We start from the raw sequence: 144,179 nt of genomic DNA, 5'->3' as shown, positions 1-144,179 counted from the left end.
TACCAACACAGACGATTATTCCATTCAGGGTCAGGTCAGAAGAATCCATCAGGTAATCTACAAAAGGAACTTCTCAAGTGCATGCATGGATTTGTCATTTGATACCCCACTCAGTCCACTGAAAGTCTGTGTTTGTTCCTCATTTTTCTCAGTTTGTGGAGGTCATTCACTTAAACAGGAAACCTTTCCATCTAGTCGGAAACTCTATGGGAGGAAACGTAGCAGGAGTTTATGCAGCTTTCTATCCCTCAGAAATCTGTAGTATGACTCTCATTTGTCCAGATGGTCAGTATGTGTCTATTTGTGTATATGTTAATTACTTGCATCTTATAGATAAGATAAACATCCTTCATTCCTACCAACATTTGCTTTTGATCTGAATACCAGTTCTTCAAGTAAGACCAGACATTATCCCGCTCATATTAATGCAGGGTTTTTTTTTCTTTTTTTTTTGGTCTTTGTAGCATTTGCTCCAAACAAAATGTGAGTGTGCGTTTCTAATCCCCCCCCCAAAAAAAACATTTAACCTGCAGGAGTAAGACACCCATGTGAGACCAAATTTGATAATCATCTCCAGGACCTGGAGCACAGCAACTACACATTAAACATCCCTTTGATTCCCACTACACCTGAGGAAATGGAGGATATGTTCAGGCTTTGTTCCCATGTTCGCTTCAAGATCCCTCAGCAGGTCAGGGCTACATTTGCATTGTATTAAAAGCAGAATTGATATTAAAATAATTCCAGTCACTCACAGTGGAATACAGACTGTTTAAAGGGTGTTGTTCATTATTCAGATTCTTCAAGGACTGGTAGATGTCCGCCAGCCTCACAACACATTTTACCATGAGGGTTAGTTCATTTTGTTGTGAAATCTTTTTTTTTTTTTTTTACCGAGTCTTATGTTGCCCTATAGTCCGCTTTATCTAACATACACTTATTCTTTTCTTAGTATTCATGGAAATTATTGGTGAGAAATCAAGATATGCCTTACAGGAGCACTTACATCTGATTGCTGCACCTTTACAAGTGATATGGGGCAAACAAGACCAGGTAAAGTACAGAGTATTTATATAGGGACTAAATAAAACATACAGAACACATTGCTTTGTTACTTCTGTCAGTGGGATGGTCACCAACTACACTTTCAGTCACTGGAACTGAATATTGGAACAGTTTACTGCTCAACATAAGAGAGTCACAATCATATGCCTCCTTCAAATCACAACTTAAACATTGGATGAAGGAAAACCAAGCCTGTGACCATCAGTAGATCATCCTCACTGTGTTGTTCTGTGTGTTTTTATGATGTTTTGCATTTTTGTCTACTATCTTTTTATGACGTCTTTTACGATGTTTTGCCTTTTTGTCAACTGTCTTTCTTGTCACCTGCCTAGGAACTACAGATGGAAATTTGTACCGCTGCTACAATCTGGCATATTTACAGCTGCAATTGTTGTAGATGTTCATTAATATGCATGGTCCCTAATAAATAAATAAATAAATAAATAAATAAATAAATAAATAAATAAATAAAAAAAAACATTTTAAAACATATGGCTGTATACCTACTTTTAACCTACAACTGGCCCATCTATGTCCAGTCATTCCATCTGTATATGTTATTTGATAAATATTTTGCCAGGTGGTGGATGTGTCTGGAGCTGCAGTGATAGCAGACGTCATATCTGGGTGCAGAGTGGACCTTCTGGAGAACTGTGGCCACTCTGTAGTGATGGAGAGGCCTTGTCGAACAGCCAAACTCATTCTAGAGTTCATCATCCTGCAGCAAGATGCCAGGGGTGGCACAAAGAAATCTTCCTGAAGACATTTCCTTTATTCATGCATCAGGTGTTGCTTGTGTTTGGCATGTAAATAGAGACACTGGAGCCTACAGTATATAGACACAACATGTGCAAGTTTAAGGTTTTCCTCACAAATAAACTGCATCTGAAACCGTATCTGTAATGTAAACCGAATATGAGAATAAAGGTCCTGATCATGTGTGGATGAGTGCTGAGGTGTGCCTGTGTTCTTGCAGAGGTGCCTCCTCCTCCCCTTCACCCTCCTAATATGCGCAGTTTTGCTGCAGCCTGGATCCGAGCACAGCTGCCCGGTGAAACCAGCGGCAAACATCAGTGAATATTTAGCTACTGTGATCAATGCTAACCTCAGACCACCAGAAAACACAAGTGCAAACTAAACTGAACTGGTAAGGGATTGAATTCACATATATTTACTTCCATGTGGGCTAATTAAGACCCAGGCGTTTACCCAAGGAGTAACAACAGTTAGCTATTAAAAGCTAACACTAGTGGACGCTAGTAAAGCTAGCTAAGCTAACTCGCTAGTTAGCAACTAGCAATTAGCTAGCAGGATGTACGATTAACATTTGGGACGTCGTTGTTTTCTCGTATTTAACCGAGCAAACATCAGCGTCACAAGCTGAAGTTACAACTTAACAAATAAATTGAAGTTAAAATTGCTCTTTGCTGTTTGCGATCTTGCTAGTATCTCATGGGTTTTTCTTATCAGCGACAGATTGAAATGTACCAAGGTTAGACGACTCCCTTGAATACCGGCTAAAAAAAAACGCAGGATAGTAGCTGTGTTAGTGTTAGTCGAAAATATAAACGCAGGCTTAGGTCAGTTTTAAGTAGTTCGTGTTTCATAGGGAAGTATGTTGTGTAAAAAAAAAAAAAAACACGAATCGTGGTCGCAAAACCATACACACTAACCACTACAGACTTTGTCAATGAAATATTCAACCAGCCTAGAGTGTAAGAGTAACTCAAAACCTACCAGTCATATCTGAATAACACTGTCTCGTTTGTAGACGATACTTCTATAAAAAACCACAAAGATCTCACATAATGTCACTATCTGAAACATGGACATCATAACATAAATGCCTGTGCACTTCACATCCTCTGTATCAAATGAATTCCAATGTGACTTCTTTCTTTGCAGGTGATATCGTAGTACGCCAAAGCCTATCTCTTCTCTTAGTGTTTTGGTTCTGACCAAGTGGCTATTGCTCTACAAATGGATAATGGAGACTGGGGCCATAGGGTAAGAGAATATAACAGGAGAAGTAAAAGATGATTGTGATTCCATTCATTCATAGATTGTCTTTTTCATAAACAAATACAATCAAATGCCAGCCTTAATTTTTGTTAAAACTCCTGAGTCAGTGTTTTCACGATCATCTTTGGAGCTTTAGTGTGCTGTGTTGAGGCTTATTATATAGTGTTCTCATTTGATAGAAATGGGAGCCGGTTAAATATTACAAACACCTCTCACTGTAATGCGTTACAATTTAACAGCACCACAAGCTATAAGATTTATTGTAGTTCTTTTTACTACACTGCATTCATCCTAAATAGATGTCCCACTTGAAAAGCAGTATGTCTGCATATTCTGTCATACCCTTATTTCAACACATGATCTGTATTGTTTTCTGTCTTTGCTTCATTTTGCTGTAGATGACTACTCCTGTTACCTTGAATGTGGGAGGCCACCTGTACACTACCAGCTTATCCACCCTACAGCGCTATCCAGACTCTATGCTGGGTGCCATGTTTCGAGGAGATTTCCCGACAACCCGGGACTCTCATGGAAATTACTTCATTGATCGGGATGGAACACTTTTCCGGTACATCCTGAACTTCCTGCGGACATCTGAGCTCACCCTCCCTGTAGACTTCACAGAGACTGACCTCCTGAGGAAAGAGGCGGACTTCTATCAAATCGAACCATTAATCCAGTGCCTTAATGATCCCAAGCCTCTGTACCCTCCTGACATCTTTGAGCAGGTAGTAGAGCTCTCTAGCACAAGGAAACTGTCAAAATATTCAAACCCAGTTGCTGTTATCATCACACAGCTCACCATAACTACAAAAGTCCATGCCCTGCTGGAAGGTATTTCTAACAACTTTACCAAGTGGAACAAACACATGATGGACACCAGAGACTGCCAGGTGTCGTTCACCTTTGGACCATGTGACTATCACCAAGAGGTGTCACTGAGGGTTCATCTCATGGATTACATAATGAAACAGGGCTTCACCATTCGGAACACGCGAGTGCATCATATGAGCGAGCGTGCAAATGAGAACACTGTGGAGCATCATTGGACTTTCTGTAGACCAGCTCATAAAGTTGAAGACTGAGCTGCAGTACACCACTGCTTTTTAGTTTTCAAAAATATCACAAGTCATCAAAAAAGAACAAATACAATTTCTGTTACAGTCATGTATTACAAGGAATACAACAATTTTTGAATTACTTTTGTCATCATGGTCCACTGTACAAGACTTAAGCTTCAGATGGAAAGTGCAAAAAAAATAAAAGACTGAATCCTTTATTTTTGTTTGGGCCTTGTGGTGCAATAATACCTAGGTGCAACACCTAATTCTCTGTCCTGCTGTCATGAGATATCTGATGACATTTCCTAAACTATGAATTCACTACTAAAGTTTAAATCAAAACCAATCATATCACAGAAAGCAGGATGGATATTCTTCCTTTTAGGGATTTGCGCCAATGCCAAAACTTTATCAAATGGTAGCAAATGTATTATTATAGGAATCATTGTGTATTTAATATGGCCCTAATATCTTAAGGTAGAAATAAAGTGAATGTAAACAAACTGACATGATTTGAGACTATTCCTATATGGAGTATAAAAATGTACATCTGAATATGCATTAATGTAAATTTCAATCAATGTGTGGGGGAGGGAGGGAGGTAGTGGGTGGGTTGATGGGTCAGGTGGTGTCAGAAAAAAAATGGTCAGGTGGTGTCAGAAAAAAAATGTTTTGCCCATACACAGGCAATTGTGGCCATAAATCAAACCAGCTTTTGGGCTCAAGTCACTGAATTAAGAGTCTTTTTAGACCCTAAGTCGTCTTTTTATTACAATAAATTATGATTATCTGTAGCCCAGTTTCTTTCTGATAAGTTTTCAGTAGATATTATGAGTAGTCTTTTAGCTCCCTGTTACCTCTGTGTATGGTACTTTCTCTGAAGACCCCAGTAGTTGTTGCATGTGTCAGAGTGTCTTGTGTATGTGTATATATATGTATTTGCTGTGTGCTCTTTGCACTATTATGTCATACTGTTACACTTTAGATCTCATATCAACAGTGATGTGTTAAGTCATCCCGGCCAAATAAACCCATTTGTGTATTTGTCAGTCATTAACTTTGCTTTATGCTTTATCTTTTATTGGTGTGACACTTTTCACCTCAGGTCCTCTGGTTTGTTCTTCTGTAGATCAGCCATTAAACATTAATCCACTCAAATATTCCTAACAACAAACCAATTTCAGGCAAAGTAACCATAATGTTGGAATAAGATCTAGGCTTTGCATGGTTAAATTTACCTTTTGGACTGAGTGGCATCCTTTATTTTCTACAGGATTTCTAAAATTAGCTTTAACAGCTAATGTGGTCAACTGTTTATTCTTTCAGATGATTTTTGGTTAAATTAATGCTATAACTTGCACATTAACATCACTGCAGTTCTTTTAATTCAAGGCATACAAGAGAGATTTGTGAAAAACCACTCAAGACATGCAGAACAGCACTTCAAGTTTGAGCAATTATATGTATATTTAGGTAGGAAGGTGTAACATTACATGCAAGATATTACAAAATATTACATATTACATTATTATCAATTGTAATATGTTTAATTCTTAGATTCTATATGCTTAAAAATTTACAAAACCTATTTATTTTTCTCTTATTTTACTTGATTCCTGCTCTTATCACTGCTTCTTCTGTCACAAAGCATGACAGCTTCACATATAACACCCGGATGTTACGACTTTCTAGATGCGTTCGTTTCACTTTACGACATCGCGCTATGTACAAACTTCCGTAGATTTCGAACAACCCCGCCCGTGTGGTTTATACCTCGAAGTGAAACGAACCTACACGCTCAGGCTGCCATAACAGCAAAGACCCTTACTGCATGGTGTGATGGTGTAACACTGAGAAGGACGGGGCATTGAAGTGTGTTTGGCGAAGCACTTTATAAACGTCCGTTATTCAGGATGTCTTACAAGAGTCTAAATATTAAGTACTTGCTCAGCCTCGTTCCGGGCAAACGCCATTTTGGGACGTACAGATTCCTTCCTATATTTTTTTGCATCGGAGGAGTTATGGAGTGGATCATGATCAACGTGCGGATAGGAAAGGAGACTTTTTGTAAGTGTACAATAACACACTAGCTTGTTTTCAGTATTACGTGTGTGTGTGTTAACGTCTGGTGTTTAGTTTAGCTAGCTTGGCTGGCAGTAATATGGGTTTGTACCTCCAAAACAAGCTGTAAAACATTAACTTTGGCAGGAAATGGTAAGACTTACCTGTGTTGCCTACAATAACAGAAGTGTTGTGTTCAGGTACAGTCGTTACTTAATGTCTTAAAAGCTCCTTCATTTGGTTTGTACATGAACATTTCTATGTTACACAGGCTCCTAATGACTATGCTTGTTTACAGATTTGGGACAAAACACCCTGGGTGACCTTCTGAATATTTCCTCAAACTTTCCAGTAATCACCTCTTCCATTTGCTCCACTGCCACAAGAAAATGTGGAAAAAATGTGTGCACTAGAGGAAAAAACATTTTAAGTATACAGACATAGTCCAGACAAGCCCCAATACAGTTGTATGAAAACAAGCTTCAATTTATAGTGTAGTAGTTCCATTCTTTAATACAGTATTTATTATAAATGTAAAATATCCAAATCTGGAAAACTCAGTTCTCTGTGGTGGGGAATTATTGCCCAGACTGTTCTTTAGTATGTACTCTATGTATATATCCCATTTGACCACAGCAGCAATATCTGGATTAAGTGTCTCATTTCACTGCCTTTTTCTTTTCAGATGACGTTTACCGAAGAAAGCAATCAGAACGACAGTACCAGAGGAAGCTAGCAGATGGTTTAATAATTCCCAGTGAGCCTGAAGCCAAGTGAGCAATGGCTGGACTTCATCTCCCATCAGAAGACACATTTTTGGACTTCCACTCCTGCTTTTTGAGGGAGAGTTGAATGGACATCAGTTAAAACCAACAGTCATTATACATTATAAACAAGACTGATGGAGAAAGAACTTCAAACATGCAAGTTTTATTGGTAATGTCTGCTGTGAAAGGGAACACTTATAATCTCCACATTTGTTCATGAATATCAATGTGATAGTGTGTCCATGTGTTGTTTAAAACGAATCACAGAACAGCTACTACTTTCAGCTAAACTGTAACCTAAGAAAACTATTCAAAAAACATAATATGAGTGATTTTTCACATATGGTATGTGTTTAATACAAGTAGATAACACTGATAGAACTTGAAAAAGAAACAAAACAAACACACAACATGCACTGACTTCCCCTGGAGTAAATCTTTACAAAACATCTGCTTATAATTACTGAACAACTGTATTACGGACAGAGAATTCAGAATGTGTTGAAATCCCTACAAACTAACTGTAAAAACAATGACATTCACTGTCAAAACTTTCATGGCCTTTAGCTATTCAATTGATTTTTTTGAGTATATAAAAATTGAACTTAAGCCTATTTTGTAATTTGCATCTTTTGGTATTTTTACTTGTACGATCCGATAGGGAGAGCACGCAGGCAGATGAAGCTGTCGGGATAGTTTGACAGTACGATGGGGTTCCCGTCCAGTCTCACCTGATCCATGTTGGGCCGGATGTAAAAACTCGTGTTTCCTTTGCAGATTGTCTGATCTGTTATTGTTCTGATCCTGTTGTTCTGCAAGAACATGAGAGGTCTAATTATTCCACAGAGCCGATCTGATTACTTTACATCACCTTGGCAACTGTTGTGGTTGTGGGCAGCTACACATGAACTTACATTCAGGTGCACAACCTGAAGAGACTCTGGAAGTTGGGGCACTGCTGTCAGTTCATTGTTTCCAAGGTAAAGATATGCCAGTTTTGTGAGTTTCTGCAACCACAGACAACCAGTATCTTGAGTTGTTTGTCAAAGGTATCAAACATCCAACAGCGATAACTTTACTTGGTATACTGACTGTTAAAAAAGTTGACTCACTTTTTAACTTACTTTGAAAGCAGTAGCCTTTACACCTTGGGTTGTAAGCCTGTTAAAATTGCCGTTAAATGTTATAAGCTTGTTGGGCAGTATGGGAAGTCTAGTCAGTCTGTTTTCTGCAAGATTGAGCTCCTCAAGATTGGTCAGTTTTGAAAAAGCAGCATCTTCTATGTCAGTAATTTGATTCCCACTTAGGTCTATTCTTCTTAATGTGGCTGAAAAAAACAACAACAACAAAGGGATTGAGAGACTGAAGGTGATACTGACCAAAGAGAATATTAAGATGAGTATTCACTTACCCATGTCTGCAAAGTCTTTATTGCTTATTTTCGTGATTTTGTTGAAACGCGCATAAAAATATGCTGTTTCCCTTGGTAGTGCGGGGACGATTGACATTTCAGGGGACACCTCCTCACAGTACACAGATCCACTCAGGCAAACGCACAGTAGACATGTTGGCATATCTGAAAAGATCACTGCTTTTTTAACATATAGTTTTCACAGGAAATTTTTCGTCTCAGGCTAAAGTCCCCTAATTGGTGTAAGCATTGTTAATGTGCAACTTTAAATGTGCTTTACAGAGTTTGGATAAGGACACTTGATCTGCCCCATTATTACATAATATGGGCTTTAGCTGCATTCACAAAAATGTGGAAGAATGCCTTAGCTGTGTTGCATAATCAGCTTTGAAAGAGTAGTTAAAAACTTTATCTGTTCAAACAATCCTTACCTTCCACATTTGTTGCTACTTCTGACTCTGAGTCTTGAAGCATGCCATAGTCAGGAATGTTTAGACTGTCTATCTGTAAAAAGAAATCTTCATAATAGGTGTAGTTTTCTTCCTCACTCAAAATCCCTTGTATTTTGTCCACTCCAGTCATTAAAAAAGCGGAGAAACCCCAAAAGATGATCTTACCTCAGCTTTCCTTGCTTCCATGTATTCATACTTTGCTGCAGAAGACAGAATCCAAGGGAGCATGAGAGATGTGAGAATTAACGCCCTTAATTGTATCATGGTGTCTTTGCTGGCAGTGAGAGGAGCGAGTGCTGTCTGTTAAGTTGGAATCCGAGGTAAATGTGAGCAGAAAAATTTTCCATCCAGTTTTTATTCTGCTGCCAGTATGCTGCAGAGTTAGAAAGGAAGCAGAACTTTAACTCAATACATGCTGTGTTTGTGTCACTCTGGTTACAGTGACTCCTAGGACAGTGACTCCTAGGATTGCTTACTGAGCATTTTTTTCTCAGAACATAGTGACGTATGTTGAGTGTAATTAACACAAAAAAGATGAAAAAAAGACTGTGATTGCTCATTAAAATCTGTCACTTTTAAGAATACCGCAGGGGAGAAAGTGATAAAACCTACAGATAAAGCATTAGTACCTTCAACCATCATCTGTGCTTACTGAGTATTGTGAAATTGTACTTTTTCTGAAGGAAGAATCTTACGGGGAGTATCTTGCCATCTGATTATTTAGATGGGAATATTTTCTCATTTGCCAAAAACAAACACTGGGCAGAAAGCCTGTTTTATTGTGTGCTTCTTAAAAGAAAACTCGCTTCATACCATCCATTCTTTATTGGAAACTATCTTTCCCATATCAAGATGAGTCATCCTGATCACCTCTTAGACATGATACACACATTTTCTATACCTGCTAAATAATGGTGATATTTTAAGGTGGACTATTATGCAGGTAAAATTCCAACTGTATATATATTTTTTAATCTGATGATATGATTCTTAAATGTTTACATTTAATCATTGTTATATACAGTACTGGAACGTCACACTTGAGTAGAAGTACAGGTACCTTACCAAAAAATTACTTTGGTAGAAGTTCAAGGCACCAACCGAAATGCTACTCAAATTAAAGTCTTTAAATATCCAGTATTTACTGTACTTAAGTATATCAAGTAATCTACAATTAAATGTACTCAAGTAATGAAAGCAAAAGTACAAGTAAATGTTAATAACAACAAAGGCAGTCAGAATTTTGAATTTTATAAAGTTTATCCAGGATTTTAAAACATGGTAAAGTAAAAGACAAGCAGTCAAAATATTGAAAATAATGTCTACATCACGCACTTGAAAAACAAGGTTTCAAAAACCTAAACAGGAGTAGAATACTGCTGGTATAAGAAATGTCAGAATTTGAAAAACTATGAAGCTTTTGTGGCACCTCCAAGCATGGAGCCGACCTTACACTTCGTAAACAAGGAATCCAAAGTCTAAACCACTGACATAATACTAACCTGTTTTATGTCATAGCTTCATTCAACTCTCCTTCACATCTGCAGATTTCCGACAGGTTGAGTGTGGATCGTCGTCTGCACATGCGCATTAGGCGATTAGGCCCAATGACAGATGAGCTTCCTGACTTTGTTGCAGTCATCAGTAATCTCAGCAGTGAAAACACCTAATTTCCTTTAATTAGTTTTGTAACGAGTAACGATACTGTGCATTAAAAATATGTTGGAATAAAAGTATGCAGTTATGTTAGGAAATGTAATGAAGTAAAACTGAAAATCAACAGAATAAAAAAATACTCAGTACAGTATAAATTCTTCCAAAACATACTTGAGTGCAGTAGTGAAGTATTATTACTTCGTTACTATACAACACTGTATTTAACATACTATTTGTACATATGTAAAACTTTTTTTTTTCTTTAAAACTGGGGCCTGGATATACAGAGCAAATAAATACCAGTCAAGGGAATATAAGGAAGGCAACCACTACCCTTGGCTTAATGGTACCATGGATTCAGGAGAAGATCTGTTAATGGCCCTGCCTTTTATTCTGTTGTAAAAAATGAAAAAGCAACCCCAATGTAGCCTATATTTGATTTTAAGCCCTGTTTGCAGAATTACCATTAGTTTGACTTAACCAGTTCAGCCCTAACAGAATCTGGATCTGCTTTAACTTTAGCATTAAGTAGGCTAATTGAGGCTAATTTCCGAGCATGATTTTCCAACATTACTGCGTAAATGTTAATATTTACCACCCACATATTATGATCTCTAACATAAAGCAACGTCTCAAACCTGTGTAATCTACTAACCACATTTTAATCGTCCACTACTAATATACCCAGGCTGTGACAACAGCTGAGTAGTAAAATAGATAACATTTTGTGTGAAAACAGAACGGCACAGTCGGCCCATGTAATTGCATCTGTATTGATTTGTTAACAGTGGTCCTGTTCAGAAAAAATAATCACATAACCGATATAATCCGAATAAACGACCGCCTCTTTAAGTTACGGAATTACTGAGGTACGTGCATTTAAGGAGCTCGTTGAAAACTCCTTTGCGTCTTGGTGAAATAAAGATCAAATTTAACATATGAGCAGTAGTTGCATTACGTAAGGCAGATGTGTGGTGAGAAAAGGGGAAATAGAAGCGCTAGTGAAGCGGAAGTGGTACTGCCCTGAACGATACGCTGAGCGAGACGGAGGCTGAATCGTCCAGAGAGACAAAAAAGCAGGATTAAAATCGCCAATATTGTAAGTGTTATAACCCCGCAATTACATGTATGTCGTAATATTAGCGGTATATTTGATTGTCGCGCAGTGTTTGGGGGGCTGTTTCATCGTCTCTGGTTGAATTCTGTTGAGATGCCATAACGGTAACCGAGCAGGCACCCGCTATGTAGGCTACTGAAAGGCTAGACTAGCTTTAGCTGTTAGCCATCGAGCTAACCGACGCTCGGATTCCATGACACTTTGTTCTGACGGGCGCACCAGCCAGGGCGGGCCTTGCTACAGCAGATAAAAACCGAACAAAACGGAAAAGCGAAGCCTTGTGGTGGTAGATATTGCTTACTATCGCACATATCTGTATGTATATGAACAGAAGTGTTAATTTAGTAACACCCTAAGCGTATTTTGTAAATCAAAGTCGGCCCTTTCTTTTGGTGCCCGAGCTTTACCGTTATATAGCGGTATATTAGACGACAGTAGCTAGCTATCACTTAGCCACTCGTCGCCTTGCGTTATCGTGAATACGACAGATTAGCTGTAGTAACATTATATAATACGGTTAATTTTGCTCCTTACAGCGGAATGTAATTCAGAATTGATCAAATAAGTGTTTTTTGACAGCACCGCTTTTGCGATTTGTATTATTCCCACTTAGCGTAGCTAGCATTATTAAAGGGTGGGCATTAAACCCTAGCTAGCTTAACCCGGGAAGGCTTCGGTTGGTGTAGCAAGTGTCGGTTGTAATAACGCTAATGGAGCCCGTAGAAGATACTCAAAATTGTCTCTTTAGAATAACATTGTGACGTTATTAAGAGCATTGGTGATCTAGGCCCCGATTTCTAAAGACATAATTTGGCTATGAATGATAACGGCGAGGCAGGATTGAATACGTTTTGAGATGGCTAGCAGCTAACGTTAGCGAATGATGTGTATGGTTGACCCACTTGCCCAGGGGCCCAGTTTCCAGTGGATATCGTCGGCTTCTATTGAATATAGCGATTCACTCCAAAGACGTGGTTTACCAAAACGAAATCAAATCAGTTCAGTACACACAGCCGCATGCAGCAAACACGGCTGTATTATCTATGTCAGGACTAAGGTGTTGCCGTGTTTTTGCCATTTGATTGACTTTACGATCAACTTCTAATACGTTATTTTAATTATACGTTTTCTTTTTCAGTCTAGAAAATGGATAAGAACGACCTGGTACAGAAGGCCAAGCTTGCCGAGCAGGCTGAGCGCTACGATGACATGGCCGCAGCCATGAAGTCGGTGACAGAGCAAGGTGCGGAGCTTTCCAATGAGGAGCGCAACCTTCTCTCCGTTGCCTACAAGAATGTGGTAGGAGCACGCCGCTCATCCTGGCGCGTCATCTCCAGCATCGAGCAGAAGACCGAAGGCAATGACAAAAAACAGCAGATGGCACGTGAATACCGGGAGAAGATTGAAAATGAGCTGCAGGAAATCTGCAATGATGTGCTTGTAAGCGTTTTCAATATATTTTGTTTTCAAATTCACACTCACATACATATGTGATTACATTGCACATTTGTTGTGATGATCATAAATTGAGAAGCTTAACTTTTCTTTTTTTTAGGGCCTACTGGACAACTTTCTCATTAAAAACGCATCTGCTGCTGAAAGCAAGGTGTTCTACCTGAAAATGAAAGGAGACTATTATAGATACCTGTCTGAGGTTGCATCTGGAGATACTAAGAAGTGTAAGTGGTGGGAAACAATGTACCGAGTAAAAAATGTTATCTGGTTGTGTGGGGAAGACAAATAATCTCACAAGATGTTTAACACTGCTCTAAAGAATATTTTGTACAAGTGGCTCAAGCTACAGTGATAAAGTTGGCCCTAAGTGATCTAACCACATCACCCTGCTACGCAGTTTAGTACGCTCTTTAGAGAGTTTTAACGCCCTCTGTTTTTTTTTATTTTTATGTATCTATTTATTTATTTTATTTTCACTTTTTTTTTTTATTCATTTATTGTTGAGGCTTAAGTTTTGGGTGAACACTGATACTTGCACAGCACCAAGTTGGAGAGCAGCCACAGAGTAATGGAATATTAAAACTGTAAAAGAATCAGATATCTTTTCTCATTGCTTGAGAACAACTAGGAGATTGAATAACAGACTTATAAAAGGTGTGACTCTTTCTGCTCTGTTAACATATAGACATATTTTATTGTAAATGGGATGTGATGAAAAAGGTAAATTTTCCATATCAGCAGTAAATGAATAATGTCATTTTACAAGCTTGGTCTGCTGCCCCTTGTGGTCAGAAAAAATATTTAAATACAAAAAATAGATTTATAATGTGGTTTATCTTTCTCCTGTTAAAGCTACGGTGGAGCATTCCCAGGAGGCATACCAGCAAGCTTTTGACATTAGCAAGGGAGAGATGCAGCCAACACACCCCATCAGGCTTGGCTTGGCCCTCAACTTCTCAGTCTTCTACTATGAAATCCTCAACAACCCAGACAGGGCCTGCAGCCTGGCTAAGACGGTATGAACCGAATCCTACTCTGCCCATTTTTTAATTTCTTAGAACTGATTATTTGTGTTAGATTGATTGTTTTCAAAGCTATTGGTACCTGAGCCATAAAATAAATGTTGGTTCCTTCGCATTAAATATAACTTTTTTTCTCTCTACGTTGTGGATATATTATTTTCAGCTTTTTATTTTCACTCCCTCTAGTTTATTCAGAACTGAAATCTAACAAGTACATTTTTTGTATTTCAGGCATTTGATGAAGCCATTGCTGAACTCGACACCTTGAACGAGGATTCTTACAAAGACAGCACCCTGATCATGCAACTACTAAGGGACAACCTGACTGTGAGTTACAGACCTTGCACCACTTTGCCTCCAATTGATTCTGATGTATTATTCAGAACAATTGATAACCTTTTTCTTTTCTCTGTTCCAGCTGTGGACATCAGAAAACCAGGGAGATGAGGGAGAGACCGGAGACGGGGAAAACTAATGGAATTGCACTGTTAATCCACCTACACTCTTATCTTAAACACAGACAGCTTATATACATCCCCCTCCACTCCATCAGCCCCTCCCACTTCTGTATGACAAGCAGCCTGAATTGCTCCTGATCAACTAGTTTACCCCTATCAGTTCATTGTGAGGTGACAGGGTATTTTCAGTTGTTAGCAGATTCAGTCACTTTGTGGAAACATGTTGTATTGAGTAGTGAGTCCATGTTGCTGTTTTTTTTTTTTTCTTTTTTTTTTTTTTTCTTTCTTTTTTTTGTGTTGGCTTTGTGTGTATGTCTCGTTTGTTTGTTGAGCGCGAGTGGATGTTCGAGATTGTGTGCGTACGATCTGGGGGGTGGGGGTGGGGGGGTGTTGTGAATTTTAATCGTCCTTCCAAATTCCCTTGTCCCCGCTAGTTTGTTGTGCATTTTTAATCCCTTTTTTTGTTACTTTTCTTATTTGTGATTCCTCATGCTATTTACAGGTTTTATTGTATGGTAATTAAACTGGCAATTGATTTTCACCAAACACTGTGATAGTAGGTGTTCCATTTGCTTCACAAAACTGTTCGAATTTCCAGACACAGTACAATCTTGTATTCAAGTAACTGCAATTCTGCTGTGGGCTCATACAGAAAGGAGGCAGGCTGTATTGTGACACTGACATCTTGGTGTAATCCTCCTTGATCATGTTCACAAATTTCACAGTTATAAAGTTTTAAGGGACCCCTTAAAGTGTCATGTTAGATTTGTTCAGACATAAGACATTCCACATTATTAGGCTTTGGAAAGGCAGTGCCCCTTTTTTTTTGTTTTTATTTGAACTAAGTATGGATTGTCTTTGTAGTTTTACTCACTGTTCAGGTGCTGCTTGAACTCAGTACAATTGAAATTGTATGTGCGTAAATGTGGTTCCATGTATTTTGCAAGTTTGACTATCATCTGTATGTAAAACTAAAGTAACCTTTTATTGATGTTAATTGAAAATGTCTTACCACACTGTATCAACCCTGCTTGCAAAATATTCCTCTTAAAAGCGGTTGTTTTCTCCAACGTTTTTGTGCCTGGCTTTCTCTTGCAGCCTCTTTTATTTCCATTCAAGTGGCAGCATCTGTTTTTAGAAATGTCAAAAGAACGAGTTAGGCCAGACAAACAGAAAATTTGGTGAATCTTGTCTGCAGTTTAAAACGATGCACATCACTCTGCTGTTGGCTAGTGTGAATGATCATTTTAAAAATCAGGGTTAATCTTGAAGGTGCAATTTGGAGAAGCCTATACCATCACTTTGGAAAGAAGCTCAGTGTCACAATACCATTTATCACCACTACATTCCACATATTGTAGTTGAAAACACCATTCCACATTATAGCTGACAGTCTGTTTACTCTGACAATGCTCCAATGAATTGAAATAATCTTATGTTGAAAAAAAAAAAATCTTCATGTCAGTTTATTATTATGCTTGATGAAAATGCAGTTAGTGAATGTGGAACGAAGCCTGTCTGTATATCAGGTATCTACTTGCTTTGTTTTTACTGACAAGTCTTATGGCTAAAATTTGCTTCTGTAACAGTCTATTACCCAGTGCACAAAAGTGGTTGTGAAAATTTAGAATAGCTCTAAAAAGCAATGACGAAATGGAGATAAAACAATGGTTGGTGTAATTCTAGCTTTGTGTTTATGTATCTTAAAACCATTCTAGTTTCACTATACATGTAAGAAATAGGAAAGTGTCAAAGACCATTCAGTGAAATAAAGTTTCGTTTAAGATAACAGGCAAAATACGTCTTCGTTTTTATTCATAACTAATATATTTCTGAATACGGTGCTGTACATTCAAATCAACAAAGAAACATCTGTCATTATCCATCAATATAATGCTTAAAATTTGCTGACTTTGGTAAATGATTTTAGTCCAATGATTACTAAAGTGTTAGTATGCAGAAAACCACTAGGGGGCGAAGAAAAAAAAAATCGATGTTTTTTTTCTTTTTAAAATCATGAACTATATTTCTCCGCGGAGTGATATGTCACATTGACGTCTATCCTGTTGTCTTTAAATAAACGGTGGGCGGAGGAAATGCAGGTGTTCCATGGCAATAATTAAATGAATACATCTGTCTGCCCATGTGGAAAGTTAAAGTGATTCCCACAACCTGCTACGCCGAAAATCACACATCTCAATCTGACATCTTAGACATTTAATACTGTAAGTAACGACAGTTTTGCCAATTTTTTTCTTTGTTTTGCTGTTTAAGTTTTAATTGATTTACATGTAAAACAAATATTGATGCTTTGCAGATAGCATGTAAATACCGCCTTTTTTTAAGCTAGCTGTCTCTAACCTCTCCTAAGTTGAAGAACATAATTGAGCGTGTTTAGTTAACTCTGTACCGCATTCATGTCACTTTTTTGTCGCTAAATTTGTCTCCAAAATGTGAGCACCATCTTTTCTCGAATTAATTCACTAAATGCTCCTCATTTTAAAACTACAAATACCGGTAAACAAGGACTACATTTTTTCCTTGTATGTTTTAAATGACACATAAGTTATGTACAAACAAAATGTAACTGTTAAAGACTACTGAATATGCTACAGAAGATCTCAATGTCATGTAACGTGACTGGAGTTAGAGCCTCTTCTTCGGCCCTCATACCAGTCACAAAAACATTAAAACAATTTATCAGTTGAATGTGTCCCAAAGCTGGACATACAGCCTTGGAGAAAAAAAAAAAAAAAAAAAGAAACCACTGCAATTTCCTGTGAAATCAGCATGTCTGCATGTAAGACAGCCATTCCCTTCCTGTATCTGTTGAATTCCAACACAAACACACCTTATTCTACTAAATAAACACCTGATCCTTGTCTTATTTAAGAAGGAAAAGTATAAAAACCACTACTGTGGCCATCACTATCTTCTTACAATAGGCAAAAACAGTGCTATTAGTACCGCAAAAGTAACTGGAATCAAAAACTAACCTTTGAAAACTACTGGATTTCTGCTCTGACAATGTTCCCAAACTCTGAGGACTGGTTTTTCTATCAGGACAATGCTCCTGGCCTCAGCTAGGTCAATAAAGGTGTGGATGACAGACCACCAGATGAAGACCCTGTCACGGCCAGCCTGATCTCCAGACCTGAACCCACTTTGAAAACTTCTGGAATATAATCAAGAGGAAGATGGATGGACACAAGCCATCAAATAGTGCTGAGCTTCTTGAATTTCTATGCCAGGAGCTGCATAAAGTCATCCAACAGCAATGGTGGAGAGACAAGACACGTGGAAGCTGTCATTGAAAATCAGGGGTATTCCACCAAATATGGATGTCTGAACTTTTCCCAAGTTAACACATAATTATTGTGTTGTGTAGAAATTAATATGAACTGGTTTCTTTGCATTATTTGAGGTCTGAAAACACTGCATCTTTTTGGTATTTTGACCATGTGTAGTGTTCTGTGAATACATGCTATAAATAACAATATTTTTATTTGGGATTTGGGAGAAATGTTGTCAGTCGTTTAGAGGATAAAACAAAAATGTTCATTTTACTCAAACAAATTTTGCAGTGGTCTTTTTTTCCCCAAAGCTGTAGTCATGAGGTAAAGGCCACCCAGTCCAAACCTGGAAGTTGGTGTTTGTCTCAAGTTTTCAAAGTTAAACATCTCTTAAAATCAATCACTGAATCCTGTTGTTAAAGTCCATAAATTGCCTCCACATGTATTTGAAGGATAATGTTCTTGCTTGTTAGATTTCATATAAACAAGTCATAATATAAATAATGAATTGTTAGATTTTGATAATGGCCTTCTTTGTATTTCTAAATATACCATTTAATTGTCACAGCTACACCATTAATTGCAGTCTTATACCTTAATAAATCTTACTTGATATCAGTTATTTTTGTTCAAACTGATGCATTTTCATTCTATACGCACATCAGATACTGTTTATTGGTTTTATATGATGCACACTAGTGCTGTCATATGATATTCATAAGAAATAATATAGTCCATAGTTCTAAGAAATGGGTCTGCATGGTGTGAGGAAAATCTCCAATTTTCAACTAAGTTATTCAGCATTATGGTAATAATAATATGACTTGCGATAAATGAATTTACTTTGTATTTGACAACAAATTGATGCCAAGTTCATCTGAGGTTTACTAATTACTATGTGTGGCTTCATCTCCTTGGCTAAACTGTGTGAATACAGTGTTGTTGTCATTTTCTTTTCCAATTTATTACAATTTAAGCATTGTGTTATGTAAATGGTTAGCACTACTTAAACAGTAATCAAGGGATTTTTCTCATGTAACTATGACCAAAAGTGATAAAAGCAAGGTTTTTTTGCTACTAAAAACATAATAATTGAAGAGGCTGAGCATGATGAGATTTATTAAAATCCAGTGGTTATTATTCAAGTGCTGTTGTGTTCTCCATTGTGCTGAATGTAGCCTGTTTTTATTAACTGGAAAGTGTGAATAACAAATGTGACTGAGACACTGTAAGCTCAACAGTTTTTTCTCTTTATTGGAGCAGCTGTTATCCAAGATGAACAACAGTGGACCAGCGTTCTCCCTGGCCTCTTTGTATGTAGGAGATCTGCACCCTGATGTTACCGAGGCCATGCTTTACCAGAAGTTTTCTCCTGCTGGACCCATCATGTCAATCCGTGTGTGCCGTGATATCATCACTCGCAGATCTCTGGGATATGCTTACATAAACTTTGAGCAACCAGCGGATGGTAAAACACATACTTGAGCAGTCTGTACAAAATTATAGGGAATATATACTGTATTTTCAATTGAGAAGGATTTTTTAACAGATGTTTCTTATTTGCTTTAGCGGAGTGTGCCCTAGATACAATGAACTATGATGTCATCAAGGGTCGTCCCATCCGAATAATGTGGTCTCAGCGTGATCCAGGGCTGAGGAAGTCTGGTGTGGGCAACATATTTATCAAGAACATGGATGAATCTATTGACAACAAGTCCCTGTATGATACATTCTCACTCTTTGGGAATATTTTGTCCTGCAAGGTAAGTTGGTGAAATGGTTCACTGTGAGTATATGACAACAAATTAATTGAAGTTATTTATATAGTGTCACATAACAAAAGTTATCTCATCACACTTCACGTTTAGAGCTAGTCTAAACCAGACTCTTAAACCAGTTTACAGAAACCCAACAAAATCCTCCAGGAGCAAACACTTGGTGACAGTGTTGAGGAAAAACTTCCTTTTAACAGGCAGAAACCTGGAGCAGACCCTGATTCTGGAGGATGGTCATCTACCCTGACTAGTTAGGGTTAAAGGAAGAGCGAGAGGGAGATTGGGGGAGTGGGGAAGAAGGGGGAAACAGGGAGAGACACATGGAAACTGCACTACAACTGTTAAAAACTAAAACAGCCAGTGCCAGTATAATTGCCAATAGCTAGAACAAATGTCCATAACTATTAATACTAGTACTCCAAATACAAGTATTAACAGTGCATAGGGCTGCACGATTGTGGCCAAAAATGAAATTGTGATTTTTGTTTTTTCCTCAAAAAACGCAAATTTCGATTTTGATTTTTTTTTTTTTTTTTGGGGGGGGGGTAAAACTACAAAAGACAACAGAAGTCGGCATGTCATTTTCATGTGCAGCCCACAATGCAATGCGATGGGCCCACAGAAGTTATACCAATGCAAGTCAGTGACAGGCATCAGTCCTGCGTGCGTAGACCACGTAAGTTGAGTGATCCCCATGCAGTGTGGGGGATCTGTGCGTGAAGGAGACCTCTGGGCCGACACAGGACATGCTGGAGGGATTATATCTCTGGGCTGGCGTGGGAATCCCTGGGGATTCCCCCGGAGCTGGTGGATGTGGCTGGGGAGAGGGCTGTCTGGACTCCTCTGCTGAGGCTGCTGCCCCCGTGACCTGGAACATAAGAAGATGGTATGGATCCATGTGTGGACAACGTAAGATGAGTGATCCCCATGCAGTTATATTTGAATTGGGGAATCTGTGCGTGGACCACAGTTTACATTGGTATCACTTCTGTGGGCCCATCATGGAATTTTCAGCAATCCCGTAATGCCATCAGATTTAAGGTCCATGGCCATTACATGGAATTTTGGGAAAGCCCACACTCACAGTCAGGAGGAGGAGCCTGCGGTAGCCTGGAGGAGCGTGGCTCAGAGAAACAATAGAGATGAAATCGATTTGACGATGACCCTTTTTTAAAAATCATCCTAAGTGAAAAATCTGATTTCAATATAAAATTTATTAATCACACAGCCCTAACAGTGGATACACTACTACTGTAACTGTTATTACAAATAATAGAAACCGCTCCCATCTATGTAACTATATAATAAACACCATCACAACTATATGGATAAATGAGTGATGACAATGAAGGCAGGTAAAAAGCAGGACCACTGCAGCAAGTCCAGAGATGATCCAGGGAAATATTGTGAGGCGATAAAACACAGACTTAGGGGGAAGAAGTTAAGTCAGTAACATGTATTTGCTGGGGTGTCAATAGAAGAGAAGATTAGAAGATTAGGAGAGAGAAGGTCAGAGAAGAGGAGGTCAGAGAGGAGTTCAATGTATCATGATGAGTTTTCCAGCAGTCTAAGCCTATAGCAGCAGAACTAGGAGCAGCCTGAGCCACTCTAACTATAAGCTTCATCAAAAAGGAACGTTTTTACCCTACTCTTAAATATAGAGGTGGTGTCTGCCTCCCGGACTCAGGCAGGGAGGTGGTTCCACAAAAGAGGAGCTTGATAGCTGAAGGCTCGAGCCCCCGTCCTACTTTTGGAGATCCTACAAACCACCAGTAAGCCTGCATGTTGGGAGCGTAGTGGTCTAGATCGATTGTACGGAACTAAGAGCTCTTTCAGATAAGTAGGTGCCTGGCCATGAAGGGCTTTGTAAGTGAGGAGGAGTATTTTAAAGTCTATTCTAGCTTTTACAGGGAGCCAGTGCAGGGAAGCCAACACAGGAGAAATATGGTCTGATACTGGTTCTGGTCAGTACACGAACAGCATTCTGGATTAACTGAAGGGTCTTTAAAGACTCTTTTAGTCTTGATGTAATAAAAGCATAGATTCATTTTTCTTCATCATTCTGTGTTAGAGTCTGCCTGATTTTAGCAATATTACATGGGTGAAAAAGGGAAGTTCTAGAAATCAGTATAATGTGCAAGTTAAATGATAAATCCTGATCAAACATAATGCCTAGATTCCTCACGGTGGTTTTGGGTTCCAGGGTATAGCCATCCATGGTGACCACTTTGCTAGACACTGCATCCCTAACATTTTTTGGGCCAAGCACAATGACTTCAGTTTTGTCTGAGTTTAATTGTAGAAAGTTGTTGGTCATCCAATTTTTAATGTCTTTATTGCACTCCTGTAGGTTAGTTAGCAGATTGGATTCCTCAGGTTTAATAGATAAATATAATTAGGCATCATCAGCGTAACATTGAAGGTTGATGGAGTGTTTTCTTAAGTTACCTAAAGCAAGCATGTATAAGAGAAACAGTATTGGTCCAAGAACCGAGCCTTGAGGAACTCCTTAACTAATTGTGTTGCACTAAGAAAATTCATTAACATTAAGAAACTGAAAATGATCTGTTAGATCGGATTTAAACTACATTAATGCAGTTCCTTTTATACCAATTGATTGTTCCAAGTGTTGCATGTGATGGTCGACAGTGAAAACCGTAGTAAAATCTAAGACCAGTATAGAAACAAGTCCTTTGTCAGAAGCAGTCAGCAGGTCATTGGTAACTTTCATCAATGAATTTTCTGTGCTATGATGTTCCCTAAAACCTGACTGGAAATTGTCATAGACTGTGGGCTAGAAAGAAGTCCCATAACTGATTGTCTACTATTTTTTTTTACAGACTCTTAGCTATGAAGGGAAGATTTCATATAGGTCTATGGTTAGCTAAGACTGCAGGGTCAAGGCAGGGCTTTTTAAAAATGGTTTGATTACAGTCACTTTAAAGGATTGTGGTTCATAGCCTGTTGATAATGACAGGTTAATCATATCCAGGAGGTGAATGCTAAGTAAAGGTAAAGCATCTTTAATGAGCCTTGTTGGAACTGGGTCTAAGAGACAATAAACTATTTGGTTGAAGAGACTATTGAAGTTTGCTGACTGACCTCTATGGGAGAAAAGCAGTCCATAAAGCCAAATGGTTCTATAGTCAACTCTGTGGTTTCTGGGTCTGAAGGATTTAAAGGTGGACTGGAATTTGTGGAGGACAGGTAGACATACATTTTTTTCTCTGATGAGCAAAATCTTATTGAAGTTCATAAAATAGTTGCTACAGAGGGTTGCAGGAATACTAGGCTCATATGCACTGTGGTTCTTTGTCAGTCTGGCTACAGTACTGAAAAGAAACCTGTGGATTGTTCTTATTTTCCTCTAATGGGGATGAATAATAAGCTGCTCTAGCAGAACAAAATGCCATCCTGTATTTATTTAGACTATCCTGCGAGGCTGAATGGTGTCCTTCCAGTTTAGTAGAACGCTGCTTTCTCTCAAGTTTTCAGGTATACTACTTTATTTGGCAAGTGTGAGAATTAAACCAGGGAGCTTGCTTCCCTTGTTTTATAATCTTCTTTTTTTCGTGGAGCAATTAGATCTAATATTTCTCAGAGTCTGCTGTACTGCTAACAAACTCATCAAATTGAGATGGTCTAAAATTTACTGATTTAGGGAAAGAATCTGCTGTGTAATTCAGATGTGAGATTACATTTAGCGCTGTTGGGATTCCCTCCTTAAATTTAGATACAGAATGATCTGATAAATGTCTGGTATAAACATTTTTAGCAGGAGGGGAATCATTGAATAACAAAAATTCAAAAGTTATTAGGCAGTGGCCTGGAAAATCTCTATGTAATCCAATCCATTAACATTATTATCCATTTTCTTCAACTAATTTGGGTCTGGGGTACAGTATCATTGTATCCTGATTGGTAACTAAACATTTTTCATGACTGCTTGTATTTTATTTATTTATTTTTTAACAACGACATGATGATGGGTCAGTACAGCTAAATTACCACCCATCATTAAAAGGAATACATATTCACCACCTTATCTGCAAAATGCTACTTGAAGCTAAACCTGTATGTAGTTAAATTTCTATGTTTTGCCTTCGCAGGTTGTTTGTGATGAGAATGGCTCTAAAGGCTATGGCTTTGTTCACTTTGAGACTGAGGAGGCTGCAAACCGGGCCATTGAAACCATGAATGGGATGCTGCTAAATGATCGGAAAGTGTAAGTCAAAGCTTTTACTTGTTCAGTTTAATAAACCACTTGACCAGAACTGGTCTAATAATGATGTTTATGAAACAAATATTGCAGAGTACATTTTGTTTTGAAAGTGTTGACTGTATTGAGTATTGAAGACATCACATTGTAGTCAACTTATCATGTGTTGTCTTTTTTGCTCAGTCAAGGGACATATTATCAGAGATCTGGCCTTGCCAACTTAAAGACTCTTGTCCAGGGAGAAAATTTTCAGGTGTCCATGAGTAGGTCAGTGAAATGGTAGTACTTGTGGCTAGGTTTGTCATTTCTGTTTTGAAATTTTACTATAGACTCAATAACAAGCAGTTATCATGAATGCCTTTCGGTATATTTTAGTACATAAAATTAAAAGTATTCTGATTTGTACTTGCATGTTGTGATTGTCTATAAAAATACAATGTGTATAGTGTTTGTAAATTTCTTCTACAAACCAGATCCTGCATCCAGCCTTTATTTTAAGACAACTCTTATAATATCCTGTGTGTTTGTGTGTGTGGTGTCTTGTGTTATATCTGTCCTCTGTGATTGTGTTCTGGTGCTTTTGATGCTGTGTGGCAAAGCCAAAGAAATGTTCCACACGGTGGACAGTAAAGCTTTTGATTAACTTGTTCCATCATTATCCCTCATATGCTTGTGTATTTCAATCCATCTGCAGTTTTGTTGGCCACTTTAAATCTCGCAAGGAGAGAGAGATGGAGTTTGGCACAAAAGCTGTGAAGTTCACCAACGTCTACATCAAAAACTTTGGTGAAGACTACAATGATGAGAAACTCAAACAAGTCTTTTCTGCATTTGGTAAGTGAATTTTTTAACTGCTTTAATTGTTCCTGGCTTTGGCTTAAGACATGGTCATAGTTACCTCAGTCACTGAGGTGCAGTTTTCACTCCTTGGTTTAAAATGTCACCATATATGATTCTTACTTGGATATAAAAATAATTTTCTTAACCATAATCCCTGTAATTATTGTCTTTTTATGATATTAGAATGAAAGCATTAAAGTGCATCACTGTCACCTACTCTAGTTCTTCTCCCTAACTGAAAAGCCCAGAACAGACCAACAGCCTTTGCGTCTGTAGCATCCACTGTAGGGGGGGTTGGTCTTCCAGATGCCAATGAAGATTACACACTGAACCTTTAAATATACAAATGGTCATAGTGGTCATATATGGTGAAATATTCTGTGTATTTCTCACATAGTTGTACTGTTTTGTATTCCACCTCTCAGGGAGGACTCTCAGTGTGCGAGTGATGAAGGATGAGAGGGGCCATTCTCGTGGATTTGGATTTGTAAACTTTGCTAACCATGAGGATGCTCAAAAGGTAGGGTGGCATGGTTGGACCCCTCAAAATATGTACTTGTCAGTAGTTGTAAGACCTGCAGCAATAATTTGTATAGGTCTTGTACCAGGCCAAGACCTATACAGAGCATGTAAGTTTTGCAGGTCTCAAGTGAAAACGCATTAAAAATTTTTGTCTTATTTTTGCTGCAAGTTGTTCAGAGAACATATAGGAACAAAATCTCCAAATACTGCAGGGAGTGAGTTATCTTTACTTGTGTAAACCATAGTAGGAGAAATATGATTGATTTACAGAAATGGGTAATCCTGTATGGGTATATTTGTACAGATTTGAGTTCTGTTAAGTTCTCATAGGGTTGTTACATTTGGCTTTTTACTTAAATGTAATGAGATTTATTTATTGATTGTGTTGTACAAACATTTGAACTTTTCTAGGCGGTCGAGGAGATGAATGGAAAGGAGATCAATGGGAAAGTCATCTATGTTGGACGAGCTCAGAAGCGGCTGGAACGCCAAGGAGAACTGAAGCGTAAATTTGACCAGATCAAACAGGATCGCATCCAGCGCTATCAGGTGCTGCTGCATTGTGTGCAACTTTGATTTGTCAGTTGAATGATTTTTAATGACTTGGTGTGTGTTTAGTTTGAGAGACTACTATATTAGTCTTACTCAGTCTGAAATTAACAGTTTAACTGTGCCAGCACCTCAGATGTGAGGTCTGACATCTTGCCCTGTCATTCTGGAATAAGAAAAAAAAACTCTGGGCTTATTTGCATTCATTTCAACATGTAAAACTACTCTTAAGTTGTGCTCACAGCTGGATGTAGTGATGATGCCTTTGCAAAGTAGTGAACATGTGCATTTAGAAGCATGTCATGGTGTCAAAATGACTAAATTACGACAAAAGACAGTGCTACAAAGTCTGCTATTTTTGTCAAAATAGTAAAACAAAATGGAATACCAACCCTGACAATGAGCAGGTGAATATCACAGGATTGGCTGTGCGGAGTAGTAGCTCTCTGCCCTTCTTACTAAAACAGAAGTTACAGCTTTACACTATGACAATTAAACTGCCACAATTGACTCTTTGTAGGATGTAGCAAACTAAAATTAAAAAATGAAACTGTGAATACTGTGATACTAGTTTTTATTAATCTTATCTATTGGTCAAAACAAAGCATTTTGAGACTTGTTGTCCAATGGTAAAAGCAGTCTGGGTCAGAGCTAATACAGCTTTTCTTAAAACAATAACCTGAAACAGGTGCTCATTTGATTTAGCCACATAAAACATAGTTTTAGAGCAAGCAAAACAACAGCCAAGAATATGTTTTGGTTTTCATTAGAGCTGCAAAGTTGGCATATACTACTGAGCAGAATGAGTCTTTACAAATGAGACTTACAGAGCATCTTTTCCTTGCTGGTTTCAGGGGGTGAATCTTTATGTGAAGAACTTGGATGATACCATAGATGATGAGAGACTCCGGAAGGAGTTTGCTCCTTATGGCACCATCACCAGTGCTAAGGTATTGTAATGCCATAATCTCTTGTAAATGAGACTGTGTCTCAATGGGACTACTTGTTTAAATAAAGGTTAAATAAAATAGACATAGCCCCAGACACCTCTCTTATATTTAGATTCTTAGTTTGTTGTTTGCTGCTTTAGTTACTGTATACCTGAACTGGAGGTTTCTGTTCCTTTAGGTCATGACAGATGGCGCCCAAAGCAAAGGCTTTGGTTTTGTCTGTTTCTCTTCACCCGAGGAAGCGACTAAAGCAGTGACTGAAATGAACGGGAGAATCATTGCTACCAAGCCACTGTATGTGGCTCTGGCTCAGCGCAGAGAGGAACGTAAAGCCATCCTGACCAATAAATACATGCAGAGACTCGCCACCACAAGGACCATGAGCAGTCCTTTAATTGACTCGTACCAACAGGCTGGATACTACATGACTGTTCCACAGGTATGGACATTTTTCCCAGAGTTTGATAAGAGTACATATGAACGATTGTGTATATTCTATCTGTGTAGTCATTGGCCAGTAATTACAGAAGCCTCAGTCAGTAATACTGACCTGAATATTTCTTTTGCAGCCTCCCACTCGCTCCTATTACAACCACAATGCTGTAAGCAACATGAGGGCTGTGCCCCGCTGGACTGGACAACCTCCTCGACCACAAGGTAAATGGAGCATTTCCTTTTGTCTGCACATCTACAAGTACATCTGTGCAAATGCACAGGGTATGGACACATTTTTCAAGGTCAAATTCAAACACTTTAAGGGTCATTTTCAAATTTTTCCAGCACAGCACCTTATTGCTGGGGTAAAATTCATATCTACAGGAATACATATACTTAGGATTATTTTTTTCACTTTCTATCACAATGATGTATATCTAAAATTGTGTTTCATAATAGGAAAACATTCATAAGTTACAGGAGAACACAAAGTTTTATCCAAAAAAAGGAAGCCACTTGGAATTCTTGAGGCACACTCACACCAAGCCAAAGATTGTAATAAAAATGTACCTGGAGTCGACCTGAGAACAACCGGCAATTTTCTTTTTTGACATAGTTTTCTTTTTCAAAATGTATCACCTCTCTGTAAGTAGCTTTGGCTTGCCATCTAACCTGGAGGAGTTAATATTAAAAATAAATATATAAATCACGTCACAGAGTTTGAATTGCAAGCACTTCAACTAAAATTCACACACTTTTCAGTCCTTGAAAACACAACATTGAAATTCAAGCATTTTCAAGGATTTCAAGCACCCGTACGAACCCTGAAAGTAACACGTCTTCTGTGCTTTTAGGCCCCTACTCACCACCTGGTACTTTTCTTCCCCGACGCGCATCGACTCCCATCACAACTGCTCGACAGGCTTCCACCCAGGTGCCACGTGTCATCACTGGTACCCAAAAAACAAGTATGCACCTAAAACTCTGCTTCATATGACACTTAGACCAGGATCAGCTCCCACATCCTCTGTGCTCTTTACATCTACGATTATTTAGGCAACATTGGGACCCAGACTGTCGGGGGCCGAACTGACGTTGCTGTGACTAGAAGCAGCCAGTACAAGTACTCGTCTGCAGTGAGGAATGCCCAGCAGGTCATTGCTGTACCTGCCCCCATGCCAAGATTACAGGTACGCCACTTTATGTTGTACCACATCATTCTAATACACATTTCACCTCAAAGGTAAGTAAAGCAATTGCCACAGAGACAAAATAGGGTTTGTTTCAGGATTAGGCCTCAACACATTTGCTGCTGCTTTGTAAATCTGTAACAGCCCCCTAATGACGCAATTTAAGATCATGTATATAAAAATAAGCAACATTAAGTATAATGGGATATTAAGTTCGGATTAGGTGTGGTCATGCTTGGGCATATATTACAAATGTTACACAATTAATTCTTCAAAGAAATCAGTGAAGAATCTACATACCGTTTCTACCAGATAGTGGTACAGAGCTCCTGTTACACACTGCATTCATAGCTTTGGGAGCAAATACATGCATCTCAGTGGCTGTTGGATGTGTAGTTTCACAATTTTACTGAGATGAAGAATTTTCACATGTCAGGACTTCTACCTCTGTGGCTCAAACATTGACTATCACTTGATCACTCAGCGGTTTTCATAATCACCAAAACTAAGCTTTCATTATAATTTGTATAAGCAAGCATTCATTATCATCAAAAGTGAATCTAAAAGAAACAGATGACCAAAGAGCGGTTGTCTCCTAAATACAAGTAAGTTTAATAAAAAAGTAATGTTTAATGGAGATGTTTTTTGTTTTTTTTTTCTGGGAATAACTCACTTAGCTTTAATCTGCAATAAATCCACCCCATTAGGTTTCCTTCTTATGAATGTACTGTGAATATTAACTTGAAAAGCAGTCTCCTGTAAGTACTGAACTGGATGTCTTAGGTTGTTTCTGTGCTGGAGCCTCCGGTTCTGAGTCAGGAGCCGCTCACCGCCTCGATGCTGGCTGCAGCTCCTCTCATGGATCAGAAACAGCTCCTCGGTGCGCGCCCTCACTTTTTCATACCCCGTCTAAACTCGTAGATCAATGAGCTGAGCCGTAAAATGTCAGTCCACTTTGTTCTGGTACACAGGTGAGCGACTGTACCCTCTGATCCACGCCGTCCACCCAAACCTGGCTGGTAAAATCACAGGAATGCTGCTGGAGATCGACAACTCTGAACTGCTCCACATGCTGGAGTCGCCGGAGTCTCTGCACGTGAAGGTGTAATTATATTCACTGCTCTGAAACAGTTAATAGGCTGGTGACAGGTGGTAGTCTCAGGGTTACATCTGAAGCAACATTTTGTTCCTGTGGTGGTGGGGACTTCACATCCATCAGGACTGTTTTCATTCAGTAGGATTACTGTCAAGCTGGCAGATGTTTGAAAACTGATATAAAACAGGTTTTATGGTGAACGTAGAAGTTTAAGGTATTATCTGTTATTAACCAGATTTTTCTTGTTTTTCCTCTTGGCCAGGTGGATGAGGCAATTGCTGTCCTGCAGGCTCACCAGGCGAAGGAACGCTCTCCAAAGAAGTAAAGATCATTCTTCATCACAAGTGAGAAACATAATTTGATAATTGGCAAAAAATTCAGGTTCTTTTATTATATAAAAGATTTTGGTCCAACCCTTTTCTCAAAGACTGTTCACCCGATTCTTTTCAAATTTGACATTCTTCACCCCTAGTAGGTACAGTGCAGTTTGATGGCTGAATGTTAATTGTCGCATTTTGTTTATTTTTACAAAAGTTTTAAAGATTTAAAGTTAAGGCTTCAAATGAATCCCTGGGTAGTCAGGGCATCAGTGAGCAGGAGGAGCCAAGTGTTGTGTGACTTGTTTTTATATATACATATATATATATATATGTATATATATGAGCTAGAGAAATGTTAAGTATCTTAACTGTCTTTTTTTCAGAAGTCAGACTTTCTGGAGGATGAAAAAAAAGATTTTGTAAATATGAAGTGAGGAACTGAAGATGGAAATATTTTGTTCAAAGCCTTTTGTTAGAAGATAAATCATTCATGCATGAAAACAGTCTCTTGTCATTTGTTTAATCCACTGGTGCTGCTTAGTTCTAGATTTATCAATACTAGTTTTTATTCACTGATATTGAGAGGTTTAAACACTTGCAGACCTGTTTCATGCTTAATGCATCATAGCTAACTTATTACCTAAATGTACTACATGTAGGCTGAATCAACAGCATTACTACAACCAACTATGATACAGAGTTGTATAGAAACAATCCTGGAAAGGGATGTGGAAAAGTGAATTGAAATTTGCCAAAGTTTATTGGGAGCCTTCATACAAAAAATGAAATTATGGCTGTAAAAAGTTACAAAGGGTAAATGTTGACATTGATATTTTTGGCATTTAAGGCCTATTAACCAACACATTTTGTAACTCTTTGCAATATATTTTAATCTAAAACGGCTGATTTTAACAAGCAATTAAGACAGTCATATTTAAAAACTTAGAACAATAGATACCTGCAGATTACTTTCAGTGGTAGTTTACAACACAAAACCACAAGAGAAAAAAAAAAATTCAAAATGCAACTCAGAACTGCCTAATTTTCAAAAAAGTGAGCACATGAACTTGAGGCAACTTTATTACACACAGCCAACTAGTTTCAATGCTGCTGTCTCATTGACTGAAAACGAAAGTATGTACAATGACTCTCGAGTTGGGTCTCAGACTATCGACGTGCCGGCATTAGAAGCTGCTTCGCTGTTACAGAATCGGGGAAAAGGTTGTGGTAGGTCGGTAGGGGAACATAGGCAGCCGTTATCATTTTGCCTGTAGAGAAAAAAAAAATTAAATGATTCTCCATTTTATTAGACTGAAATGCAAAGGTTTAAAGGCTGTTAATGGCGATGTGTACCTGCAAACCAGCGTCCATGAAGTGCATTTACAGTGGCCATCGCTGCAGGTATTGATGGGCATTTCACGTACACATTACCCTAGAAGAAAAAGACAGGGATTCATACAAAACTACATATACCATTTACGTTGCAACATTCGGCTTCATTCAGCTGAACTATTTTCTACAAATAAACATTGCTCAGCTAGGAGAGGCCAAACTGACTCCAATACATGACATTTAACATCCTGTGTTCTCTTTAACTTACTTGAGGAGAATTCTTGTCGACATAAATGTGAACAATCCCTCCGTGTTTGTTACACTCTTCAATGACATCATCTTGGATCTCTGTTGCCCAACCAGGATCGTTTTCCCTGTGAAACATATTTGGAAATGTTACAAATCCAGCCAGATAAAGCGGTAAATAACATTGAAGCTAAAAGTGTAGTTCCTTTGGTTATCAACAGAACACCCTTACGCTTGTGGGTTGAACAGGTTGGACAGCTGGAGGCAGTGTGTGGCCAGTGGCTGTGATGGGAGGTTCAATGCTTGGCTTGGCGCAGGGGTTGGAACAGCTGAAGATGAAAAAGAAATCAGGTTATCATTATGCAGATTGGGGGGGGGGGGGGGTACACAAAACATAAGCTTAATTGAAATAGTTACCTGGTGGAGCAGTGATGTTTCCAAACGGTATGGACCCAGTCATCTGCAGAGCTTGTTGAGCAGCAGGAGGAATCTTGAGACCAGTTCCTGCAGAGAGAAAAAACCCCAGCTTATTTACAGTTTTATGTAGTCATCCTATTACAGACTAAAATGATGTGGTTTAGAACAAACCTTCTGCCAGCCGAGCCATAAGCTGTAGACGTCCTGTGGTGCCGAGGTCGATGCCGGTCCTTTCTAGTTCATCGTTGTCCAGGAAAGAGCTGGCCGTCGATGAGTCGGAGCGCTCTGTAACATGCCCCACCTTCATTGGCCGCCCTGCAAGCTCAAAGCCATTCAACTGCTCCAAAGCCTTTTTTGCACATTCTGCATCTGCAAACTTGGGAAAAGACAGAAATGAGCTGCACATGCACTCTCAGTAGTGTCCCATCTGCAAGTCTTTAAAAAGGGTTATTACTGAAATAAAGCCGTATCCTTTGGATCGTCCAGTCTCGCTGTCCATCATGAGCTGTATTCCTTCGATCTTTTGGGGAAGAAAAACAAATAGGCAGTTTTAGTAAACGCACCTGCATACGCAAGTAAAACTGCTTGTTAGACTGCACAGCATTGCTGTCTGACCTTTCCAAAAGGCTCAAAGATCCCTCGAAGCATTTCTTCTGTGATATTGAAGTGGAGCGAGCCCACATAGAGGCGCATTGGACCCGAGCTGCCCTTCTGCAGATTGTTGGCGGCGGCTGCAGCCCTGTTTTTCTCTGCCTGTGATTACAAAAACATTTTAATAACAATCCACATCTTGAAACAAGCCAATTATACCTCATTCTGTTGCTGACTCTACATCAGCACCATAACTCCAGACACACACCTGAGAGGCTTGCACAATGATGGGCACTCCCAACAACCTCTGACCGGTAAGTCCAATAGCGAGGGGCACAGAGGAAGCCTCCACAAACTCTATGTATGCAATGCCCTTTGACCTCCGAGAATTTCTGTCTGAAATCATTCTTACATCTCTTACCTGTGGAAAACAGTAAAACGTTAATATATTGTTGATGCACAAACACTTCATGATAAGACAAAGAAAATGAAGGTGGACTGACTTTTCCAACAGCTGAGAAGAAGTCTTCTAGGTCTCGAGCTCTGATTCGTGCAGCGAGCTGCATGCAGAAAACTGTTCGGGCGTCCCTCTCCTCTGGTGTTAGATTGTCAATTGGTTGCCTTTAAAAAGTAAAACAAAGTGTAATATTAACGTGAGTGAAATTACTAGCGTGGCCAACTCAATTTATTTACAATATAATCAATGTAAACATGTTTGTTTTACCACAGATTTGTTTGATATTAATTATATTAAATAATAACTCACCTGATAGGACTCTTTTCTTTCTTGAAGGGGCTTCGACTTTTGGAACGCTTCCGGCTAAAATAAAAGACATACCATTTAAGTAAAATGCAACAGTGCAACATTAACATTTTATTCATTTAACACTTCTGTGTGTTAGATGTTCTGCGTAATCTGTTCTGCTATTACCAGAGGCAACAGTTTATTCAGACTAGTGATATATATCTTAAGTCTCTTACATCATTGTCCATTTAAATAACACTAAACTGGATTTAAAAAACAGAACATTTTATTTTATCCATCCAAGTGAAACAAAAAGAGCCAAGAGCAAACACAGCATTCTGATCTGATTTGTGTAAAAGCCAAATCAGACACACATTGAATTAACACCTTCTTTAGCGTCAAGTTGTGTGAATACATACATAGGGCTTCTGCGAGCTCTGTACCGGCCAGAGCGTTCCTTGCTCTTGGAGCGGCTGCGATGGCGCTCTCTGCTGCGACTTCGTTTTCTTTCTCTGCTCCTGCTCCTCTTCTTACCCTTCTTACGGTCTCTGCTCCTGCTCTTGCTTCTTCTTTTCCGAGAGCCAGGGCTCCGGCTCCTGCTTCGGCTCCTCCTTTTCCTGAATCATGAGACAAACACTGGTATTGTCTTGTAAAAGTGTGTATGTTATTTATGAAAAAGGATGACACCCCCCCAAGTTCAGTTATAAAGTATATATCATTTTATGACATAAATAGGTACTTACTTCTTACTCTGATCATCATGTCCATTTGCATGAGAGGACTTGATCTCATCCTAAGCAAGGTTGATAGAAGAACATCATGAGGACGTAGATGAAACATTGCAAGTCGTCATGGTAAAGGGGATGGGGTGGGACAAGAGAAAATGCAAAATATATTCAATTAATAATAATACTTCAAACTTCCTACTGTCATGCCTGGACAGTGTCCTTCCACAACCCCAATAGCTTCCCATCCCACTCCTGATCTCAGTTTCTGTTCTTACAAGGCTGCTCAGTATTTAATACAACAAATAAAATAAAGGGAGTGTCCAACGTTAGCTCAGTTCAGGAAGCTTTGACATTAGTCAGGTCATCTCCACCATCCCCCTTCTAATAGGTCGTACCAATGCCACTATTTGTGCCTAATCATGTGACCACGCATGGCCCACAGCCACTAAAAGAGATCCTGTGTGGTTGGTGTCAGTCCAGTGATCTTCACCCATTTTCGTTCTTGGACTGTAAGAGCTCGATGCCACCTCTGTCACACATCTTGCCCTGAAGCAAACAGGGATTCACACTTCTTAGTAATATTGACGCCCAAGAAAATAAATAAAAATAAAATAATAAATCCATTAATTCAGCCACGAGTTACCATTATCTTTTGCTTACATGACTCCTTTTACACTTTTACTTTAAGAATTGCTAACTACTGAAAAGTTACTCAATAATACAGTGATACTAAATAGATGTATCCATTTAACTGGTATTCTAGTAATAAATCATATCTGTGGTGTTTTGTAGCATGCAAAAATCAAGATGCTGATTCACATTAAATCTGGCTAAGGCAAAGAGGCAGTATTCATATTTACATGAAAGAAGAAGTCCTGTTACCTGTACTGTATTGGCCATAAATTGACAAATCTGATGTCGGATGCACAATGAATATCAGCCCAACCTTTGCAACCGAAAAAGTTTGTAATTCAATGCCTCATCTTAATTTAGAAAGGTATTACTTCTCTATACAGTTTTATTTATAAACAATGTAGTCAAAGAACAGATTTAGATTTTAAAGTGTCAGTTATACACACCTATTGGATCTACATAAGGACACCCCCCTCCAATCACAGAAAAGGGGTGCAAGTCTGATCCAATTCAGAAACGACATGCAGATTGTAAATCTGAATACTGCCTCCTTTGCTGGACAGTAAAGATGGGCTTATAAACCATTGGCATTCACCTTGTTGTTACCGAATAGGGACTGGATGTTCTAGGTTGAATTTTTTTTGTCCTAAGGTGAACCACAGTACATCAGTATATGCGCAATAACTACCTTCCTTTTTTTCACAGTTCACAGTGGAATCAAAGATGAATTCATGGGAGTAGAGGTGAGATATCATTAGGGAAGTCTATAAAGAGAGATAGATGTGGATTTATTTATAATTCTGTATTGCGTTTGAAATACTCAATCACACCACACAACATTCAAGTAAACTATGTCACAGTAGTATATAAAAAAAGACTCTAGAGCAAATCATAACAGTAAAACTGGACTCATCTCTGTAACCTGCAACCCACCTTTCTGTATGGAGCCTCCAGCATGGCCTCAACGTCAAAATCATCAGCCATGATGATCCTTTAAAAACAAAAAAAAACATCAATGAATACCTCTTGACATAACATTTTGTTTTAATAAACTCAACACAGTGATAGGAGTTCCAGCACCTAAGCCTTTTCAGAACAAGGTTTAGGTGCACTACCTAGGCCATGTAAAGAAAATCTGTATGTCATCAAAAACAAAACTACATACCTAAAATGTTCCCAGATCTAATGATTGCAGTTTGTCTCCTGCTTTGTGTTCTAGCTTTCTAAAAATTTAGGATGATTTAAATTTTTAAACCTAAATCAAATGGGCCAAAATGATGAAAAATGCACCCCCTACCCTAGACAGAGATTTCTACAAACTCATACTTAATCTCTGTGAAAAATACAGTCAAGATGGGTTATAATCGAATTAGATATACAATATGTACATGAAGTACTAACGTTGAACTAATAACATAAAGATGATCTTGACAATCGAATAGAACAACAAATACCTGTTACAATGTGCAGGAGTCCATGTGACATAAAAGCTCATCGACATTAAGTAAACCAAAAGTTGCCACATTGTGTTTGTCTGTAATGCAGACACAAGTAAACGTCTAAGCAGTAACAAACTACATGAGGTTTTATAAACAGAAGTATACTATTTCCAAACGCTCATAGGGAGGATGCAAACCAAACATTTATTTAGCATTGGTAAGTTAATTTTAACTGCGGTCTTTGAACGGCTCGGTTAAACCAAGATAGATTAAAATAACTGCGCTATATCAAATGGCAAAGACACGGAAGCTACAACACAGCTAATCATTTACATCTGCACTAAATTAGCTTATTTTTGCAAATTGATCATTCCAATATAACGGATATTACAGACCATTATTAATTTTATTTTATTATTGAGTCATTTTCAGGTTACAGCTTGGGGGTAACATGGGGTAAGATAGGCTAAAGTGTAGCTTAGCTAAGTTGGCCATCTCACGAGCCAAATACGTCTCCACTCATTTCAGCGCTAGCTAATGTTAGCTTACATAGCTGATATATACGTTAGGGGATTTCATAAATGTAACGGAACTTAAACTGCCATTATGAAGTTTAACGGATATCAAGTAATCACATGGTTTTAAAACAAATAGCTCAAATTAATTTTACAGTTAAAAATAATGTTTGCGCCGCTGAAACTATCGCTGCGTTCACAGTAAACCGACAATATGGCCTGCGACAACGTTTCCGCGGCATTGAGCTAGCATGATTAGCAAACATTGACGTTACCGTTTATGAAAGCTGAAATGATGTGCCAAAGTCAAACTATCCCGAAAAACGGCCTTCGGAAGAGACTCGTCCCGTCGCCTTCCTCCTGGTAGATCACAAAAAGATTCGATTAAATCTCAATTTTCGGTATTATGTAACCTTTTATAATGTTAGCAACTCTCCATCGCAGGTCGTGATGGTGGCCTGGTTTCAAAATGTTCTCCGTACGTCTTCTTCGTCGGGTTCTTCCTGTCTTTTCTGGTTTTATTGCAGCTCAAGTCTTCCGGCGCTCACTACCGCTACCTACCGGAGATGAAAAGAACTTATTTTTTCAGTTTCCCTTATATTAACACTATTAAAACCCTTTATGTCTTGTGTAAATCACTTTCAATGATCAGTTTATTGTATATTTCCTAAACTACGATTGTATCGTCGTCTTCGATGGCAGTCGTAAAGTGAACGGCTCGTGCGGCTGTAAAACAAAAGAGCCTCGTGGTGGAACGTCACCTCCAGGCCTAAACATCCGGTTCACCTCATTTCATGGCTCTGCGGCGACATCTAGTGGTGATGAGGAATAAATGTCAGGCCATCTTGTTCTCAGTGTGTCTATAGATAAGGGGTCTCACACTCATTTTCTTTCAGGGTCCACATTCAGCCCTATTTGATCTCAAGTGGGCCAGTAAAATAATAGCATAATAACTTACAAGAATACAGCTTACAAGATTACAAACATATTTTCTTCTCGATTTGATGTGGAAAAAAATATTACATTATGTCTATAAATAATGACAACTTCAAATTTTTTGTCTTTGTTTTAGTGCAAAAAACCCATTAAATTATGAAAATACTTACTTTAATAAACTATTCAAACAAAAAAGATGTGAATAACCACAAAAAAATGAAATTTCTTAAGAAAAATAACTGCAATTTTAACGATATTATGCCTCAGCTTATCATTTCTACATGCGAATTATGGATTGGCTCTACAAAGGCACTAAACACTTAAATTGTGCTTAATTTTCTTTAGACATTTCAGGTTGTTCATATTTGTTCAGGTTATTCACATTTTATTGTTACAAGATAGTTTGTAAATGTAAATATTTTCATAATTTAATGTTATTTTTTGCGCTTAAACAAAGACAAAAAATTTGATGTTGTCATTATTTATAGACATAATGTAATATTTTTTTCGCATCAAACCGAGAAGAAAATATGGAGTCATTATTTCTTGTAAGTTATTATTCTATTATTTTAGTGTAGATCATATTGGTCTGTATGTGGAACCTGAAATAAAATGAGTTTGACAACCTTGACTGTGGAATTTTTGCATTTTGCAAATTCATCCCAGGGGCCAGATTGGAATCTTTGGCGGGCCGCATTTGGCCCCCAGGCCGCATGTTTGAGACCCCTGCTATGGATCATGAATGTGAAACAAATGGATCCATTTTGGAATTTCTTTTATTCCAAATTTATAGTATGGACAAACACACATAATAACTTTGATATTAAATTAATTATTTCATGATAGGATAATTAACACCTGTATTTTCATTATTGCACTCAATTACTATCATTATCATCAACCATGTGCAACTTAACTAATGAGCACTGACTCAACAATTGACATTTTATTTTCATTCTGACAAAGTGGTGGTAAAGTTCATTACACATATAGGCGACTGAGCTTATTTACATTGTCCTGAAAGACTTTTTCCACATCAGGCAGCAGAGTCTTCTGTCATAACAGTGTTATTGAGTTTAAGTGGTGCATCATAGTCAGGAGGCACCTCAAAAAACAGTTCATCATCAAAACATAAATCATCAGAAGGTGATAGGAGGCATGGCAGTTTCAAGATGAAGCCTGTGAGGATACCACCGACTGCTGACAGTCCTATGGTGGAAAAAACAGCTGCGACCTGGAAAAGGGCCTGTTCCTTTGCAGTCCTCCCTAAGCCCGGCTGTAAACCTGGAATCAACATCTGCAGCTCAAGCAGCTTTGGGTCTTCTGCCACCGGTGCTCTGTGGGTGAAGATTTCATATAAGCTGGGGCCGTACACCTCTTCACTAGCCATCAGAATACCACATATTCCTGCAGTGCAAGATATAAGTCCTGTTAGACCGTGCAAGTTATGGATTCCACACTGATCCTGGATCCTGAAGCGACGTGCCAGGAAGGGGCTTAAGTACTTGTATCCCAGCATGCAAGCAGTGCAGCCAATCATTCCCAGAGCGTAGGCAGCTGCAGGTGATATCATCATGTCCACAGAGGCACCCACAGTCACACCTCCAGCCAGAGTCACGTTCTGAACATCAGCCATGGTGAGCTTACCGTTTTTATTCAGCATAGCAGATAGAGCGAAGGCCGTGATTGTGGAGGAACTGAGGCCGATGAAGGTGTGGAGAATGGCTCTGTGTTGATCGTCTCCCTTTAAGGTTAACGCAGAGTTGAAAGATGGCCAAAACACCCAAAGGAACAAGGTCCCCATGACAGATAACATGTCAGATTGGTAACTGGTGCTCTCTTTTGCATGGCCTTCATTGAGCTGAGGCCTGTACAGCACAAAAGTGACGCCTAAGCCAAAATAACATGCAAATAAGTGAATCAGAATAGAACCTCCTGCGTCGTTGATCTTCAGATACTTGAGGACGACCCATTCTGTGACTGCAAACACTGGCACCTCCAGCAGAGCCATGACCAGCAGCTGTAATGGACTAGTCTTCCCCAGCACTGCTCCAAAGGATATCAGCACCACAGCACAGGCGAACTCTGCATTTATGAGGTTGATCACCCCAAGGTGGATCTTACCGTCATGGTTGAACTGGAAGTAGCCCTGCACGAGAATAGCCCACTGGATTGCAAATGTAGCTGTGAGGAAGTTAAAGACCATCCCCCCAAAGCCATAGAGCCGGAAAAATGCAAGCAAGCACCCAAAGCCGAGGAATATCATGACCTGTATGTCAGCAAAAAAAGGGTAGTCCTTGTACATTGCATTTTCCATGGGGTTCGTCTCATTGTTCTGAAATTTGGCATCAGAATGGTCATCGTAGGTGACAAAAGAAGCATAGAGAGTGACAAAAACCACCTCTGTGACAAACACAAATGCAGGTAACTTCACTCGGAGGCTGGTTGAGTGCGTCTTCATCCTGAGGGCTCCTGGGTACAAATGACTGTCATTTCTTTTCCAGACTGGTCTATCTCTGTGTAGATAAGACACGTCCAAGTCATTGATCAAACTCTCTCCGTCAAACAAACACAGGCCATATATCTCTCACAGGGAAATGTTATAATTGAACTTTGGTCAACATAGTAAGACTTAAGCTACAGCTCTAACACCTCAGCTTTTTTTTTTTGTCGTTTTACAGTACAATAAAATAAGGTCATAGTCGGTTGTCTATATACGCGCCTAACATTAAATTAGCAGTGTTTAATGTACTATAAAGACATGCACTTGTGTGTCTGTGCAGGTTTGCACTCATCCAGGTCATGTTAATCTGAATTGTTGCAGCAACTCTTAACAACTCCTATTCAGGTGAGTTACAATGCTTAATGACCCTATTGCTATCAGCAGCTCTACAGAGAAAAAACAGCAAACCCCTAGGATCATTTAGAACCAAGAAACCTATATTAACTCTTAGGATGCACTGTTTCTATGAAGAGTGGCATCATTTGCTTAGTTACATTTTTTATTTTATTTTATTTTATTTTTTTTACATTTTAATCATTTCACAGAGCTAACGTAATGCTGTAACTGTGGCTGGCTGATGTCCATTTATTGCGAAACAGAGTATTGCTGATCTACAAACAGACCTCTGACTCGATCAAAGGGGGGCACAATGTCCCTTTTAGTTTTCATTAGATTATTGAGTCACTGATATGATTCTGCATCCGTGCAAGTACAACAAGCATGTCACACGTTTTGTCCAAATATATCATTGTGTGTGGAACATAAGTGAGGAGGTGTGTTATTATTAGAATTATGCTGTAATGCCTTATTTGTCTGAATACAAACTTCTTCACAGATAAATGTGTGCGGATGTGTATGTATGCAGGTGTGTATGGATATACATGTATATTTATGAGTGTGTGTGTGTATGTGTAGATATGTATATATTTATATAGTTTTTACATGTATATATTGTAATTGTTTTATCTCAAATAATTTTCTTGTTTTTTTTTTTTTTTACCATTCCAATGGCGAGCTTTCTAAATCGAAATTTCATTGATAATGTGCAGCAGTTAGTGTACGTTCTGTTTGACAATACAGTGGCTATTCTATTCTATTCTATTCTATTCTATTCTATTCTATTCTATTCTATTCTATTCTATTCTATTCAACATGACAATACAAACTATACTTGGTTTGTTTCTGCAGTGATCAATAAAACCACCAGTTGTGACCGTGTGGAGCTTCCTGATTAAATAAAGATAAAACAGAAGATTTAAATTAATATGCACTTGTAATCAATTTTAGTGGAAGCGTATTACACAAAAATCCATTTGCTCTTCTGCACATTATAGAAATATGTGTGTTAGGTATGTGATGCCTTTTCAAATTCATTTAATCTGCAAATTGAACAATCTCTGTAAAAATACTTGAAAACGATAGACACTGATGTAGTAAAATGATTTTAATTTATTGCATTTTGTGCAGACATATTAAATGGTTTCTTCCAACCATTACTCATATTTGCATAAGACATGACATAATACTATTTATCCTTTTAGGAGAACATACAAACTTTCTATATAATCTCTATAAAACTTGTATTGACACACATATGACATGTTATTGCTAAATTTAAAATCACAGATGTATTGACAAATGTCCTTTTCTCATACAAGTGACTGCACACAAATGCCCACACTCAAACACATTTATCCATATGGTGACACTATGTTCATTCATGAAATGATGATACAACATATAACACACACTTCATGAGAGACTGTGTGTCTTTTTGTATAACTTTAAGTGACCAAGACATTGACCACCTCACCAGGAGTCAAAAGCAAAATATACAGATTTATAGCGTGGTTTACTTTGTTGTTGTACAGTAGTTTTGCGTCCACACTGTCCAGAATTACAGGAAACACTAATGGTGGTGCAGACATTCACCATAAAGCTTGATATGTGTCTGATGAGCTGAGGTTTTGTGTGTGCTCTTGCACTGACTTGACAGTTAACAATGACAATTTTCATAAAAAGACTGAAGGCTGTTTGCATTGTTCTAGATAGAAATTCTAGTAGAAATTCCAAAGATGTACAAAACTTTGTGCCTCTAAGCGACCAAAAGAAAAACAAAACACTTTTATAAATCATTTTATACAGAAGCTACTAAAACTATATCTACTAACAGCAGAGTTTGTGTTATACCAGGTAAACTGCTTTAAATACTGCTGGTAACCTACTTTGTTGAATAATGTTATAGTTTGGGTTGAAAAAGGTCAAACATATAAGACAAAAACAGTTCACAAGTACATAAGAATGGAACATCTGCTTTACTATATACAAAAAGAAACTCCATATCCATTATATACACATATAAACAACATAGTGGTTTGCAGAATACTCTGGTTTTCATGCATCAGGATGAAGCATTTTTCTTTGCACCTTCAGAAATCCCAACATAAATAACAGGGTTCCTACAAGTTTTTATGAGTAAAATTTAAGACCTTTTAAGACTACTTAGAACAGAATTTAATGCCCATTTCATGACTATACTAGTAAAAATTTGTGACTCCTAGAATTTAGCAAAATGCATTTATTTATTCCAACGCCTGGATTTTCACTGTTCAGAGTCATTTCTCACTGGGGGCTGCAAAGTTAGTAATAATTGGTTCCAAATTTCAGTATAAATTGTCGGGTTGGAACAGGTGGAACTGAGTAGAATAACTTTACTTTCTTTGCAGTTTGGACATTTAACAGAAGCATTTACACACAATACAGCCACCAAGTTTATGGCAACATAACTTAGGACCTACCATATCAAATTCAATACCTTTTAAAGACTTTTTTAAGGTGTTGAATATAGATTTGTAAATTCAAGACTTTTAAAACTTTTTAAGACTCAGTGGGAACCCTGAATAAGAGCCTGACTCCTTGAGGCTTCTCAGTGTCACTTGGCCCCCTTCATTCATATTTGCACACATTCAGTCTGTTGTACCCTGACAAACAGCAGCTGGGTAACCTCAGGGTAACAGTGAAAACTACATATAGCATCATTTATTCATAAATAACTCACTGCAGCTCGTAAAATATCTGCCAAGCTTTAGTTTGCTGTTTCTAAAAACCTCCTATGATTATTTTATATACACTGCTGGTAGGAAAGGATACCTCTTCCAAAGAGTTTATCAAGAGAAAAATACCACACACACATGCAGCTTCAGAGGTGTGAATCCCATCTCATATAACACAAAAAAGGTGCAAGGAAGTTACTTGGATACTTCTGCAAATGCTGGTTAACATTTACGCGGATAATGAAGTCCAACTGTTTCACATTTCCTGTATTTATACTGAGATGATGTGCATTTCTAATTGCATTAACTGGTGATAGAAAAAGTGTCTCTAGTTGGTAACATGCAGTTACCATGCGTAAAATATACTTCACAATATTATGAGTTATGAGACATTGCAGGGGCTTTTACACAATATAAATAAATATAAAATCAGTGATTAAGATATTTACTGTCATGAATAAATCTTTGATCAACATAATTACATTCACCTTAACATTAATACTGATGTGTTGTCATTTTAAGTAATTTTCTTGGAATAAAATTGTTACACTTTAAAATTCACATTAAAACTTTCTCATATTCTCTGTTTTCATTTTAGTATTTATATGCTATATAAACTTTTCTTCATCTTTGCAGTTTGTACAAATCTATTTTACATCTCAAAGGTTTTTCAAATATTTTACAATGAACACAGAAGAGATCCAAGTGTGCTGTTATTAATTAGCAGAGCAAATGCATTTAGTATCTCATTGGGTTTCACTGGTAAACATGGTGATGTAACTCCTGGACTCTGCAGTTATACTTATCAAATAAATGGTGAATATGCAGCATTTAACAAAGTGGTCTCTGTTAAACTCAGTACTGCGGCATAGGGGTTTAAGATTAATCTGAATCACTGTCAAATCCTTTTCTTTTTCTTTTTTTAATTGCATTGTGACAAGAGAGTGATACCAACAAACACGCAGATAAATCCCTGCGATAAAACAATGACACCACTGTAATGTATCGGTTTTCACAGCGGGTGTTTAGAGGGGATCAGCTGCAGCAATAAAGCTTTCTGATTTAATCTGATTTATTTAACAGTGTCTGGATGGATGAGCATGAATTCACTGAACACATATTTTATACCTGCCTGTTTGCTTCCAACTAAACCACTAAAGATAAAATACAAAAATCACAGACAAAGATAGAGGTAAGTGGAGGTATAAATATATAAATAAGATCAGAAATAATCAGAAAAAGGAAAAAAATGAACAAAGTGTACTGTACAATTTATCATATTTGTAGGAACAGAAAAAAAAAAATCACAATTGGTTCAATTTATCAGGACTAAATAAGTGTTTTTCCAACTGTGCTATCAGTGCTAGCCATAAATACGTGTGTGTGCTATCAGCTGACAGGATGAGGACAGAAAGGTGACTGCTGAATCATTATCTAAGTTCTCTTTAAGCTAAACAGACACATATAGGCCCGGATGAGTAGATTACAGGTTGAGTAGTTTACAACATCTGGTGACAGGAGGAGAAAGGGAGCACTTTCCTGGAGCAATGACCCTCTGAAAAGGCAGAGAAGGCAGAGTCTGTCTACATGAAACAAACGGTTCTCCTTTAAACATCCCTCAGGAGTAGATGGTGATGACCTCACGACCCCCTCCTCGAACAAGGAGGACCCGATTGAGGCCTTCAGTGAGCACCTCAAGGAACTCCATGTCTGAGAGGCAATCGGTGAAGGAGATGTAGATGTTTAATGTGACTAAAATGTGCAAAAAAAAAAAGAAGCAATACTATCATTAAATACAGAGATGAAATAAACATAGATTAAGGTTTTTACTTATCATCACTGCAGGGTCTTAACCCTTTAAACCCTAACCCTAAAATGGTCCGTTTGGACTTTTTTTTTTCTTTTTTCTTTTGACTATAAAAAGGTTAGAAAATGTGTTGTGAGTGAGTACGTTTTCCCATTTTTCAGACCACTTAGAACTTTCAAAATCTAGCAGTCATTTACAATTTACTGCATGATATAATTCTGCTTATTCTCCAGCTTCTAGTACAGGCCTGAGTGAAATTACTGTAACGACCCAATAAAGCCTATACAGCGCAATGTCTCAGGTTTCAGAAACTCTTGGAATTTTTCCAATTGCAAAAACGGTGAAAGAGTTACAGCCATTTAAACTGCATATGTGCAGGGTGTGTCAGCGATGACATGTCAGGTTTTAAAGAAATAAAAACATGATTTATCAAGCTGGGAAAGATCCTAAATTTTGATATCCAGATTTAAAAAAGCTGTATCTTGAAAGTGGTTAGAAATAATGACATAGTATAAATGAAAAAAATATTGGGCATGAGTCAAAGTTCATGATGGGAGTAAATTTATTCATCTAATTTGCATATTGTGATGCCATAAGGCGGTGGCCATATTGGATTGCGTAACTTTTAGTAAAACTGAACTTCAAACATATTCAGATGGAAGTTTTCTTTGTGTTTTTTTTTGCCATCTCATATTAAATGGACTTAAACATTAGTAGAAAGTAAAATGCAGTATGTTTTAGTAGCTTTTTAGCCATGATGTTGATATTGATGTAATACAGGGGGGGAATACTGTGATCTGTTGTATAGTCTAATGACTGTGGGAAAAAATGACCTTCCTATATATTGTACTTTATATTGACTGTTGTCATTTTTTATACTGTATGTGGCTTTGGCCGGCCAAGGGACTGTAAATGGAAATTAGCCTTGGCTATAATCTTTTGTATTTACATTTGTAGGCTATGCTCCTTAACCCTTTCAAGCATAGTGGTCATTACAGTGGACAGTTATTCTACAGCTGTTCTCTTGTATATTCATGGATTTTGTTGTTTTAGTTTCATATCAGCTGACACATTTGGCGCTCATGCATCATCCCATACACTGCATTTGATACCATTATTGTAACTTTGCTGTTCTAGATAAACCTGATCTAACATGTCTGAGTGTAAATTAATTCCTTGTTATTGTTAATAGAATGTAATTAACAACAAAAAGTTGTTGTTTTTTTTCTTTTTTTTGCGTATTATCACCATGAAGTGAGTAATGATTAGTAGAGTAAGCTAAAATGTGAGAAAACATCAGATTAGCAGCATTAAAATGTTTTTATTTCACAGTTTTTACACAGTATATCAGTAAATACATGATTCTTTGCTTAAAAAATTAAACGCATGGTGTCTAGCTGAGTGGACATTTTTGCACCTCTATAAAAAAAATGTTCAATTGCATTGTTTTTTTAATGCCTAAAGAAGAATAAAATCACTCAAGAAAAAAATCTTGATAAAGGTTCTCATAATTCATGCATGAAAGGATTAATATGCAATGACCCTGAATGCAAAAAACAAATACAAAGGATACAGTTTTCATCTCCCACACGGTTCCTGGGCGGCCCTGGCATGTTGAGCAGGACAAGCTTTGCCTCCTTTGACTTCTTTGTGATGACCTCATTGAGCCTCAGTGCTGTGTGCATGCGCCTCACATCTGTCTGGTTCCTAAAACAAGAAACACATGATATGTACTCATTAGTAAACCAGTATTTTAGCTCCATATCTCACACTGTATCTCACTAAAAAATAGTACTTACAAATTTTCCCACTCCCTGCGGCATGTTTGGGCAAAAACAGTATTTTGAGAATGATACACAGGACATATACTCAAGCAGAAAGCTGTATTTGCTAATGAAGTTCAAAGGTAAGCACCAAAAACAGCAAGTTTCCCTTCACAAACTGGAACATAGGGGTCAGTGTATACAAATATTTACTTCCAAGCCACGTCCTTGTTTTTGAGTCAAGTGTCATATGTGGTCTCTGAGCTAAAAGGTCACTTACGGTTTCATGTTGAAGAGGTCTTTGCCCGCCTCTGAGGTCCCTGGTGCCAGGGTTCTGCCCTTCGCTGCATCCTTGTTGTCTGTCCAAGCAGCAGCACCCCCTGCTGGTGCAGAAGGGGACGTGGGGCTGGTGGGCGTGGAGGTGATCTTACTGTGGATCAGCTGGACCTGTGTTGGGTTGGAGACAGCCACAGACTGGGTGAAAGAAAGAACAGAGACCTGTCAGTATAGGTAAAGATAAATGTTCACAAATGATCACATCCAGAGACCGAACTGGAGCACAGAAAGAGGACAGAGGTCAATGAGATGTGGAGAGAGTGGAGAAGGAGGTACTGCCAATATCAGGGTTCATTTGCCTAAACATGAAGCATCGGTGTTACCTCTTCTTCCAGTTTTTCTGCCACAGTGACTGCCTCCTCTGTGCTGTGCTGAGAGCGCAAAGCAGGTGGGTGTTTACGCCGAATGGACCCACGGGATGAATCTGTAATGCTCTGGATCTGTTATGATAAAACAAAAAGTAATCAGTTTCATTCCATCTGTAATTTCCCTCTGGAAACTGGACTTATTTTCATCACACAAGTCCAGACACAGACAGCAACAGCCTATTCCCTGCCACAGTGATAATGAAACTGTCACAATTAATCATCAGTGGCCTGCACTGATTGACAGACATGACAGCTTGATATGTTTGGGTAAAGATGTTAAAAATGATATATTAGGTGCTGTATCATGTAGTCTTATGTTTTTGAGTTGCATTTAACATATGATATAAGGCAGGGGTGTCAAACGCATTTTAGTTTAGGGGCCACATCCAGTCCAATTTGATCTCAAACAGGCTGGACCAGTAAAATAATAACATAATAACCTATGAATAATAACTCAACATTTTTGTCTTTGTTTTAGTGTTAAAAAAGTAAATGAGGCTACATTATGAAAATGTGAATAACCTGAACAACCAAATACAACCTGAAATTTCTTAAGAAAAATAAGTGTAATTTCAACAATATCATGTCTCAGCTTATTAACACAATTTCACAGATCTCAGTGGATCTACAAATGCTCAAAACATTTAGTAACAGTTATTAAATTGTTGTTCATATTTGTTCAGGTTATTTACATTTTTTTTAAATGAAAGGATAGTTTGTAAATGTATGTTTCACTTTTTTACTTTTTCACATTAAACTGAGAATACATTTGGATTTGTCATTACTTATAGGTTATTATGCTATTATTTCACTTGAGATCCCATTAGGCTGTATGTGGCCCCTAAAATAAAATGAATTCAACACCCTTGATGTTTAATGTCTTCAGTGTAACTTTTGCACTTCACAAATTCATCCCACGGGCTGGTTCTGGCCTGCGGGCTGTATGTTTGACATCCCTGATATAAGGCTTTCTGTGGTTTACCTCTCTCTCCATCTCGTTCTTGGTCAGATGCATCTGTTTGATGATCTGTGAACGCTGCTCCATTATCAGTGTCTTCTCGTATGTGTAGGCTGAGATGTCACTGTCAAGCTTTAAGAGAAAATGACATTTCAATATGTTATATAGTATGGATAAAATATTTACTTAACAAAGTGAACAAAACCCTCCTGTCTGGCAGATGAGAGTGTGAAGATTATGTGTCAGCAATGTTTCTCACCATCTCCACCACTTCCACCTCAGCACTGATTCGAAGGTGATACAGGAAGGTGATGAGGTCTTTCTTCATTTGGATGCTATTGTCATCCATCTGAGCCACAGTGAAAATGCGTATCTTGCACTTCCTCCAGACCTGTGTGACAAACAGGAACATTAACAAATAATCAGACAAGTCAACAGACACATCTTGATTTTTTAAATGTCTCATGTTTTCCTTTATCTTTCATTAATATAGATTTTGCAGAAATGGAGACAGATTCCATCTCATAATGTCATAAAAAACGGTTTCATCTCACCTTATGCTGTCGCAGCAGGAAGGGCAGGAGCATCAGCATGCCTCCATCATGGACAATCCACCACACATCTATATGACCTTCAGTAAATCGCTCTCCATTTGATGGGTAGCTAGAGATGTTCTTAGGAACCAATAAAGCCAGACTGGCGATGGTCGTCTCCCTTACTATCTCTGCAGAATGAAAGGAGAAACTCTTTTACTATTACATTGAGATAAAGAAACCTGTGAGATAGTTGTTTCAGCTGTTTCTCTTCACAGTCAACAGTGAAGAAGAATCCATAGAATCCATAGAATCCATACCCTGTTACATTTGCACTGCTTACCTTGTTTACACTGTTACATTTGCAGATTTTTATACTACTTTTAAATTCTTAAATCCTATCCTTTTATAAAGTATATCTCTAATTTGCACATACTTCGATTGCACACTACTTTATATCTTATATTTTTCTAATACATGCCTGTGTCTTATTGTGTTGTTACTTAGATGTAAGTGAACTGTTGCTGGCAGAGAACACCTGCAATTTCATTGCACAACTGGTATAATGACAATAAAGCCTATTCTATTCTATTCTATTCTATTCTATTCTATTCTATTCTATTCTATTCTATTCTATTCTATTCTAAAAACTCTAGGTTGTCCAGAGGACTATATTTACTGTGTAAAAAATTTTGAAACTGTGTTATTGGTTAGAGCAGGGGTGTCAAACTCCAATCCTTGAGGGCCGGTATCCTGCATGTTTTAGATTTTTACCCTCTTCCATCACACCTGGAAGCCATTTAATCATTATCAGGCTTCTGCAGAGCTTGATGATGAGCTGATCATTAATTGAACCAGGTGTGTTGGAAGAGGGAAACATCTAAAACATGGAGAATTACCAGTCCTTGAGGACTGGAGTTTGACACCCCTGGATTAGAGTATACATTCAAAATATATTTACTCAAACGTCATTAAAACAAAAAAACCAAGAACCAAATAAATAAATAAATAAATAAATAAATAAATAAATAAATACATAAATAAATAAATAAATAAATAAATAAATAAATAAATAAAAATAAAAAATAAAATAAAATAAAATAAAAAGATGTCAGTCATATGTGTCCTCTTTATCAGTAGTTGACGACTTACCGATAAAGTTTCTAAACTGCTGGTGGTACTCTGGCTGTTTCCAGTTTCGGGGCCAGCTGACCATCACTGTGTTGTGTTTCAGACCTCCCAGACCTCCTACCTGGATAAGGTGGGAGGTCCCATCTCTCAGATTGGAGGAGATGACCACCTGTGAGAAGCCTTTCACCTTCTCTGTCTCCATCAGCTTACGTAAAGACTGCACACACAAACAAAAGGCAAAGGTTCAGGTTGCTCACACACTGTTTTCAAGTGTGCATTACCCTCCTGAGACCCAGGAAAGTAAAAGTCTTGGCTTTTTTTTTTTTTTTTTTTTTAACATTAAAAAATTGTAAAGTATAGTAAAGCTGTGGAACTCTTGTCCCCTACAGAGGACAAAATCCATTGCTGAGTCTGAAGAAGTTACAGAGAAAAACCAACAGGACTGACCTGATCTGCCTTCTGGGACTCATTGTAATTATCAAGGAAGGTTCCATGAACAGAGGTGCCAACGATGGTCAAACCTTTCCCTGCTTTCAGCTGATTGGTCAGAGACAGCAGACGCGGCTGCTCTACGTTCTGCTCAGCGTCCATACTCACCAGAACCAGGATCTGAGGTCTGACATGAAGCAAAGTGACAACAGAGAGACTTATTTCAAGAGAGATTGAGATGAGCTTCAGTTACTTTATCATGTTTTGTTAAAAATAAAAATCTAGTTAAATTAGTTTCATTTACATCAGAAGAGATGTGATCTTAAAACCAGTATCTGCATGGCTTGAATATAATACTGTCTAATCTAATCTAATCTAATCTAATCTAATCTAATCTAATCTAATCTAATCTAATCTATTTATTGTCAATGTAATAAGTACAATGAAATTTAAAAGTGCCATCCGATCTGTACATCATATATAAAACCTACTATGAACATCCAGTTAAAAGGAGCTAAAATAAATAGGTAAAAAAACAAAAACAAAAACAACCAAAATCCCATCATTCATACACAAGCATAAATCCTATTATTGCACTGATCCTTTTAAAACATATTGCACATCAGATGTGTTTTTTCTGTAGTGAGTGTTGTGACTGCTGTTGACTACTTTTGAATAACTTTGGAGAACTGACCCTTCTATCCACTAAGATCGGTTGAACATTTATTTCACCTTTATTTAACCAGGTAAGTTAGTCGAGAACTGATTCTCATTTTCAAAAACGACCTGGACATATACTCACACATTCACACCTATGGATAATTTAGATGAACCAATTAACCTACTAGACTGAACAGACTGACCTCCAGTTCTTGGTGTGCGGGGGTCCTTCCTCCAGCCTCATGAGAGCAAAGCGGGCGGCACTGAGAGAGATCCCTCGAATCCCATCACCCCACTCCTTCTCAGCTCTGTTAATATAAAACATTAAGGTCTTTGGATGCTATTCTAGACAAACAAAACTGTCTTCAAATTTCAGATGGATGGATGTTTGTTGTGCAAACCAATAAAATTTAGCTTTCATGATTTGGTTAAAACATTGTGGACCTATATCATATCTGAAGATGTTATTTTACATCCTATGATTTACTTTATGTGAACTCAGTACTATTACAATAGTACTAATACAAAGTTCTAATGACCCACTTCCTATCTCAAAGTAACTGCTTGGATTCAGGAGAAGCAGATGATGAGTAACACTGATTGTTATATTAGAAGCTATGATATAGAATTTGCATCCATTTTTAATTACAGTTTACAAAATGCTAATTAACTTAATATGATAAATATTTTTCAGACACCTGTGTCTGAAAAATACTGATGATCAATTTTTATAACATGGTTATTGTGGTTAGATATTTACACTGAGGTTTATTAGCATTACTACATGAATCTCCTTTTTCTTATTTGACAGTGACAACAGACAGAGACAGGAAATGGGGGTAAAGGAAGTATGGACATTAAAACTGAAAACTGAATCTGCCTCTGAATCAAATCATCCCAAAAATCTCTCTTTTTTTTTTTTTTTTTTTAATTTTTTTTTTTATGTCTGTCACATTTATTATCCCGCCCCTGAAGGGGAGGCAACAGGTATTGATGGTGGTTCAGTTTGTTTGTTAACACTCTAGCAGCAAAACTATCGATTGAATTCATTCCATATTGGGTTTATAGATTGCCAGTGACCCAGAATAGATCTGAGTATATTTTAGGAAAAGTAGGTCAAAGTTCACATTTTTTAGGAATTTATAAAATCTTTTTTTCCCCTTTTTTATAATGGGCCAAATTTCAAATGTCTGTAGCAGCAAAACTATTGGCTGAATTCATACCAAAGTCATATCAAAGTTCACATTTTTTAGGAATTTTTATTTTTGTTTTTTCTCTCATTAATTATAATGGGTAAAATTTCACATCTATAACATCAATTTTGTTTCAATTTACTTCAAACTTGGCACATATATAGAGGCAATTGATATGCTGATATCAGTACGCACATAGACATGATGACATCAGCTGGATCCATGTCAAAATAAGCTACAATATGTGTGAGGGGCGGGGTTTGTTGTGCCTGGCACCACTTGTTTTATAAGTTTGTTCATGTGAAAACTGTGCAATTCAAATGGACAGAAAATAAAAAGGCTATTAAATCATATGACTCTTAAATATTAGACCTATAACAAAAGGAAGATTTAAGACCAGCTGGATACTTCTGGTCTAAATCTTAGTCTGCCATGATGGTTACTTACCCACAGAATTCAATGTATTTGTAGATGCAGGTGGCGATGCCCATGGCGACGATGGCGTAATACCAGGAGCAGATGAACATAAGCGACAGGCACAGACTCATCCCCAGGAACGACAGAGCCCTGCACAGGGACAGGACATCCCATGATTGATCAAACTAGGAATTCTTGCCTTCACACCACTGGCCGGAACATGCCAGTATCACAGCTTTGTATTTATTTACTTCTGCTGAGTTTTCCTGATGTAACACTGGTGCAAAAACTATGGTTAACCCATGAAGACCCAAACAGCCACTGGCAACCAAGACCATCGATCGATCTAAACTGTTTAATACCTGTTGATCCACTAATTCTATCAATACATGTAAGGAATTGATTTAAAATACAGTTTGTCATCTTTTCATGGTCATTAGATATGGCCCAGTTGGACATTCAGAGGCTCCATAGTTACCGTGGAAACACCGTCATCTTCTACAATATTGATTCACCAGTGAAACCCATGGAGGGATTACTGACAGTGGATGGCGACACTTGGTTTATGTTCAGTTAATGACAGATTTTACTGAAAAAGTCACTTTTTCTTCAGTTTTCTCTGTTTCTCACATAATAGCCTTTGAATTTACTCTGAGCTTTAATGAACATCTACATGATCAGTGAATTAAATATAGAAAATACATGATTTACACGGAAAAAACTATAATATAAAATAATAATATAATATAAATATAAACTATAACTAAAAATAAAAAGGATAATATCACAATAAATGGTGATAAAACACTTAAGATAGGTTAAATATCGAGAAGAAATCATTTGGGAAGTCCCACAAAAGTAGTACTGGGTCTTTATGGGTTCCATTTTTATCTCTTCACAAATTTATCTGCACATTTTTACCTGCAATATAAGACAATAAGGCTTTGTTTTTCAGTCATAAAGTTTCTTCGGTAAGACTTTACTTGAAGGTCTAGTTTATAATGCATTAAGCGCACAATCATAAGACATTATAATGCATTTATAATGCATTATAAAAGTCATTACAACAATTTATGATAGTCTAAAACAACTTATACCAAGGTTAATAAAGTATTATAAGTGTAGGCCTAATGTATTATAAATTCAGCTTTCATAATGTTTTATACATCCATACCAAAGTGACAAGTGTTTGTAGGAAAAATCTCAAGTCCCGGGTTACATAACATATTATAACCATCCTAACTGTAGCCTGTTATAAAGACACAGAGAACTGCTCTGACATGTAGTTTCTGAAACTGAATAAGGCCTTATAAACATCAATAATAAGTTACAGGATGACTGATGATATTATAACAAAAGTATGATGACGTATGAGCAGTATCTGCTGGCTCTAAGTAAAGTGTAAGTCAAAAATTATACATCAAAGTGTTCTTAATAACTCTTTATTTTGCAAAAACAAAACATTAAAAGAACAGAGATAGTGAATAGAAGTGTTACATGTAGCTTTATACACAAATAAAAAATAATGTGGCAGCTCTAAATCTTTGTTAATTCAAACACACACTTTTCTTTTTAATGAATATGAAATCCCTAAAATAGATGGGTATAGGGACCAGTGACAAAACCTAACATAGGTTCCTCACCTAAAAAAATAAATTCCGCCACACTGCTTTGGTATGGAGGTACAAAACATTATGAAAGCTGAATTTATAATACATTATGCTTACACTTATAATCCTTTATTAACCTTGGTATAAGTTGTTGTACATGATCATAAACTGTTGTAATGACTTTTATAATGCATTATAAATGCATTATAATGTCTTATGAATGTGCGCTTAATGCATTATAAACTAGACCTTCAAGTAAAGTGTTACCGTTTCTTCTTCTACACAGCAGCTAAATCAAACTTAAACACATTTGTACATAAGTTTACCAGTGATAAAACTTGAAGCGTGGCCTCCAGTTTGGTGTCCTCAGTAAAGTCTGCAGGGCACAAGCGAGATTCACAAACATGTAGCACATCAAAAAGAACCTGAAGGGAAACAGACAAATAAAAGGAGGTCAAGAGAAAGAGAATAAGAGGGCAAAGACAGCTGAGACTTGAAATGGTTCACCAATCAACTGTGGGCCTGTACATCTGTGATCACACCATAGGAGTGGGTACTTTACAGTGTACTCACATGGAGAGGATGGGTGCCACTGAATCCAGGGAGGCGATGATGATACCAATCTCACAGATGCTAGCTGTGAGGAGAAGGGCCCAGGTGGGTTCTCCATTCGCTTTGCCATGCCCAAACACCTACAGCAACACATCAAATCACTTTTCACAGCACGTTTTTCGAACAGACTGTGCTAAATAAATTAAATTTAGGGCTTAACAAAAGCGCACAATGATGCAGTTATAACAGAATTAATGAGCTGATACATAAGGTACAGTCAAAAGAGTCTAAAAAAAGTATCTGGTTTTACAGTAGAGAAGTATATTCACTGTTATTTAAATCCTTTTTTGCATTAATTTTAGTAGCATAATATTAGTTATTATAAAGCAATTTCAATTCTACAACAACTAGGCCAGTAAATTTCTAATACTGACATATTGAACTGATGAATTAGTTATAGGTAACACCCCACTTTAAGCAGTAATTAGCAGGTTAGTGGAGGAAGAGTTAATGTTCTTGTGGAAGTAGAAAAATAAATCATAAAATATAGGTCACCAATGACAAAAAAAAAACAAAACAAAAACATCCATAGACATAAGTTAGTGAATGTTATTCAATAAATATTTTCATCAGTGTATTCAGAACACATCACTCTAATAATAAACTGAACTTCACACACAAAATTAGACTTGCAAAACTACCTGTTTCCATTTAACACACATTGTTCAGTGAAAATGGTGTGTTTTAGTTCTATATAACATTTCAGTTCTGATGTTTTAATTCTTGGGTTTTTGACCCTATTTATTGTCACTGTTTGTAAATCCATATTTTACTCACTCATGGTCATATTTGCGCTGCATCTTACTTATAACTAGATGTGATCCTACAATTAAATGTCTGTTTCATCGTGGCTTGGACTAATACTGCATATATTTATTAATACGTCTGTCAGAGGTCTAACACCAGGTTGGAACTAGAAGAAAATGCAGTTCAAAATGCTGTATTTAGAGGATTCATTAAAGAGACAATATGCAAGTAATATGAGCACAAATAAGAATGTAATGAATGGTGAGTATGTTTGTAATATACTGTATTAACTACAGATGTACTTTGTACTTACTCTGAGAAATGGAATGATGCCGTCTCTAGAAATGGCCTGTAGGAGACGTGGAGCTCCAGTCAGACTCTGCAGACCTGCACCACAGGTTGAAAAAAAGGATCCAAACACAATGACCCATGGAGACGGCCATGCCAAAGTACCAATCACTAGGTTACCGTTGACGCCTTCACCAAACCTGTGAAGAAAAGGGAAGATTAATGCATCTAGAGGGGATGGAATATGCCTCAGATCGCATTTTTTTTTTTTTTTTTTTTTTTTTTTTTTTTAGCTAAAACTCCCATAAACTGCACAAAAACTCACTTGTCTCTAAGGACTACCCCTTCTATACAGGCTCCAAACAGCACCACACAGGACATGTCTGAGATAGAACTGTCAGGGAATTCTTTTGATGCTTTATAGGGAACATGGTCACAACATACAAGATCTTATCAAAGTGTTCACAACCGGCTTCTTCCTATTCATCTCAGCTTGTTAAAGGATACAGACAGTGGAGGTTGTGGTAATGGCTGCAATGGTGCCAATGGGGATCGACTTCTGAGCGTCACGCAGGTCCCCAGAGCGGTTGGAACCTGCCATGATACCTGAAAAAGATGGATAATAGAGCCAACAGGGGGTTTGCACTCTTAAAGACATTACAATATTTTCCTCTAACCTGTTTTTTATGCATTGCATGCTCTTTGCTTCATGTTTCTAGGTATCATCCTTTATTTATAATAACCAAATACAGCAATGTAAAATACTTGATTACTGCATGAAAAACTCTGCTTCCATCAAGATGTATTAGACACAAAATACAGTTGTATATATTGTATAGTATTGTGTGTAAGCAGCACAGAGCTACTTTGAACCACTATACTAATACTGCTACTATTACTACTACTATATCCATTTTTGTATATAGGCACATTTAATAAATAGTGCTGTTAACAATTCACATACTTGTGAAATATGAAGTCATTACACACTATATATTAATTTGGGTGTAATGTGTTTGTTATATTATCCATTTGCTAAAATCTTTATTTTAAAAGCAAATAACTAAGCTGTAAGACAAAAGTAGAACAAATGTACAATGTTTGCCTCTGTGGTAAAGTGGAATAGGATTACATGCAAATACTTAATAGAAGTATGTCAAATATGTACATCGTATTTAACCTCCTGAGACCCAGGAAATGTCAGCAAAGTACAAGCTTTTTTTGTTTTTTATTAAATAAGTGCCTATATTGGAAACATCATGATGCAACAGTTTTTTCAGGTGCAGTTTTAAAAATTGTTATGGAATGTCCTTTGTGGTGGACAGTTTTCTTTTCTTTTTTTTTGTATAAAGTTGTGAAACTCTTGTCCAGAAATGTGGACAGAAAACTCATAGCTGGGTCTTAGGAGGTTAAGTAAATTCATTTACTGTCCACTACTGAATCTAGACTACAAACTAGATTAATCTCATTACTAAAGACTTAAATACTGAAAGCCACATAGGATTTATATGAATGAGAACAAAAGCATCAAACATAAATTCATTAGAGCTCTATTTTTACCATATTTCCCATCTGCAGTTACTGACCTGTGACAGAGGGGAAGTAAATCCCCACCAGCAGAGTGAAAAAGCTGGTGATGTCAGCCAGGACGTAGCGGTTGGTGCTGGTTGTTGAACTGTCTGGATCAGCCTCAGATACAAACCCACGCTTCTCCAGGATCATTCCTTTTTCAAGGTAGTTACCAAAAAGGTTTTCTGAGGGACAGGTGAGAATAGATGAAGACAAGGTCAGTGTGAAAGGTGCATTGGTCCTTCTGGAGGAAAATGTGTGTAATAATGTTCATTAATAAATCAACATCCATTTGTATTTGTATTGTGTTAATGACTTCATATGACAGGGACAGTGCTCACTGATCAACAAAAATATAAGAAATTGTAATGTCAGAGGTTTAGAATTAGCCAACAGGGCTCATTTTCACCTGTTGTTCCTGTTAAATAATTAGCCGAAAGAACAGAAACAATCTAGAAAACAAAGAAAATGACACAAATAATACAAAGCCACAACAGACAAACCCCTTCTGGACAAAATACACTTTACATGAAGGGAAAGAAATACGGGAACAGTCTACCATTCACAGCCCCACCTTCAAAACTCAACTCAAACAGTGGCTAAAAGCAAACCAGTCTTGTAATCCTTTTTAACCTTTAACCTTTTAATGTGTTGTATTTTTAATGTGTTGCACTTTCATTGTGTTGTTCTTTTATTGTTCTATTTGTATGTTTTAAATGTGATATTTTCTGTCACTTGCCAAGGCGCTATGGATGAACATTAGCATTTTTGCTATAATCCGGCACATTTACATTTAATGTTGTTTAATACAGATGTTCATTAATGTGCACTGTCCCTACCAAATAAAGTTATATATATATATGTCGAGGCCCAAAACGGAATCTGGCCCGATTCAGAATCGGGCCGGCCCAGAATGGAATTCTATTCTAGGCCGGCCTAGAATGGAATCCTGCTGCTATAATGTTATTTTTATACCATGTTTAATGCAAATGATCTAAATTATTACAAAAATCAATACATGGAATTTGCAAATATGTGAAAAAAAAATGAAACAAACAACATTTTAATTGTAAACTATAATACACTTTATTTACAAATAGAACCTAGTGGTACTCCCCACCAATATATGGTACAGTGAAATCGGCTGAAATTGACAATAGTTACTCAAGGTATGTAAGACCGAAAATGTAAAATTATGACAAATTATGGAATTATGGATCATTTGCATTAAACATGGTATAAAAATAACATTATAGCAGCAGGATTCCATTCTAGGCCGGCCTAGAATAGAATTACATTCTGGGCCGGCCCGATTCTGAATCGGTCCAGATTCCATTTTGGGCCTCGACATATATATATATATATATATATATATATATATATATATATATATAAAAATTAAAATACAATGGGGAAAAAAAAACATTAAAATGCAGTGCATTGCAGGTGCCAATCCATATTGCATGTAACAATTCTAGCACCAGATAACTGAATACAAATCATAAATAAAAACATGTACCTGCTAGGATGCCACTCGTGACACCAGGGATACCCTGGATCTCTGTAACATTATTGTTGGTGAAATATTCATCACAGGTGGCATTGAGGGAGTCGGAATCACAGAAGGACCTCCACAGTTTGGTGGTGATGGTCTCATTGTCAATTTCAATAAACTTTGCACAAATGTCATAACCTTTAGAGACAAGAGTCCGGTTTCCCAGGAGGCAGACACTGTAAAGAAAGTAAACAATCACAGAAACATGATCAGACTGAACCTAAAGTGGAACCTTCATAGGTGAATGGGTGGGTGACTTACGGGAAGACCGGGGGGTCGATGGCTGTCTTGATGACTCCAGCATAAACAGCCACGATGGAGAGGATGACACAAGCAAGGAAGACCAGCGCCAACTTATTGACATATTTGACTCCGACAAACACCACCAGTGCCATGAGGCTCAGTACCATGGTGCCATAGACACGCATGTTGTTGAGGAGCGCAGCCTCCGCCTCCGGCCCCTCCAGGCCTTCGAGTTTGAAGATAGCTGCCTGAGGAACAATGTAAATCTGAAGGATAGACAGGGAAGGAGAGAAAGGTAGGCAGGGGTGTTAAAAAAGACATATAGAACACGAAACTACCAAAGCTTTAAAGCCACACTGTGTAGAACTCAGAGGCATCTAATAGTGAGGCCACAGATTGAATCCAACCTTCACCTAAACCTGCTCTTTTGAACATCCAGGACTGATCTTCTGAGACTAAAAATTGAGCTCTTTTCATTGGGTCGTCAAGTGACACAGTAAAATACGTAAAATTTATATTTATATCTAATATCTAAGTTATTTTTTCCTATTTCAAAGTTTTTCAGAACTGTACCTTTTCTTGCAAACATAGTCCTGAAATTATGTGCCACATTCTCACTTGTGTGCATATGATTATATTATGCTCTTTACACGAGACGAACATGTGCATTTACTCCATACAAAGTCAGTTAAATATTCTGTTTCACCATCAGTAGTACACAATAAACTAGAACAGATTGAATTTTGCGGTTACAGGAAACAGTATTGTCACACAAGCCCAGAACAAATCAGGTTTGTGGTACAGATCAAGTGGAGAAAGACCTCCTCCCTCTCCTCTGTGGACATAAAGGGCTCATTCTAATCTATCAAAAACACAACGGTTGTTATTTCTAGCCTAATTCGCATTCATGAAACTTATTCCATATCTGCCTGTAGAGCCTCCTAAATCCTACACATTGCACCTTTAAATGTGTTGTTTTATAGTCACAATTTCTTACCAGTAAAATTTCAATACATCCAAGTATATACATGGCACCTGCAAATGTGGTGCCCAGGTAGAAGCAGATCCCAACAGCTCCACCAAACTCGGGTCCCAAAGAGCGTGAGATCATGTAATATGACCCTCCGGCTGTGAGTTAGAAGTAGACAGGAGAGTCAGTGCAGTTTTCTGTCAGATAGAAGCAAACGTTGCATCCCCTCCGATGTCCACTCACCTGGTACAACTCCATTGGTGGCTATGGCACTCATGGAGATGGCCGTGAGCATGGTCTGAGTAAAGCAGGACACAAACAGAGGACTGTGTGAGGCAGCAGGTGGGTATGTCAAATTAAATATGACTAACAGTGAGGTCTTAATGAAGAGAGGAACACATCCAGCAGCAGTGAAGCCTGACTCATCGGGTCGTGTTGGACTGCTCAGATGTCAGCGTACAGTTCAGTACATGGATGGTTAGAGGCACTCTGTCTCTTAAGAATCACAGTTTATTACAGCCTGATGTAGAAAGTCACTGAACTACTCAAACTTAACCCATAAAGACCCAGTGCTTCTTTTGTGCCGCTTCCAAAATTGTTTTTCTCCATACTTGACTTTTCTTAAGTGACTTATCACCATTTGTTATAATATTATCTTCTGTATTTTGTGTTATTTTCATTATAAATCATGTATTTTCTTCATTTAATTCACTGATCATGTAGATCTTCGGAAAAGCTCATATTAAAATTGAGGGTTATAGTATCAAAAACAGAGAAAACTGAGGAAAAAGTGACTTTTTCAGTCTAATCTATCATTAACTGAACATAAACCACGCGTGTCCATCCACTGTCATTGATCCAACTCCATGGGTTTTACTGGTGAATCAGTGTTGTAGAAGATGACAGTGTTTCCACGGTATCTACGGAGCCTCTGAACGTCCAAATGGGTCATATCTGATGACCATGAAAACACGGCAAACTGTATTTTACACCAATTATTTACATGTATTGATAGGGTTAGTGGATCAACAGGTATTAAACAGTTTAGATCAGTAGATGGTTTATGTCAACAGCAGATGTTTGGGTCTTTATGAGTTAATGCTGTACTTAACTCTCAATATATCATATTATAATAGTGATAAATAACTTAGGAAATGTTAAATGTAGAGAAGAATATATTGCCACAGTAAAATTAATAAAATAACATATTAGCCTATAAATAATGTCAACTCTAAACTTTTCTCTTTTTTAGAGCAAAAAAAAAAAAATACAGTTACTGTATGAAAAGGTACCATTTAAAAAATGCAAATAACAAGAACAACGATGAAGAACCTGAAATTTCTACTAGAAAAGATTAGCATGGTTTGCAGTTTCAAAGCTGTTTTGATGAGCAGGCTTTCATGAAACCATTCTAGTGTGTTAGCATATTAGCATATTAGCACCACCCAGTTCATCCACCATTTCAATAAAAGAACATTGTAGAAAAAAACAAAAAAACAAAACACTTGGGAAAATTTTTCAAAGCGTCCACACATTTGAAAGTGAATCGTGTGTATAGGTCAGGTTGTGTATTTTGTGTTTGTGACCATTCCTAAACATCTGTAATGAGAGCAACAATCCAAGACTCAAAATAAACATCACAAAAGTCTAAATAATATCCACTCTATATTTGTCAGAACCAACAGATTATGTCTGTTTTTTTCTCTTTTTGCACAATTTACAGTATTCTGCAACTAAAATAATGAGTTATGTGGATGGTTGATGTAAATCATTAATAATCACAGTTGCAGACAGCGTGACAGATTCCAACTCTAAAAGGCTGGGGGGTGTTTACTGGCTTAATGCCTCTTGCCAGGATTTACGATGTCACCTTCAGCATCTGTGCAATGCAAATTAAAATTACAGCCTGTTGTATACTGTAACAGACTGAAGGTTAATCACCCAGTTAATTGTGTATGTGTGTGTTGAAGAAGATTGATTTAACCTTGCGGATGACTACAGCGCTATTCTACAGTATAAATTTAATAGCTTTACTTTAATGAAGCCTCTGTTTTCATGGTTTCTGTTGCATAAAGCACCAACTCACCGTGGAACAACACATAAAGACGATTATGAAGGAGCCAAAAACACCGCCAATTCCCACCATCCAGGTCATCCTCAAGAAGAGGATCACCCCAAAAATATTCTGGATACACGGTAAATACACTCCCATCAGAGTACCCAGCTGAGGCGCCTGCAGACAACAAAACAACCAAAGGACATGAATCATAAGACACTCTTTTCCTCTTACTTAAACTTTGCAGATTCAGTATGAGTCAAAATGGGAGTTAACGTCTGGGAGTTTCTAAAACCCAGTCTCCCATTGAAAGCATAACGATCAGTCCTTCATTAGAAACAAAGGGTTTATTCTTTCCAAGCAGAAAGAGATGGTGATCCTGTTGAGAGGCTCTTTGTTTTGTTGAAATGGGATATTTACTCTCAACATGCTTTCAAAGAAGAAGTAGGAAGATAAAACTCTTGTCTTTCTTTTCTTTCAGCAGCTCAGTCACTTTAATGACTGAGGTGTCTTTGCTGCATTGACTGAGCTCGACATGCATCAGTCTATTAATCTAAATCTATTCACACAAGAATTATAGGCAGCTTTTAGTTTTAAGGACGGATGCCAAATTAAATAATCAAATGTCTACACTTTGAATACTTGTTCAACTAAAAATTTACAGTCAAATTTTGTAAAATACACAATCAGTTACTGCATCACAAGGAATATGTTGGCAAAGCAGTAAAGACACTTTATTATTGTTAAAGTATCAGTTTTCACCAGAACATCATTAAATGGCATTTTGTTCTGTCTGATATCCTGATACAGTGTAAATTTTCAATTTGATTCTGCAGAATGAAGGAAATAATCAGAGGATATATATGATTTGACAGATGAAAATCACTGCTCTTGTTTTATCCAAAAGGGGAGGATGAAGATGAAGACTATCAGCACTTCATCATCATTTATTTAATGTGTCAGTCTTTATGTTGTTCTCTGTCTTTATCTAACCCTAACCCTAACCCTAACCCTAATCATGATCAAAACTTTTGGTCATAACTGTAAACTAAAGTAAAACAGAAATAGGAGGAAACAGGATTTGAACTAAATCTTGTGCTGTGCTGAACAAATGCAGGTTAATAGACATAATCCCTGCTGAGAACGAATAAATGATAAGACAGCCAATCAAAAATGAGAGATTAGAATAACAGGCAGATTTTTATTTTCACTAATATTCAGTTACTATGTCCTTAAAGGTTTCAGCTATTCTTTCTAGTTATTTAGATAGGAATGTGTAAATCTTCATTTGTCTTCTGTCATAATAGTATCTTGTATACTTACACACAACCATGTATCATACAATCATTCATTCATTCATTTTCTGAACCCGCTTTATCCTCACTAGGGTCACAGGGGTCGCTTGGAGCCTATCCCAGCTACACAGGGGCGAAGGCGGGGTACACCCTGGACATTTCACCAGTTCGTCACAGGGCTGAACATATAGAGACAAACAATCACTCTCACATTCACACCTATGGGCAATTTAGGTTAACCAATTAACCTCTCAGTGCATGTTTTTGGATGGTGGGAGGAAGCCGGAGTACCCAGAGAGAACATGCAAACTCCACACAGAACGGTCCCACCCCCCGTTGACTGGTGTTGGAATTGAACCCAAGACCTTCTTGCTGTGAGGCACAAATGCTAACCACTGCACCACCGTGTCACCCTATCATAAAATCATTTGATTTTAAAGCAGTGATGTCAGCTAATAACCAACATTGCAAAGTCATGCATCATATCATAATGAGAGTGAAAAATGTTATATGGTCTGGCATCAATAAAGAAGATCTGGGAACAAAGTCAACTAAACTTTTACTAACTTTTCTCTAAAATCAGTATGATTGATTCAATGTGATTTTATAAACCCAGGCTTGTGTTTTCTACCTTCACAGGCTTTTTGGTCGGTCGTGCTCCCTCCTCATTATTCTCTTCCTCTTCGTGCTCTTTGCTTCCTGTCGGCAGGTTGGAATAGTTGGCCAGACTGCTGAGCAGAGAGGAGACCATTGGACTGGTATCCATCTCCTCCTGCAAAACACACAGTCAGTGATATTAACCCATAAAGACCCAAACAGCCACTGGCAACCAAAACCATCTACTGATCTAAACTGCTTAATAACAACTGATCCACTAGTCCTATCAATACATGTAAATAATTGGTGTAAAATGCAGTTTGTCATCTTTTCATGGTCATCAGATATGACCCATTTGAACGTTCAGAGGCTCTGTAGTGAATGTGGAAACACAGTCATCTTCTACAACATTGATTCACCAGTAAAACCCATGGAGTTGGATCAATGACAGTGGATTGGGACACTTGTTTTATGTTCAATTAATGATATATTTTGTTGAAAAAGTCCATTTTTCTTCAGTTTTCTCTGTTTTTGATGTTATAACAATCAACTTTATTGTGAGCTTTAATGAACATCTATATGATAATTATCGTTTTTTTAATGAAATATGGGAAAATACTAGATTTTCACTGAAAAAAACACAAAATATAGAGGATAATATTGTCATAAATGGTGAGAAATCACTTAAGAAAGGTTAAATAGAGAGAACAATTCATTTGGAAACTGACACAAAAGTAGCACTGGGTATTTATGGCTTAAACAATCTATAGTAAAATATCTAAACTGTGTTGTCAAAAATATCACACTGACAGTTCTTAGGACTTCCCATTCCCAATGATTCAACATTTTACTACAATAAAAATGTCAAAAATGCTGAGAAAATGATTGTGCTTTAAAATGATCATTTATGGTCAGAACATGTACAAATATTTCAGAAATCTAGGTGTAGAACACTGATAGATTAAAAAAGATCTTACTGTGAAGCATTTTGTAAGCATAGCTGATATGTAAACAAAATCAGCCCCAAAGATTAGATCATAATGTTTGGTGTATTAATATTTATCAAAATCTAAAATTATATTATGATATTTATTGTTCATCAGTTACCAATGGAGCAGCTCAATTCAATTTGTCCGAATACTTTTATCTATACAGTGTATAGACTGGTTTTACTGGTTGTAGTTTGTATTGTACTGGTGGATAAGGTCTGATCTCACCTCAAATAGAGCCATGTTCTTCCCATCATACTGTTGGCTCTTCTCCACATCACTGGCCGCGGTGCTGTTGATGAAAGGACTGCTCTCCTTTGGGTTTCCATCACCTGAAACATAAGAGCAGATCAGACGTCAGAATGGTTATTAAAAACAGAATTCATTTTAATGTGCTTGTGTGGCGAAATTATGTCTCTTATGTCGAGCTGTAATTTTAACAGTTAAACATCAAATTCTTAACATAATCGCCTAAGTCATTTTTTATTTATTTATTTATTTATTTTATAAAAATTACTTCTTTTTTTTTTCCTAAATCATCAAAATATATTTTTGTGTTTCCTGAAAAATCGGAAAAATGACTTAGACTTAGAAGGAGACAACAATATTAGATGTAACTCTGTTTTTATTAGATTTTGTACTTTTATTTTACAGTCTTACTTGTACATATTTTTCATTTCTGGCTTCCTTTGTCAATTCAGCTTTTTGTTGAGGCATCTGTTCTTATTTGATTTTCATTCAGGGTGATGATTACCAGTGGTGTGACATCACGGCTGACCTACAGTATCAGAATCACCACTCTATATTTACATGCTACATTTTTAAACTTGTTCCATGAATTATGTATTAAATTTTTCTCAATAGTCTACTCTCTTCAGTTTGTTTCTTTTGTCTAAGTCATTGCCTATAGTAGTGTACGTGCATGTTAGAGCGTTTGACCAATCATATTTCAGACATCATGTGTTGCCGGGTAAATAAATCTGTCTTGAGACCCTCAGAATTAACAGTTCAGGATCTGTAGCTTCAAATAAATTGCAATCAACCTGTTCCTTTAACCAATCAGAATTCATGTTGGCCATGCGGTGTACAATAACATCACAATTATCACGTCATTTGATTGGATGATCAAAGAGCGACTGGTCGAAACAAACTCAGCTTGCAAACCACATTTGTAGAGACTTGCATAAGGTAACATATTTTTATTTAAATTAAACAGCTGAAGAAATGGATGTGTTCATGGACATACTAAAAAATAAGCAGTAGTTTTGGTGAGAATAATGTATTTTACAATAATTTACATGTTTTTGTAATTTTATTAAACAAATATTGATAAGTCTGCTGGAGATGATGGTGGAGCTGTGGCTGTAGTGAAAGTACACCTGCTCAGTTGTGTTCATTAGGTTTATTTCTTTAATAATGGCATTCATTCTCACTACATGAGATACCTGTCTGTAATGCATCACCCAATTATATTGCATTTGTACATAGTATATTATTAAAAGGTGTATTTATTCAGGTAGAACTCCACTGAAGGCCTAGGTGTTATCTACACAGCCCACCATTGATGTTTACTACGGATGTGTCTGATCCCTGCAATCCCTGCATCCCACAAGGACTCAGTGTTGACTTATAATGTGTCACTGAGAAGTACACTGCCTGCATTTACACCACATCAGACCCAGGAGAGACTTTTATCAGGATGAAGAAGAATAGACCTGCTGCACTGCATCAAAATGTAGCTCTGGTAGAATAGCTGTAACATTCAGAAAGGGTTTTCTATTATAGGCCAGCTCTCTCTATGCAAATTCTAGGACCAATGGCCCTGTAGCTCATCGGCATGTTTTATTAAGAATTAATAATAGCTTGAATTTTGTTCTGTTAGAATCCTGTGTTCTTGATGCAGGAGCTCAGTCTCCCAACAGAAGTGGGTGGTACTGTCACATGAGGATAATTTAAAAAAATTAAATGAAAGTCCATATATTACTTTCTATCAGTGCTCTTTAGCTGCATAAAATATTTTAAATGAATCTGACTAGTAGTTTCGGAGAAAACTGTGATAATGTAGACCAGAGGTGTCAAACATGCGGCCCGGGGGCCAAATCCGGCCCGCCAAAGGGTCCGATCCGGCCCTGGGAATGAATGTGTGAAATGCAAAAATTACACTAAGATATTAACAATCATTTTAGTTCAGGTTCCACATTCAGACGAATTCAATCTCCAGTGGGCAGGACCAATAAAATACTATCATAATAACATGTAAATATTCACAAGTCCACATTTTTCTCTTTGTAAATGTAAACATATTCATGTAATTTTACTGTATTTACACTACAACAAACTATCATTTCACAAAAACCATGACAAACCTGAACAAAAATATTAAAACACCCTGAAATGTCTTAAGTGTAATCTTATCAATATTCTGCCTGTTACTAAATGTTTTGCGTCTTTGTAGAGCAACTGTGATGTGTAAATTGTAATGTACATAGAGACATATTATTGTTGAAGTTGTACTTATTTTTCTTAAGAAATTTTAGTGTATGTTACTCATATTGTTTTAAGGATAGTTTGTAGATGTGAACATTTTCATCATGTAATTTTACTTTTTTCACTCTTAAACGTACAGGAAAGTTTGGAGTTGACATTATTTATATATAATTATCTTTATTTTTTACCGGTCCAGCCCACTTCAGATCAAATTTGGCTGAATGTGGCCCCTGAACTACAATGAGTTTGACACCCCTGATCTAGATGTTGGTGACCTTGAATTTGACCCTTCATGGTCACTCAAGGTCATATGTCATGAACCCAAATGAAAGTCCATATATGACTTCCTATCAGTGCTCAGTGGTAGCTATATAGATATCTGTAACCAGTTCCTTGTTCTAAGCCAATAAACTATAGCCCATTATAAGTAAAGGTACATTTTTAATATTTCAAAAAGTCATAAATTCAAAAATCTAAATTTCTCAAAACTGTGAACAAGCTATGTAGATATTTTCCCAGGGAAGCTACACATAAAATTCGAAATTAATCTGACCAATAGTTTAATCAGAGAAGATGTTTAAAGAAATTGCTTATGAAGGTGACGCCTTCACAAAAGCCCACATCCCATTGGCCAGTGAGCTAAAAATGACCAACCTACCCACACCGTATGCATTAAACCTGTGTGGTAAAACATTAAATTCCTCTTACATTGTCTACAGCAATAAGACAGTAGCTTACATCATGAGCGCCGTGATAATCCCACAGAAAAACCTCTCGCAGATGGTCGGAGTCACTCGCAGGTTACTTATATCATGACCTCAATGAGGTTAACGTTCCTCCAATAGTCTGACCCGCTTTGTGGGTCAGATGTGTGGTGTAGTGTCAACTCAATGTACGGAATTATGCAACAGATTACGCTGACAGTGGTGACTTAAAGGTTTTCTACAGTGGTTTTTAGGAAGTAAAATTCACAAACCGTGTATTGTTTGCTTTCCTTTTTTTGGCATCAGTGCAGCAGGATTAATGAAAGTTTTAAACAGATAATGGACATTTTAGTGCAGTGTGATTTAAAGAAAACACCGTCCTTTCATGGGTAAAGTAAGGTTAATCTGATTTAAAGCTAAGTTATGTCATTATGGGTTTAATGTTTTGCATCAATTCATTTTCGTGGAACTTTTGCTTTGGGTTAGACTCACAATGGAGGAACTGAAAGGCTAAAATGCATGTATTAGATTCAGGTAACATGTAGCCGGTAGTGATGCACGGATCAGCGGTTACCAGGACCCGCGGGTCAGGTTGGGGTGGGTCAAAAAATGTCACTTTATTTGCATGACGGGTTGGGGCAGGTCAAATAAAGGAAAAAAAAAAACAGACCTGTGCATCACTAGTAGCCAGGGATTTTGGAAAACTGATATTTCCCCCTCTCCATTAAAAAAAAAAAAAACCCTTGTGCAAATGTGACTGTTTCAGAAAAATCTTCATTTACACAGCCCCGTATATCTACTCCGTTAAGAACCTGTAGATGGCAGAGTAGTGAGACGATCAAGTACCATTAACAATCCTGAAAAGAGTCCTACTATATAATGCACGTTCTGTGTCTGATCGATCGATGTTGCAGCACAGGAGAGTGTTTGTACAGATTTTCCTCAGCCTTCACAGGCCTGATCGCCGCCAAACTTGCCAAATGAATAGAAACATTACCTGACTATCTACTAGGCACAATTTTATGTACGTATTCAAATGTTGTGAGGTATGCTGGGTAATTTTATGTTCTGTGTCTGATCGATGTTGCAGCACAGGAGGGCATTTGTACAGATTTTCCTCATCCTTCACAGGCCTAATTGCTGGCAAACTCACCAAATGAATAGAAACATTACCTGACTATCTACTAGGCACAATTTTATGTCTGCATTCAAATGTTGTGAGGTATGCTGGGTGATTTTAGCCTCTCTCTACTTTGAATTCTTCATCCCTGCCGCCATACTCCATTTTCGGAAGTGGTTATGCTGCCATTCATGAAATTTCTACTGCTAGCAGATGATGCTACAATGTGAAGGCTGCAGTTCACTACTGCTGTATGAGTTTAATCATTCTTGACAGGCCAAACAAATACATGCTCTTCCCTTCATGCCTCACATATTGGCTCAAATTATTACCAGCACAATGCATGATTAAATGGTAGTTTACAAATGGATAATGGTGGCAGACAAGTTCTACTTATCATGCTATCGTACAATGGCACCATGGGTACAATGCCACTAGTCACAATAATCCTGGTTCTGGGTCCAAACAAATCAGAGACATGCAACCAATACAATGCAATGAAAGTGGTTTCAATGCAAATGACTTTTTTTCTACTATCACAAACTCCTTTTCTGATGTGCTGGAGTGGATGAAAAAGGGTTTGACCTCTGTTGAGTTGAACTGTGTTCGTTCTGTAGTCATTAACGGCTCCGGTCTGTTTTTCAATCATGCTTTGTCTTTAGTTCATTAAGACCGCTGTGCAGGGATGTAAATTATTACTTAATTTACCTTCCACTGAACTGGACACAAGGACTGATAAATCAAAAATGAAGTATGAAAATGTGGAAACCCCTCATAAAAGCCTTATTCTATATCAAGTAAATACATGAAGATCCTCTTAAGCAGATGTAGTGGGCGCTACTTAGCTAAGATGCTAACACTCACTAGCACCAAACTTCCTTATTTTAGTTTAATACGTGTAACTCCACTTATCAGCTCCATCCTCTTCCTCTATACTGTATCATCACGTGAAGTGGTAGAATATTTTCTTTGAAAACTGTGTCCATCCAAGATCTCCATGGCCCTCTATTTAAAAAGTGAAAACAGAGATTTGCCAAAATCTCCACTTTGGCTGGAGAAACCAGTTTTCAGTGCACGTGCCCATCATTGTCGTGTAAATGATAGGCACAAATGCAAAATGGAGAAAAATATGTAAACACAGCCTTATTCTAATAGAAATATGGTGCAGTTTCTTTATTTCTTTGTTGTCATGCTGGTCAGTGTCCTCTGGTTGTATGAAGTGACACAATAAAGCATGCCTTTCCATTCCCCCAAGCAGCAGTGGTATTATAGACTAATCTTTAAAGCAAAGAGGAGAGTCCAAAGCCAGTAAAACTGCTCTTACACAGCCTGTAATCCTTTGAATGATAGACTCTTACCCTAAAGATGCATTGGTTGTCAAATTGGATCAGGAGGCATTTCAGTTTTAGAGTTTGCATGAGGGTTTATCTGTGTTCCATCAATGCCTCAGCACAACACATCCATAGTAAAGTACCTGACTTATCTAACAGACACAAAGACTTAAAGAAAATGGAAAAAGTCTTTCACAAAAAAATCTTAATCTTCGATGGATTCCCTTTCTACTGAAGTTTTTACAGTTATTTCAGCCTCTATAAAAAACAGCCTCAATCTTAACACCCAAAGCAGTATTTTTCAGTCTCTACTGTTAGTCCAGATGATTCTGAAGCCATCCACCTGGGTCTTCTGTAATCCACCATGATTTCTAAATCAGCATCTAAAGCTCCTTTCTCCTGTTGGCTATGAGTAAAACCAGCTTTTAAAATGTTATGAGTTATAAAGCTTTAGGAGCTGCTCCTTGTGCATTTGTAAGTTTGTACAGAGTATAATTTCATGCAGTTTAACCCTTTCAGATTTCTCCTTGTCCTTCCTCCTGGACTTTCTTTTCATCCTGATCTTTGACCTTTATAGACTCTGAATGTGACAGTCACCCACAGATGCAACTAGAAGCACTCGGAGAGCGCAGACCTCCGCCAAGGCTGATCAGTGGCCCCCCCCGTGGGCCCCCCCACCCCCAATCACCACCAAAATGAAATCATTTCTTCCTTATCCCATTTCCAACAAACCCTGAAAATTTCATCCAAATCTGTCCATAACTTTTTGAGTTATGTTGCACACTAACGGACAGACAAACAAACAAACCCTGGCAAAAACATAACCTCCTTGGCGGAGGTAATAAAAATATATGATCTATGAAGAGGGCGATTTGCAGAACCATCAAACCCAAAGCATCAATATTCTGTCTCTCGATTTGGCATTTCTCAAAACACATTATTGTTTCTTAAGCTAAAATCAATAAATAAGTAATGATGGCTTCCTTCCTTCTCTGGTAGATATATTAACAGGAGTCTGCCCCCTCTAGTAGAATGGAAATGATATATACATGTATAAAGGCAAGTTTCCACATATGTTCAAACCTTACAAGCTGGAGAAACACATTGCACATATTCATATTATACAACACTTCCTCACCACAGTACTGTGCGGGAGTTGTTTTTGCATCAATAAAAGATTTAGGATGTTGAACATTAACTGTGAACTATAACACACTCAACAACAACAAGTACTTGAATTTTGGCCCAGTAGGTTTTGTTTTGGGGCTTTTTTTTCTAAATCAGTCCAGCTCCTTTTCAGCACCTGGTTGAACTCCAAGAGTAGTTACATGGTCAAAACTCAGTAAAAACACAGTGAAAATAAAGGAAAATCACAACAACACTGCAAACAGTAAAAACAAAAAACAAGGAAAACAGTGTAAAAAAACAAAAAGAAACCCAAACCGTCTTTTTTTATAGCCAGTCGGTGTCACTCACTGCTATTACACAGATGGCGGGGGTTGCACTGAGCATGCTCAGATGTCTATGGAAAGAACAAGGTCTACTCTTTCAGCACATTTTGAATTTTTTCCTATTGAGCAAACGGCTGAATTTTTAGGAATATTTAAAATAAATCATACATACAGAATGAGCACCACAAATACTGTATGTCAGGGATTATAGGCTTAAACAGCGCTGAAAATGACTTACACAGACAAGATCTTACAACCAAAAAGTAAAAACTGAAAAGAGTGCTGAAGATTATCACTTATTATTTCTATCCTGTTGTAAAAAAAAAAAAAAAAAACAAACAAAAAAAACTTCGAAACCAGGGGAAATCCTGAAAAATCTCTGCCAGTCTCCAGCTTTCAAAGACTCAAATGTAAACAGCCAAGTGTTAAAGATAATCTCACAACAGAGACAAACCACAACAAGTGAAGAAGCTGATTAGAGCCGCAGGCTGCAGAACCAGCTGCTGTTTCTGAGCTGATGTGTTACCGCAGGCCTCATGTGAAAATGTGAGCCAACACGTGCCTGTGTGGACCTCACCATTAACGCGCAGGTCACATCAGGACGAGTCAACTCATCTGACCTGCAGACATTGTATCCATCGTAAATTACTGCCACAGGCCTCACTCTTTTGAATTCCTCTGTCTTTATGCAGTTACACACAAAGACTTAAAGCACAGTATCTGAAACCACTTTATAAAAAACAGGCATGATAAAATCTCTGCTGACATTGTAAATTGAAAATATTCTATATGTTGGCAAATGGTTTAAGTATCTAAATATTCTGGCATATGATTACTGTAAACTCATAGATAAGCGTGACCTGCTGTAAGGGAAAAAATATTCCCCGAGTGAAATAAAGGGTTTTATTTTTTCCACATCTGGTTTCTTATGTCCATAGGCTGAAAATCACTGACAGAGATTATGGGCCTGATTTACTAAAGGTTTGTGCTTGTAAAAATGAGTGCAAACTTGACTATGCACACAAAAATATGTTGAGGCTTATCTACTAACAGGACGCATTAAAGGTTGCGTCTCTCAAATGGGCAAAATAGCTTGCGCAACCCATTTAGTATGTTTGCCTTGATGAATATGCAATATGGGTGTTTCTGCAGGAAGGTGCAAAAATTTTTGGGAAGAGCAGATGCAACTATTAATTTAGTGTGCAAAATGTGATTTGCCAAACCTGAAACTGATTTTTCATCTATATTGAGCACGTCTGAAAGGCAGGTTTTAACTGGCACAGTTTCGCACAAAACTGGCTGCAGTTGTTGTGGCAAGGAGGCGGCATAGGCACAACTAAAGGCAACGCAGAGAACCAATTTGTTCTGCTCACGTCAACCCTTTTTTGGAATGATGGAAGAAAAAATAATTGAGATGTATCTCTTATCCAGTAATGCCATTTTCGAACTTCTAGGTGAACTAGGAGATGATCTGGGGCCAGTCACAAGGAGGACTTCACCATTTCCAAGCTTCAGGCATAGGGGTTACGTGTAGTATTTGTACTTAATTTTTTTTTTTTTTTTTTTTTAATTCCAAAAATTATTATTAGCGTTTTGAGAATAAAGAGTGTTGAAGTAACGCCAAAGACACCAGTGTATTAGATTGTTGAGATAGGGGCTGAATCTATTTATGGCAATGTTCAGCTGATTTATGTGACCACTAGAGGGAGTAGTGAGTCATTCTGCTAGTCTCTCATCATGAGGAAAACTAACACCACAGGGCTTTTGACCAAAGCATAAGATAGGGACAAAATGGAATGAGAACCACTAAAAACAACTTTTAGAATCAAAGAAAGTGACAAATTATTAAAAGTTAAGTTATAAGCACTGTTGACTGGACACAGATCTAAACTAGAAAAGCACTTGGAGAGCGCAGACCTCTGCCTTATGACTTATGACCTATAACGGTATAAAGCTATCATGTGATGGTATTATCTTTGCTAGGTTCACTGTTCACTGACCCATGGTCCACACCAAACTGTGACAGTTCTGCCTTTGGACGATTCCAAAAAGATCTGTAGTGCAGCTGCGGATAGCACAAACATACAGAAAACTGAGGTGATTTTTGGTTTCACTGTGTCTGTTTTCAGTCTAAAAACAGAGCTATAATGTAAACTGTCAGCTGACACAGCACAATAAGACACACATGATTTAGGCCAGCTGTCGAAAGAATCATGAATCAGTTTTTGTTTGAAGAAGAAAACTTGATGATACCAATGCAGATGTACATAAAAAGTGAGCTTTATATTTAATTCAGTGAGTGATACAGTCTGTGGATACATAGTGATGATTTGTTGGTGGTTTTGGTAGATCTAAGTCTGTTCTGGCATGTGACTTCCCCCTGTTGTTGAGATTTTGGAATATTAATACTACATTACCCCTATGTATAAAACATTCCTATTAATAAATGAGTTGTCATTACAAACAGCTAACCTGCAGACTTTCTACAGAGTTCATTATCTGCTGCTGCCACTCATTCAGTGCTAAACTGTGATTTTTTCCACAGTAGGAGGTTGCGGGCTTTGTGGGGAAGTCAGACCACTGTGTTCATTTAATAATCCAAAAACAAGCAAACACAATCAGAACCTCTTTAGCCCGATCAGCCCACCCGCGGGCCGAAAAAATTATATTAATATTCATCTTCTAAAAAAATATAATAAATCAGGGCAATGGATGTTTTTTTTTTCCACTTTTGCTCAAAGTTTAGACCCTAATGTTAATAAAAGTACATCAAAAGTGTATTTTAGTGCAAACTTTAATGTTCAAACATGATTTTTAATCTTTGTGGGGTAAAATATACGCTATTAAAAATCTCAGACACAAACAATTAATTTATGCATATCATCATCAATCCAGTTGAAAAAAAACAGGTGAGGATAAAATATTCTAATTTGTCTTTTAGTTTGTTACAGTTTACTCAGGCATAGTAATAGATACAATATTTTAGATGATGGAAATAGATTCTGTGAGGTCTCTGAATGTCCATAGACACCAAGAACATCCATATGAACCTTATTATTGTGGAGTAATTCTTCATTTACTTTGGTAATGTCTTTTTAGGCGTTTTTCCCCTGAAAATATGGTCAGGGTTAAACAGATTAAAGAGGAAAAGTTCAAGTTCATGCCTTTATTTTCTCTTATACACTTTAAAAACTTTTTACATTTGCAATTAAATGTTGTCTTTCCCTGACAGATACATACTTTTGTTTGAGCTTCAGGACAGTCATGATTCATTGATGAGCAGTGATTTGTTACAACCATCTCTGTAGAACTGCAAGATCTGACATTGTTTTTTGCTGCTGTGCAGGAAAATTGTGATTGTTACTTGACTGCAGCCTACAGATGAAGGCACTGGGCGGTGCAGATTTGTACCCTTGATGTGACATAGCTATTACAAAATGGACAGTTTATACCGGCTTTTAAAGGCTTAATAGGCCACAGGCTCAAGGGGATTATTGAGCAGCTGCTGGAGACCACAGAGGAAGGCAGAAATTAACTTCTGCATGTGACAGAACTGCACCAATCAGCTGCACAGCAAATTCACAATTACATCAACCACACACATACCTCATTCATTTTCACCTCCTCTGCTGCAACGGAGGAATTAAAGCTAATTCCATGAAGTCATTTGTTTAATTTAAATCTGTCTCCTTTCTGACACCCTCCTTCACAGCTTGTTTCCCGCCTGCCTATCTTTTTATCTCTCAGACTATAATCAGCTGCGGTGATATGCTGAAATGTGATGCAATTTCTCTAATCTTTAAATGTAAAACCTCATCAATTCAGGACAGAGGATAAGACGTGTAAAGTCATGGTCAGAAATATACACAACTTATATGAGTGGCAGCTTTTTTCATTGGACACCAACATTAAAATGAAGTTAAGACACAACTAAACATCTATCATTAAATAAAATCATATAATCTACTTAAAGGTACAATATATAACATAGTGTATGTGAAGACATTCTGCTCTTGTAATGGTAAAACTATGTAACACTAGTGACCTACTAGAAATGACAATTATTAAAGTCAACACAAGACTGGCTCCCAGCACAACACAAACTTCATCACAAATTTCATGTAAACACACAAGCCTATACATTCTCAATGCAAAGTTGGGATATACTGATGCTCTGTTATTTTTAAAGTATGGCCAAGTCCAAAAGATGTCTAGAGAATTCCATGATGGTAGTTTGGATATGTTTTAGCCTGCAATCAACTTGGCTATGTTGAACAGCTAAAATAAGAAAGACAGAGGGAGAAAATGCAAAAATGAGCAGCATGATACAGTACCCTGGTCTTCTGTCCATGAATGTTTGTGTTCTGCTATAATCCCCTCACCCTCTTGCTACTAAGGTTTTTGATGAAAATGTACGTGATGAAAGATGATGGTATAGGGGTATTACGGGGGTTGAACGGAGGCTCCATGAGCACCAATGAATGTCCCAAATTGTAACTTTAATAATAGGTATCCTGCAAAACCAAAATGAAACCTGTTTTCACTGGATCTTCAGTTTGTGTCTGAAATTGCATCCTAACCTGCTAACTGGTTGGCTAAAACAGCGCACAAGATTTTTTTTTTTAGTATGTCCAGACCCAAAGTAGGAAGCCAATAGTACTTGAACTGCATGATGCTTTACTACTAAAGGTTAAAGTTTAACTCGCAGTATTATCCCCATAGGAAAATTCAACATTTTACTATTTTACCCAATACACAGAGCACCTACCACTAGCAATTAGCATTAGCACTTAGCACATTAGGAGGTGTGAGATGCCATTGAAGGCCCTTTGGGACCATCTCCAGATTTTTTTTTTTTTTTTTTTTTTAATTGAACAATGAACAATTGAACAGTATGTATATGTCAAGGTAGGATAAAAAAAAAAAATAGTCACATTTCACAAAATATTTAGCATTTTCAATACATATATACAAATGTGAGTAAAATAAATAAATCAATAAAAATAAATAAATAAAATTTAAAAATAATAATAATAAATCAAAATAAAAACCATCTCCAGACCATCTCCAGATATTGATCAGTAGGCAAATGTTGGTCAAAGGCACTAACAGGAGATTTAACCCTTACATATCTGTTTTTGATGGGAAAAACCCTGGAATGACTGGAAATCAAACAGAATGCTCTATCTGTGAAGTGGAAGTGCAAATGCACTTCTGTAAATATAACAGTATGCAAGCTCTGGACACTTCCACAGCATAAATATCTCATAATGCAATGCAGTGGTGATGACAATGGACAATAACAGAACATGAATACAGCCAAGTAGCTGGAAACCAGTAGTACTACACAGATACTTCAACAGTTTATAGTGTCACAAAGATCTCATTTGAGTGAATAGTATTATACAGTCACGGAAAAAATTATCAGACCATCAAAAGTCATCAAAAACAATGGTTATGCAATCAAGTACGAACTCCTGTTGTATCATGTGACTAAAACAGACAGAAAAGAAAACATGGAATGCCTAAAAGCACTGTTTTTGTCAGTAGAACGCCATAGCTATTGATGTAAGAACTGAAGTGATTTTGGTTATTATCAAGAAAACATGGAAAATGACTAGATATCAGCTGTGAAATTAAACTCCTATGCGCTATTTTTGTTGTTATCATTATATTTGTCCAAACAAATATACTTTTAGTTGTACATTAAAATGAACAAGAAATTGAAGAAAACAAGGGGTGGTCTAATAATTTCTTCTGCGACTGTAGATGCTGGTACTGTTGTAATATTACACAGATGGAGGTAGAGGTGAGATTGGATAATCACCATGGTTACCTGCCCCCATCTAGCAAAGATGCTTTCAGGAAGAAACATATTCACATGCTGTACATTGCATCCAGAGATACATCCTACTCTTTACTGGCAGAAAAATGTTATTGACATTAGTGTCAATATTCTATTGATAATATATTTCAAACAGATGGGATGGTATGTGGACTCATTTTTTGAACTAAAATATCAGAAGAGTTGTACTTTTTCACTGTCTGTGGCTCATAGATATGGATGTAAAAGAAAAAGTATCTGTCTCTCTGGTTAGGGTGACATTGGGCGTGATTTCAGAAAATAATTTGTCAGCGTTAGTAGTACTATCTGACGTTATCTTTCTAGCTGTGATTACCATTCTGACATTCTGTACTGTGCAAAGTCAACATTGTTTTGATAGTGAAAATCAATAGTAAGTGTTCTAATTGCAATTTTTGATGTATTAAGTTTACATCTTGAGACACACCAAATTTGAGAATTTTTATACAAAGCTGCACAATGTCCTATATGTTTAATAGTTTGCCTTTATTCATTCACTTCCTGAGTAAAGCATGTTTCAGAAAAGACAATCCATGCTATTTTATTCACCGCATTGTAGATATTACAAACCTGACCTAAATGGCACAAATGTCTTCCCCAATAAACTTTAATTCTGTGTTGAAGTTTAACAGACAATAGCAAGTTAAACTTCTCTAAGAAACTTCAAGGAAAGTAATTTATAGGCTGTTGATAAGAACAGGAGATAGTTGAGGTAGTAGAAATTCAAGAAAAGTCCAAGGAGCTTAAAGTAACCCCTTTTATCTTGCAAGTATTTATGGAGATTCGTACAGGGTGTCACTGACCATACATATGTGGTATGTGGGGTCATTCATAGTACTGACTGCCTGCTTTTATTATAGCGGTATGTGCCCCCTAGAACTCTAATATTTCAGTACCACACTCTTTTATTTCCCCTTCCTCTTAAAACACAGCATTACCCATTATACCCAATTTAAGCCTTATCCAGTATCCTGTAGAGGTCACTTACCAGTAAAATAATTACCAGGCTGGCTCTGCAGTGTATGTCGTAAAGATAAAGAGAAAGTCGGCGCCATAAGAAGCAGGAAATTAGCTGTTTGGGGAAAAGGTGCTGGATGTGGTTTTCTAAATTGATATAATTATACGGATATGACATGGCAAGCACAACAATTGTCACAGGCTAATATTTTCAGTTTAGTATTTGGACCCAAAGCATGGATTTGGAAATATGAAACTACTTTAACCCATAAACACCCAGTGCTACTTTTGTGACAGTTCCTAAATTAATTTTTCACTAGATTTAACCTGTCTTAAATAATTTATCTCCATTTATCATAAAATCTTCTCCATTTAGCATTTTTTTTCTAGCAAAAATGTGGTGTTTTCCAATATTGTTTCCTGATCATGTACTTCAATCATCATGCTGAGATTATGTTTGAGAGTTATTATACCAAAAACAGAGAACACTTAAAAAGTGATTTTTTCAGTAAAATATATCATTAACTGATCATAAACCAACTGTCTCCATTCACTGTCATTTATCAAACTCCATGGGTTTTAGTGGGGAATCCGTGTTGTAGAACAGTGGTTCAGCAGTAGCAGTACCACCCCTGTTGAATAACACTATTGTAGAAGATGACAGTGTTTCCATGTTTACTTCGGAGCCTCTGAACGTCCAAATGGGTCATATCTGATGACCATGAAAAGATGACAAACTGCATTTTACACCAAGTATTTACATGTATTGATAATATTAGTGGATCAACACTTAATAAACCTTTTTATATCAGTAAATGATTTTGGTCGCTGGTGGATATGTGGGTTGTTATGGGTTAACCTGTTTAACCCTGACCATATTTTCAGGTGAAAAATGCCTAAAAAGACATACCCAAAGTAAATGAAGAATTACTCCACAATAATAAGGTTCATATGGATATTCTTGGTGTCTATGGATATTTAGAGACCTCACAGAATCTATTCCCATTGTCTAAAATATTGTATCTATTACTATGCCTGAGTAAACTGTAACAAACTAAAAGGGAAATTAGAATTTTTTTATCCTCGCCTGTTTTCTTCCGGCTGGATTGATGATGATATGCATAAATTAATTGTTCATGTCGGAGATTTTTAATAGCGTGTACTGTATTTCACCCCACAAAGATTAAAAATCATGTTTGAACATTAAAGTTTGCACTAAAATACACTTTTGATGTACTTTTATTAACATTAGGGTCTAAACTTTGAGCAAAAGTTGAAAAAAAAAACATCCATTGTCCTGATTTATTATATTTTTATGGTAGATGAATATTAATATAATTTTTCGGCCCGATGGCATCAAAGAAAAAAGTTTATGGCTCACCAGAGAAATTGAAACATGAGCATATCTGTAACAAATTTCACACATATAATGGTATGTCATGGATGAAGAGTAAATGTGAACCTTATGGTGGTGCTAGAGAGTAGTCTAGGATCATGATCGATCATTAGGATTCGTCCTCTGAGCTACATGGCAGCATTCATCAACTTATCAACAGGTCCTGTCATGGTGTATCATATCAGAAAGCAAAACTGCTGTCAGATCCAGTAATTCCAGATGTGAGTTAAACAAAACAAAGTCTTTGTCTCTGAAATCAATTTATACTTCGGCTCCGCTACATGAGCTAGTTCGCCACAGAGGTTTGGGATGAGCGCCTGGCTGATGAAAAGTGGAGTCTGTTTATAATTCAACAGATAATGAGATCATCCTTTCTGTTTGTTCACACCAGCCAAGATGCAAAGGGATAAGCACCCAAGCCAGTACACACAAATGTGTATACTGCAAACAAAGATAGACAGATGTCCCTACACATAACTACAAGTGAAGAGTAGTTTGACGAGCATGAAAATGATACAAATGTCTGTCACCAGATCTCAAAGAAACTGAATATCTATGTAAATTTGAGACAAAACAATTGCCCTCTACTACATCATCAAAACATTAACGAAGGAATAGAGACCCCCAAGTCCCTCCCCCTCTGGTTGTACCTCCTTTGCCCTTATGTCAGAAAAATATTGTATCAAAGTCAGTTGTGAGAGACAAGAGATTTACACATATGATGTTTGTCAGTTTAAGAGATAATTTTACAAGTTAAAAAGATCAAATTTGTCAAAATATCAGACTGAAAATATGTAAAGACAAAGACAATACAACTCAAAGTCCCAGAGACGATGTCATCATAACAATTTCTGTCCACGGTCTCTTCTAATTTGCTGAAGATGGTTCTGCAGTTTCAATGTTACTAGACTTGTAGTGATTTTTTTTAACCTCTTTCAATATTTTTTTCACCCTAATGCTCAATAAATCCGGTGAAATATGTTTTGCTGTTAGTGACATGGATCACACGAGATGAAAGATGCAGTGTACCGAACCGTTCCACATAAAACTAGATGGTTCTTTAGTACCTTTACTACTAATTTGTCTTTTAAATTGATGTGTAAACAGTGAGCAAATGGGATCAAAAAAGTCTTTTGTCTTTTGGCACTGATGACAGTGATAGTTCATATTTTTTCTGAAGTTTGGTCACATGGCAAACACAGGAAGAGATGGGACTTTGACTCTCAATATGTTTTGGAAACTAGTGTTCATCCCTCCTTTATAGATGTACAGGGTGTCCCATAAGTCTCCATACATAGGAGACATAATACATTCCATACATATATGGTTCTAACATGTATTTTTTTTATATTTCTTCTTTATAGTTCTTCAGCAGTGGAGGACACGCATTGAAATGTGTTCCCGACAAAATGCCAGTCATATAGAGCATATTATATAAATAAAAATGGTTTATGTCAAGAAACGTTTATTTTTCCTATGTATGGAGACTTATGGGACACCCTGTAGTTCATTAACAAGTTCACAGACTTAGAATCAGGTATGCTGAAACATGTGGTACACTGAATCTGAATATACAGGCAGTTGTTCACACATAGATAAACACTCACACATGGTTTACAGAAAGAAACAAACTTTCAGGTTGAGCTATGAACCTCTCAACACCATCATAACTTTTCTGCTTTTGTATCAGAACAAGTGTATTTTGGTCCAAAGACAGAGAAATGTGAAATCTGACCTCACAGCAAATCTAAAGGATTCACATGGACTCTTCTTTTTTTCAGGGAATTTATACTTGTTTTAATCAAACTGTTCAATTATAAACACAGCACAAAGAGACAGAAAATGCTAATTAAAAAAAAAAGATGCAGTATTAAAATTTACTTTGAATTGCACATCATTGTAAAGAGTATGAACACTGCAAAAACTGTGTCTAAAAACAAGATAAAAACACTAAACCTGAGGAAAAAGGTACTCAAAGCAAGTGAAATATCTGTCCATGCAACAAGATAATTTCACCTAACAAGATTTCTTGAAAGGGCCTTTGCCCCTATGTAGCTGGGATAGGCTCCAAGTGACCCCCGTGACCCTAGTGAGGATAAAGCGGGTTCAGAAAATGAATGAATGAAGATTTCTTGAATTAAGACTGTTAAATCTAGAAACTAGAAGCACTCGGAGAGCGCAGACCTCCGCCAAGGCTGATCAGTGGCCCCCCCCGTGGGCCCCCCCACCCCCGATCACCACCAAAATTTAATCATTTCTTCCTTATCCCATTTCCAACAAACCCTGAAAATTTCATCAAAATCTGTCCATAACTTTTTGAGTTATGTTGCACACTAATGGACAGACAAACAGACAGACAGACAAACAAACCCTGGCAAAAACATAACCTCCTTAGCGTGGGGGGGCCCACGGGGGGGGCCACTGATCAGCCTTGGCGGAGGTCTGTGCTCTCCGAGTGCTTCTAGTCTAGAACCTTCATTCATCTGATAAAGCTGGTAGAACTGCCTTGGCTCAGATTGCGGTGGTAAATCTTGTTTATAGCCACGAACACCATTTCCAACTAGAAAAGCACTCGGAGAGCGCAGACCTCCGCCAAGCGCAAAAATTCCCCACATAATCGGTGATACAAATCCTACATTTATTTTTTTAAAATAAAATCCGCCTTCTGGATCAGATCCGGATCAGCCTTTGAAATGTGATAGAGGACCCCATTGTCAATTCCTGAGTTAAATTTCATGAGTTTTGGTCAATAATTAAGCGAGATATTGGGAAACGAAAATTTTGGCCCCATTTACCACAATGTTAACGAAAATTTCAAAGTGATCCAGAATCCAGTATTTCTTCCGGATCACCCCCAAAAGTTAATCATTTCTTCCTTATCCCATTTCCAACAAACCCTGAAAATTTCATCAAAATCTGTCCATAACTTTTTGAGTTATGTTGCACACTAACGGACAGACAAACAAACCCTGGCAAAAACATAACTTCCTTGGCGGAGGTAACTATACTGTTTCAAAAGCAATGTAAGTTAACTGTGTCCAGAAGAGTTGTCTGGAGGCATCTGGGATGGGATGGACCATCACTCAGTGGAAACTGTGCTCAGAAAACATCAGTATTCCAAGTGTTTTGTTTTTTTTGTCAAGTTTATACCTATTTGTCAGCGTGGATCAGTGACAGATAGGTCCATCCAGAAGTCCAGATGCCAGGGTCTGTCGTAGTCTTGGGTTGTGTCAGTGTCCTCCGAAAAAGTAAATTGTCCTTCTGTGATGCTTCATTAATGCTGAAAAGTTAAGATTTTGGAGCAACACATGCTCCTTTAAGATGACAACTTTTCAAAGGGTGAGAAGAACATGCTGGTGCTGAACTGATCTGATTTTTTCCAGATTTGTCCCGAACAGAGAAAAATGTGTGAAGCACAAAAAGTGACAATAGAATCCCCTTTTCTGTTGCTCACCTTAAGACTGGTTTGCAGGAAGAATATCACCCTAGACAAATGTAAAATTGCAAAGTGGTGAATATTTTTTTTGTCACAACCTTTTCTTCAGTGTGTTGGAGCCTAAACACACAGAATGGATGTAGATATGAATAATCCATTATTGCTCTATGAATTGCTTTCTAATTGGTTCATATTTCTGTTTAAATTTACGTTTCATTCTTTTTTAATAGTCGATTTTTAGAAATTACTGTTCTATAATCAAAAGTTGTGGTTTCATATTTTTTATTCGCCAAATCTTTGTGTCAATTTCATTCGTTTCATTCATTTTAATGGTTGGTTGCTTGTTTTGTTTTGCTTCATCTTGTACTTCACACCAAGGTTATTATCGTTAACGAAAACTAACAAAATGACGAAAACTAGAATTGTAAAAACATTTTCGTTAACTGAAATAAATAAAAACTATAATTAAAAGAAAAAAACGATAACTAACTGAAACTGTATTGTGTGCTTACAAAACTAACTAAAACGTATAAAAATTATGGATAAAACTCCTTTCATTTTCGTCTTTGTCAATGTTGGATTGATAGGAAATCAATTTATTTCCCTCGAGGAATTTTAGCTGCTGGCACCATATGGATGTTAACAGTTCATCACTTCTCGTCCCCACTCTACCTGGAAACATGGAGACTAAAGTTGGTAGAAAGCAGAAGAGTCCTGTCTGGGATTTATTTGAATACAACGGAGAAGAAGATAAAAGATATGATAAAACTAAACTAAAACTAAGCATTTAGAAAAGAACGAAAACTAATAAAAACTAGCAAACCCGCTCTAAAAAGTAATTAAAACTAACTGAACTGGGAAAAAAAAGTCCAAACTAAATAAAACTAAACTATAATGAAAAATCCAAGACTATTTTAACCTTGCTTCACACTTACTGCAGCACATCATGTCTCCATCTGGAATGAAATGTGTTGCATAAATGGAGTTTTTCTTGGTTGCAATTTATTTAAACATAAAATGAAAATGAAATGCGTTCATTCTGTCTCCAAGGAAACACAAGTCAAAGTAAATTTTACTATTGCTGCTTTCTTCCATGATGTGCATTTCTCATACATATTTGAGGTTATAACTTTACAGCTGGTAAGGATGTTAGCAAAAAAAAAAGTTTTTGGATGTTTTTTTTTCATTCTACTTCAGGTCTTCTAGCCTTTAAGACACTGTGTCAAAAAGATTAGTGTTCCTCTCTTTGAGCCGGAGATGAAACTCAGCAGGAAGAGGCTCAAGGCAGGAGGAAACAACAACACAGAGATTCCATTCACACTGTATGGACCTTATGCACCATGACATCTTACTCATAAACTTTTAACCCCGCAGTCTAATAGTCTGATATCATATAAAAAAATAATGAACCAGACAATACAGGAGAAGTCCAGGGTGGGGAAGCAAAATTTACAATGAACATTTAGTTGTTTTTTCTCAGCAGGCATTACGTCAATTGTTTTGAAACCAAACATATATTGATGTCATAATCATACCTAACACTATTATCCATACCTTTTCAGAAACTTTTGCACATATGAGTAATCAGGAAAGCAAACGTCAAAGAGTGTGTGATTTGCTGAATGCACTCGTCACACCAAAGGAGATTTCAAAAATAGTTGGAGTGTCCATAAAGACTGTTTATAATGTAAAGAAGAGAATGACTATGAGCAAAACTATTAAGAGAAAGTCTGGAAGATACTATTAAAGAAGAATGGGAGAAGACGTCACCCGAATATTTGAGGAACACTTGCGCAAGTTTCAGGAAGCGTGTGAAAGCAGTTATTGAGAAAGAAGGAGGACACATAGAATAAAAACATTTTCTATTATGTACATTTTCTTGTGGCAAATAAATTCTCATGACTTTCAATAAACTAATTGGTCATACACTGTCTTTCAATCCCTGCCTCAAAATATTATAAATTTTGCTTCCCCACCTTGTATGTGTGATGAATAAGGAAAAATATCCAAACCTCAGTCCAGAACTATATCAATGGATGATTGATATATCATATCATATATATAACCATAACCTGTTTATCATACAGGAAAAAAACAAAGGGAGAACCAGTGAAGTCTGAAATGATGAAAACATCCAGGTCAGCCAGCTATTGTGTAGTCACGGCAGTCACCAGAGCTCCAGTGTGTCTAATGGTCAGTGGGGGTCATTCTACCAGATGAGAATTGGGGAAATTATAAACAGTCACACTTTCATTGCATCAGTACACTTTCCTGCCCCAGATGTTCAGTTTGGCAGAATCTGTATGACCTCAGTGCAGAAACACAGGAACCATTATGACAGTATACAGATGTACAGATGGTCTTTATTCCTTTTTATTACTTTTACTCACTTTAAGAGCCTAATTATCAATATTTACTTTGCACCGCACAAGGGAGGCAAGGGGTATTGTTCTTGGTTTGGTTTGTTAGTTTATTTGTTTCTTTGTTAACATGCTAGGTGCAAAACTATTGGTTGAATTCATAACAAATTGGGTTTATAGATTGCCAGTGACCCAGAATAGAAGCCATTTGATTTTGGGAAAAGTAGGTCAAAGTTTAAATTTTTTATGAATTTTTTAGTATCTTTTTTTCCCCCTTTACTTATAAAGGGCGATATTTCAAACGTCTCTAGCAGTAAAACTATTGATTGAATTCATACCAATTTGAATTACAGATTGCTAGTGACCCAAAATGGATGTGATTACATTTTGGGAAAAGAAGGTCAAAGTTCACATTTTTTTGGAATTTTTAAAAAAATTTTTCGTCTCCCATTTATTTAGATTTCAAATGTCTATAAAAACATAAATTTTATTTAAATTTACTTCAAACTTGGCACATGTATAGAGGCAGTTGATATGCTGACATCAGCACACACATAGATTTGATGACATCAGCTGGATCGATGCCAAAATAAGCTAAAATATGTGCGAGGGATGGGGTTTGCTGTGTCTGGCACCACTTGTTACTTCTTATTTCAACACATACAGTATCTAGTATCTAGCCACCTTCAGTTTTGTTGTTTTTGCAGGGCTGTAATGAACATACATATTTATTTCCCAGTCTTTTTACATCACATAAAACAAAAAATATAGGAAACATGTTTTCAGAATGAAAAACATGCAAAAATTCTAAGTGAACTGGCTTCCTCAGGCTACAGTCACTATTATTATACTGTGATCTCTGCTCACATGACAATAAGAAATATGTGACATGTCGGATGAAACCTGGTGTAAAATACTAGTGAATTAACCCTTTCATGCATGAATTATGAGAACCTTAATCAAGATTTTTTTTTTTTTTCCTGAGTGTTTTTATTCCTCTTTAGGCATGAAAAAAAAACAATGTGATTGAATTTTTTTTTTTTTTTTTTTTAAATCAACCTGTTTTTCATGGAGTTACAAAAATGTCCACTCAGCTACACCATGAATTTTATTCTTGAAGCAAAGAAACATGTATTTAAAACCCAATATCATAAAGTGATATGAAAACAGTGAAATGAAACCATGTTTAATGCAACTAATCTGAAGTTTTCTCACATTTTAACATATTCTAATACTAGTTATTATTCACTTCAGGGAGATAATATGCAAAAAATAAATATTAACAATTGATTTCCACTCAAGAACCAATCAAGAACAGCAAAGTTACAATAATGGTATGAATTACAGTTTATGAGATGATGTGTAAGTGTCCACTGTGTTGGTTGATATGGAACTAAAACAACAAAACCCATGCATATACAAAAGAACAGCTGTAGAGTAACTGTCCACTGTAGTGACCACTGTGCATGAATGGGTTAATGCAGTAAATCTTGCATTGCCTGGAAAAAAAAGATATGTTAGGTGCCAAGGTAATTCATATATGATGTTAAAGAGAAACACTAATTTGATCAGAAATTGAGAGAGACCTAAAACTATTTTTGTGACACTTTCCAAAACTTATTTCACTACATTTAATCCTTTCTTAGTGATGTATTATCATGTATTATAACATTATCCTTTGTGTTCAAAATCAGGTATTATCCTATATTAGATTTAGTGATTACATAGATGCAGATGTTTATAAAAGGTCAGAGCAAATTTAACCCATAAAGACCCATTGCTACTTTTGTGTCAATTCCAAAATGTATTTTTATCTCTATTTTAACCTGTCTTATGTCATTTATCACCATTTATTCTAATATTATCCTCTGTATTTTATTGTATTTCAGTGAAAATCAGGAATTTTACTGTATTTAATTCACTGATCGTGTAAATAATCATAAAAAAGTCATAGTACAGTGGAGGGTTATTATATCAAAAACAGAGAAAACTGAAGAAAATGTGACATTTTTAGCAAAATATGTCATTAACTGAACATAAACAAAGTGGGTCCATCCACTGTAATTGATCAAACTCTGTGGGTTTTACTGGTGAATCAATGTTGTAGAAGATGACAGTGTTTCCATATGCACTACAGAGCCTTTGAACGTCCAAACTGGTAATATCTGATGACCATGATGACGAACTGCATTTTACACCAAGTATTTACATGTATTGATAAGATTAATGGATAAACAGATATTAAACATTTTAGATCAGTAGATGGTTTTGGTCAGTGATGGATATTTGGGTCCTTATGGGTTAAAGGTTATTATATCAGAGAAAACTGAGGAAAAAGTGATTTTTTTTGGCCTAAATATAAAAATTGAGCATTTAAAAAAGTGTCTACAACCACCGTCATTTATTAAAGTCCATGGGTTTCAGTGGTGAATCAATGTTGCAGAAAATAACAGTGTTTCTATGTTTACAGCATGCAAATAAGAAACATCTGATTGTGTCAGAAGTTATCGAATGTCTTTGATCAGTAGATGCTTTGAGTCACCAGCAGCTGTTTAGGTCTTTGATGCTCTCTACACTATACAGTATAATGGTGAAAGTAGTGAAAATATGCCATAAACGCATTGTTTTTTCTCTGATATTGTTCATATTAAGTGTTAATGTTGTCCTTTTACATCCGTCTATATGGTTAACATGTGGGTCTTTATCTTTGATGAACAGTGTTTTGTCCACAGACCAGTTGCTGTGACTGGATCGCTGAGGATAAACTCTGGGTGGTAGAAAAGTAATGAGGAAGAAAGGATTAGACCACGCTGATGGGGTGGCAGAGATACTGAACCTCAGAAGGAGGATTATATGAAAGCTTCATCAGTGTATTCTCTGTCTTTTGATTCCCACAATTTTTCCTCAGATTCATTTGCTCAGTGGGTTTCTGTAATTTAAAGCCATCAAATCCCGTCAGATCCTGGAGCTAACAGAACAGATCAACACAAAAACAACAGAACTGGGCATTTTTTATACAACATTCACAATAATATTTTAAAATGGTATCTATATATTTCATCTAGTTTTTAAAAGTGCCGGAGACTACATTGTGGCGCTCATATCTGGTCATGTGTTGACATTTTTGAACTACATTTACATTTACACCATGTAAAACATCACAACAAAGTGACACTGGATGTTATTTAGTAGATTTAAAGCTACAAAAAAATGAAAACCTTCATATGTGCTAAGAACAATACTATATTTACTACATATTTTATAACAATCAAGTTACTTTAACTAAATTCCTTGATAATTGTGTTTTTGCAAAAACTTTAGGCAATATTAAGATAATGATATAGATATTTACTTAGAGCTATACCGTATGATGTGGCATTTTTACACTTTTCTTTTGTCATCTTAAAATGCTCCTAATAAGCATGTGTTAAACTAAAATGTTAAAGAAATCCACCAGGTATTGAAACTCAAAAATATTTAATTCTCGTATATTTCTGATAAAAGTCAGACCAATCATTTTAGTCGGTCCGAATAAAATAATTGGCCGAACCTGGCTGAGCCTCCTGTCAATCATCCATTACGGCCGTCCAGCATCCGATCCATTATCGCCGTCTCCACATCCTACACGGGTACCTCTGAATCTGACGCATCACTCGCGCTGCTTCTCTTGTCACTGACCACAGTATTTCTAGGATGTGTTTGGATAGAACTCAAATGCACATGTGGAAGGGAATAAACGGATTTATTAACAGAAACAACAACTAAGGAGAACAAACAGGAGTCCGATGAATGAAGGATGGAGATAAAAGTCCGGAAGTCAGGTGTACTGGACTGAACAGGTCTGCATAAAGCTCAGCTTTTATGACGGTGGGACTCATACAGGTACATGTACATGGTGTCACACACTGTAGGATTATGTAGGATGATAAATGTATGGACTATGAAACCTCAAATGTCCACGGAAAAATTCGCGGAGGCCACGCGTTCACAGTGCGCGCGCCCGTCGCCTGGGCATCTCACCTTTGTGGTGCAGTGAAGACCCTGACCCAGCTCTGCACAGACCACACCCTTAAATACAGGGTCTACTGATGGAACAGGGGCCGCGAGCCCGCGGCAGGTGGATGATGCATCTGATTACTGAGGGAGGGGTCTGTGGACACACCGAAGTGGACCGGACCTGCCCCTCCGCTTCCTCCGCGCGCATCAGGTGAGAGGAGGCGAGCATCAGAGCTCAGGCAAGGGGAAGTGGGCGGGGCTTTGGAGGGAGGCGGGTTGTTCATGTTCAAACTTTTACTAAGTGCTGTGAGAAATGCCACATCGGTAGGTATAGCTTTAAATAAGAAGTTTCAAATAAAAACGAAAATGCTTTTTAATTATAAAGAAGAGTAACATTCAGTAAAACAGACAGAATGAATACAAAGTTATTTAAGTCATTTATTTCTTGCATTTTAAACAATTTCAGTTTTAAAAAATCTAATGATATCATGTATAAAATGAAAATGAAATGGAGTGGAGAAAATGGGTATAAGTGATGTTTTTATTTTGCAATTTTTACAATTTTTCAAACATTTTCTTTGTACAACACTTACTCTTTTAATTTTATAAAATTCTGCTAACTCTGAGCAATCCCAGCAAATTTTGTTTGAAAACCACTGTTATAGGACAAGCCCAAAAAGAAATCAGTCTGCAAGTTGTTTATCATGAGCAAACAAACTATAATGTACTCATTTTTTAAGGTGTGTTATAATCCAGTTACTGTAATCACTCCAGACTATAGTTTCAGTTTATGTTCCATCACCTGCAGCTGTGAGGGTTTCCTGATATACACAAATGACAGTCAATGGGATTTTGTGACGCATGTTCATAAAGCATTTTGATTTAGCTCAATATATATTAATGTGCACAAGATGTCAGGATGTTCTTAATCCAACTTACACACTCCGACCATCTCACTCTGTATGGATTACATTAGTGTTTGACACACTCTCCATTCACTCAGATTCAGTCCAGAGGATTAGTGACAGTCTCTGATGTGACGCGATTTTCTGTTTCTGTGTCGATGACGCTTATCTCAGTCACACCCTGGAATTAAAAATCTGACATCTTCAACTTGTGTCTGTGCTGTCGTATAATACAGATACAGGTCAGTATATTAAAACACAAATCAGCTGAGAACACATCAGTATAATTACCAGGAAGGAGAAACATTTCAATCCTTTATATGATGTTGAAAGAGTAGCTTTACATAACGCAGTCAGTGCATCATAAAAATACAAATACAACGTACACATTCATGTCACTGCTGAGTGAAAATGAAAATGAAACAAACTGAGCAGTGGGAATGGATGGTCTGATTATCCTTAGTTACAATAAACACTATAAAATACAAGTGAATTTCTCATTAACGTCAGTTTAAAGACAGTGAAAATATTCTCTATTTAAACCAATGCATCTTATAGAACTCAATAATCACAGCCAAACCATTGCACTATTATTGACTCATTTGTATTAAATGAGTTGCATTTAATGATGAAAGAGTAATTTGTTGCTTTAAAAACACAATATTTATTAAGTAAACTTTAAAGTAAAGAAAATAGGCAAAATTCCTCACGATACATTGATGATTAAAAAGTGATTATTTCTGTAAAAAATTATACTTATTTAGAAGAGTGAAAATAGGACAGCTGTGGTAACAAAATTACACTTAAAGGGGTCATATTTTGCTAAACCCACTTTTATTAGTCTGTGGTACATTTATTTGTGTAGTTGGACGCTAATAGTTCAAAAAGTTTGAATTTGAACCCTCCAGGTGCTGCAAAGCTATCTTTATATTCATTTTGGCAAAAATTGAGTGGATTTCTACAACCTGTTTTAATTCCTGCTTAATTTGTTACATCTATAACTAGTTACATCACAACATTTGCGGATATAAGGTCAAGACTTCCGATGAACATTTCTCCAAGTAGCAGCGGTTGTAGTCCATACTGAAAATGTGTCCAAACTTCAAAATGATTTCCTAAAATGTTCAGTTGTTGGTTGAACAGGACAGAGCAGCACAGTCAATAACCTGGAAGGGGTGGGGTGTGAAGTGGCTCATTTGCATTTAAAGGGCCAGCGCTCAAAACGACCTTTCTGGTGTCATCGCTTAGAAATAGGGTTGAAGATGGACCTGTGGAGTTGAGTTAATGAAGAATTCAGACCCAAACATAGCATTTACAGTTTATGTAGACCACAGGAATATGCTTTAAAATGCATAATTTCATTAAAAAAAAAAAAAAAAAAGCAAAATATCACTCCTTTAACCCATAAAGACCCAGTGTGACTTTTGTGGCAATAAATTTTTCTCTCTATTTAACCTTTCTTAAGTGATTTATTACCATTTATTATAATATCATCTGCTGTATTTTTGCATTTTTCCAGTTAAAATCATGTATTTTTCCTATATTTAATTAACTAATCATGTAGATGTTCATAAAAGCTCAGATTACAGCAAGGTCATAATAGTTTTGGATTTTTCATTATAGTTTAGTTTTATTTAGTTTTGACTTTTTTTTCTATAATTCAGTTAGTTTTAATTCGTTTTTAGAGCAAGTTTGCTAGTTTTTATTAGTTTTCGTCATTTTCTAAATGCTTAGTTTTAGTATTAGTTTTAGTTTTCTCATATCTTTCATTTTTTATTCACATAAATCCCAGACAGGACTCTGCTGCTTTCTTCCTACTTTAGTTTTCGTGTTTCCAGGTAGAGTGGGGATGAGAAGACGACTCTAAACCACAAGTGACAACAAGTGACAGACCATGAAGTGTCGTATGGTGCCACAAGCTAAAAATGCTAGAGTGAAATAAAGCGATTTCATATCAATCCGACTTTGACAAAGATGAAAACGAAGGGAATTTTATCCATAATTTTTATACGTTTTAGTTAGTTTTGTAAGCACACAATACAGTTTCAGTTAGTTATCGTTTTTTCTTTTAATTACAATTTTTATTTATTTGAGTTAACAAAAAACGTTTTTTCAATTCTAGTTTTCGCCATTTTGTTAGTTTTCGTTAACGATAATACCCTTGGATTACAGTTGAGGGTTATTACATCTAAAACAGAGAAAACTGAAGAAAAAGTGACTTTTTCAGCAAATCTACCAATAACTGAACATAAACCAAGTGTGTCCATCCACTGTCACTGATCCAAGTCCATGGGTTTTACTGGTGAATCAATGTTGTAGAAGATGATGGTGTTTCCACGTTCACTACGGAGCCTCAAAATGTCCAAATGGGTCATATCTGATGACCATGAAAAGACGATAAACTGTATTTTACATCAATTTTTTTTTCACATATATTGATAGGATCAGTGGATCAACATGTAATAAACAGCTGAAGTCAGTAAATGGTTTTATTCACCAGTGGCTCTTTGGGTCTTTATGGGTTAATATTTATTCCTTGAAAAATGAGGAATACGCAATATTATTTTTAGGTAAATGCAAATCTAAATTGCAGGGCCTAAGGAGATGTAAAATCTAAATATATTTTCGTAATTTTAATATATGTAATATACGCATGTAATCTTTAATGTGAGATTAGATGACACTTTATTGGTCCCACAGTGGGAAAATTCACTGGTCAATGCAGCAACAGAATAAAGTGCAAGAAAAAATGTGCATGCATGTGCATGTTTTTAATCTTTCTTTATGCATTAATTTTCTTCCACATCTGCTCTACAACATTATAGATCCCTTTGCTGCTGTATTTTTCAAAGGAACCAGTGACTTTTCAGTAGTTTAATTCACTGGTAAATTTTCTTTTCTTGTTTTTTTGCACAGCGATGACCTTCAAACTGTCGGTCGTCATGTGCATTAACAGAAGCAGAGTTTTGGCAGAGCTTTATTCATCCACATCTACTAGGTGGCTGTGTTCTCTCAGTGGAATGATTATGGTGAACCCTCTGCATTAACGTATGGGCAATCAGACAAATTGATTCTGACTGAAACACCAGTGGATGAACTGACGACATCTGGCCAGAAGATTAGTTCATGTCAGCGCTCTGTTTGTGTGTTTTAGTGGTGGGATGTATCACACTATTATTATTTAATATTACATTAATAACTGAGTCTATGTGGATTTTTAACTGAGCTTCTGAATACAGTTTTTTCAAGAGGCCAGTGCAGTTGAACTCCCAGTAGCTGTTATACATTCACAAAGTTCGGCATTTTTTTGGTGCCTTCTAACTGTACATTCAGTTTACTCATTTAAAAGCCAGTAAGGAATATTGAATCCATCATCTCCACTGTTGAAAGACAGACTATTGGTAATCAAATACAAAAGTTAGAGGTATTTTAACAAATATCAAGTTAAATATTAAACATTTAATGACTTTTTGAATGTCCACTCTAGTTTTTAGAATATAATAAGTAAATACAAAGTTGAATGATAGTTGTTGATAAAAATATGCAGGCATTTCATTCATTTATTCTGTGTTATTTGTAGAAATCTTACAAACAGGGAGATACATTACTGAGCAGAGTTAAAATAAATAAACTCTGGAAAAATGACGGTATTATTGAATAGATACAAGATAGATGTAAAAAAAAAAAAAAAAAAAAAAAAAAAAATATATATATATATATATATATATTAAATTGAGTTTTAAATTGACCTTGACTGAGTTTACTTAAGTTATTTTTGCAAAATATTTAGCAAATAGTGCAAAGCCTTTTATGTTTAAATCTACTTTCATGTAAAATGAATGTAGTTACATGGAATGTTAGCAGCATTGAATGAATTAAAAGCCAGTAAAACAGTGTAATCAGTGTTTGAAAAGTTCAGATATCCCCCAAAACATTTCTCTGTTGCCATCATTTTTAGGCTTATATCATTTTGGATAAAATCAGTTGCAAAACTGATCCAAATTTTTACCTCTGTTCGGCCATTGCACATTGTTTCACCTGTGGTGCATATGTTAAATTAAAATAAATAAATCTAGATATATACAAAAACACATTCAGTATATGAGGTAACTTTGGTACAGTGCATACCACACTAAGGCCTTATTGTGTTTCCTGTTTGCTACCATGTGCTATTTGGCATTCCCATTCCCTCTTACCCCTCATTTCCTGTGTCTCCCAACAAGAATGAACATAAAAGAAGAATACATTTCTTGATTAAAAACAGTAAAACAGGATTACCGAGATTACCAAGAGGTGCAGCCATAGGGGACTGCATAGTTCCACTGAGAAAAAGTGTGTTTAGTCAGGCTTCATTTGCAGTTACAGCTGCACATGAGTGGAACTCTATTCCAGTGTCAGACACTGACATCTTATAATGAGTTCAAAATGCATCTAAAGTACTGGTACATTAAACATTGGAACGGCCAACATTAGAAATGTTCTTTTCCTGTGTCTGTTGTATTTTTTTATATATATAAATGTCTAAGTACAGTATGTATTTTAACAATTTTTTTACTTACTGTCTGATGTGTAATTAATTGTACCTTTTTCTGTTGCACACTTGTACATGTCTGTTAGGTATTTTAAATTTGTATTTTTTAAAAATTGCATGTTCATGACCTTGTGCATACCTTGTAGGGTGACAATTTAACATCTGTCCAGAGACTGCGAATGAAAATTAGCCATAAGGCTATCTGTGGTGCATTTACAGCAATGTGAATTAATGTATAATGTCCCTGTTAAATAAACCAATAAAGAAAGAAAGGATTATGGTTATGGTATCTATTTGAATTGCAGAAAATCTATCTGTCCATACGTGATGTCTGTCTGCATCCCTGAATGTGCTGATGTATTGTGTGTGATTATATTGTATGTGCTGCTTTCGTGTGTTTTGATTATATGTACTCTGTCTATATGACTGTATAGATGTTTCACTTTTCTCTCTTATCTTTATTGATTTATCCTGTCTCTTAGCTGTCTTAACTCTCTCTATTTAATTAATGTGCTGTTATATATTGGTGCGTATTATCATCAGACCAGGACTACAGCAGGATACTAGTCATGTTGGCTAAAGCGGCCCTTTTTACTGTTATTGATACAGTTAATTAATTTTGAATGTCCATGACATAATAAAGTAATAAACTAAAACAAACAAAAATCACACAGATAATTAACTTATCATAACAGAATAATACCTCACAGAAGGTTTAAAATAATAAAATATGATTCAAATAATATTATATGACTAGAATGTGACAAATATTTAATAGTTTGAGCCAACTGTGAGGATAACAGATGTATACGAAGACTGTCATGTTGTTTTGAAAAGCATTGTGCTGCACAGCGGAAACATCCGCCTGCACACGCTAAGCCACAGTAACGTGACTTCTGCCTGCTTTGACTGTATATTTATTTTCATCCGATCTCTGTTTTCATTTATTGTAAGCATTTACATTTGTTTTCAACCACAGCACAGCTCCAGTATTAGACTTAAATCCTCACCTCTGACCCTGGATTGCTCACACTTGGTGTCATCGCACGCTCATATATAAATTCTGCCAAAAATGTGACATTGGCACGACCGATGTTTATCCCCTTCAGCAGCTGCTCCAGATGATACATACTGATATTTGGTGGCTCAGTTTTAAACCCTGTGACTCCAGCATACGGTAAGTGGCTTCTGTTGTATTATGTATAGTGTATCTGAACATATCGGCAAAGATAAGACACTGGAAATAATCAGTAAATAACATCCTAAAGTAAATAGTAAAGAACCTACAGGCAGCAGTTATTATCTGTGCACAGTGAGATGTTTAATGTCCCTCCTGTACATCCAGAAATTATGTATTCATTGTTTTACTGCAATTAATTTTTATATGTTGAAACTTGTTTCTGTTTTGTGAAGTTTCGAGTTTCAGTCAGGTGTAATTGGGGTCATTTAAGAGTCACAGGAAGCAAGTGATTGTGATGTGGAGTGTGTTGACCCAATGGTATAGTAGAATAAATCCATCTAAGGCCTTTGGCAGCATTGTAAGTGTTTTGTCTTCGCCTTTTCGTTTGATAGTCAAAGTATTTTTGGGAAAATATTCCTACACAGCAAATTCTGGTCTTTGGAATAAACTTCATGGGAGTTAAAATCAACTCGATTTAAGTGTACATGTGAGACCATGGACACTCCAGAGCAGGGTTACAGTAACTCTTTTCAGAGAATTGATCTTTTTAACTCTTTTCAGGAGTTAAAATTTAACTCTTCTGGGAGTTACAAAAACTAATCTGATGTAGACTAAAACACAACTCTCGCCTGGAATTCATTTTATGTGAACTCTGGCATGGAGTTCATATGTTAACACTTAATGGGGGTTAATATTAAACACTTAACGGAGTTAATATTTATATACATTTTTTGGGGTGTGTGAAAATGATTACAAAAACAAAAAACACAATCTAATGACTAGTTGTTTTGTTTTGGTTTTTTTGAAAAGTGTGCTCAAACACATGCTATATAGATGCTTATAAAGTGCTCTTGCATGAAGTGCTTTCTTTCAACAATATAAATAGCCCAGGAGACAATCCATGAATTTGTTTGAGGTGCCTGAACAAAAGTAAAATAAAAGGAAACAGCTCAACATTGTTGCTGTTTTAGCCAGTTACTGTCACGACTGAGTGAAAGACTGAACTCATATGCACGGTGCTGAAGGGAGAAAATGGGTTTATTAACATAAAACAATACATAAGAACGAGACAAAATCTGGGTTTGAAAACATCAGAGTCCACGGGAAGACAGGATCAGGATGGTGAGAGTCCGGGTTATGGCTCTGAAGTGAAATGGGATGAATGTCTATAGAAGTATGAAGCAGTGACAGCAGCAGCAGCAGCAATGATCTGGCACCGGACCAGAGCAGAGGAGGTGCTTCTATGGGCTCCTAATGCAGATCTGCTCCAGGTGTGACAGGTGCCAGCAGGTGAAGTTGATAATGAGTCTGAGGGAGGGGTCTGTGGCAACGCAGGACTGCACCATGACATGCACTATTTGTTCAATAGCTTTGCTCTCAACTCTTATATGAACTGTATGAATTACCTAAGACTAAAATGCAAGAAGCTGTCAAGCTAAAACGAGCATGTTCGATGTTCTAAATTTGCAGCAAGACCTAATTTTAGCAGCTGGTTAGCAAATTGGTCCGAACAGAAATATGTAATATTATGGTACTGACGGAGCTGACAGAAAAGTTCCTTCCAGCCTAATAAATAGCCTTGTTTCAGAAGTAGAATGGTACTTATATGACGCCTCTATGAGCACACTGGTCTTCTCTGTTGGTCTGTCCAGAAATCAACACCCATTATGGTGTTCAATCATCCTCCTCAACACCTGGTAAATGTACCCCGAAAAATGACACCATCAAAGACACAAGCTGGAGTTAAACTTACAGAATGAACTCCAGAAATTTTACTCTTTCACTCTTTTTTTACCGAACTCCAGATTATTTTACTCCACAAATTTGCTGTGTACCGCTATTCTTGTTGACAGCATCTGCTACTCCAGTAACAGTTCATATATGTTAAATATTGATGTTATATATTACATCTTGAAACTAAAAATAGTGTAAAAAAAATAAAACAAAAAAAAGTAGATAAAATGCATACATAATTATATACTTGTAACAGTAAAAATAATTTTAATGGGACTGAATTAATGTGAACTATGGAATCAATATATTTTTGATGTGTTTCTGGAAATAGCATTTGTTATTATGCTTAAGTTTCACCCTTCTTCTTCTTCTTCTTCTTCTTCTTCTTCTTCTTCTTTTTTTTTTTTTTTTTTTTTTACAAGAAATCACTTTTATTTTTTTTTTATCCCCCCCTCGTCTGAGGACAACTTCATTTTCAATTCAGATTATTTACAAACAGGGATTACCCCTGACTGACCCACATCCACTCCATTCCTTATACTGTAATAGCCCTAATATTGTGAAGTAAGCAGTGAACACATAATATCATGAACAAAAACTGATTGGACAAATTAGACAAAATTGGGCAGAATTGGACTGATTGTACAGATGGATGTGGATGAATGGGCAGGAAGTTTCACCCTTTTTAATGTCATTAAACCTAAGGATGAGAGTTAAAATGTCTTCAGAGCTGTGATGTGAGGAAGGCGTTGTACATTAATTTAACAGTAATTAAACATAATACCTACATTCTAATAAATTCAGTTACCATAAGGAACCTTCAGTCACAGGTTTCGTAACAGGTCTTAATGTCTTGACTGGATGTTATTGTACAAAAAGCAGAATAACAACACATTCCTCATTGGATACAATTAAAAAAGGACTTTTCAAAGCATAAAACTATCCAATAAATAACAGACTTTAAGAGTTAAAGCTACCACATACCTCTTCTCACTTCACACTCAACCAGAAAGGAATATTCCCACAATCACAACAACAACTAATACTCCTAATTTTAATAAAAGAAGTACACTCTCATGGTGACATTCAGAAAACCAACACCGTTTAGACAATGTTTAAGAATGATATTTGAATCTGGGAATGAAAAATAAAGCATAAAACATCCTGAAAATGATTTTTGAATAAAAGTTTTGACCACTCAGTTCTGCACATTAACCCTCCAGTATCCCGTCCAGCAAGGCCCTTACCAAGCACCAAGTGTGCATTTTTGGCACACTTGTGGAATAATGTTAAAAAAAAAAATTCATACAGTCTGTTTTTAATTTTTTTACACTTTTTTTCTCTTTCATCAACTTGAGCCATAAATAAAAATACCAAATACTCAATAATTGTCACATTTTTTAACCCTTTAAATGCTGTTTGTAATGTAAACAAACCATTTTTTCTGGATGCAAAAAACACAAAAAATTATTATTTTTTTCAATATACTACGTAAAAAGTGAATCACATATTATTTGATTTTTGCAGCCTGGCATATGTCAATGATTAACTCCAACATTGGTTAAATTGCATTATTATTTTTGGCGCTAGGTGAAATGTTCAAAAATACTATCATCTGTCACCAAGTGTGCGTAAAATGCACACCTATAAATCAAACAATTAAATATTATATATTGATTTATTTTTCTGCTCTAATTTGATTTTGTTTTTGTAAATCAAGGTCAGCCCTAAACATACGAGGGCTGTTCAATAAGATCATGGCCTCACCCAGAAATACTGGTTGTTATAATACAGGATGTTATATTCTTTCGTGATGGGATAGTGATGCTTGAACATCGATGGACCAAGTGCATTGCTGTAAATGGAGATTATGTTGAAAAATAAAATATAAATTATCAGTCTGTGTTGTTCTGTTCTGGGTGAGGCCATGAACTTATTGAACGGCCCTCGTACATATCAAATGGAAGAAATAGTGTGTTTTAGGCACACTTGGGAGACAGACGCTAGTCTTGTAATTTTCTTTTTTTTTTACAATGTGCAGATTTTAGTTGGTGGCCAGAATTTTTAAGATCATGCAAAAATGAACAACTTTTGAATTCTAACCTTATTTAAATTGTGAAAAATAATATGAAGATTTTTAACACGAAGTGCAAAGTGTGCCTAAAAGGCGCACCAGGATACAGGAGGGTTAAACGCGTTGTTTCTTTCGTTATGGCGTTTATATCCAGTCCTGTTCTGTGACATGTCTCTATTTATGTCATGAACAGTCTTCATCCTTTACTGGCTCTTCTGAGGTCACTTAATTATTCACCCCTGTGGAGTAATGGTGTAGCTCAAATCATGACCTTTAAAAACCAAATGTCATTGCTCTGCTTTGGTCTAACATTCACAAGGTGTTGAAAGCCTTGGCATATATGTGACCTGCCTCCTGTAGCCATAAGTGTGATTCACCGTTTAGTCAGTGGTGATGATGTACCGTTAATACAAAGCTCTGACTCATAAGCAAACAACATATACAGTATATACAGCCTGTAGAAATAGACTGTTGAATAATTATTATTTTAATAAGATTTTGTTGCACAATAAGTTAGCTTTTGCTTCATATTAAGATAAGTTGTTTGACAATGTTATTAATGTTTACAAACCAAAGAGCAACTTTTTTTTTTTTTCCAATCTCTTTATTAAACTTTTTCTTTTACAACACACATACACAAACCAATAACACAACAAACACAACAAGAGGACATCACATTACTATGCGAATCAGATCAAGCTCAGTAGTCATACATGTGGGACATTGAAAAAGTCCATGAATGGTTGCCATGTTTGATAAAATATTTCCAATTTTCCCACCAGTATAAAGCTTACTTTTACCCCACTCCCTGAAGGGGAGGCAAGGGGTATTGTTGTTTTTGTTTTGTTTTGTTTTGTTTTGTTTGTTTGTTTGTTTGTTTGTTGACACTCTGGCAGAAAAGCTATTGGTTGAATTCATACCAAATTGGGTTTATAGTGGGGCCAGTGACCCAGAATAGAAGTCAATACATTTTGGGGAAAAGTAGGTCAAAATTTCCAATTTTTAATGAATTTATTAAATCTTTTTTTCCCCCTCATAATCAACAAACATAAGACAATTCAAAAACACTTACAAGAACATGTCTTTCACAAGATATAGGGAAGAGGGTTATTAATTGTCACCATATGTTCACTGTTGTTTATGTATATATGTCTTTCCTTGAGTTAGTTATTATTACCTCCGTCAAGGAGGTTATGTTTTTGCCAGGGTTTGTTTGTTTGTTTGTTTGTTTGTTTGTCTGTCCGTTAGTGTGCAACATAACTCAAAAAGTTATGGACAGATTTGGATGAAATTTTCAGGGTTTGTTGGAAATGGGATAAGGAAGAAATGATTAAATTTTGGTGGTGATCGGGGGGGGGGGGGGGGGGGGGGGGGGGGGGCACGGGGGGGGCCACTGATCAGCCTTGGCGGAGGTCTGTGCTCTCCGAGTGCTTCTAGTTTGTTTATTTATTCGCTAGCACAACTAAGAAAGGCATTGGTAAAAGATTATATGTGTATTTGTATGTTGTGTATATGTATGAACGTATATATGTGTATATGGATGAATGAGTGTGTGTGTGTTTGTGTGTGTGTGTGTGAATAGATATATAAATATAGAAGAGTAATGTAAAAATAAGAGGGACATATATTATTAATAATATTGTACGGAGAGGGGGTGGGATTAAATAAGCTGCACTTCTTCCCACCTCTTTTCGGGCATGTAAATGGAATTATTGTGCTTTTCTTCTGACTAAGATTGTTATGATTCTTGATATTTGTATTATTACCTCCGCCAAGGAGGTTATGTTTTTGCCAGGGTTTGTTTGTTTGTTTGTTTGTTTGTCTGTCCGTTAGTGTGCAACATAACTCAAAAAGTTATGGACAGATTTGGATGAAATTTTCAGGGTTTGTTGGAAATGGGATAAGGAAGAAATGATTAAATTTTGGTGGTGATCGGGGGTGGGGGGGCCCACGGGGGGGGCACTGATCAGCCTTGGCGGAGGTCTGCGCTCTCCGAGTGCTTCTAGTTATGTATGTTTTGCTAGTGCATATATGTTAAATTTCATTGCATGTTCGGCATAAATCACTAAATCACTATAATGGATGAAATTTCACATGTCTGTAGCAGCAAAACTATTGGTTGAATTCATACCAAATTGACTTTATAGATTGCCAGTGACCCAGAATGGATCTTATTACATTTTGGAATAGTAGGTCAAAGTTCAAATTTTTGATGAATGATTAAAATCTTCCCATTTACTTATAATGGGTGAAATATGTGCGAGGGGCGAGTTTATTTTGCCTGGCACCACTTGTTTATTTGTTAACTTGTTTGTTAACCTAACCCCAACCCTTACTTATAATGGGTGAAATTTCACATCTGTAGCGGCAACTGAATTCAGACCAGTTGGGTTCACAGATTTTCAGTGACCCAGAATAGATCTGGTTACAGTTTGGGAAAAGTAGGTCAAAGTTAAAAAAATTTTTTTATGAATTTTTAAAATTTAAAATTATTTTTTATCTTTTTTTTTTTTTAATTCCCATTTACTTAATGGCTGAAATTTGTCTATGATATCTATGTCTATCTTTCATTACGTCTGTAATTCACTCTCAATATAGCAATGATTGGCTCTGGTTTAAGCTGTTTTTTTGATAATTTTGGATATTGTTTGAAATAGACTATTCCAATAAGTTTTTACTCTGGGAATTTTTGACTTGAAAATTTAAAAAGTTCTGTTAGAAGCTGCAAAAAAGTATTAGACTCCCTCTACATTTTACCTGAGGGTGTTTAATCTGCAGTGGCTGATTTCTGATGATTTGGTATTTTAACTTTTCATTACAATAATATAACATTTGGTGCATTTATGAAATTATTAAACTCTAATAAACAAAACAGTTGAGACTTTTCTGTAGCCTGTTGGTAACAAATGGCTCTAAAGGAGCATATGACATACATTTTGGTCCATGAAATGTTAAATAAATGATTGTATTCTGTCTAGGCTCCACATGTTTCCAGTTGTACAATGTATGAATGGCTTTATGCCCACAACAACAGCAAACTGTGCCAGGACTCAAATATAATAGCTGTTCATTTCCATATGTTGCTTTGGTTTTATGACAAAGCCACAGAGTCACTAAAGTGACACTAAAGAGCCACGGGTTGCAAAAGCCTGGTACAAACAAGGAGATTAGTGGAAAAAGAAACAACTGTGGTTGTTTTTGAAACCGCTTTCAATTCAGCATGGCACAAAAGTACCGCTTAATAAGAACTCATATTTGCAATGGAACCATATGAACTGACTTTTTTATTATTTAACCTTAATACAACATCTCTTACAGGAAACACTATTCATGTGGATTTATATGGAACCACTTTCTGGTCAACACCAGTAGTGAAAACAGCTGAAAGTACCACACAGGGATGACAAAGCTGTGAAGTTGTTGCCTTATATTTACTTTCTCAAACATGTGTAACTGTTAAGACAAGCCAGAATGCAACACAGACACACACATAAATGCAGTTTATGGAGATTTTCAGTACGATTCAAGGTCATGACTAACAACCGTGGACTGAAAAATTATGTGTATTTCATTGAGGGTAAATGAAAATTGTATAAATGTTATTGTATCTTCCACTGTGCTGTATATATAGGAACATTTTACACATGAAAATAAAGTGGTTGACAAATAAACAGCAAAATACATAAAATTCTGAATGTTTTCACCGTGTCCTAATGCTCTTTTGTGTGAGGTTTACATCCCAGTTAAGAGAGTTACATAATCCTGGAATCCAAACTCCCCAGTGAGTTTGCTGTCATCAGAGGATTTACCTCTTGACAAGGTCTCCATCCAATGGAATACACACCCTGGAGGTCAACGTGTTTAGGGTTAAGGATCAATTTACTACAATTTGCCATGATTTGATTTAACCACCAGCAACAAATGCAGGAGAAAACCTGGTCTTCAGTGTAGTTTATTCAACAGTATAATGTACGAGCTGGTGAAAAATCGGTTAAAATCAGAGCATTCGACTGTTTATCCAGAGATTAAAGAGATCAGCAGCATTTAAGTTAAATAATTATGTATATGTATATGCATTAAAAAACTGAGCACTGGTTACATTACAGCACCAAAGTAATGTAATAAAAATAAAGTTCTAAAACAGCTAAAGTTTAATGCAGTTGTAGTTTGATTTAGTTTCACTTGTTTCCCAAAAAAAAAAATAAAAAAAACACTCATTCAGATTTACCCTGGTTATTAATTGCTAAATCTCCAGGTAAAATTTACTGAAATAATTGTAGGTCATAGAGCCATATTCACTTTTCCAGAAACAGATAAGAATAAGTTCAATCAGATGCTTTATCAGAATTTTTGATGCGGTTCTCTCAATTACAAGCAGTTATGGCAGAATCATTACAAAGACCTCAGCTTTTGACCTTTGAACCCCAAAATATGTTAGGTTCAACCTTTAGTCTGAATGAATATTTATGTCCTGTTTACATACATTCCTTTAAGGCTTTCCTGAGCTAATACACTCAGAAAATTGGTGACCTTGACCCATGACCTCCAATATGATTTTATTCCATTCATGTGCCCAATTGAATTTTTATGCCAAATTTTACATCATTTTATTAAACTGCTCTTGAGATATTGTGTTTTTACTGTAATGGACACTAATTGACATAAGCACCTTCTTATGGAGAGGCACTGTAGACAAAAAATGAAAACAACTTTTGACTTATCATAGTGTTATTAAACTAACTGAAGTAATGAAAACAGGAAGAAATTGGGTGGAAATTCACCATCATTACTTTATTATGTTGCATTGGTGGATGTAATGAGATGATCTGAAGTAGTATGAGGCAGAAGCTGGTTTAACTTGATAGATGTTTGCAGACTTATTCATTTATTTTATGCAACTGTCCATGAAATCTAATTCTCTTCCTTGATCTTTTTTATACTATGGGCCTTGAGAGGAATGTTAAGTCAGTTTATTGATATAATAGAGCAGAAAAGAAATGAATTGTCCAGTGGGACAGAAAGCATTTCCTTTGGCAAATGAATATTAGCCTTGTCTAGACGTTATGTGTGGATTGATAAAAGATCAACCTTGGACTAAACAAGCCAGCGCTAGTGTGTCCATTGCCTCCACGGTTCACAGATAATTACCTCAGTTTGTTTGTACATCTGCAGGATTATACATGAAGCTTGGTGAAAGTGAAGTGAAAGGGACATCACTTTTAATGTTGGGCCCAGACCCACAAAAAGTAACATATTATTGCTTTTGTTAATGTTGCAAAAATGAGCGTTTTGGATGAATTACAGTGGAAAAAGTGACAAAGTCTACACAACCTTTTATTTTTATTATCATTCACATGCATCAAACTAAAATATTAAAGTAAATGCATCACTGCTTATATGAAAATATGTCTGTGAGATTGATTTGTTCGCATGTTTGGGTGAACTCAGACTGTATAAATATGCACATATCTGCACTGTTATGAAAGACTGAAACCGCTCCAGGGGAGATGCTCATGATGGGGAAAGACATGAATGGGTTTGAGAATGAAAAGCTGATTTCCTCATCCGCTCTGCAGGAGCTGTACTCAGGCCCCTGCATGCCAACTAACCTGCTGCTAGGCTACATCTTACAACCAAATACAACAAGGACTATCTGACCCGGGGCCAACACCTTTTCATTTTCACAGGGAAATGTCAGTCAAGTAGATGTATGTTGACGTATATGATCTTAGCAGGTGCAGGACATAAAAACCATGTAGTAGAAAATGAATATCCTGGAACCAACAGCCTTTTCTGTCTTTCTTAGCTCCCTGTATAAAAGTACACTTTTTTTCTGTATCACTTAATTGACTTCTAACTTTGAGCATCCCTACAAACACACTCGCTCACATGCGCAAATCCACACATCCACACACAGCGGCACTGACACACTCCTCGCTCATCAGTTCTGTGGCGGGTTTCGTCACTCACCCTGGATGTTGGGTCCCCCCTCAGCCTCCTCGCAGTCCGTCATATTGTTCAGCATCCTCTCTCCTCCTCAGGCTGTGCACACTGAGCACGACTCTTGATCTTGTTACCTGGAAAAAAGCTCTCAGTGGGACGATGCCAACGTCAAGATGAGCTTTACTTCTATGTCTCACTGTCTCTTTTCTGTTGACCCTAGTAGCTTGGTTTAAAAAAAAAAAAAAAAAAAAAAAAAATCATCAAAGAAAGGAATGTAATAATTTATCTCCTCTTTTATTTTTCTGTTTGCGTGATTTCCTCCGTCTCTCTTCAGGAGGAGGATGGAGAGACTGAGAGAGGCTGCAGGGGGGAGACGGTGATGGTGAGCACAGTGTCACTCACATGCACGCTCGGTGTCTCTGTGTGCCACTCGCCCCCAGTCAGTTTAAGCCCGATGACTACATTCATCATGTATTCAGAAGGTATTATCTCCCTCTCCCTCTCTCCCTCCCTCCCTCCCTCCCTCACGCATGTTCATCATCATCCATCTCATCATGAGAGAGGGATAGATGGAGAGGGATTGACAGAGGAGTTCTGCCTTCTGAGATTAAGCATCTCCTTTAATGTTCTTTTCAGACGGAAGACCAGATTCCATTTCATTACTGTGCATTCATACTGCTTTTGTTGTTTTTCCCCCCTGCTTCTTTCTTTTATATTTCCCTTGGTCACAGCCCATTATCTGCAGAAGAGCTGCAGGCTGTACTTTTATAACTCCGTGAACTTAAAATGCAAGCCTCCCACCGTAACCACACACTGGTGATGACCTGGTGAGCTGCCCTTGCAACATATTTTTGGAGTGTGGGAGCCACAGTTTTCTACTTTCTACATATCTAAATGTCAAAACACAAAGGTTAGAGAAACATGTGACTGCTCTAAACACATGAATAAATAGTTGCAATATGTCTTTTTATTACTAAATCTTTAAAATATGATTGATTCATTTTGAGTTTCTGCTGGAACATATAAATTAATTTAATGTCTCTTCAGGTTGTTTTGCCAGATGATAGTGTAATATTTCTTTTCATCTGTTGTAATTATTTCTCTGGGGTCACTCAAAGGACCCAGAGCCCCAAGAGATCACAAAAGATGGTCAGTATGAAGAAAATTGATGTGACTGAAGTGAAGCTGAGATGCACTGACAGAATTAAAAGAAAGATTGTCAGAAAGGGGAAGAGGAGGAGACCGGAGAAGAATAAGATCAATTGGACAGGAAGCTGAAGACCCCAAGAATCTATCATAATATTGGAAGGTCTCGCAGCGTCCGTGTGTGTGTTTGTGTGTGTGCTGGAACGATTCTGACAAATGTAGATGTTTTTAACAGGCCAATTTGGTACCTACAGTTGAGGAATAGTCCCACTTTCACATCAAATATCTCAGCAAGTTAATCGGACCAATATTTTGGTAGATATTAGTAATTTTGGAATACAATAGCCTTACAGTAATGTTGCGTTGCCCATGACGGTTGACAGGAAGTGCAGTACCATGCTGACGGGAAATGAAGTTGGGTGCTTCTATGAAACTGGTCCCTAAAAACAGGGCAGAGGGACTAAAAATTCAAACTAGATATAGACTAATGTTATGAAGCAAGTTTGGAAGCACTTTGGGTCTATTTTAAAAATAAATATTTAGTGGGATAAAAGAAAAACAATTTTTCAGACAAACACATTTTTATATTACTTTTATATACAAATCCACATGTAACACGGTAAAAAGGACATGAAAATTACATGCTACTATTTTTCGGATATCTTTTTAGTCTCTCACAGGTACATTCTGGGAATCGAAGTAATTATGTAAGGCAGACTGCTTCACAAAAATGGCTCCTGTTGCAAAACCACTTGTGATTATATGTGTTTAAATGGGCAGGTTCTGCTTGAAAGACAACTGGACATGATGGGTTACACACTAAACCTGGAATGAGACTGACAATTCAGGAAAAACTCACATTTCTGGATTAGAGAAACCACTAGGATCATCACATTTAACACAGTGTCTTTATTTATAGTGGCATAAAAGGCCATTTCAAGCCATGTGTTCCAGATCAAATGTACTGACACCTAGGTAGTTTTTCATGTCCCAGAATTGGTCCTATTTTTGGCCCCAATATTTGATTAAAAATTCATTAATTTTACGATGGCTCAGAGCAAGAATCAAATTTTTTTTTTATTTATCTGAGGTCATCATTACATCCTGGGGGGATATATATCTAAATTTGTCTTTTATTATTGGGTCTAAAAAGCTGGCAAAGCTCCAGGTACCAAAATGAACCCAGCTTCATAGAAGCACCCATTTAAAAACAGGAACGATGCATTTACTAACTTCAGTCCCTAGATATCGATATTAATATGATGCGCTAGTTACACATATTTGTTAAATGTAACATGTATCATCCCAGCGTCAGGTGATCAGCGGTACAACGTTGAAGTTAAAGGAGCTCTACTAATCCACACCATATGCCCAGTAGTAGAGATATCATGGCCAAAAGCACAACTAGCATTTTAGTGTTTTTCTTTCAAGCCATTAATATTTGCTCTCTTGATGTTATGTCACAGTGTTGGATGATGCCAGTGTTTTGGCAGATGTTCACATATACTTTATCCTATCATAAAAACCAGAGACAGATTTGGCCATGTTACTCAGATGTTTACCACACAATTATGATTTATTAGAATAAAGAGTTTAAGGTACATGAGAAGAATGTCTTAGTATCTGCATGACAGGAAGATGATTTTTGCAGCAAGATTTGCAAAAAGAGAGAGAGAGAGAGAGAGAGAGAGAGAGAAACCCTCTGAATTCTGTCAGTGGATGTAAGAAGAAATAGGGTCACAGAGGGTCAAAAGATAGACAGACACAATTCATGAGGATATTGCATTTTAGACTTTTGGTTATTGGACCATTATTGGATAGTGAGTAGCACAGAGTCAAACAGGAAATAAGAGTAGAGGAAGAGGACATGCAACAGATGTCCCCAGCAGCAGCTGAACTGGAGACTTTAATAGACTTATATATATATATATATATATATATATATATATATATATATATATATATATATATATACATATATATATGTATATGCAGTCAAATGTAGAGCATTTACACTGAAAAACAGTGTTTAGTTGACAGATGAGAGTCAACTACAATTAAAACTAAATCATTACGTTACAGACAATGACACAGTAGAGCTGAGAATTATTAATTCATGTTATGATTTACTGATGTTTCCCTCTTGAAAGAAATATGCAGAAAATAATTCATGCAAGCCACTTTCACCCACTGTAGTTTGCCTCAGTCGCTGTTATCACATGAAGTGCTGCAGTGTGTTCTATAAGCTGCATGTACTGGATGTAAAGAGGTGCGTGTGGCTCAGCTCACCGTTTCCCTGCTCTGCCAGCGACAGCGGACAGTTTGCTGGACTTTGATTGGCAGAGGGCCTGAGAGCCATCTTCATCTGGGCCAAGCGGCTTTAGCTCTTAACCCTCGGGCACCTCCTCCCTGTCTGCCTTGCCGCTGCTGCAGCCACACAGGGATACTACTATTTACAAGCTCATTCACACTTACATACAACATGTGCAAATACATACAACATGAATGCAGTCACCTACAGACACAATGCAACACCTATAAATACACAAGCTCAAACACAGACTAAAATCACAGCAGAATGAAGTTTATGTTGCCCTAATCCTGCAGATTAAGGCCATGAAGCGCTGGGTTGAAATCCACTTTTTCTTTTTCCTGATCAAACACAGGGCCTGTTCTGTTGCTGTCAGTTTTTTTTTTTTATTCAAGTCCAACTGCAGCCAAGCCTTGAGCTGACATCTCACCTGTCTCATACCTGTTTTAGAGGTTTTCTACCATCTCTGAAAACAGAAAATAAACAGATCTGAACCGTCTTTGCACAGATGGACTATGACAGGTTGTCTAAAATAGAAATATATCAAAGCAAACTCAAATGTAAAACGTAAAGATGGATTTATCGGTAGGAAATATTAAGACATTCTTCACTCTATTCTGGTTTTAATTTACTGTTACTAAATGATACACAAATTCTCAGTTTCACAGTTTACACAATTTGTTACAGTGTACATGAAGCATGAACTTGTCAAATAATAAGGGATTTTGGCTTTTTAAAGTGTTTACTTACTGCACATCACTGTAAAATATTTCTAATAAGTGAAGATCAAGTTGATTGGTGTCCATGGTGATGAGTTAAAAATACCCAATATTTCATATTAAAATACAGTATACAGTATGTGATGATAGCATGTCCTAGGTTTATACAGTGGTGAGAAAGCAGCTCCTCTGTTTAAGGTCTGTAAATCATTCTGTATTATTGTGTCATTTGTCATTTCAGCACCACCACATGTGACCTACTTAAATCTGTGCAAACCACACAGGAGGTGCTGGTCCTCAAGTTGACAGAGTGCAACATGCAAAATTCTTTCAAAACCTTCAGGGGCAGCCTATTGGCAACGCTGTCCTGGGAAGTTTAGGATTTACGACTGATAGGGGACTCAGGATGCAGAGGGGAGGGAGAGACAGAGCTGTTCTGAATTGCATAGCTGGTCTCTGAGAGGGCATTTAAAGACAGAAATGATCTGTGCTCCAGCTCCCCAAACCATCTGTCTGTCACCGCCAACAGAGACAGATACAGTACATAGAGCAAACACCTGCCAACCGCCTAATGAACCCTCCCCCAACTGCTACAAGCACCTCAGCAGAGGACTCAATATATTATTTTGGACTATTGAAGTGTCTGTATTATAGCCTTGTTCCTTACTGGGGTTAAACCAGCGGTTCTCAATCTTTTTCTGTTGGACCTCCCTTTGGAGGACAAAAAATCTCCAGGCCCCCCTCAACCCCAACCACATTGTAACAGTGGTGCAATTACAGCTGTTATTGAAAGAAACATCAATATTATAATGATACTTTTTCCATTTCCTTGAATAATTTGTTGTGCAAATTAAAAATAACTTAGATTTTTACTTGAACAATACAAATAAACTCAACTAGACTGCTCCCTGAGAAAATATTTTATCAAATAAAAATAGGAAATGTACAATTATCTTACAACTATGACAATAAAGTTACTGTTTTTAGAACAACAAACAACATTTGGTAACAAAGATGAACATTTCAGCAATATCAGTGGCTGCAATGAGCCTGTTTCCATTGCACATTTCCGAACATTAAAGTGCAAACTGTACAAACTGTGCAAAAACAGAAACATTGCACAGTTTTCTTTTCCAGTCCAATCCTTGTCCATTCTCCAAACCTAAACTCTTTGTCTGGTCTAGTTACAGATCACCATAGCAGTAGATTTGTTTGTTGTACGTCCCTAAAATGAGTCCAGGGTGCTCCGACACTACAACATTAGTTCCACCTGCTACATGTTCTAACCTGAAGAAAAAAAAAAAAAAAAACACCCAGGAGTGATCTCATGCCCCCCTATATTTATGGTTAATTCTTGTACACTTTGAGTATAAAGCTGAATGAAACAAATGAAAATGTAAGAAAAAAATCTAAGAAAAATAAAATGAGAAAAACAAGAAACTCTATAAATTTGATATACATACAGACACAGGTATCAATTTCTATACAATAATAGCACAATTTTTCAACAAAAAAACCTCTTATACCAAAGTGAAAACAAATTTCTACAAGGTAATTCTAATTAACGAATAATATTAATAATATATTATAATATTTTGCTATTGCTGCTGCTGCTGATACATGTACCATCACTTTAATTGTACTGTTGCTACATACTGTGTAATTTTGTACATATTAAGAATTTATTTTATTATCATTTTTTGCATATTTTATGGTAGTTTTTATTCTGCCCTACTTACCTTTTATATATTCTATTTTCTATTTTATTATTTATCTTTCTTCTGCTACAAAAGTTAGGCCTGGGTAACTATATTTCATTCTATCGTGTACCATCAAGTGAATGACAATAAACCTGTGTCTGAGTCTGATATATAATGTAAAATGGGACTTCCATCAATTCCAGAAATCCATTCATTAAAGAAATGAAAGAGGAAAACATCCAAAAGGGTATTTTTATAGTTACTGTATAACGATGCTGACAGAATAAAGTTAACTTTCCAACTTTCCAATTTTAATTTTACATCTAACTTTTATTAAATGATTTGTCGCAGTCTCTCTCTCTCTCTCTCTTATCCTGGTCAGTGAAAAGCAAGTATTTCATTCTTTTAATTTACTGACCATGTAGATCATGCAACAAATCATAAGAAAAAACTGTCTGAATGTCCAAATGGGTCATATCTGAAGCCAGCTACAAACTGAGAAACTGAAATTTACCTGAATTATTTAAATCTATAGATAGGATTCGTGGTTCAAAAATATTTATATATAAACATTGTATTTAACACATTCACATGACAACAATGAGAGAAAACTTATTAAGACATACTGATAATGCCACTCATTGTGTGTCATTGCTGTCATTTCACCATACTGAATATTAAATTGTAACATGTTTAAGTAGAATGGTTGTAAATAAACAAAGGATGGCAGGGGTATAGAATTAAAAGAGTTAATAGGAGTTAATGGCAAATACAAAGAGTCTTAGATGCTGAAACAACTGAGAGGTAATTCATTTTACATTTGCACCCTTACTGTATTCATAACCCCAGTCATGATGCATTGACAGAAACAAACTCCAGGCAAAGTTCGTTTCAGAATTCTGAAACTACAGCCAAGCCAAGCTGCAGTACTCTGACTATCTGATATCTTGTGGGCCAGATATTGAAAAATTTAAATGTTCTATAATCTAATATGTACTTATAGCTCTTGGACAGTGTTTTTAAGGTTTTGGCCCCTGACTGACCTCACTTTGTTCACTTGTTTTTGAAACCTGACATTATCTGCACGAGGCTGTTCAATAACCCTGAGGTCAATGTACTGAACATATGGATTTGACATCTAATAATAATGGGTTGGCTGTTAAAAAAAAAAAAAAAAAATAGTGGTTCAGGTGATGAAGGTTTGGTGTCTCTAAGGTTTGGGGTGAAGTATTAGAAAGTCATGGGAATGAAATGCAGAAATCAGTGCTTGAAATGAGCACAGATCTTCTTTCAATCCTTCTGACAGTCCTTAAACAATGTAGTTAATAAAAACTTAATTCACTGCATTATAATTGCTTCAGAATTGCACAATTATTAAGCCATCAAACACATGTTAAACAAATCCACAAGAGTTCAGCTTGACAGGAGGTTGAGGCAAAGCTGATAAATTGGGCAACATCTGGAAGGCATTGGTACATTTTGACATTTTCCAGAGAACCAGATGCGTATTTAGAGGCTACTTAGTGCTTACTGTTAAATAACTTGTTACAGCTGAAACAGTATCAACCACTGCAGTACTTACTGATGGAAGGATCTGAACTATTTGCTTAGTTAAATCCAGGGAATGTTTATTTAACTAACTGCAGTAAGTAGCCTCTCAGTTCTTTAATATCAAAAAGATTGGACAGTACCAGGATTGATCAGGATCATCAGACTTGTGACAAACTAGTTCAGGGAAATTGAGACATCATTTCCTCACATGGATTTGCCTCCATAAAGTACAGACTTTAACTATCTCTGCCAAGGAGGTTATGTTTTCATCAGGGTTTGTCTGTCTGTTGTTGTTTTTTTTTTGTTTGTTTGTCTGTTAGCAATATAACCCAAAACTTATGGAAGGATTTTGATGAAATTTTCAGGAAATGTTGATACTGGCACAAGGAACAAAAGGTTAAATGTTGGTGGTGATTTTTTTTTTGGGGGGGGGTGGGGGGGGGGGGTCTGCCTTGGCAGAGGTCTGCGCTCTCCAAGTGCTTTTCTAGGCTTTTCTAGTTTGGGATGTGATGAAGACTTGGTGTGGCGGTCTGATTCTCCATCATCAGTAATCAAAAATTAATGCAACTATGGAAGGAAAAAATATTATGAACCTTTTTGTAACACTACATAAGCATTATGTGTCAAAAAAATGTCACAGTGAATGTGTCCTGTAATCAAAACCAAAGGTGGTGCAGTGAAATATTGCATGTGCTTTTTTTTGCCAGGCATACAGACTGTAATACTCCTACTGCATGTCACACTTGATTTCACATAACTGTGATACTTTATATCTTTGTCCTTAAATGATCTCCATATATCAGGTGCATTAATCCCACAAGATCTGAATTGATCTGCCTCTGTCGTAAATTTATTTTTATTTTGGTCTATAATCAAAGTGGCTAAGCAGTTTTTGCCTGGAAAAATGTCAAATGGTGTAATCCTTTTCAGCAGTTCAATCCTCTCAGTATGATGACGTCTCTGCTCTGACAGATCACTGACTCCTGAGTTTAACCATCATATCCTGAAACCCAGAAAATGCTGGATGTATTAAATTCAGTTAAATGAATAATGTAGAAATTGTTAGTTCACTTTTAGACACAGGATTCACCTTTTTTTTTGCACATACTTGTATTTTATGACTGAGAGATGACCATATAATCCTGCTGTATGCTATTTATTTATAGGCTATCCTGGTATAAAACAAAAATGCTACTAAATTGTAAGAAAATGCAGTATCATAATCATGTAGCAGGACTATCTTTTTTTTTTTTTTCAACTTTATTTATAGAACTTTTCAACATTTATAGAACTTTTCAACATTTAACAAATATAATACTTCAAGTAATGTGTTCATAATACAAAGATTGACACCACATATGATAAACAACCCCACCCCCCCAAAAAAAACCCCAAAAAAAACAAAACAAAACAAAACAAAACAAAAAGCACACAAGACAATCAAGACAGTCCATTCTGGTACATTTATGGAAATAAATAAATAAACAGGTCAATCTATAGAAGAGGATTAGGGCCACTGAAAAAAAAGGTCCAATATATATATATTTTTTAATTATTATTATTCAGAGAAAAAAGTCAGAATTCTGAGAAGGAAGTCAGAAATTCTGAGATTAAAGTCAGACTTCTGAGAAAAAAAGTCGGAGTTCAGACTTTTTTCTCAGAATAATAATAATTAAAAATATATATATATACTGGACCATTTTATTTTTTTAATGGCCCTAATCCTCTTCTGTATCAATCACAATGTAAACAACTGAAATGTATTTACACTTCCAGGCCATGTAACATATTCACATAGTGGAAAAAAAAGATTTTGTTAAATTTGTTGACAGAGTTATTTAAGGTGCACCTAATTTTTTCTAACTTTATATTAAGCATGATGTCTCTGATCCATTGATTGTGTGTTGAAGGTGATGAGTCCTTCCATTTAGTAGGACTATCTTCAGGCTCAAAGTTCTATTGGTAATCCCTGTGATGACCAAAACATGTTGCTTCAGGGCTGCATTTCTTCACTGCTCATCCTGATTAGTGTTTCATTGCATTGTTTGAATTTCGTAAACTGTAACCCTGTTACAGTGACTTGTCAAGGCTGTAATTGTTGTGCTGGTTGGTCACCAACAGATGGCGACACAGACTGTTGTCCATTAGTTTCCAGTCTAATGGTTGTTGATAACTTTGATCTTTTTTATCAGTGTCATTCAGTGCTGACTCCATGAACACAATAGAAAATGGAACAGCCTCAGGTCATGTATAAAGAAACATGTTTACTGTCTCATACGTTTTTGTTTTTTGGCAGAGGAAGCCTCCCTTAACATCTTATGGCTTTACATGCAGTCAGAGAGGAGTTTCATCTATATTATCAAAGCAGCAATGATCTCTCTCTCTCTTTTAATCTCTGTAACCTATAGTTTCATCAACAAAATGAAATCATACTTAAAGTGAAATCACTAACATAGATTCATGACTAACATCAGAAGCTCAAATCCCTTAAGGTGGTTTATCAAATGCTGTATTAACATGTTACCGATGATGACATACTAAAAACAGATGAACCAGATTAATATTTTCTACATCCAACTCATTTTGTCCTTGTCATCCTCTAACTGTAAATTGGAGTGGCAATGATGCACAACGACCTCGGTGACCCTGTAAGCACGGCCTTACACAGGTTATGCAATGCACATGTCTGTTATCTAAATTGAAAGTGATGCAAGTGATATTATTATTTAACAAAAAGATAATCTGACATGTATCACTCATAATATTGAAAAATGACAGCGATTTAAAAAAAAAAAAAAAAAAAAAAAATGGAAGTAAGACAAATATCAAAAAAGACACAAGAAGTTAATATGGAATGGACCTGCAGACTGTAGCCTGACAGGAAGTGAAATAGAGATAATCTACATCCAACAGGGCGGTAAATGCCAAATACAGATTTCAGAAATGTTTAAAAACATCTTTCTTAATGACTGGCTTACAGCCTTATGTAACCCCTGCACTACACAGTAATCACAGTCATATTTTTGTGCAGCATTGTTGGCACTGCATCAGTGAATTCAGTATGTCCTCAGTGGGCGGCTGTGGGGTGGAGCAGGGACCCCTGCTGCTCACTGAGCTAAGTAGAGCCAGAACGCCGTGGGCAGCCTGGGAAGCAGCCAGTATGTGTGAATTATTAGATGACCCTTCTTGCAGCCAGAAACATAAATCCTCTCCAGATGAGTCCTCACACTCTTTAGAATCTAGATCACATAAGTCTCGTTTCCCTGGCAACAAGGGCACCTCATCCAGGATAGCATCTAACACACGTGTGAGAAGGTGTTGTTATTCTGATCCTTTAATTGTTCACATTTTTGTCTTATCAGTCAAACACATACCTGATCTGTGAGTGTCTTGACATCTTGAACACAAACATAAAGTTTAATCCTGGTACAGGTGCTGATGTGGATCAGGGCTCAGATGTGGGAGCTGGTTCAGGCAGACAGTTCAAAGGGCTTAATTTAGTGTTCTGGAAGTCATCAAAATGACTGGACTTAAAAACAAATTAATACCCTCCATATGCTGTTTGTTTCAGCTTCAGGCTGACAATGCTGTCAGACATGCAGCGTTTTAAGCCAATGAGCCACCGGATACTGGAGCATATTTCATCTGTATTTCATGTGGCGTCTCCAGCATCACAACAGGGGGTGCACATGGAGATACAGCGTTGACTGCACGCATACACAGAGCTCCTTTTCCTGAGATTAATAACTTCTAAAGTGCTCTGAAAGGTGATTGTATCAGTTTTATATCAAATTTCCATGTGGATATGTGTGATTTATTAAAGTATTTGGTTGTCCAAGACAGTTCTTACACTCAAAATGCAGATATTTTTAATACACTCATGTATATGTTCAGATATGACCATTTTTAAAACTGAAGTCTGTTTAAAGCATTCTCCAGCATCCACTTTCAATAAGATCTACTCCTCATTTGATACCTCACAACAGCCACGTGGCATAATATAAGATCTATTTGTCATGGTGTATATTCGGAAAGTTTTCCTATCACCAGCCTAAAAAGATGGAAGTAGATTTATAAGACTTGACAGTGACAAATTTAATGATTACATAAAGAAAACTACCACTGTGCTGAATTGGTCTAACCCTTAAACAACAAAAATGGAAATATGATATGAAAATGAATCAGTCCTTTGATTAGGTTACACTGACTAGCTGGAAATATGAGAATGAGTAATTTTTTGGCCGGCTGTTTTATTTTTAGACAAATACAATTTTCATTAAACAATATTCCTGTTTACATGCATACAAGGGCACCATGTAATCAAAATCACATTTTCTAATAAACATGTTGATCAAAATAACTTGATCGTGAGTACTGAAAAGGAAAATAAGTACAAAGACGGGGATTTGGTGGAGCTCAAAAGGCTCAGAGTACACAGACTCATAACAACAAAATGTGATCCATGAAATCCCAGATTAGAAACCTGTGACAGTTGGCAATACTGTGTTGAGATCCTGGAAACATAAGAGACAATCTAACTGGAAAAAGCTCTTAAAGTCTTGTAATGGAAAGACTCAGAAAGTCAGGAAGTCAGCCAGGCCTCAGAGTCGCCCATTCGATGATCTCCAAACCAAAGTGGTCTGCATTAATGCACCAACCCTTTCTGCTGCCCTGGCTCCAAGACACAAACTGTGGTTTTCACATTTTTGGATTGCATCTAATCTAGTGAAGGACCCTAATGGACGTTATCAGTTGAATCATTGTAGTAGACACGCATGACCACCAAGCCTACTATTTGCTCTCCCGGAGCCCTTTCCTGATTTCCAGGAATCGTCTTATCTGAGTTAACCCATAAAGACCCAGTGTTACTTTTGTACCAGTTTCCAAATCTAATTTTCTGTGCTTTTAACCTTTCTTTAGGGATTTATTACCATTTATTGAAATATTATGCATTCCAAAGTGAAAATTACCCATTTTCCTATATTTAATTCACTAATCATGTAGATGTTCATAAAAGCTCAACATTAAATTTGAGGATTATTATATCCTCCTGAGACCCAGGAAAGGAAAACTTTAGGCTTTTTTTTTTTTTTTTACATTAAATAATTGTCTTGATTAGAAATAACATGATGCAACTGTTTTTTTCAGATAGATTTTTCATTATTTTTTATGAAATGTTCTTTGCAGTGTACAGTGTCTTTTTCTTTGTTTTTCCGTTTGTTTGTTTTTTTTTTTTTTTCATAAATAAAGCTATGAAACACCCCATCCCCTACAGAGGACAAAAATGCATTGCTGGGTCTCAGGAGGATATCAGAAAAAGAGAAAGCTGAAGAAAGTGATTTTTTACTGCAAAATATATCATCAACTGAACATAAACCAAGTGTCTATCCTCTGTCACTTATCAAACTGTATGGGTTTTACAGGTGAATCAATGCCGTAGAAGATGATGATGTTTCCATGTTCACTATGGAGCCTCTGAACGTCCAAATGGGTCATGTCTAATGACTGTGAAAAGAGGACAAACTGCATTTTACACAAATTATGTACATGTACTGATAGGCTTAGTGGATCAATAAGTATTAAACACTTTCGATCAGCAGATGGTTTTGGTTGCCAGTGGCTGTTTGGGTCTTTATGGGTTAAACTTTAGAAATTGGTGAGCATATGCCATCCATTATCTATATCATTCTTAGATTAAGTTAAAGAAAGCCATTTATTATAGTGTCCTGCCTTCAGCATTAAGGAAATAAATGGCATCTGATAAACAATTTGACAATGGATATCAGGGAAATTAGTGAAAATGTACAGGAATGGACTCCAGTGTTTATCATTATCCAGACTGTAACCTTGTGATATTCAGTATCTACAGTTAAATTAGTCACTGGTGCAACTTTAAATAGAAGTGAATGAATTGTTTTGTGCTGATATGGATCGGTCAAACCTCTCAATGGGAAAACAACTCTCTTCCTCTGCAATTTGTCCCCATTTTGTTCAACACTATCATAGTATACTTAGTTTTAACATATCTAACTTATAACTTAACGATTTATAATAATCGCTAATGTTTTAAATACATAACACATTTCCGTTTTCATCTTATTTATTTATTTTACAGATTCAATTGAATTAAAGATTCACAACACAAAATTCCTTGTGATAATGTGCAGAGAATTGGACAGAAAAATGAACAGGCTTAATCACATCATTTAATCTAATTTCCTGTTTTGAGTTTTCCATTTTAGTGTTTAATTTCAGTTTTGTTTGTTAGTTTTTTGAGGGCATACAGTTACTGGTTTTAGTTTAGTTATATTTTGAGGAAATGATTTTTAAAAATTTGTGGAAAACAATTATGTTCTGTTATGAAGCTACGACTATAGATTCAAGATTTGAAGAGCTTTTACTGTTATATGCAGAGGATAAACATAGTAGTTACACTGTATAATGAAAATATTTTCTGCTTTCATTACTTCTACAGTAGAATAAAAAGGCCAAGAAAGAAAGAAAGAAAGAATATGTATAAATAGTATAGTAATAAGTATTAAAAAGACAGCTGGAAAAAACTAGGAGAAAATTTGCCAAGAATAACTTTTAAAATAATGGTTTTTAAAGCATTTTATTCTTGCATATTATGAACTAAGGAATTTTAAGGTATTTTAATTACCTCTGTAAAATAATCAAGCCAATTTAGGTTGAATAGTTGTAACACCATTGTTAACATGTGCTCTATACCCAAAGAAAATCACAATAATAATTAAAAAATAATTTGAGTAGATGAGCACAAGTAAACCATAAACATTAATTCCAAATCTCCACCCATCCCGAATAAAAATGAGCTGACTCTTAAAAAAAAATGTACCATGTTACTTCTACTACTTGATTAATTGATTATTCACATCCATCACTTTTATGACCTTGGAGTTTATGCTGTAGGCCATTGTTGCATTTGGTTTTCATGTTTTTTTTCCATTGATAGATTTAGTTTTCATATTAATATTTCACAGCTATACTAACCCACTATATTTGACATTCTAAGGACGCGCTTTTAAAGGTTTAGATGAGGGGTGTCAAACATGCAGCCCGCCAAAGGGTCCAGTTCGGCCCCTGGGATGTTTTTGCCAAGTGCAAAAATTCCAGTCTTGAATTGAATTAAGCAAAAAAAAAATGTAGTTTGAATTAAGGAAAAAATCTGGAAATAAGCCAAAAAAAGCCTTAAAAAAATTAGAATTAACAAATTGATTTTTTTAATTTGTTTCAGTGCAAAAAATAACATTGAATTATGAAAATATTTACATTTACAAACTATCCTGTAACAATAAACTGTGAATAACCTGAACAAATATGAACAACCTGAAATGTCTAAAGAAAATTAAGCACAATTTTAACATTTTTTCTGCCTGTTCCTCAGTGTTTAGTGTCTTTGTAGATTTGATCCATAATGCACATGAAGAAATGATAAGTTGAGGCATAATATTGTGGAAATTGCACTAAATTTTCTTACGTTTTTTAATTTTAATTTCAGTTTTTGGTTTTTTTTTGTTTTGTTTTTTTGGATAGTTTATAAAAGTATTTTCATGATTTAATGGGGGGGTTTTACACTAAAACAAAGACAAAAATTTGGAGTTGTCATTATTTATAGGTTATGTTATTATTTTTCTGGTCCAGCCCACTTCAGATCAAATTTAGCTGAATATGGCCTCTGAACTAAAATGAGTTTGACATCCCTGGTTTAGATGCTTTGTCAATAACTAGAATGTGCACAAGAACACTAATTTCCCTGACCAAAGGGGAAATTCGTCCAATGCACTTGCAGCCCCAGGCTGTTGACACACTGTCATGATTTGTATGTTGAGATGACATTGTGTTATGGTGATGATAATACCTGGAAATGTGCTGTATGTTAATATTGAGCCATGACAAGTCTATAAAATGTTGCTTATGATACTATCTGCAATAAAAGAGGAAATGAGCTCCCAGAGGACACACTGGATGGTCACGCTACAGGAGGTTTTCTACCCTGCTCTCGCTACCGTGGGCATCCCCTGTAAGTACATGATCCCTTTATAGGGCACTCATAGAAATACTCTGACATTCACATTTTCAACTTTAATGTGGTATTGGAGGACATAACAAGACTTTATTAATTTGTGAAATGTTTCTAAATTTATTATTGTTATATAGAAAATCAAGGTTAATGAAGTTATTGTATTTGGTTCCTTACCCATAAGTGGCACAAAACAAAAAACAAACCCACAAAGTATATATAAAAAATACAAATAAAACAGATGTAAGGTGAAAGGAACATGGATTTTAGGACATTACAACATTACGTTTATAACATAGCAACATAAGTGCTGATCCAGACACCTGTCCACATCCACATTATCCCTTTAAACATCATTCCTTACATTAGTACCATTACTTCATGGTACCTAACAAAGCAGGTACACTCACTGTTCATGCAGAGGTGGACCTTACAGACCCTGTAGACCACAGGTGTCACACATGCAGCCCAGGGGCCAAATCCGGCCTGCCAAAGGTTCCAATCTGGCCCATAGGATGAATTTGTGAAATACAAAAATTACACTGAAGATATTAACAATCAATAATGTAAAAGTAATTTTATTTCAGGTTCCATATAGACACATACAGACCAGAAAAATACTATCACAAAAACCTATAAATAATGACAACTGCAGAAGAGTTTATCCTTGTTTTAGTGTGAAAAAGTAAAATTACATGAAAACTTTACTTTAACAAATTATCCTTTTACAAAAAATGTGAATAACCTGAACAAATATGAACAGTGTGAAATATCTTGAGAAAAAAAAAGCCATTTTATCAGTATTCTACCTGTTACTAAATGTTTTGTGCATTTGTAATTGTAATGTAAGTTGTAATGCACACGTGTAAATGATAAACTGAGGCAGAATATTGTTAAAACTGCACTTGTTTTTCTTAAGACATTTCACACTGCTCACGTAATTCAGATTTTTAAGGAATCATTGTAGATATAAACATTATCATGATGTAATTTTACTTTTTTCTCTGGTATTATTTTACTGGTCTGGCCCACTTGGGTGAATGTGGCCCCTGAACTAAAATGAGTTTGACACCCCTGCTGTAGACCACACTGGACCTGAGATTGTTTCCTCACAACCGTTGCTGTCACTGTCTGCAATACAATGTATGCAGAAATTACTAAAAATAGTCACTTACCCAATAAAGGGTTAAAGCTAAAGACATTGCGCAACTGGTGTAATGACAATAAAGCCTACTAGCACGCTGACCCTTGGAAATCCACAGGTTCTAGATGTGGTAGTTTTTATGCTTTTGTGTATTCATGCATGTTGTACCGCATTTGTCCAGCAGTCACCACCAAAGCGTTGCAGGTATAGCAACATGATTGTAAGGCTATTGTATTCCAAGATTACTAATATCTCCCAAAATATTGGTCCTATCAGCTTGCAGTTTTTGTTAGTCTGTTCCTTGACTAAAAACACATAAGTATGCCAAACTGAAGCAGTTAGCTTTTTCCAAATTGTGTGTGAATCTCCAGACACACATACATGCACACACACACAGAGGCCACTTGGCTTTTATAATATAGATTCTGTTGTATACTATTGTATTGTATCGTACTGTTTTCATATTGAATCACAATTTTTATGGCATTTTGATATCTGGGAAACGATGGGAAAACTCTAAAATGCTGTGTTTGTTGTCACAAATCCCCTCTTCAGCCAATACAATCACCTTTCTGATTATCTGGAGGAGGAACTGCATGCTGTCCAGGTCCAGCACCTTCTATCTGATGGCCATCTCAGTGGCTGACAACCTAGTCCTGATCTTCATTGTGATTCTTGAGCTTTCTGTGAAGTACCACCAGCAGGACCCGTTCTGGAGTTATGATCCATGGTGTGGCCTGAGGGATGTTTTTAACTACGGAGCCTTCAATGCCTCGACGTGGCTGGTGGTTATGTTCACAGTGGAACGCTTCATTTCCATCCACACATGGAAATTGAAAACCAAAATCTGCACCCCAAGATGTGCAGCTCAGACCATAGCTGGAGTCTTCCTTATTAGTCATGTCTTTGCTATTCCACACTACTGGTCTAACGCCTCAGTCTCTGAGAACAATCAGACTAGATGTGTTTACAAACCAGAGGCCTCGTTTCAGTTCATTTACATCCTCGTGGGCTTTCAGACCCTCCTGGCGTACATACTGCCCTTCCTCATCATCCTCACACTGAATGGGTTGACTCTGCGTCTTATATCTCTCACCAACCGGGTTCACATCACCGCAGGTTTGACCTCCAGGGTTCATAAGGTCAAACCCTTGATGCGCTCCAGAAAGAGGAAATCTGTCGTGCTTCTGGTGACTGTGTCCATGACTTTTGTTCTGCTGTCTATCACCCGTGCTATAACACAGATCATCCTCCGCACCAAAGACATGTACACTATGGATCGTGACGACTACACCCAGACAATAAATACAGCAGCTGACATAGGCACTATGCTGAGTCTAAGCAACGCTGCAGCCAACATGTACCTGTACGTCTGCACACAGTCCAAATTTCGCCAAGAATTTGTTGCCTGCATTAGACAAGTGTCCCTCTGTTGCAAAAAACATCGCTAAAACATCTGCATTTTTTCCTCACTGACAAATTTATGAGGCTCACACAGGTGTACTTTCCTTCTCAATGTTGGTGGCATGTGGAAATGATCTCAAACAGGTCATAACCAGTTTGCTCTGAGCAAAACACAAGCTCTTTAATTGAAATCAGTCCATAAAACACAGTTTAATTTTCTTCATTGTTTGTGTGTTATTCTGACACAGCTTCACTCTACAGATATGCTCTGTTTGACATTGGAGGTTAAAATTCAGAATTAATTTCCTGCCTGTTGGTTGTCAGATCAAACACATGAGAGGGAATACAAGCACATGTTCAATAAGCAGCATGAGGATTACGCCCAATTTTAATGTTTATGCCATATGTTTGTTTTTTTTACAGACATATTAACATGTAGCTGATCTTTAAACCTGCAAAAATCTCAACAGTTGGTGGCAACCAAAAGTATTTCTTGATCTAAAATGTTGAATAATAATAATAATAATAATAATAATAATAATAATAATAATAATAATAATAATAATAAAATTGCATTTATAAAGCACTTTTCATTCAGTGGAATATCAAAGTGCTACAGAGAAGAGACAGTCCAATAAAAAATAAAATACTTTATCAAGAATAAAAGACTAAGCAAACAAAACAAAGCATCATGATGGTCCATAAAAAGCCTATCTAAACAGGAATGTCATGAAACAGTCCAGTGACTGTGGAGCTCTGAGGTGGTCTGGGAGAGAGTTTCAGATACTTTTGAACCACTATTCCTATCAATATATTGAAATAATTGTTGTAAAATGCAGTTTCTCAGCTTTTCACGGTAATCAGATATGACCCATTATGTACATTCAGAAGCTCCTTGATAAAGGTGGAAACATCAACCGTCATTGTTACGTCTGATCCCGGACGAGCCCCCAAATTTGTTACGTCTGGCTCATAAATGTAACAAAAGAGGGGAGAAATGCTGCTTTTGCCATTTATTCACACACTGTATACAAAAGAAACAGACAAGGTAATGAATCTGAATCTAGATAGAGAACTGTGATGGAACAGTCAAATTGGAGAGGGTCCCACTGGAATGAGGTAGACGCTGATCTTTTAAGCACTGGTGAAAGCAGCAGGCCCAGATGCCTCTAATTAGTTGATAACAGATCTCGCCTCCTAATACCTGGACACAAATTTTTACACGGCATCAGACAGACTTATAGGCCGTGACAGTCATCTTCTGCAACATTGATTCTTTATGTTCAGTAAATGATATATTTTACTGAAAACAATCACTTTTTTTTTTTTTTTTTAGCTTTTTCTGTTTTGATATAATAAGCTTTGAATTTAGCCTGATCGACTTGGTTGGTAAATTATATACAGGAAAATATGCACTGAAAAATGCAAAATGGAGAATAGTGATTAATCCTTTTTTATTTGAAGGAGAGGTCTTAAAGAGTTAATGAACTAAACATTTCAATGCTTTTGTCGTCAACTCAGCTCATTTATTAAAGGATCATTGTTAGTTATTATAACAGGTTTTTAACACGAAAATTTTCATATATTCTTGTTCCTTAAAAGAACAATTACTTGACAAAACAAGTTTTATTACTAGTTAGTTCTGAAAATGTCCAACTCACCAACCACTCAATATTTTTAGAGACAAAATGTTTAGGTTTAGAAAAGAGGAGGACGACATGAGAAGAGTCTGAAGAGTTAGTGGTCATCGTGTTGCATATCATGCAGCTGCAAAGCAGCTCTGATCAGAATTATGAATGCGCTAGAACTGAAAACAGATTTGGTAAAATTCCATCAGCGCCACAACACCCTCAAAAACACTGATGTCGTGATAAAACTGGGGTACAATTTTTCAGAGGGTCAACCTCAACATAACTGAGGCAGCTTAATTGCACGGAGTCTCATTTATTTTTTAGTCACAGAGGGGAAAAAAAGAACAAAATGAGGATTGTTGACAATATTTCAGGGAGCAGATTAAAATAATTCACTGAAATCCCTTTCATGTGTTCACTTTACCAAAACTTCATTCTCCTGTGATGAATTCTAAGAAACAAAAACTACTGATTTGTTTCTTGTTAGTTTTATGTATGATTTTGGTGTTTACTTAAATATTTGAGTGTTTTGCAAAAATTAACACATAGCTGCAAAATGTTCCTGTCACTTGTGGGCTTCTGTGAATGGAGAATGATTTACCTTTTTGTCAAATCACATTTAGCCAGTGACTAAAAATACATTTCAACACCAAAATAGGACCAAACTGGACACTGGACGCTCTAAGGTTTGTGAGCTTCAGTTTATTTTAATGAACATAAACAGGTTTTTGTTATTTTTACATCCAGTAAATGGCTGGCAGACGATGTACAAACGCTACTTCTTCTTCCCACCCTTTGGAGCTTTGTCTATTCCTTGGATGTACTTGCGAGGAATTTGATAATTATCTGCAAATGAAATAAGGGTTAAAAAAAATCAAAAGTTCATTTCCACAAACAATGTAATGAGAGAAATCATGGAGTACCATTGTGAGGCACTTCAAATGACATTAAATCACAAACCTATCAGCAAATTGCTGACTTGTTGAATCTGGTTTCCTTGGATCTGGACCAGGACTTTGTCCTTAGCCCCAGGGATAGGCTGTAAAACAGAGCTGGCCTGAACTCTGTGCTGCAGAGCTATAGACACGACGGTGGGATCCAAACCGTACACTTCCAGGTTCTTTATTAAAGTCACCTACAGGCACAGAATGAACCCAGTTTACAAACAATAGATGGAATATATTGTAGAAATATACTGTGATCAAACATGTCACCTTTTTATTTGAGCCTCGAGAAGCCACGGAGATGTCAATGGGCTCAATGTGACCCTTCTTTATAATGGGGGTTTGTCCAGGGAAAACTATTTGATAGCACTCCTGCATTTTTCCCAGTGTTCTGCGAAAAAAAAGTGTAATTCTTTAACTGAAGACAGCATTCTAAAGACAGCAGAGGCAGTGAGATATACTTATCTTTTTATACTTGCTCTTTTTTTAGATAATCTGATTACCCGTCTTCTGCCTTGGACATAATTTTTTGTGAGGACATGAAGGACTGCATTGTAAATTGTTTTACAAGCTGTAGTAAAAATGACAAATTTATTCAGCTAACTTTGGAACTAATTCTTGTGCTTCATGGTTTTCTCGCTGCCCTGAATAAAGGCCACATCACAAAAATAAAATGAATGAATGAATGAATTTATTTCGGTTTGTACATCAATCATTGCACTTAGTACATTAATCGTAATAAACATAAAACCAAAAAAAGGAATAGGCTAGAAGCAAAAGCTTATTTTTTTGCCTATCCTTTTCACCTAATACAGTACTTATATCAACTTAAATGTGTACAGCATCGAGCATTCACACCATAAAAACAAAAAATCAACCACAAAAACATATCTACCATCTGAATTCAATATTCCTAAATAATTTTAAACTCAAAGCACTTTTTTTAACTTCTCCAAAGGAGTGGATAACTTAAATGCATCATCATGTCCATTCCATAATTTCACACCCAATCAAGTGTTATCCAAAAGAAAGAGAGAGACAATAAAGTTTTCTTTGCCTTCCTCCCTGTTGTCTTTACACTGAACACTCTCAACAGGCCAAGTTGGAAATTCAGCTCGAAAAGAGTAAATACACAGCATCGCCTCTCCAGCTGCTCCTAACATCCAAAAAACATCCTTTGTGTGGTCAGTGTTACATCTGTAAATATGATAACTGTGACCCACGAAATCAATCAATCAAACACATAAGGAGACCACTAACACTATAATATCCCCTGTGGTAGAAAAAGGCAGTGCAACAGGAGGTCTGAGTGGGACTTTTTTTTCCATGAGTACCACCGCCTCCTGCTGAGAGTAAAACCATCCCCACCAACAGTGTTCGTTAATGACTGTATCTGTGCCTCAGCTATCTCTGAGTGGGATTTTACCAGAGGCAAGGAACGACAGAGTGAGTAAAAGATCGCAGATTGTGTGTCTCCTTCTTTGTTTTTCACAGAAACAAATACAAACCAGATGCCCAATTATCAAAGTTCAGAGAGCAATGACATTTAATGTTTACAGATTCAATATTGATTAGGCAGAACATTAGGATTAGTTCTTCCTGGGTCACGCTGACTGATGGTGAACACCTGCCCACATTGGGTTCACATGTTGACACTGTTTGATGCTGCACTAAAAGGTTTGCACCAAGGGCCAGCTCTATCACACAAATATATTTATAATATCAAAACACATATACTGTGTATATTAGTAATATGTTTTTCCTTTATATCCTCCCATATTGTCTATTGTGCATTTTTTAAATACTTTTCTCTGTACTTCACTCATTGACTATTTATCAGTATCATTATTCTTGATAATAATAATAATAATAATAATAATAATAATAATAATAATAATAAAATTTTAAAAAATTAAAAAAATCATGTTTGTTATTTTTTCTACATTTTTCTTTGCATATTTTTTTTTTTTACTTTTGTGAGAACAATATCTGGAATTTCACCCTTGAATAAAACAGCTCCCAAAAACAGCTATGGTCCAATCCTATATTACTAACTAACCAAAATTAACACTTAGTTGCTTGATGCATGCCAGTGGTTAATGTATGCTACTTATCAGCTGGAAACCACTGTTTTATCACTAATTAAAGTCAGAATTTAAATACAATGTTAGCTATGAGGACACTCTGGCATTATAAAAAATCATTAGTTAGGCTACTTTATATTTTTATTAGTTTTATATATTATCTTTGACAGAACCTGTAAGTCCAACAGCAGATATATTTTGGTTTTAGAGGAGGATGTCATAATTTTTCTTTTTTGAAGCCAAAAGCCACTCACAGCTTACATAGAGACTGAGAATTTAGGAGGTTCATTACTGATCATGAACACACATAAACAAATACGTTATTTGCATTTAGTTTAAGAATATTTAAACACTTGTAAAGGAATTTTTGTCACTGTTTTCTGACAAGATAGTAACTATGTAAAGAATAAGCTACAGATTAGGTATTCTCAAGAAAAGTTTATCAAATTTTTCTTAACAATAGTTCTAAAGTTTTTATGGGACATAGACAAGCTACTTTAATTGTCATTAATTTCATTGGCCATAATGAAAAATAATAAAAAACCCTTTTGTTTCTAAGGTAAGACATTAGCTAACGTTAACTAGTGCAGCACACAGTTGTAAAGAAACAGCAAAAAGATGTCTAAAACAAAGTCTTTATAGAGTTTCTTTTATGTTGTGTATGTTCCCTGTTCAGCCTCAAATGACTTAAAACCACCTGACTTAAAGCTAACAAGATTGACATAAAACAATGTTCAACCATCTTTGTTAGGTATTCATGTGAATGCTAAAAGAGGGAACATTAGTTGATGAAGTTATCTTTATATTATGAACACAGCTCCTCTAGTGTGTTCTTTTTACCACCGTCTGCCATTTCATAATTGTTGATACATAAGTTTCTGGTGGATTAAAACGATCTTTCTGATAACCCTGAAAACCTCGACAGGCATCACAACAATAACTACGCGGGAGGGGCTTAGGGTAACTAACCCCCATTCTCATTCTACAATTCTAAAATAAAATCAAAGGAAATTAAACTTCACCAATGAAAGTGCTGACTTGATATGATCAGCCTGTTTGTCCAAAGCCACCCGTGTTATTTACACCCGGGTGTTGGATAGCGGTAGCTATTGTGTAATATTTTACTTCAGTAACATTGCGAAATGGTCTATTTTATCCCAAATCATTTTAACTAATTTTAACTGTAAACATGAAGTTTCCAGTATAATTATGGTGTCTGAACTGAACCAAATGGTTTCTGTGCCAAAACCTAAAAAAAGTAATTATAAAAAGTAGAATAAAAAGCAACAAACTCCATATGCCACAGGCAGAAAGTGAACTCTAGCTGAGGACCAGGTCTGTGTCCATTCATCCATAAGACTGTTGGAGAAGGAGACACTTAAATCATGTGCACCTAAATATATCTTGTATTAGCGATGACGTCCACAGTAAGTACTCTGCACATACATGTGTTTCCATTGTAATATTCCAAACCTGGTATGACTGTGGGCTACATGTAAGGGCTGCAATTGTTAATATTCTACGTATTGTACTTTGTAAAATAAGACTTTACCTGCTGAAGAGGTCATCCCACTTAAGACACTCTATCTCCTGGTACTCAGATTTCTCCAGCAGGCAGTCACATAGAGTAGGGTTTATGGTCACGTAACTGGCGGAGAGGCAAAAAACACACACTGAAAAAACAGATACAGCAGATGAATGGGTTTCAAATGAGGACATGCCGTCTTGTAAAGCTATGCCAGTTCCATGTCAGTTTTAATTTAATTCATTCTAACATTTTATTATCAATTTGCTTCATGGCAGAAGACGAACACAAATTTTAATTACCTAAAATAGAAACACGAGATGTCTTTTTATGTTTTATATTCAGGTCACATTTAAGCATTTTAGTGGATTATAACAGCATCACATGGCCTTTGGGCAACTGAGCATTTGTTTAAAAGCTAACCTTTCATCACTGCACCAAGTAATGAAATCTGGCACAGAAGGTATGTGAGCTTTCAGCTTCTTCCTCAAAATGCAATCTGTTAATAAAGATCTTTCTATCCAATGACGGAATCATTACAACACAACTGACTAAACTTTGTTAGTCAAGTTATAATAAAATATTTTCTATTAGTGTGTTGACCCAAGGGAATCCAAGGGTTTTAGAAGCAGTAGAGTTGATAAAATGGGGGGCAGAGTTTTTGTAGAAGTTGGGCCTAAATTATGCAAAGTTTGCGTAAGCTTAGTGGTGTAACACGCAGATTAGAAAGAAATATAATAACCGGAGGGGGATGTTAATGGGCCGAGTGTGACCAGGGACCAGGGGAGTGGCAGAGGCAGGGAGTAGCAGAAAGGTTTGTCACTGTGTTACGGTGTGGGGTGGGTGTGGGGGGTTCAGGGGTCTGGAGGGGGACGTTAACGGGCCAGGTCTGACTGGCAGAGTGGAACCGGGCCAGAGTATGAACCAGACCGACCTTGTTAGTGTGTGATCACAGCCGGACCTGGTTCTCCTGTCTGTCTCAGTGTTTCCATTGATCTGGATCCAGCCCCACCCCCACCCCCACCCTGTTTGCAGCTGTGAATGGACTTGTCGGCAGGCCGCCTGTAAACCCATTGTAATTTTAAAAACTAATAACTCCAAAAGTATTGGCTGTATCAATATGCCGTTTTTGCCTGTCTGATCCTTGACCCAAAATACATAAGTACTCCAAAAGGCACAGGCTAGCTCTGTCCAGTTTTTCAGTTATAAAGCTGATACACATACACACACACACACACACACACACACACACACACAGAGGTCACTTGGCTTTTATAATATAGATTCTGTTGCCTGGGATATTTAAATCACTAATTTCCCTACACAAAAGATTCTACTTACTTTTTATTATTTTCAGCCACTAATTCATTCTTCTTGACATATTCAGTAACAATACTTCTCACTTCAGCGGGCTGGAGTATTGTTCCTTTCCTGTAGGTATGTAAAGGAAAAAGAAATCAGCTCAGGAGCGTGTAAATGTAAGAAAACACATCTTCCATTTCAATTAAGGCATTAAGTTTTGTAGAATACAAAGAATGTAATGAATATTCTGAGAATTCAATGGTAAGGTTGCACCGATCTGATATTAGGATCCAATATTGGCTCCGATATCAATATTTTAGCTGGATCGGGCATCAGTAAAAGCAACCAATCCATAAGACTGATCCTTACCCTTTAAAATTTTGCGACATGGGCTAGATTGTGCGTGCCAAACGTAATTCTAAAAGTAACACGAAAAGTGAAAGTGAAGTGGGCTCCCCCTCATCTAATCATTGACTACCTGCTGCCCCCCAGAAACAAATTTGCAAATGGGGGGGGATGATGTGCTGGAAAATATGCCAACCCCCCCCCCCCCCAGTTTGAGGTCCATCAGAGTATGTCCGTAGGTACCACAACATACCTCTCTCTCAAATTTCACTCTGTATACATGAGGTACACACCATGCACCAATGTCCCCCAGTTGATCATCTCTTTTCTAAATCAACAATGATGTTGGATCTGTATTGGATATAGACCGATATGCAAGGCCCCAGCATCGGTATCTACATCGGACCTGAAAAAGTCAAATCGGTGCATCCTTAGTCAATGAGATACAGAAGAGAGAAAGAGTCATTTAAAGTCTGTGGTGTATTTACAAGTAAAGCTATAATAAAATGACCTCTTAAAATTAGAGATTGAATGTTAATGGATTTTTAAAGATCAATAATACACACCTTCCCCCTGCAGCTCTATCCTCTCACTCCAAATCAAAAAACAAAACGTAAATATAGATGAACCTGACATTTCATGCCATTATGGAAAAATTAAACTCCTTTTCTAGGCTTTCATGCTAAGATATAGAGCAGAGCAGCAGAGCCACATTCATGTCACATCTGACAGAATCTGATCAGAGATTGGTAATTACAGTTGCTAATCACATATTCAACTTCCCTTCCACTAAACTTTCAACAGCCAGAAAACACAGGAGTAGATGCAGAAGTCTCATGTCTTCTCAGACCATGTGAGTTACAATACATTGAAAGGTTAATTGTGGAATTATTACCCAGTGATACTAAAAAATACTATCATGCACTGTAGTTTTAGCAATAGCTTAAAGCAAGAAAAAGTTTATTATGATTATTAAGCCAATATCATCTGTAGCCCTTGCCCAAAAAAAAAAAACAAAAAAAAACAAAAAAACATTACGCATGTCTCAAATTAACTGTTTCACTTTATAATGGAGATATTTAACTAAAATCGCAAGAAGTCCCCTAAGTTAGTTCTGATATTCAGGTCTGAACATTTACGTACACAAGTTAAAAAAAAAAGCAGATTTATGCTTTTTGACAGATTAAAGCACAACTTTATTGAATGACATTAAAATGTTGCCCGTTAAAGTAACATGTTTTGACGGGACATAACTAACCCTTAATAAATGGCATCTGGTTTTAAGTAGCACACTCTTTGATTTGGTTGATTTGGCAAAAATTCCCTATTCATGAAGTCAATAAGTACAAAAATGAGGATACAAAAAACAAAAAGAAAGGGTGGTAAACATTTGAGTTTATGAATCATGAATGACTGAGTCCTTTAGAAAAAGATCAGTTGATCAAAGTCAGATACATGTACAAGAATGTAGAGTAAATGCATGTGGATGAACACATAGATGTGATTTGAGGCAGCTTTTTGGGACCATGGTGTCATCACATTTATGTACGTGCAAGCAGCTACAACCCATAGTCCAGCACAGGGGTAACTTTACTAAGTTGGCCTCACTCTGCCTGTTAAAAAGTCTCAAATGACTATAGAGGGAATCGCTAAATAGTATTTTGTTTTTTTGTCAAAAAGATTCACGGTTTAGTGAAAGTAACAAATGCTAAACATCAATCTAGTTGTTTAAATTTTCTTTTCTTGAGCCATTATTTTCCTCAAGATCAGTCAATATTATAATAACAATAGCTGGTAAAAGATCTTATAGGCATTGGTTAATATGTCTGTCTTTACTGAAATATCTCTAAATGTTCATTAAGACACTGTACTGTTTTTGACTGAAGTGTAATAATGGATGGACAGAGTAAATAGTTCTGTAGAGATGTTATCGTACACTCTAAGAAATCAGTGGTTGAGGTCAGTTATGGGGCAGCCCCGCTGGAACCCGAGGGACTCAATATCTCACTTCAGTAGACTTGAAACTTGAGGATACATCATCACTGAGGGTTATGAAAATACACTATTACAAACAAACCTCTTGTTCACATCCAGGAAAAGAGGTTCCACACGAGCTGACACCGAGTATAAAGTTGTGATCTCAGGGGGACAGTACTGAACCTCTGCTTCCCCTCCGTCCTGCGCCGGAACAGCCTCACAAGCCGTGTCTTCAGGAACATTAAAGGAACGCAGTCTAAATTGTAATGCAAAGGAGAAAAAAAAAACAAAACACAAAGATAGTCACTCAGAATGTGGGTGTGTCAAAAGTATGAACTTCTTTAAGTTGATGTGGGATTTGACTCACTCTGGATTTTTCCAGTCCACCTCCACAATGCTCTCCACACCCTTAGTCAGTTCTTTGATTCGTACCAGGTTATACTGCTGCTGCATGGTGTGTAGAAACTTAGACAGCTGTGGGAAAAACAGATAGTAATTAGTAATCAATGATTTTTTAAATAATTTTTAAACAAAATGCGTGTTTCAGCATGGAAAACATTTATTAAAATCTGATTTACCTTCTTGTAACTAGATTTCTTGATATCCAGTTGCTTTCCACTTGGGCTAAAAAGAAAGACAAAGGAGCATTTCAATGTTACACTGAAATCCACCTCAAAACCTTCTTATAAGAAATTTGAACTATACGTTACCAGCAGGAAAACATGTGGTTGCGGAGAAATGTACTGGTCAGCAGAGGGAGCTCTGACTTCTTCACCTTGCACTTGAGAGCATGGAGGAAACACTGAAACAGCAGGGCGTCCATGATCTCTGTGAAATCAGGGGTTGACCTGGGTCACAGCGATCCTTCTCTGAACATGCTCCCATTTTGCCACATCTCCAGATGTATCAAGAACCACCCAGCAGTTGCAAAATTACCTTAAAAGCCCTAAAAATTGACCTGTTATCATTTAGTAGAGCAGGTCTCAATTTGATTTAAGACTGGGATTAAGTTGTAGTTGAGTCATGAAAAGAGGATTTCAGTACAGCTAATACACTGAACACGTCACTGCCAAAACCCTGAAATAATTGTACAGAACACATGTGTTCTTTGAGCAATAAACTGAATTAATTGTGTAAATATTTGCTGTACTTCTCAGATTTTAGTCATTTCCAGACTCATAAAAACCTGTTCATGTGTTAAACAAATGTGACACAGTCCCTAACAATGCTGGCATAGATTTAATCCCTTTACACCACGAATGTTAACTCAAATCAGAGTTCTGTCTGTGAACCTATGCTCACTTTCTGACAGAGAACTGTAGCTATTATACTGCTCGATTCACAACCACTAGATCTCCTCAAAAAAAACAGCCAAGTCGATTGTTTTTTCCCACAGTCTGGTTGCTGTGTGCGTCTGGTCTTTATTTCTCAGTCAAAAAGTGATGTATGACAGCAAAGTAAAGCAGTGAATATGTTAAAAATACAGCATACACCTTAACTGATATTGATTTTTTCCTTTAGTAAGGCACATTAACCCTTTCAGAGCCTCATATGGTTCTGCAGAGATAGCTTATGATTATTAATTGTTTTTTAATGTATATTAAAACTATACCTACCGATCTGGCATGTCGCACAGCATTTAGTAAAAATCTGAAGATGAACAGCCCCCCTCCCTCCAAAGCCCTGCCTGCTTCCAACTGCCTGAGCTTTGACGCTCCCCTGCTCTCACCTGATGCACGCAGTGGTAGTGGAGGTGCATTCTGCTTTGGCGTGGCCGCGGACCCCTCCCTCAGCAATCAGACACATTATTCAACTGCTGCACAGCAGCAACTCCTGTTTCATTAGGAGACCTTGTATTTGAGGGTCTAGCCTGTGCAGCGCTGGATCATTGTCTTCACTGCACCTCATCACCTGGGTGGACTGGGCCGTACCGTGAGCGGCGTGGACTCCACGAATTTTCCGTGGACATTTGAGGTTTCATAGTCCATGCATTTATCATCCTACATCAACCTACATTGTGTGACACCAAGTATGTGTAAATGGAGTCCTGTGGTCATAAAAATTTAGCTTTGGGTGGACGTGTCTGTGGAGTCAAGTACACCCGACTCCTGGACTTTATCTCCATCCTTTATTCACTGGACTCTGACTGTTGCAATCAGGTTTTGCTGTTTCTTCCCCTTGGCGGTTGTTTCTGTTAATAAATCCATTTTTTCCCTTCAACACCATGCATTCGAGTTCTATCCATTCACATTCCTTGACAGGAGGAGCAGCATGAGTGAAATGTCAGATTCAGAGGTACCGGTATTGGATGTGGGATGGCAGTAATGGATGACTGACAGGAGGCTCAGCCAGGCTCGGCCAATTAGTTTATTCAGACCGAATAAAATGATCGGTCAGACGTTTATCAGAAATATATGAGAAATGAGAACAGGAATGCAATAAGGTGCATATTAATAAACTAATAAACTAAGTTTCTCTCTCTCTACACCACATAATGCTAAGAGACATAGCAGCAGATTGATTCCATTTTTTTAAATTATTATTATTATTATCATTAATAATAATAATAATAATAATAATAATAATAAACACATGCTAAAATCAAGTGTATGTTCTAATCCTAAAAAGTGAAAAAACTGAACTTTCCTCAAAACCAGAAGCAAATACATTTCACACACTGTACCAAACCACTGTATATGAGAAGATGTTGCTAGTATCTTACCTTGAGGTGTTTTCTGGTCCTCCTCTTCCTCATCCTCTTGTTCACCCTTTTCAGCCAGGTTCAGCTCTTCGACACTGGAGCAGACTTCATCTGTAACCATCTGATCAGGATTGTGTTGTTCTTCCACACTCTTCTCAACATTCTCCTCCACTTTCTCTTCTGTCTCACTTTCCTCTCCATTCGGCCCTTGTTCTTCGCTCTCTGGGTCTGGTAGAGAAGGGGGAGCTGACTTATCCCCAAAAGCCCTAGAAAAACGAGAAGAAAAACACAAAAAGAAAACAGAGATTTATGAAACTAAAATAAAAAATAGGACCAATGGCCCTGTAGCTTACCGGCCAAATTAAAAGCTTTGGGAAATGTATCCAGATGCCATTTATCATCACCCAGTTATGTGTATTTATTATATTACAGAAATAGCCCATGTTTTGGTCATATTCCAATCAGATCTGTAAAAAATTCAAATTCCAACTTGATATCATTGATACTTTCTGATACAATCCACGTCCTATCTCTTATAATGGGAACATTTTTCAAAGTGGCACCAAATCCAGAATCAGATCCAGATCGAAATAATTTCAATACCTTGTGTTGACATCATCATAAAGAAGCGTATACCAAGTTTGAAGTCAATCAGAACTGTAGTTTCAGAGAAGAAGACAATTGAAATATTTTCCCTATAAGAGCCCATGTTAAATTTTCCGTAAGTTCCCGGATCCAGAAGAAGATCCTGATCAGCATGTGGACATTATGTTTTGGTCATCTCCCAATCAGGGCTGGACTGTAGAAATTTACACTTGATATCATTTATATTTACTGAGTTATCGCATCGATCCACTTCCTATCTGTTATAATGGGGAAATTTTTCAAAGTGGCACCAAATCCAGAATCAGATCCAGATTCAAATAATTTCACTATCTTTTGTTGACATCATCATAAAGAAGCTGTGCACCAAGTTTGAAGTCAATCGGAATTGTAGTTTCGGAGAAGAAGACGATTTAAATTTTTGTAATGGACGATGGACAACAGACGATGACAGATGATGACGACAGATGACGACGACAGACGCCGCATGACGACAATAACTCACGGCCTGTCAGCCGGTAAGCTAAAAATGGGTAGGCTAGTCAGCATCAAGTCAAATGATGTATTAACTGTGTAAATACATTGACAATATTAGCCAAAATGTGGAAAACACTTTTTAGCTTTAACTGTTAGTGGGAAAAAGGCAGTTTGGCTGCACAAAAGTCTAACATTACCCATTCACTGAACACCTGCCTCATGTTTTTTTCCTTTAGGACTTGTTTTGTGGTATATGCTAACGTGCAGGTGAGAGTAACTACAAATGGATACTTCTCTTCAACCAATTCCCCACAGGTCCTTTAGCACACACACCAATATTCCACGATTATTCAGATAACGACAATGTTGTCACAGTATGTGAATGTCATACTTTGTTTTTCATTTTCCCACGATTCTTTCTTTTTCTGAATGGATCCCTTTCCCTACTGAGTATATCCCACTGTGGCATATACTGATATCGTTGTGGATTTATGAGAATTCTTTGGCCATATATACAGTACACTGTTCACAGTATGTGCCTCATTTGTGGGTTTTACTGCAGGCTGCAACATATGGCCCTTGTTTGGGATCAAGTAGAGTCGACAGAAAGATCCTCTCTGGTGAAGATGCGTACTCCACAGAAATGTACACATTTCTTATAGGAAAGTGAAACAAACCCAAAGAGCCCTACTACAGTAACGTTCTACTAAAGAGATTATCAATAGGTTACAGAAGCATATGCAGATACAGAAATGCTGATATGTTCCAGAGGATGTTTGAAGTAAAAAAAAAAGAGGGAGTTTGTGTTCGCATAGTGGAACATCTGCCACCAGTGGAAGTCTTTAAAGGACTACTTTTATTGGGGAATGCACAGCTGAATCTAAACGGGAACAGTTTGCCTAAATATATGTTGGAAGAAAGCATGGCTCACTCATGAAAGTGAATCAAATTATCTGTTTGGATCCCTACAGCTTACAGAGTACTACATTCTAGTGTACTGTATTTTTAACCTTGTACGACAGTACTTGGATAACACTTTGCATACCTTAATGTATGCACTTTTGATTTATTTTTTACACTTCACTGAATAAATTATTGAATAATTAGGGAAATAATGGACTGAGAGTGAATAATAGTTAACTAGAGTGTAATTAACCTCTAATTACACCCCTGCAACAATATAAAAGACACATCTGTATGTGACTGGATACCACTCACCACAAGTTATCCATGTATGTGTGGAGAACACACACTCCTCTTCCCTTCATTCCCAAATTATGCATCTCAGCGGTGGAAACTGCAGCTGTGCCCACAGCAACAGGAGCTCTGCAACCAACCAGGAAAAAAGAATCACCAATCAACAGTTGATTTCTTAAAAAAAAAAGTCTTTTAATTTCTTTTTTTTTTTTTTTTTTTAAATATAGTTTACCTATTGTTCACAACTGTAACAGCGCAGCAACCCCCCCGATTCACATCCGGGAGGCCATTTGAAGGCACCACCACACCTGGCAGCATGAGATCTTTGGAAAATAACAGTTTGAATGATTCAAACATTTTAAATTATTATGATAATTTATAATATAAGATTTTCTTTGACAAAAAAAAGATGCAAACCTGCCCCTCCTATCAGCTTCTGAAGCACAGGAGACCATGTTGTAAATATTGGTAGGAGACCAGGGAAGCGCCAAAGCAAATACACTGAAAAATATGACAATGTTCTATTTAAAGATGTTATTCAAACACCATTTTCCAAGTATTTCAGTGTAAATGACTTACTACCTGTAGGATAGAGCTGTTTTTCCAGCTCAAAGAAAAGAGGATTTTTATGAAGGACATAAAGTGTCACAGCATCTCCCTTGTGTGCATAAATCTTCACTACATTTAATTCCTCTTTGTTGGGAATCAGCTCTGACAACTCGTCAGCAGAAAGTGAAGGAAAGGCTGCAGATAAGTCAGCTTTTAGCTTTCTCCTAAAGGATAATAATAGAAACAAAGAAAACACAAGTCATGTTGGGACAATGTAATAGACTCATTAATGTCTTCACGTTCTGTTTAATCAGTAGAATCTAACATATGCATAATGCGTCTTTAACTGGGTCCCCCCATCTTAAGAGTCCTCTGATACTTAACTCCAATTATTATGTTTGAAATTGTAATCATTCTAAAAACTTCAGTTCTATTTAATTACATTTTTGCATTGTTCTGAATAAGCCTTTTGATTTAAAATCTGGAACTCATTGCCCCTTTCATATAGCATCTACAGCTGTGAAAATGTTGTGACTGGCTATTTTTTTCCCAGTAGAATTTAAAAAATGAAACCAGATAAGACCAAAATCATGTTTCTCCTACAAAGCCCTAAATTTGCTGAGAAACAAAACAAAAAAATTACACTTTTTTTCCTGCTTCTCACACAAACAGCAGACAGATATACAACTCGGTTGTTTTCTTTTTTTGTGTTTGTTTTTTATGAGGGGATATTTATGCAGTAACCACACTTATTATTATTTTGGAGTGAATATTTTGTGGAAATGTACATGATTTCCAAATTTGTTCTCATAATGCTCTGCTTTCATGTCCTCATTTGACCATGAACTAATATGTAAACAATCTATTGCAGCCTTTTAAGTAAACAACTTGTGTATTATTCGACTGAACTGTTATATATTTCAATATTTAAGACTTGAAATGGTCGGTGTGTATTCTATCTCAGTTTATTGAAATGTTTTGACAGCTATAAACAGAAATGATCACCATTTGTGGCTAGGATATGATTTGATGTAAATTTTGCATTGTTATTCAAGGAAACAAAACAGTCAAATAACAGCTAATTTACAATAATAAACATCCCAGCCAAACACCTCTATTAAAGCGGTTTGATCATTAGGATAAGTCTAAATCCTGAAACCGTTACACTAATGGGGTCTTATACTTAATGGAGCAACATTAAACGTTCGGATCGCTTTGTTTTCTGTTTTTTTGACAATATAAATTAAGCTGGCGTCGAGTAATGACCCTGATATGTGAAAACATGCCAAAAAGCCTGACTTAAGTAACGTACTGGCAACAGAAAACACAGCACTGACTCACCTGTCTGATCCTTTGATTACGGTGTTGGACTTGACACGAAACGGTTTGGCGAACATGTTGAAAATAAGCTAACACTGCCAAGAATCCAACATATCTCTAATCTTTCCGAAATTGCTCACCAAATCAACTCAAAACCGGTTATTACTCAACAAAATGTTTCTTTTATAGACGTTATTCCTCATTGGGTATGGTGGTCCGACACGTTTTTTACCACCGACTAGAAAACAACGCAGGGTGAGAAAAGTTCCGCCATGAATACAGCTAAATCTGCCGGAAAAAAAAAAAAAATCATATAGAGAAAATTCCCTATGTTAGATCACATTCATTCCACATTAGCTCAAAAATATTAACATCATATGATCCCATTATGAGATTTTGTTAAATTTGAGCTGAACTCTTAAGTCTGCTGTTTCTGTCTGTACAAAAAAGGTCTTCTTTACTATCTTTAATGTCAGCCTGGTTACTTACCTGCCTGTTTTGTTCTGTCTGCTTTTTGTCTTCTTGTGCTGTATGCAAAGCTGCTAAATACGTCAATTTCTATCTATCTATCTATCTATCTATCTATCTATCTATCTATCTATCTATCTATCTATCTATCTATCTATCTATCTATCTATCTATCTATCTATCTATCTATCTATCTATCTATCTATCTATCTATCTATCTATCTATCTATCTATCTATCTATCTAAATTCCAACTGCATGGATTTTCCATCCATAGTAATACATAGGCCTGCTAAGAACTCTTGCTGTATTTACAGTTTGATCAAGCTGGTTTAACTGGGTAACAGCCAGCTTGTATCTTATCAGCAGATGGCAGACCAGCATGACCATGTTGGACTACCTGGTCAAACGGCCTAAATCAAATCATCTAATCAACTTTAACAAAATGAAATTACAAAATGAAATTCATCAGACAACTGTGAACTGTAATTGAGACTGCATAGCATCTGCCAACAGATGATGTTAGATAAACCCCAGCATTTTACCAATTTCATGCTTCATTTGATGGGACTCCCCTTTCTCCATTCACTTGGCTGAAATTTCACAAGCAGAAAAACATTAAAAAAAAAAAAAAAGATAGAAACCACTTTGTAACTGACTGATTTCTCATGTTTTGTGAACTGTGGTTGTCTGCTTTTTCTCAGATTGTCAGCATCAGGAAAAGAAAGTGATGTTAAGGCTTAACTCAGAGTTGAGCACTGAGTTGAGAGTGCTCATCTGGTAGTTTTAAGAAAATCTGCTTTCCATACGCTGTTACCACTTTCCAGTGAGTGTCCTTGCCAAATTTCAACAACAGACAAACAGGAGATAAATTAATGTAGCCACTGCCTTGAGGCCTAAAGCAGTCATAGCCAAGGCGCGTGTGGTGAGTAACAACAGAGAACCAGTTCTTATTGGTTCATTTCAAGTGACAGGCAGTATTTAAGATCACTACTATCCTAAGTTCAACAACTGGAGTCACTGTTTACTTTTTTTTTTGCTCATGACACCTTATATTTTTAAATAATTGTCAGTATTGAAATATGCTTCTAATTAAAGTTCAACAAAAATATGTGAAAAATCAGAGAATGCATGAAAACAAAATCTACACTCACTAACACGCAACACAGATTCTGTGTCAGTTTTATTTGTCCTGCTCATGAGGATACACAGCTTCAGCAAGAAAATAAGAGCAGATCCTAATAAGTCTTTTTGCACATTCATTGAAAAAAATGGAGCTGAAAGACATCAAATAAAATGTTATCGGCCTGTCTTCTTATGTATTGAGATATAAAACAGATAGTGTGTCAGTTAACAGCTAACACTTATAGTTACATGGAAAAAGAAAAATCAAATGCCACAGACACACCTACATGACACACTGTTGGAATAAACTTGGAATAATTTTGTTTTCAGACATCCCTTGTTTTATTCCTATTTATACACATCAGTAATCACTTTTGACTTGGTGAAACTGGTGTACTGGTCCCTGGAGAAATGGGTATACTCTGAATTTTTGTCTTTTTTTTTTTTTTTTAAAGTAGTCTAGAAAAACGCCATTTTAGAAACATTGACATGTAAGACTACTCTATTTAGTTTACCCAAAAATCCATCAGCTGTATTTTCTCACTATTATACAATTATCATGACTTGATCAGGAGCAGTTTGTAGGTATTACTGGTCACACAAGCAGCTGCATGAATGTAAATGTGTTCAACATGAGGCAAACATTGGATCACGCTATCCTTTCATAACACTAGCATTTCACAACATTAGCCTTTCATAACATTAGCCTTTTATAATGTTAGCCTTTCATAACATTAGTCTACTTGCATAGTTGAACTATTGGTGACACCCAGGGCCGGACTGAGACTCATTTTCAGCCCTGGAGTTTCATACCTCACACCGGCCCACTTTAGATCACGACCAATTATTATTAAAGTCATGTAATTATAACCTTACATGTTAGGTCTACACACTGTTCTGCAAAGCCTGAGACAAACAGAGCAGTAGAGAGACTGATTTTTTTCACAGTAAGTCAGCCACTTGTGGTTTGTTCCAACTTTGCTATTAAAAAACTTTTGGTATAGTGATATTAGGGGTTTGACGAGGATGATAAGAAAAAAATGTCTGTATATCCTATGACTGAGGGTGAGCAAAGCAGTCAAAGCAAACAACAGACTCCTCTTCATCTGTCTCATTTGTGCCTAGTGGTTCAGGGTTGTGCTGCTGAGCTGCTCCTCTGTCATCAGTAGACTCTGCTCTCCCTTTCACACTTCCTCCAGTTTCTCTAGACTCGCCTGCACCTGTATCACAATAAAAAATAATACCTACAGACATTTTGACTTACTTAACCAATTCAGATATTTACATTGGCAAAATATGCTGGCTTATTTAATATTACTTTATGCTATTGCTTTTCAGTTGTAGGCTTTGTGTATTTACTGTCTCACTTTTAATGATAAAAAATAAAATAGGTCAGGACTATCGTTAGGGTATAGAAAGTGGTTTTACTGGAACTAATGCTTGTTCAC

General features: G+C 36.7%; 10 protein-coding genes and 1 pseudogene across 15 annotated transcripts in view; 6 read left to right on the top strand and 5 right to left on the bottom strand.

Annotated features, from left to right (window-relative positions):
• Positions 1-2,010, top strand: part of abhd6b (abhydrolase domain containing 6, acylglycerol lipase b) — a 3,515-nt gene extending 1,505 nt beyond the window's left edge. Inside the window, exons 4-9 of the mRNA XM_030138147.1 lie at positions 1-52; positions 153-285; positions 534-691; positions 798-852; positions 953-1,053; positions 1,646-2,010. The exon at positions 1-52 is cut by the window's left edge and continues 62 nt beyond it. Of these exons, the coding sequence (XP_029994007.1) occupies positions 1-52; positions 153-285; positions 534-691; positions 798-852; positions 953-1,053; positions 1,646-1,825 (679 nt within the window). The 3' untranslated portion in view covers positions 1,826-2,010. The remainder of the gene's footprint in view (positions 53-152; positions 286-533; positions 692-797; positions 853-952; positions 1,054-1,645) is intronic.
• Positions 2,011-2,063: 53 nt separating this feature from the next.
• kctd6b (potassium channel tetramerization domain containing 6b) lies at positions 2,064-5,205 on the top strand. Its single transcript, XM_030138159.1, has 3 exons — positions 2,064-2,212; positions 2,971-3,072; positions 3,486-5,205. Exons 2-3 carry the CDS (start codon positions 3,046-3,048, stop codon positions 4,170-4,172), a joined length of 714 nt encoding a protein of 237 aa, XP_029994019.1. The 5' UTR covers positions 2,064-2,212; positions 2,971-3,045; the 3' UTR covers positions 4,173-5,205.
• A 731-nt stretch (positions 5,206-5,936) lies between these two features.
• uqcc5 (ubiquinol-cytochrome c reductase complex assembly factor 5) lies at positions 5,937-7,304 on the top strand. Its single transcript, XM_030138165.1, has 2 exons — positions 5,937-6,215; positions 6,895-7,304. Exons 1-2 carry the CDS (start codon positions 6,062-6,064, stop codon positions 6,984-6,986), a joined length of 246 nt encoding a protein of 81 aa, XP_029994025.1. The 5' UTR covers positions 5,937-6,061; the 3' UTR covers positions 6,987-7,304.
• Positions 7,120-10,485, bottom strand: ognb (osteoglycin, paralog b). Of its 3 annotated transcripts, XM_030138152.1 has the most exons (7): positions 10,342-10,485; positions 9,005-9,212; positions 8,819-8,891; positions 8,388-8,552; positions 8,101-8,303; positions 7,891-7,983; positions 7,120-7,788 (listed from the first exon to the last, which is right to left on the bottom strand). In XM_030138152.1, exons 2-7 carry the CDS (start codon positions 9,101-9,103, stop codon positions 7,618-7,620), a joined length of 804 nt encoding a protein of 267 aa, XP_029994012.1. In that variant the 5' UTR covers positions 9,104-9,212; positions 10,342-10,485; the 3' UTR covers positions 7,120-7,617. The 3 variants fall into 3 exon arrangements, with proteins under 3 accessions (XP_029994012.1, XP_029994011.1, XP_029994013.1); XM_030138151.1 differs by lacking the exon at positions 10,342-10,485 and having other exon boundaries at positions 9,005-9,291; XM_030138153.1 differs by lacking the exon at positions 10,342-10,485 and having other exon boundaries at positions 8,819-8,887; positions 9,005-9,291.
• Positions 10,486-11,483: 998 nt separating this feature from the next.
• Positions 11,484-16,338, top strand: LOC115422088 (14-3-3 protein beta/alpha-1-like). 3 transcript variants are annotated; one of them, XM_030138155.1, is made up of 6 exons: positions 11,484-11,594; positions 12,751-13,052; positions 13,168-13,291; positions 13,920-14,083; positions 14,321-14,416; positions 14,508-16,338. In XM_030138155.1, the coding sequence occupies exons 2-6, from the start codon at positions 12,759-12,761 to the stop codon at positions 14,562-14,564; spliced, it is 735 nt and encodes a 244-aa protein (XP_029994015.1). In that variant the 5' UTR covers positions 11,484-11,594; positions 12,751-12,758; the 3' UTR covers positions 14,565-16,338. The 3 variants fall into 3 exon arrangements, with proteins under 3 accessions (XP_029994015.1, XP_029994016.1, XP_029994017.1); XM_030138156.1 differs by lacking the exon at positions 11,484-11,594 and adding an exon at positions 11,802-11,898; XM_030138157.1 differs by lacking the exon at positions 11,484-11,594 and adding an exon at positions 11,879-11,895.
• Positions 16,339-18,825: 2,487 nt separating this feature from the next.
• Positions 18,826-29,791, top strand: pabpc1l (poly(A) binding protein, cytoplasmic 1-like). Its single transcript, XM_030138125.1, has 14 exons — positions 18,826-19,308; positions 19,410-19,603; positions 23,725-23,840; positions 24,529-24,668; positions 25,100-25,194; positions 25,608-25,745; positions 26,600-26,695; positions 26,874-27,134; positions 27,265-27,352; positions 27,985-28,098; positions 28,187-28,320; positions 29,104-29,200; positions 29,292-29,422; positions 29,679-29,791. The coding sequence occupies exons 1-14, from the start codon at positions 19,116-19,118 to the stop codon at positions 29,739-29,741; spliced, it is 1,860 nt and encodes a 619-aa protein (XP_029993985.1). The 5' UTR covers positions 18,826-19,115; the 3' UTR covers positions 29,742-29,791.
• A 682-nt stretch (positions 29,792-30,473) lies between these two features.
• Positions 30,474-36,877, bottom strand: LOC115422073 (RNA-binding protein 39-like). The gene is made up of 15 exons (XM_030138130.1): positions 36,658-36,877; positions 35,362-35,419; positions 33,811-33,860; positions 33,487-33,684; positions 33,089-33,142; positions 32,826-32,943; positions 32,591-32,743; positions 32,347-32,484; positions 32,186-32,251; positions 31,903-32,107; positions 31,732-31,818; positions 31,547-31,643; positions 31,337-31,442; positions 31,090-31,168; positions 30,474-31,004 (listed from the first exon to the last, which is right to left on the bottom strand). The coding sequence occupies exons 2-15, from the start codon at positions 35,410-35,412 to the stop codon at positions 30,904-30,906; spliced, it is 1,503 nt and encodes a 500-aa protein (XP_029993990.1). The 5' UTR covers positions 35,413-35,419; positions 36,658-36,877; the 3' UTR covers positions 30,474-30,903.
• A 1,288-nt stretch (positions 36,878-38,165) lies between these two features.
• Positions 38,166-40,637, bottom strand: LOC115422075 (ammonium transporter Rh type B pseudogene; annotated as a pseudogene).
• Positions 40,638-43,559: 2,922 nt separating this feature from the next.
• On the bottom strand, positions 43,560-106,906 carry slc12a5b (solute carrier family 12 member 5b). 2 transcript variants are annotated; one of them, XM_030138112.1, is made up of 26 exons: positions 106,496-106,906; positions 65,229-65,332; positions 64,046-64,186; positions 62,150-62,296; positions 60,307-60,361; positions 60,091-60,221; positions 59,112-59,359; positions 58,815-59,026; positions 57,313-57,480; positions 56,234-56,332; positions 56,052-56,109; positions 55,752-55,926; positions 54,653-54,771; positions 54,406-54,504; positions 52,500-52,619; positions 51,063-51,167; positions 50,218-50,386; positions 49,792-49,987; positions 48,661-48,830; positions 48,366-48,497; positions 48,131-48,238; positions 47,104-47,220; positions 46,725-46,918; positions 46,481-46,495; positions 46,255-46,388; positions 43,560-44,584 (listed from the first exon to the last, which is right to left on the bottom strand). In XM_030138112.1, the coding sequence occupies exons 1-26, from the start codon at positions 106,548-106,550 to the stop codon at positions 44,493-44,495; spliced, it is 3,363 nt and encodes a 1,120-aa protein (XP_029993972.1). In that variant the 5' UTR covers positions 106,551-106,906; the 3' UTR covers positions 43,560-44,492. The 2 variants fall into 2 exon arrangements, with proteins under 2 accessions (XP_029993972.1, XP_029993973.1); XM_030138113.1 differs by having other exon boundaries at positions 46,725-46,891.
• A 14,951-nt stretch (positions 106,907-121,857) lies between these two features.
• Positions 121,858-124,531, top strand: LOC115422457 (probable G-protein coupled receptor 139). The gene is made up of 2 exons (XM_030138812.1): positions 121,858-121,936; positions 123,636-124,531. The coding sequence occupies exons 1-2, from the start codon at positions 121,858-121,860 to the stop codon at positions 124,529-124,531; spliced, it is 975 nt and encodes a 324-aa protein (XP_029994672.1).
• A 2,275-nt stretch (positions 124,532-126,806) lies between these two features.
• On the bottom strand, positions 126,807-141,385 carry eif2d (eukaryotic translation initiation factor 2D). The gene is made up of 15 exons (XM_030139643.1): positions 141,161-141,385; positions 139,853-140,043; positions 139,688-139,771; positions 139,503-139,593; positions 139,292-139,399; positions 137,015-137,259; positions 135,003-135,120; positions 134,871-134,916; positions 134,660-134,766; positions 134,393-134,548; positions 132,010-132,099; positions 130,696-130,791; positions 127,330-127,450; positions 127,076-127,250; positions 126,807-126,961 (listed from the first exon to the last, which is right to left on the bottom strand). The coding sequence occupies exons 1-15, from the start codon at positions 141,214-141,216 to the stop codon at positions 126,891-126,893; spliced, it is 1,755 nt and encodes a 584-aa protein (XP_029995503.1). The 5' UTR covers positions 141,217-141,385; the 3' UTR covers positions 126,807-126,890.
• Between the last annotated feature and the right edge of the window lie 2,794 nt (positions 141,386-144,179).

This window comes from Sphaeramia orbicularis, chromosome 7 (assembly GCF_902148855.1).
Source record: "Sphaeramia orbicularis chromosome 7, fSphaOr1.1, whole genome shotgun sequence".
In the NCBI taxonomy this organism is placed as follows: domain Eukaryota; kingdom Metazoa; phylum Chordata; class Actinopteri; order Kurtiformes; family Apogonidae; genus Sphaeramia; species Sphaeramia orbicularis.
This window is presented reverse-complemented; position numbering and strand designations above follow the sequence as displayed.

What these genes read in the sequence shown, in the direction of transcription:
- kctd6b (XM_030138159.1), top strand. Translation starts at nt 3,046, where the DNA reads ATGGATAATGGAGACTGGGGCCATAGG. An exon ending in ATGGAGACTGGGGCCATAGG is followed by an intron (nt 3,073 to 3,485) that starts GTAAGAGAATAT and finishes ATTTTGCTGTAG; the next exon opens with ATGACTACTCCTGTTACCTT.
- uqcc5 (XM_030138165.1), top strand. Translation starts at nt 6,062, where the DNA reads ATGTCTTACAAGAGTCTAAATATTAAGTACTTGCTCAGCCTCGTTCCG. An exon ending in GATAGGAAAGGAGACTTTTT is followed by an intron (nt 6,216 to 6,894) that starts GTAAGTGTACAA and finishes TTTTCTTTTCAG; the next exon opens with ATGACGTTTACCGAAGAAAG.
- ognb (XM_030138152.1), bottom strand. Translation starts at nt 9,103, where the DNA reads ATGATACAATTAAGGGCGTTAATTCTCACATCTCTCATGCTCCCTTGG. An exon ending in TGGAAGCAAGGAAAGCTGAG is followed by an intron (nt 8,892 to 9,004) that starts GTAAGATCATCT and finishes TTCTTTTTACAG; the next exon opens with ATAGACAGTCTAAACATTCC. An exon ending in AGTAGCAACAAATGTGGAAG is followed by an intron (nt 8,553 to 8,818) that starts GTAAGGATTGTT and finishes TGATCTTTTCAG; the next exon opens with ATATGCCAACATGTCTACTG.
- LOC115422088 (XM_030138155.1), top strand. Translation starts at nt 12,759, where the DNA reads ATGGATAAGAACGACCTGGTACAGAAGGCCAAGCTTGCCGAGCAGGCT. An exon ending in AAATCTGCAATGATGTGCTT is followed by an intron (nt 13,053 to 13,167) that starts GTAAGCGTTTTC and finishes TCTTTTTTTTAG; the next exon opens with GGCCTACTGGACAACTTTCT. An exon ending in ATCTGGAGATACTAAGAAGT is followed by an intron (nt 13,292 to 13,919) that starts GTAAGTGGTGGG and finishes CTCCTGTTAAAG; the next exon opens with CTACGGTGGAGCATTCCCAG.
- pabpc1l (XM_030138125.1), top strand. Translation starts at nt 19,116, where the DNA reads ATGAACAACAGTGGACCAGCGTTCTCCCTGGCCTCTTTGTATGTAGGA. An exon ending in ACAACCTCCTCGACCACAAG is followed by an intron (nt 27,353 to 27,984) that starts GTAAATGGAGCA and finishes CTGTGCTTTTAG; the next exon opens with GCCCCTACTCACCACCTGGT. An exon ending in CGGAGTCTCTGCACGTGAAG is followed by an intron (nt 29,423 to 29,678) that starts GTGTAATTATAT and finishes CCTCTTGGCCAG; the next exon opens with GTGGATGAGGCAATTGCTGT.
- LOC115422073 (XM_030138130.1), bottom strand. Translation starts at nt 35,412, where the DNA reads ATGGCTGATGATTTTGACGTTGAGGCCATGCTGGAGGCTCCATACAGA. An exon ending in AGAGCTCGCAGAAGCCCTAT is followed by an intron (nt 33,143 to 33,486) that starts GTATGTATTCAC and finishes CTTTTATTTTAG; the next exon opens with CCGGAAGCGTTCCAAAAGTC. An exon ending in TCTTCTCAGCTGTTGGAAAA is followed by an intron (nt 32,744 to 32,825) that starts GTCAGTCCACCT and finishes TGTTTTCCACAG; the next exon opens with GTAAGAGATGTAAGAATGAT.
- slc12a5b (XM_030138112.1), bottom strand. Translation starts at nt 106,550, where the DNA reads ATGCTGAACAATATGACGGACTGCGAGGAGGCTGAGGGGGGACCCAAC. An exon ending in AGTCCCAGAAGGCAGATCAG is followed by an intron (nt 49,988 to 50,217) that starts GTCAGTCCTGTT and finishes TTGTGTGTGCAG; the next exon opens with TCTTTACGTAAGCTGATGGA. An exon ending in AGGTGGAAGTGGTGGAGATG is followed by an intron (nt 48,239 to 48,365) that starts GTGAGAAACATT and finishes TTTCTCTTAAAG; the next exon opens with CTTGACAGTGACATCTCAGC.
- LOC115422457 (XM_030138812.1), top strand. Translation starts at nt 121,858, where the DNA reads ATGAGCTCCCAGAGGACACACTGGATGGTCACGCTACAGGAGGTTTTC. An exon ending in CGCTACCGTGGGCATCCCCT is followed by an intron (nt 121,937 to 123,635) that starts GTAAGTACATGA and finishes TCCCCTCTTCAG; the next exon opens with CCAATACAATCACCTTTCTG.
- eif2d (XM_030139643.1), bottom strand. Translation starts at nt 141,216, where the DNA reads ATGTTCGCCAAACCGTTTCGTGTCAAGTCCAACACCGTAATCAAAGGA. An exon ending in GGACCAGAAAACACCTCAAG is followed by an intron (nt 135,121 to 137,014) that starts GTAAGATACTAG and finishes CTGATTTCACAG; the next exon opens with AGATCATGGACGCCCTGCTG. An exon ending in CTCGAGGCTCAAATAAAAAG is followed by an intron (nt 127,251 to 127,329) that starts GTGACATGTTTG and finishes CTGTGCCTGTAG; the next exon opens with GTGACTTTAATAAAGAACCT.